At 39.6% G+C, this 144,179-nt stretch overlaps 1 protein-coding gene across 2 annotated transcripts; it reads left to right on the top strand.

The window, feature by feature from the left end:
- Nucleotides 1-27,962: 27,962 nt before the first annotated feature.
- RYK (receptor like tyrosine kinase) lies at nt 27,963-120,715 on the top strand. Of its 2 annotated transcripts, none has more exons than XM_023187859.1 (15): nt 27,963-28,412; nt 57,817-57,938; nt 68,698-68,797; nt 70,494-70,628; nt 72,969-73,022; nt 77,332-77,476; nt 84,135-84,235; nt 87,376-87,501; nt 90,448-90,534; nt 95,600-95,669; nt 100,706-100,838; nt 102,386-102,495; nt 102,658-102,817; nt 117,389-117,525; nt 118,506-120,715. In XM_023187859.1, the coding sequence occupies exons 1-15, from the start codon at nt 28,175-28,177 to the stop codon at nt 118,615-118,617; spliced, it is 1,830 nt and encodes a 609-aa protein (XP_023043627.1). In that variant the 5' UTR covers nt 27,963-28,174; the 3' UTR covers nt 118,618-120,715. The 2 variants fall into 2 exon arrangements, with proteins under 2 accessions (XP_023043627.1, XP_023043626.1); XM_023187858.1 differs by having other exon boundaries at nt 87,367-87,501.
- Nucleotides 120,716-144,179: the final 23,464 nt, after the last annotated feature.

Below are 144,179 nucleotides of genomic sequence, written 5' to 3'. Positions count from 1 at the left end.
TTTGGCACAAGTTTAAAGAACTTGAGCTGAATACTTCACTTAACAGAAATTTGTTAAACACATTCCAAAGTTAGAAAATTCCTCAACTGTTTCAAAATCACAGGAAAAAGCATGCCTTGAGCTTGAAGGCTTTCAGGGTTCTCTGGTTTAATACTGCTACTGTTAACAGATTTGAGCACCAAATTGCACATTAGGGCTTTCACCTGGCTGCCATTCCATACCACTGGCCATACCTTCCCGGCTTCAACAGCACCATTCTGGATTGCTAACAAATGCTCCAGAAAGCAAATGTGTGCACCCATTCCCTGATGTCCAGACACTTGCTGTTTTCTAGGGAACCAGGCTCTGTGGCTAAGCATTGTTTGGACACATCATTCTTTAAAGTCGACACAGGTTTTGGAATCAGCGCAAACTGAGTCTGAATTCTGGCTTGGCTACTTACTACCTACTTTAGTCATGTTTCACCTGCTAAGCTTCTGTTAGTCTGTTAACTTACCTGCTTAAGCTCTAGCTCCTTTGCCTATAAAATGGAGACTGTATTGGGCCTAACTCACTGGGTGTATGGGAAGTGCATTAGTCCATTTGCACACTGCTATTAAAGACATACCCAAAACTGGGTAGTTTATAAAGAAAAGAGGTTTAATTGACTCATTCATCTGCATGGCTGGAGAGGCCTCAGGAAACTTACAATTGTGGCAGAAGGCAAATGGGAAGCAAGGAACTTCTTCACATGGTGGCAGGAGAGAGCGAGCAAGTGTGAAGGAGAAACTGTCAAACACTTATAAAACCATTAGATCTTTTGAGAACCACTTACTACCACAAGAACATCATAGGGGAAACTGCCCCCATGATCCAATCACTGATCAGGTCCCTTCCTCGACATGTGGGGATTACAATTCAGATTACAATTGTAGATGAGATTTGGGTGGGGACACAGCCAAACCATATTATGAAGTAAATGAAGTTCTGGATATTAAGTGGCCCTTAGTAAATAAGAGTGAACAATAACCAGTAGCTCTTAAACTATTACAACAACTAGGTTTTCAGGCCTCTGTGACCTCTCAAGTCAAAAGGTATTACAAGTATAACAGAAATAATACCAGTTACAGCAATTTACTAAACTCAAGTGTGCAAAATGGAACCTTATTAATTTCTTGAGCATGTTTTAATTTCCAACTCAGGGACTCCAGCATGGCCCCTGGAAGATAACCTGACCCTGGTGCATGCAGTCCCATGTCTTGACTTCTCAGCAAAATTTGGGATGACAAATTGGACTTGGAACTCCATCTTCACTTCCTCTTGCGCTCTCTTGTTTGGTGTAATCTGAGAATTTTGCTTATTGCATAGTCACCTCAAGGAGGGAGAAATGGGCCCCCTTTTAGGTCTCCTATGCTTTAGGGACCCATGTTGTTGTTTGTTACTGATGTCCTGTGGTCTATGGTGCTCTTTCAGGGATGACAGCTGTGACAGCTCTCGTCAGTGGCACATTCTGTTCCATCCTACAGTCTTCAGTATTGTTCTCCCCTCACTTCTAGGGGTCAGGCTCATTCCTCCCTTACTTCTGGGGACAGGCCAACCTCATCCTCCCGGTGGGTATGTGTCTCTCACCTCATCTGGACCATGTTGGCTCTCACTACCAGCCAACTTGTGGCTCACTACGAGCTACAGAAGCCCTCCAAGCCACATTTGGACCTGTAAAAACTGGGACCTATTCATATCTAAATGCACCATGTCGCCATTCCTCTTGCTTCCCCTTAATAGAAGGTTATCCCAATAGAAGATATTTGCTCTTCATGACCTCTTCCATCCTCTCCTAGACCTCTTGGCTCACAAATATTAAGTCATTCAGATTTTGGTGGACATCTTGGCATTTGATGTCTCTCCCATCCCCAGGTGAAGGACCCATCTGAGCAACTACAGCAGGGAAACTGAGCCTGCAAGTCTTCCTTCCTGTTAGGTACCCCACCTCTATCCTGGGAAAGTTTCCTTCCCCCCCGTCTTTCTCTTCACATCAGAGCTCATGTTGGGGTTGGGAGGGGAGTGTTCCAATACTTGTCATTCTATTCTTCTATAATTCTGTCTCCTTTGCCTTTCTCCTTCCAGCACAAAGCTCTTTATATGTAGGTGAAAGGGATATGTGTGTGTATGCACATGCCTGCACACAGGAACACACACACACATGCACACACACACACACACACAGAGTGAAAACCAGTTCTCCAAGTTTTTGCATACTTTGCAGGCTATTTTGTCTCTCATCCACCAGAGAACAAAACTTCTTTGAATTGAGAAGCTAAGAAAGTCTGCCATTCTTGTTAGTAGCAGGCCATTGGTGAATGCTGAGGGGGTGAACATGTTTTTGATGTCTCAACTATTAGTCTGCCATAAATGAATACTTCATGTTGCATCTGTCTTACAAGTTACGTGGGTGTTTACCAAGTTAGTGCATAGGAAAGAGGTCAGCCAGGCTGCTCAGTACTTGGAGTGGGCAGAGGCCCCTTCATGGTGCTCCACTGGACCCTTCTATTTACCATTCCAATCTTTGCATGTCATTTTTATTTTTGTCAAAGTTATACATACATATAGTTTAAGAAGTCAAATAGTTCTCTGAAATGCTAGAAAGACAACAGTCTTCTGGTCTCCTCTCCTGCCCTTCCCTCCCATTCTCACTATACTCCTTCAGTTGACTCTTTTGATCTTTTCATCTATGTTGCTGATTAATGGGATTATATTGCTGCTTGATTCTCCATTTTAGGGAATATCTATTGATGATGGGCATTTTACATCTTTTAGATTATTTTGGCAAATATCCATGGCCTATAGCTATTAAAGTCTATTCCCATACTTTGCTTGCCGATCAACGTTAAATTCTGCCAAATGTTCACATATTTATTAGCAAAAAGGCACAAAAAGACTCATAGCAATTATTTTTGCAACCTAGGGGATGTCCTCCCTTTCTATCTATGGGCATGTCATCCAGTCGAAAGACTTCTGCTTTATCCTTTCCAGATCATAAACTTCATGTTTTATGCTTGGGCTGGGGAGAGAAGCTGGGCATCTGTATGCTTCTCAAAGAGATAATCATGTCTTCTATCCTTAGCCCTTCCCGCACTCCTCCTTTCAGAGATACTTGGTGGCTCTAACTCCTGACTTACGTTTTTGCTAAGTCCGTTGTCACTGTTCTGCTTTCTGCTTCCAAAATGTAGTTACTGTTGTCTCTGTTCCCATTTCCCTTTGTCATTTGGTTTATGTCCTTAAAAAATCCCTTTCCTGCCAATTGAGGAGAGTTTAGGGAAATTGCAGAGATAAAAGTTGTGTTTAATCTGCCATCTTTAAGCAAAAATATCTCACTCTATTTTAGCCCCTTCTGGTTTCATTTGGGAACTATCCAAGCTACATGCCGTAACGTGTCACTTTAAACGTCCTCTACAAGCTTGTTCCTTTTTCTTTCCACTGCTCTGGATTTGCATGCAAATATAAATTATTCCACAGGCCATCTTCTTTCTTTTTGAAAACAAACTGCTCAACACATAGGTTAGTGTTACCTCGGAGACTTCACTTACCAGTTTCAGCTTCACTCCCAACAATGCCCAGAACTTGAAGAGCCCTGGCCAATACTATCTTCTGTCCACTTCACCAACAATTACATATGTTCAACCCTGTTATCCATCTCCAACTCTACCCTACTCCTCTGGGCTGTCACCCAGAAATGACCTTTTCGATATTTCAGAGAGAACAGAAGCAACAAAATGTGGATTTCCTTAACTTCTTTCTCCTCCTTCCCTACCCCATGTCTACATCTGAACCCATCCTGACTGTCCTCTTCAGCAATCTCTGGCCCCAGCACTGTAACAGACTCTGTTTATGAAGCTGCTTGAGATGTCCCTCCCACATGCAGACCACACTGTGCTTTCCAGTTCCAGTCCTTCCTGCCTCTTTGGGACATTGCTCCATCAGCTATCCCCTCTTATTTTTATAATCTTATATTATATTCTTTTTCTTTGACTTTTATTTTAGGTTCCGGGGTACATGTGCAGATTTGTTACATAGGTAAACTCGTGTCACAGGGGTTTGTTGTACGGATTATTTCATCACCAAGATACTAAACCTAGTATCCAAAATTATTTTCGCTGCTCCTTTCCTTTCTCCCACTCTCTACTTCAAGGAGGCCCCAGTGTCTGTTGTTCCCTTCTTTGTGTTCATGAGTCCTCATTATTCAGCTCCCACTTATAAGTCAGAACATGTGGTATTTGGTTTCCTATTGCTGTACTAGTTTGCTAAGGATAATGGCCTCCTGTTCCACCCATGTTCCCGTAAAAGACATGATCTCATTCATTTTATGGCTGCATAGTATTCCATGGTGTATATGTACCACATTTTCTTTATTATATCTGTCTTTGATGGGCAGTTAGGTTGACTCCATATCTTTGTTATTCTGAATAGTGCCGCATTTCCATGCATGTGTCTTTATGGTAGAATGATTTATATTCCTCTGGGCATATGCCCAGTAATGGGATTACTGGGTTGAATGGTAGTTCTGCTTTGAACTCTTTGAGAAATTGCCATACTGCTTTCCACAATGGTTGAACTAATTTACACTGCCACCAACAGTGTATAAGTGTTCCCTTTTCTCTGTGACCTCACCAGCATCTGTTTTTTTTTTTACTTTTTAGTAAATAGCCATTACTAAATAGTGTGTGAGATGGTATCTCACTGTGGTTTTGATTTACATATTTCTAATGATCAATGATATTGAGCTTTTTTAAATATTCTTCTTGGCTGCACGTATGTCTTCTTTAGAAAACTGTCCATATTCTTATATTCTGTAAGAGCAGCCTCATTTTGGACATGGTCACTTTTGGCACATTCCTTTTGGCTTAGAAAGAGCTTAGTTTTTTTCATCTTAAAAGAATCCCTCTAAATCCCTATGGAGATATTGCTCCATCTCTCCCTACTCTTATATCAAGCTTTTTGAAAACTTTGTATTTAGTCCATTTTCATTATGCTGATGAAGATATACCCGAGACTGGGTAATTTATGAAGAAAAAGAGGTTTAATGGACTCACAGTTCCACATGTCTGGAAAGACCTCATGTCATGGTGGAAGGCAAAAGGCACATCTTACATGGCAGCAGGCAAGAGGAAAAAATGAGGGCCAAGTGAAAGGGGAAACCCCTTATAAAAACATCAGATCTCATGAGACTTATTCACTCCCAGGAGAACAGTATGGGAGAAACTGCCCCTGTGATTCAATTATCTCCCACAAGATCTGTCCCACAACATATGGGAATCATGAGACCTACCATTCAAGCTAAGATCTGACTGGGGACACAGTCAAACTATATCAAACATCTTCTGAAGTCACGGTATCCACTTCCTTGCCTCCCCTTCCTTCTGTGACCTTTGCAGTCAGCTTTCTGCTTCCCATGGAGTCTCCCTCACCAATGCCCATTTTGTCAGCAGAGGCATTCAGCATGCCTCCATTCATGGCTTACCTCATTGCATTTAGCACAATTGACCACTGCCCCGTTAACACACTTCTTTTTCTAGACACGATGACTACTCTTATGCTTCTCCTAACTCTCTGGTTACTCCTTCTCTGTAGTTTCTTATAGGATTACATGATCTTATTATATTTCATAATGCATATTGCTATGGTTTAAATGTGTCCCCAAAGTCCATATGTTGGGAACTTGATACCTAACGCAGCAGTGATGGAAGGTGGAGTCTAATGAGAAGTGTTTGGGTCATGGGGGCGCCATTCTCATGAATTGATTAGTGCCATTATTTCAGGAGTGGGTTCCTTATAAAAGGACAAGTTTGGTCATATCTTGTGTCTTTCTTGCCCTTTCTTTGCCCTTCCATTATGGGATGACACAGCAAGAAGACCCTGTCAGATGTTAGCTCCTCATTCTTGGACTTCCCAGCCTCCAGACCATGAACCAATACATTTTTGTTCATTATAACTTACACAGTCTGTGGTATTCAGTTATAACAGCATAAAATGAACTAAGACATATGTCAAGCATGTGTTAGAGTGTCTGACATACTGTCCATGTTCAAGAAATGTCCTCAATCATTAGTAGCCACAGCAGGAGGAAGAGGAGGGTGAGGAAGGTTAGCATCAATATTGCTATTAATCTCTATCCATCAGAATGGCACCACTACCAGCTATTTCCAGTCCAAACACTTAGGATTCATCCTTGGCCCTTGCCACTCACTTCCTACTTCCCCAAACTTTATTTAACCTATCATCAAGGTATTGATCCTATTCCATAAATATCCCTCAGATCAGACCCTCTCTACCTGCTCCTCTGCCCCCATTTCCACCCTCACTGCCCTGCCCCGCCCCGTTCAGTCCCCATCCTCTGTTACCCAGTCTATTCGAAAGTCAGAAAGCCATACTGCCTGGTGTCCCAGCCTCTGGCCTTACCATTTCCCCTCCAGTTCATCCTCTACATCTTCTCCAAAACGATCCTCCAACATGCTTGTCTGACGAGATCACATCTCTCCTCGGCATATTTCAGTAACAATTATAACTGGAACAGAGAAGAGAAAAGCTAATATTTAAAATCATAACAGACTGCAGCTGCATCATCCCCAAAGGCTTGCATGTCTCTGAGCACAAAGCTCTTTGTTTCAAAACACCTGGGTGGGGCCAGCCTTGGTGGTTCAGGCCTGTAATCCCAGCACTTTGGGAGGCCGAGGCGGTTGGATCACCTGAGGTCAGGAGTTCAAGGCCAGTCTGCCAAAGTGGCGAAACGCCGTCTCTACTAAAAATACAAAAATTAGCCAGACGTGGTGATGTGCATAGTAACCCCAGCTACTTGGGAGGCCAAGGCAGGAGAATCGCTTGAACCTGGGAGGCGGAGTATGCAGTGAGCCGAGATCGTGCCGCTGCACTCCAGCCTGAGCAACAGAGCTACACTCCTTCTCAAAAAACAAACAAACAAAACAAACAAACAAAAAACACCTGGGTGGACACAGAAGGTGAACAGTTGGAAATTTAAAACAAAGAGATAGCTAAACTCCTCTGCAGGAAATAAATCAGGATTTGGGGGCTGGTAGGCATCTAGAAAGGGAAGAGAATTAAGGAAAGCCTTAGGAGGGATGCTACTCACCATCTCAGTGGCAGGCTAGAGGCATACCCTTAACTCCACTGCCCTTTGCCCTACATCTTTAGTAAAGTTTATTACATAAACACTGCCCCTCATGAATCTATAAATGGAGGAAAGGGGTGATGTTCTTTGAGGATCTGTTAGGAACAAGAACTGAGAACAGAGGTGGGAGGGCGTCCCTGTGACTCTGGAAATTCCAGGTAGGATGAAATTGGAGCCTGCAGACCCTAGGAACAAAGGGCTTGGACGGGGAGGACCTGATGTAAACAAAGGTGGGTGTTAAGTCAATTATACCTAAATTTCAAAAAGTATCGCCAGGCTCTTTGGTGTGATCTCATCACTATGGCAATAATGTGGCAGATGTTTTCTATGGGTCAGGCAATGGGCTGGCTGCTTTGAATGCACAATCTCATGCCATCCTCTCCTAAGGCCTGCTACGGAGTTGACATTATTGGATCCATTTACAACTTAGGACCTACGATTTACCTGGAGTCACAGAGTTGGAAGGGGTCAGGAAGTTGGGGTCTGAAACCAGATCTATGTATTCTCGCTGTTATTCAGAGCTGTCTCCTTTCTCTTAGATAAACTCTAAGCATTTCCCCATTGGTTCCAATTTTCTAATTGTGGTCAAATAAAAAGTCAGATCCAGTCACAGGTCTGAATGAAAACATCAGGTCTATTCACTCATTTTGCAAATTGGAAGAGGTTGCTCTAAGGAAGTGCAGGAAACTGGGACCTCAAGGGAGCCAAGTGAACGAGGATATTTCTTTTCATTGTGAGTCTAATGTTCCTTTCACTGCACCCATTTCCCAAACTGGGCCTGCAGAACTGGTGATGCCAGTAAGTGTGCCATGAGAAAAGTATCCTGCAGTTAAATAAATCTGGACATTATTGAGTTAAAGTTAAATAGAGCTTCTCACAAGCCTCAATATATTACTGTGCACTTGATTTTCCAAAAGCAGGTGTTGGTATGTTCGTTTCCCACTCATTGGACAAAGACTTTGGTGGAACAATGATGAGCCTCTTATCAAGCTGGTGTATTGTGGAACAGAGTTTGGGAACTCTGGCTTCCTTTGCAGAAAAATCCTTGCTTTGAGGAAATACAGGCATTACATTCAGCAGGGGTTTCAAGTAATGCAAACTAACCACCCATAAAGATGATATTTCCTGCAGGAAGGATGAGGAACTCCTGAAGTCCTGCAGGAGCTCATGTTTTTCCTAGTGGATATGAGTAGAGACAGACTCCATGTAGAAGGGATATTCTGAGTAAAGGAAGGAACTCCACAGAACAGGCTTTGGGAGAAAGGACAGGATCTAGGTGAAGGATTCTGAGAATGAGGCCAGATATAAAAGAACATGTAGTAAACAGATGAGGCTGCTTTCCAGTACTCAAAGCACAAGGATGATATACCTTTATTTTTCTCAAATAAAATCTGACTTTGAGGCCTACCCACTGTGAATGACAAGAAGCCTTATACCAGACATTTTTTATTTTTAGTGACTCTTTTGTTTTGTTTTTGTTTTTTAGACAAAGTCTTTCTCTATCACCCAGGTTGGAGTGCAGTGGTGCAATTGTGGCTCACTGCAACCTCTATCTCCCAGGTTCAACTGATTCTCATGCCTCAGCCTCCCAAGTAGCTAGGATTACCAGGGCACACCACCATGGCAGGCTAAGTTTTTGTATTTTTAGTAGAGATGAGGTTTCACTGTGTTGGCCAGGCTGGTTTCAAACTCCTGACCTCAAGTGATCTGCCCACCTTGACCTTCCAAAGTGCTGGGATTACAGGCATAAACCACCCCACCCAGCCATTTTCAGTGACTCTTACCCCTTCCTTCAGGTCATATCAGCATCTGGAGCTTGTCTAGTCCAGAACAACTGGGGAAGAGCAAACTCTGCTCATGGTGGATCCCCAAGAGAACCACTAGTGTAACTCCTGCTGTGCAAATTTGGACTCCAGCTTGGACCAGCACTGCCATTCCAGGCAGGATGCCAAAATGGCCCTCCCAGGGGTTTCATCACAGATAGGGATCAGCTACAGAGACCCCTGTGGTAACCAGGGCCACTACTTGGTGTCCAGAGACATCCAGCCTCCTTACAGTATCCGAGATACTCCTCTGCCCAGCCTCAGTGAAGTTTTATTGGCAGCTGGCTATATCCCTCCTTCCCTAGAAGCCCAAACTTCAGGCCCACTCCCACTCCCAATTCATCCAATTTTGCGTCTTTAACCAAGCTCTGAGAGCACAGGTCTGATAATGATATTCTGGGATTTGGGGAACCAGGTTGACCTTACACATTTAAGGAGAGCATGAACTAAATACCCCCTTGAATCAGGAGGAAAAATGCCTCGTCTTTCTTTGGCTAATGAATCCACAGCAGGCACTCCTAACATTTCCATTAAAAAAACAAAAACAAAAACAAGAACAAAAAAACAAAAAAATCAGCTGGGCACAGTAGCTCACATCTGAAATCCCAGCACTTTGGGAGGCTGAGGTGGGTGGATCACTTGAGGTCAGCAGTTCCAGAACAGCCTGGCCAACCTGGTGAAACCCTGTCTCTACTAAAAATACAAAAATTAGCCAGGTGTGTCAGTGTATGCCTGTAGTCTCAGATACTCAGGAGGCTGAGGCATGAGAATCATTTGAACCTGGGAGATGGAGGTTGCAGTGAGCTGAGATCATGCCACTGGACTCCAGCCTGGGCAATAGAGTGAGACTCGGTCTCAAAAAAAAAAAAAAAGATGATTTTTCTCAAGAATGTATCATGTCACAAATACACAAGAGAAGCGATTCTATTTGCACTAAAAGATAGGAAAATGTTAGAGACAAATTTGGAATTTGGTAAAGCAATGAACTCAGGGAAAGAAAATTCACTCCAGTAAGACCCTTGTCCCTTTGGAGTTTCTCTCCACATGGGGGGGTTGAAAAAACCTTGGAGTGATTCTGACACATGAGTAAGAATGACTCTGATGTGATCACTGTGATGGCACAGGTGCCTAGGAAGTATTGTGTAGCTGAGCACAGGAGTCAACATGCTGGAAACTTGCTTGACATCCACAACAATAAATAACATAAATAATCACGACCAGTAAAAAAGAAAAGAATAGAAAGGCTGGCTGTGATGGTTAATTATTATTATTATTTAATTTTTTTTTTTTTTTTTTTTTGAGACTGAGTCTCCTGCTGTCATCCAGGCTAGAGTGCAGTGGCACAATCTCAGCTCACTGCAACATCTGCCTCCTGGGTTCAAGTGATTGTCCTGCTTCAGCCTCCGCAGTAGCTGAGATTACAGGCACCCACCACCATGCCCTGATAATTTTTATATTTTTAGTAGAGATGGGGTTTTACCATGTTGGCCATGCTGGTCTCGAACTCCTGACATCAAGTGATCCACCTGCCTCTGCCTCCCAAAATGCTGGGATTACAGGCATGAGCTACTGCGCCCGGCCCATGTGATGGCTAATTATATGTGTTGACTTGGCAAGGCTAGGGTGCCCAATTGTTTGGTCAAACACCAGTCTAGAAGTTGCTGTTGAAGTATTTTAAAGATGTGATTAACATTTAAATCTGCAGACTTTGAGTAAAGCAGATTACTTTCAATAATGTGGGTGGGCCTCAGTCTAATCAACTGAAGACCTTAACAGCAAAGACTGGGGTTTCCAGAAGAAGAAGGAATTCTGTCTCAAGACTGCAAGACAGAAACTCTGCCTGAACTTAAACAGCCTGCAGACTCAGACTCAAGACAGCAACATCAACTATTCTCTGAATTTCTAGCCTGCCAGCCTGCCCTACACATTTTGCCCTTGCCAGTTCCCACAACTGCATAAGCCAATTCCTTGAAATGAATCTCTATCTCCTATTGATCTGTTTCCGGGAAGAATCCTCACTAATGAAAAAGGCTTATGCTATTTTGCATATTATAGTGTCCACTAGAGATTAAGAATTAAAGACATGAGAATGGAACCAGGCAGCAAACTAGGTGCCCATATCTACTTTTCCTTCCCCCAGCACCAAATTCCACAAAGTGAACAACATTTAAAAGAACGGGGAGAATGGAGAAGAGGTATAGAAGGAAAAGAAGGAGAAGGAGGAAGAGGCAGTGCATTTCTTCATACAGCACAATGCTTTGACTGTGACAAGAATTGCAAAGATTTTTCTCTCAGTTTGCCTCTTGTTTTTTGACTTTGTTTATGGTCGTTTTGTCATGCAGAAGTATTTTATTTCCCATAAATGAATCAGAAAAATGAAGACATCCTCTAAAAGACAGAAAACAGATGGTATCAAATTAACAGAGAAGCAAGATCAGAGAAAACCACAGCCTAAAATACCCTCAGTCCTGCTTTTGGAAGGGAAGTTGTTCTGGAACAGCTCCTAGTTCAGAGTCAATGGACCCAGAAAAAGGGATGGAACCCTGGGGCAACCACTGGGATATTCAGTTTGGAGCAACAGGCCATGTGAAACCCTTTTCTCTGCTCCTCTTGTGCTGAGCAGGGGTTAGCAGTGGTGTTGTCTCCAGGCTAAAGCAGTGACTTGGGCACTGAGGCCAGAGATGCAGAGTGATGTCCCGGCAGCAAGTCATCCCCAGGATGGACAAGAAAAACCTCATGTCAAAAGATAAGCTAGCAGAGGTTCCCACACTCAGCAGAGGCACACTTTCATCACCATCTGCAAAAACCAATATAGCGTCACAAAAATAAGGATAAGCAGATGGTCAGTAGTCAGGAAGTATCTGAGGAAAACCAATACCCTAAAAGAGAACAGCAGACTAACAAGTAGAAAGATTGATGTCTGAGGAAAGAGTTAAGAGCAAAGAGCAGAGTTTAAATACCTCTAATCAATTGCTTCAGAATGGTTAAGAACATGGACTCAGGAAACAAACTGCCTGAAATCAATTTCTAGTTCTACCCTGCTCTTAGATGTACGGATACCACTGGGGAAAGTTGTGCCTCAGTTTTCTAATCTGTGAAGTGGGAATTTGAATAATACCAATCTCATAGGATTATTTTAAAACTTAAATAAGATAATCATGAAAAAACAAAACTCAGTAATAAGCCAATAATAAGTACTCAACACATGTTCGATACTGTATTATTGTTTTTAAAAAGCAAGAACTGGCTGCAGTAGAGAAGCAAAAATTTGAGAATATAGAAATGAAAATCAATGTATGGCAAATTTATAAATGAGAAAGATGAATGAACCACATAATAGATTAAAAAGTGGGCCAGGCACGGTGGCTTATGCCTGTAATCCCAGCAGTTTGGGAGGCCGAGGCGGGTGGATCACTAGGTCAAGAGATCGAGACCATCCTGTCTCTACTAAAAATACAAAAATTAGCTGGGTGTGGTGGCATACACCTGTAGTCCCAGCTACTCAGGAAGCTAAGGCAGGAGAATCGCTTGAACCAGGGAGGCAGAGATTGCGGTAAGCTGAGATCACACCATTGCACTCCAGCCAGGACGACAAGAGCGAAACTCCATCTCAAAAAAAAAAAAAAAAAAAGTGAATTAGTGACTGAGATTTTAGCCAGTGTGCCCAGAAGGTGGGGGTTTGTGTATGAGGGGCCAACCTTTCTAACTGGCCTTTCCTTCTTTCCTTTCCCCTTCATGGAGGCAGAGCTTTTGAATGGCATGCCTGCAGGTGAAAGTGGGGGTAGAGATCGGTGTGCCTGGGGCTGAACTTTCAGTAGGTAGGGCCAGAAGTTTGTTTACCTATGGAAGGATTAATCAAATAAGCCGATCAGCTGAGGATAATGGGAGCCAGGTTTTTGAGTTATAAATAGGGAATGAGGAAGGAATTGTGTGGCACTGGAATCAGAAGTACTGATGTGAACTCATGGATGTTACAGAGGTATGTAGGTATATGTGTACATACATATGCAGACACATACATGCATACATACATTTGTTTCCTTGCTTTGTCTCCTGAAAGGACCTGCAAACAATATACAATGAGCACACCTAGTTCCCAAATCTTGGTTTCTAAATACCATTCTCTATGAAAAGAAACTAGGGCTGCCAAGAAAAAATGATTCCAGGGCTGGGCAGAAAAGTGCAAAAGGAGATAAAAATATTTTGTTTTTCTAAAAAGTAAGAAAATGCTCAGTGAATGCTAGAGACATATCAAAAGGACCCAGGAATCAGCTGCAAGGGGACCCACTGGCCAAACCTGGGACAATTCAAACACAAAAAAATATATAATGATAGTCCATGAATTCAGTTGATATAAATATATCAATCAATAAATGGAAGAAAAGGGAAAGTTCTCCCTTATGGTTAAATGCCAACTAAATATGGAAGAAATTAAAAAGTTAAAAAATCATCAGTGGGTAATCAAACTAGTAGATGAAAGTTTGATGAGGAACAGGAGATTTATATAATCTCAAAGTATCTCCCCCAAAATTTCTTGCTAATTACAAAGGAAAATAACTTTACAGTGAGGAAATGTATCGGAGAACACTTTAAACAAGTATTTAAAGTTAACATCACAGTAACGGACCAAGCCAATAACCCATGATTCACTGAGTAGAAGATAGCAATTCTACAGTATTGCTGCCAAAATGTATAACCTGAATCTGATCATAAGGAAATATGAGGCAACATGGATTGAGCAACATTCTATACAATAACGGGTCAAGGGCAAGAAATTCAAGCAAAAGAAAGGCTAAGAAATTCTTTCAGATTAAAAGTGACTAAAAAGATATGACACATAAATGCAATTTATGATCCTGGATTGGATCCTGGACCAGGAAAAAAACAGCTATAAAAACTTTATTGGGACAATGAATGAAATCTGAATGTGAACTGTGGATTAGAAAATAGTATTATATCAATGTTAACTGTCTTAATTTTGATAATGTCACTAGGGTTATAAAAGAGAGTGTTCTTGTTCTTATGAAATACACAATGAAGTATTTAGGCTTGATGTATGCAACCTATTCTCAAATAGTTCAGAAAAATGCCTGCCTGCCTGCCTGCCTGCCTTCCTTCCTTCCTTCCTTCCTCCCTCCCTCCCTCCCTCCCTATATCTTTCTTTCTTTCTTTTTCACTCTTTCTCTTTCTCTCTCTCTTTCTTTCATCCTTTCTTTCTCTCCTTGATTTTAAAAATGGAGCTGATGGGCCGGGCGCGGTGGCTCAAGCCTGTAATCCCAGCACTTTGGGAGGCTGAGACGGGCGGATCACGAGGTCAGGAGATCGAGACCATCCTGGCTAACACGGTGAAACTCTGTCTCTACTAAAAAATACAAAAAACTAGCCGGGCGAGGTGGCAGGCGCCTGTTGTCCCAGCTATTCAGGAGGCTGAGACAGAAGAATGGCCTAAACCCGGGAGGCGGAGCTTGCAGTGAGCTGAGTTCCGGCCACTGCACTCCAGCCTGGGTGACAGAGTGAGACTCTGTCTCAAAAAAAAAAAAAAAAAAAAAAAAAAGGTGGAGCTGAGAATTTCCTGGAATTTCTGAAAGACACCAGTTCCGGGAATCTCAATATCTCCACTTTCATACATCCCAGAGAAACTGTAGACATCAGTTTAAAAAACCTTTTAAAAACCCATAAGGAGGCCAGGCATGGTGGCTCACGCCTGTAATCCTAGCACTTTGGGAGGCTGAGGTGGGCGGATCACTTGAGGTCACAAGTTCGAGACCAGGCTGGCCAACATGGAGAAACCCTGTCTCTACTAAAAATACAAAAAATTAGTTAGGCGTGGTGGTGGGTGCCTGTAATCCCAGCTACTAGGGAGGCTAAGCCAGGAGAATCAGTTCAACCCAGGAGGTGGAGGCTGCAGTGAGCCGAGATTGTGCCACTGCACTCCAGTCTGGTGACAGAGCCAGACTCTGTCTCAAAAAAAGAAAAAACAAAACAAAAAACAAGAGACAGATAATGTATCAAGGTGATCAAAGTGGCAGCGAAATATCATCAATGTTCTAGCAACTCTGAATTCTGTAATGAGTAAAACTATTTTTTCTTTAGAATAAGATAAGGCATTTCTACTCAAATAAAAGCTGAGAGATTTTACCACAAAAGATCACCATAAAATAAAATTTAAAAGATGAACTTCAGGCAAAAAGTAAATGTTTCCAGATGGAAGGTCTGAGATATGAAGAATGGTTGTAAGTGTAACTAAGCAAGCACTGACAAAATCAAGTAACAATAACAGTATTAAACTTTTGTGCATGTAGGCATAGGCTAGAACTAAACTTGTGGACAATAAGAGCAAATGAGTGGGGGTGGTGGTGATCATAAAGTGTTTTAATGTTCTTACGTTCTTCAGGAGGAGGGTAAATATATGGATTAAATTTAGACCTTGTTAAGTATGAGTTTCATATAACTAGAACGATTATTAAAAGAATAACCATAAAGCATATGACTTCCACAAAAAGTAGAGACAAAAAGGTAAAACGAGAAGGAAAATCAATCCCAAAAAAAGCAAAAATTGATTAGTGGCATGTGAGGAGAACAGCATAAGAAAGAAAATAGAAAATTTGTAATGAAATAGTTGAAATAAATCCAAATATACCTATAGCTTCAGTAATGTAGTGAACTAAATTCTCAAGTAAAAGACAAATATTGTCAAATGTAATCAAACAAAATCCACACTTAACACATTGGGACACAGAAATGTTGAAGCTGACAGGATGTAATGATATATAGGCAAATGCTAACAACAAGAAAGCTGGCAAGCTGGAATGGCTTTATTAACTTTAGACAAAAAGACTCTAGGCAAAAAGCATCAGTGGAGATAAAATGAGTCATACATAAGAATAAACAGCTCAGATTTTTCTAGAAGACACATCACTTTAAAATTTCTATGTCACTAATGATATAGTTCCAAAATACATAAAGCTCCAACTGACAAAACTACAGGAAGAAATAGATAAATCTATTATCTTAAGGATAAATTTGCATACAATTCTTACAGTAAGAGATCAGGCAAAAACAGAAGAGTGAAAAGAAAGAACATTTGATCAACACAATAAAAAGGTTGATGGGGTGATGTAATGTACATTACATAGAACTTTGCTCTCAACTATTGTAGAGCATATATACTTTTCACATGAAACATTTATGAGAATTAAATGACATGCTACAACATTAATCTAGCTTTAACAAATTTCTAAAGATTGATATCTGAGCCCAAAGCTAATATCTATGAAGATTTTAGATTTTTTTTTTTTTTTCAAGAAGAAGTCTTGCTCTGTTGCCCAGGCTGGAGTGTACTGGCGTGATCTTGGCTGACTGCAACCTCTGCCTCCCGGGTTCAAGCGATTCTCCTGCCTCAGCCTCCTGAGTAGCTGGATTACAGATACCCACCATCATGCCTGGCTAATTTTTGTATTTTCAGTACAGACAGGTTTTCACCCTGTTGGCCAGGTTGGTTTCAAACTCCTGACCTCAGGTGATCCACCTGCCTCAGCCTCCCAAAGTACTGGAATTACAGGCATGAGCCTCCATGCCCAGCCTTAGAATTTGACCTAGAGACAAAAGCAGAACTGCCATGTCTCAGAGCTGTGGAAAGTTCAGTAGTTTCAACTAAAGAATTCCTAGAAAGGTGTACTGATCTGTTCTAACATGAATTGTGATGGTGGTTGCACAGCTCTGTAAGCATACTAAAACTCATCGAATTGTTAACTTTAGGTGAACTGTGGTATGCAAATTATATCTCAATAAAGTTTACATGTGTATCAACTTGAGAAGCTAGAAATCTGTGGAAACTTCTCTGTTTCTATGAGGAATTTAAAAAAACTTTCAGAAAGAAACTATGAGCTAATGAAGCTAAAGTATTTGGGGGGAAAAAAGAAGTCTGACTTGCAAGACCTCAAAGAAAACATTAGACTTAAAAGTACTGAACACTTACTATAGAAACCAGGAGACATGACGAAGTGACATACTGCACTCAGTGAATTAATCATGTAATAGTTGAAATCCTAAAGGCTTAGAAGAAGAGAATGAAATTGAAACATGGACTAATTGTATTCCACAACTAGAAGAACTGGAGGATCCCCAGAGTAAAAAATTTAACAACTCAAAGATGATGGGCACACAAACAAACTCCATTAACTCTAACAGAAAGTGATTAAAAACCATTTCCAATGCTAACTGAATAATGAGATATCAGCTAGGCACAAGAGGAAGAACAAATTGAAAAGTTGCAATATGAACCTCTTTGCTTTACTCATCAGAAAGTTAAAATGAAAAATGTAATGGACTAAATTGTGTCCCTCCAAAATTCATATGTTGAAGCTCTAACCCCCAATGTGACTATGTACTTGGAGGCAGAGCTTTTTAGGGAAGTGATTAAGGTTAAATAAGAACAGAAGAGTGGGGGCCCTAATCCAGTTGAACTTCTATTCTTATAAGAAAAGGAAGCGACACCAGATAGTTCTCTTTTTCTGTGGGGACACACAGTAGAGGTCATGTGAGGGAAGAGCAAGAAGGTGGCTATCTGCAAGCCAGAAAGAGAGGCCTCACCAGAAACCCATCCTGGCAGCACCTTGATCTTGGACTTCTAGCCTCCAGAACTGTGAGAAAATAAATTTCTGTTGTTTAAGTCACCTAGTCTATAGTCTTCTGTTACAGCAGCCTGAGCTGACTAACACAGAAAGCAAATACAGAAGCTTCTGATTAAAGATAGTAGAGTAAGAACATGCATTAACCTACAATCCCTTTTAAAATCCCTTGAATACCACCATTAAGAGATTTTTAAAAGGCATAAACAAACAGGACAAAAAATATGGTAGAGGAGACAACAGCAGGAAGATGTTCAAAGCTGGAAAGCAGGACATGTAGTAAATTCTTTCGCTGATCTGAGAAATATAGGAATCCTAAGGCAGAAATAGGAAAAGCAGAGAATCAATCCAAAAGACTCAGGAATTGGTGGAACCAGTTAACTTTGCAAGTGAGAATGAAGATGGTATTGAAAATAAGAGAGTTGTTTAAACAGACTAAAGAGCTAAAAGGTTGTTAAACCTCCAGATACCTTCCTGCTATAGTTTGGGTGTTTGTCCCCTACAAACCTCATGTTGAAATTTGACTCCTGATGTTGCCAGGTGCATAGTGGCACCTGGTGAGAGGTGTTTGGGTCTGGGGGCAGATCCCTCATGAATAGATTGATGCCCTCCCTAGGGGCGAATTATTTCTCTGTTAGTTCCTTCGAGTTCTGGTTGCTAAAAAGAGTCTGGCACCTACCCCGACTTGCTTCCTCTCTTGCTGTGTGACCCTTTTGCACACGCTGGCTCCTCTTCTACTTTCCACTGTTGGAGCAATTTCAGGCCCTCACCAGATGCAGATGCCCATGCCCAATCTTGAACCTTCCAGCCACCAGAAAAATGAGCCAAATAAACCTCTTTTCTTTATAAACTATTCAGTCTCAGATATTCTGTTATAGCAACACTAAATGGACTAAGACACCTCCCCAACTCAGCACAACAAGGTGTCTCTCACTACCTCCCCAAATCTGGCGAAGTACTGGAGTTTTAAATATTGGAGAGGATGGCCGGGCGCGGTGGCTCAAGCCTGTAATCCCAGCACTTTGGGAGGCCAAGACGGGCGGATCACGAGGTCAGGAGATCGAGACCATCCTGGCTAACATGGTGAAACCCCGTCTCTACTAAAAAATACAAAAAACTAGCTGGGCAAGGTGGCGGGCGCCTGTAGTCCCAGCTACTTGGGAGGCTGAGGCAGGAGAATGGCGTAAACCTGGGAGGCGGAGCTTGCAGTGAGCTGAGATCCGGCCACTGCACTCCAGCCTGGGCGACAGAGCGAGACTCCGTCTCAAAAAAAATAAAAAAAAATAAAAAAAAATATTGGAGAGGATGAAACTAAGGGCTAAGTTGAAGGCAAGGGTACCATATTAAAAATCGGAAGATTTTGAGACATTTTATCTATTGATTTATCTATATTGATTTTAGGATTATGGGTCCTTCTTTTCCCTTGGCTGCTGGAATGCGGTTAGTTGGGCCTGTACCCTTTAGTCAAGAGATGTGGAAAATATTCTGTGGGAAATTAGACCAGCCCAAAAGATATGTGGAAAGATATGGACACTGGGGATTCCTAAATAAGTGGCCAGATGAGCCACTGAGAACTTCATAGTCAACAGATTCCATCCATGTCTACACAGTTTCCAATTCGATTTTTAGCACTCCTCTCTTCAATGAGCAACCAGGCAAGGATGATTTCAGAAACTGGTCTAACAATAAAGACTAAGATGAAAAACAAACAACTTAAAATAAAACGGAAAATTAAAACTATACAGAGAAATAAAACTTTTTCAAAAGTTTTAAAAAAGTGTTTAAAAAATATATTATTACTATCAGAGTTGTAAGAGAAGATAATTATTATGAAGCAAGAATATACCAGTAGGCCTGGTGCAGTGGCTCACGCGTGTAATCCCAGCACTTTGGGAGGCCAAGGCGAGTGGATCATGAGGTCAAGAGATCGAGACCATCCCGGCCAACATGGTGAAACCCCATCTCTACTAATACAAAAATTAGCCGGGCATGGTAGTGGGCACCTGTAGTCCCAGCTACTCGGGAGGCTGAGGCAGGAGAGTCACTTGAACCCGGGAGGTGGAGGTTGCAGTGAGCCAAGATTGTGCCACTGCACTCCAGCCTGGTGACAGAGCGAGACTCTGTCTCAAAAACAACAACAACAACAACAATATATATATATATATACACACACACACACACATACACACACATATACATACATATATACATATACATATATATACACACACACCATTAAAAAGGACATTTCAGAGAACAAGCTCTAGGAAATTAAAAATGAAAGCAGAAATGAAAAACTCGAGAAGAGTTATAAGGTAAAATTAAAGAAATTAGCTAGAAAGATTAGCAGACAAAGAGATGCTTTAACAGCCAAAATATAGGAATTTTAGAAAGAAGATGGAAAACAGAGTGGGGATATCATCAAGGATATAATTCAAGAAAACATCCCAGAACTGAATAGCCAGTGTTTGCAGATTGAAAGGATCCACAAAATACTCTAGACAACTGATTAAAATAGAAACACATCAAGGTGCACATTAAAAACTTTCAGAATATCAAGAATAAAGTATTCCAGATTTTTCCAGAGGGCAGAGGGCAAGCGGAGGAAAAGGAGAGAGGGAGAGAAGGTTTTATACAAAGGGTCAAGAATCATAATGGCATCTGACTTTCCAAAAGTTACACTGAAAGCCAGAAGACAATGTAAAAATGCCTTTGAAATTCTGAGGAAATGTTATTTTTAACATAGACTTCTATGCCTAGTCAGTATTATGAATAAAGTGTTCATAAAGAGGTTTTGAATAAAGACTTTCAAATATGCAAACTCTCAAAATACTTATCATCCATGTATACTTTCTTAGGAAAATGCTGGAAGAAGTGCCCACTATATAAAGAAGGCAAATCAAGAAAGAGATTGGTATCCAAGAAACAGGGAATCTAAAAAGAGTTACACAGGGAGGTCCCTGCATGATGGAACATTGCAAGATGATCACTTCGCAGCATCTAGGGAATACTGAATCCAAACGTCCAAGATGATGAAACTGATGGATCAGTTGATGTGTTTGAATAAATTGAGAAGGTTTAAACAACTGAGGGATGAGTTTCGGCCTGAATTATTGATGAATACATAGAAACCTAAGCAAGTGAAGTACATGCTGACTTTAGCGGGGAAAAGAGCTGTGCAAGAAAGGAAAAATTATTGTCACATGGCTCAGCTGTGAATAGCATTTACACTCATAACTATATAAACTGTTTAAGGTATGATGGTAGTGAGAACAGGCAGTTTATATGCGTGTGGTACTTTGGAGGGTATAAAAGAGGGCAAAATATACATAGTTTTCTGCAGGGGCAAATCATTTTAATACATAATGCCCAAAATAGAAAAATCAACAGGTTGGTCATATAAACATATTATTTCAAGTGACAGAAGTGAATAAACAGCTAAAGGGGTTTAAAGCAGCTGCCAGGTGAGAATGGAGAACAAGTGGTAATGTTGTTTCTTGGTAATATGCCTTGTAGAACGGTGGCTCACACCTGTAATCCAAGCACTTTGGGAGGCCGAGGCAGGCAGATCACTTGGGTTCAGGAGTTTGAGACCAGCCTGACCAACATGGTGAAAACCTGTCTCTTCTAAAAATACAAAATTAGCTGGGTATGGTGATACATGCCTGCAATCCCAGCTACTTGGGAGGCTGAGGCAGGAGAATCGCTTGAACCGGGGAGGCGGAGGTTGCAGTGAGCTGAGACCACACCATTGCACTCCAGCCTGTGCAACAAGAGCAAAACTCCATCTCAAAATATAAGTAAATAAATAAATAAATAAACCAACAACAACAAAAAACTATTTATTTGACTCTTTAAACTATATTTGTATATAATTTTGGTGAAAATAAAAACTAACAGGCTGGGAGTGGTGGCTCACGCCTGTAATCCCGGCACTTTGGGAGGCTGAGGCGAGTGGATCACGAGGTCAGGAGTTCAAGACCAGTCTGGTCAACATGGTAAAACACTGTCTCTACTAAAAATACAAAAATTAGCCAGGTGTGGTGGCGGGCGCCTGTAAACCCAGCTACTCAGAAGGCTGAGGCAGATAATTGCTTGAACCCGGGAGGCAGAGATTACAGTGAGCCGAGATTGAGCCACTGCACTCCAGCCTAGGCGACAGAGAAAGACTCTATCTAAAAAATAAAGAAATAAAGAAATAAATATAATAATTTAAAAAAACCTAATATAAAATTTACTTTGATGATAGACATCATTTTTGCAGAATTTCTTTTTCACCTTGGGGTGATTGAAATTCTGCACATTTGAGCTAAACAATTCAACGTTGAGGTTTGTGGTTAAAAAAATGCTTATGACAAGTGAAGATCCCCTATAATACTGTGATTTCTCATAGGATCACTTGCCTATTTTAGTTTCAGTTACTGCAGGTAATGCCATTTGTCAATTGTTTAAAGTGCTATGAAAAATGTAATTTTTAAAATGAAATGCTGAACAATTTGGAACTAATATCTAGATCAGCACTGCCCAATAGAAATGTCAGATAGGCCATAGACGTAATTTTCTAGTAGTTAAGTCAAAAAAGGTAAAAGAAATATATGAAATAAATTTTAATAATATATTTTAACACAATATATCTAAAATATTACCACTCTAACATTCAACCAACATAAAAATTATCAATGAAATATTTTACACTCTTTTTTTTTAATACCAAGTCTTCAATTTCGGGCATGTATTTTGCATTTACAGCACATCTCAATTCCTACTAGCCACATTTGAAGTACTTTACGGCCACATGTGGCTACTGCCTGCTGTACTGGCCAGTGCAGAACCAGATGATCTCAATGTGGAAGGTATGTGAAGAAAGAGGGAAGTGAGAGCAGGCTGAAATTCCTGTTTTCTTTAAAGCTAGATATAGCCACTAACAAACATTCAGTAAATGTAATAGGTAGTGTTTGGTACAAATGGTTAGCCATATGGAAAAAATAAAATTGTATCATTTGCCACACATAAACATAAATTCCAGATAGATTAAGGAGCTATTTTTTAAGAGAAAAAAGTACAAAATACAAAAAGTGTTAATTGGGGGCCCCGTGTAAGACACAAAATGCAGAAACCATAAAGGAAAAGATTGTCAGATTTATAGAAATCCAACATTTAAGTTAAGCAAAGAATATCATAAGAAAAGTTAAACGACAAGGGATACAGTAAAAGAAAACATCCATAAATCAACAAGAAGACAAATAAGCCAACTAAAAAATAGAAGAGGTGGGCAGATATTTCAAATAGTAATTTGAATAGGCAATAAGTATATAAGATGCTTAACCTCACTAGTGATGACAGCAATGCAGATTAAACAACAATAAGCTATTTTTCTTTCACTAGACTGTCAAAAGCAAAATGAAAAACACTGGCATATTACCTTGTGTCTCTCACTTATGCCACTGTTGGTAATGTATATTTGTAAAATCTTTTGGAAGGCAATTTGGCAGAATCTATCAAAATTAAAACATAACTCCTTTGGACTTAAAGATTCCATTTCAGAGAATCTGTTCTTCTAAATATTTATACATGTGCACAAAGATGTATGTGCAAGGATTTGATGTGTATTACCAGAACTGGTGAAATCCATCAGTTCATCCCAGTCAAAAGAACACCATAGGGGTGCCTCCGTGTGCCCTGTCATGAGAACGTCCTCGAGATCTCAACTTACTTAGTGTTTGGACCAACGGAGGCAAGATGGTGCACTTCCGGGTTCTTCATCTCTCCCCCCCACCCCCAACTTTTCCCGCGCGGCGAAAATGCAGCCGGCCACCCGGGAAGGTGCAGACCAACTGGGCATGCACCAGGTGACGTCAATCCGAAGAGACCAAGATTTACCTGGTCGCACCTGCGGAACGCCCGGGACATGCCCGTGCCCCGCCTATTGCCCTCCCACTCCTAGAAAAGCCGCTCTTGGCCATTGAGCCACGTGGCCTTCTCACAGCCCCACTCCTGTCGGGATGTCCCCGACTGTGGGAACTCCCTCCGAGAGCCCCATGGGGGACTCTGCCGGCCTCCTTCGCCGGAGGCCGACAGACTTCTCCCCCACACCTTAGGTTACCAAAATAAATGTGCAGTTTTGCTGTTACCCTTGCCTACTCGCTGGTTCTTTTGTGCCCTCTCCGCTGGTCTTAGAAAAAACAAATCACTTAGATCAGTCAAAAAAGCAAATCCTGTAGACAACAACTTTTTGTATGATTCCATTTCCATAAGACTGAAAAAGAGCACACACACACAATTGTGTGTTTAAACACACATATATGTAAGTAACTGCCTAGAGAAAGGGTTCTCAGAACATACACCAAACTGGGCAGTGGGTAAGAGAGATGAGGGTGTATGTGGAGGGACATATTTATATTTTGCTTCACGTACTTCTGTGCTGCTTGACTCTTTTACAACGCAAATGGTTTAATATATTAGGTTTACAGCGAGAGCCACATTCCCAACTGCTCCTGGCAAAAGAAGAGGCTGATTTCAGGACTTGGAGCTACCCCTTCTCCAACCACCTGCCCCCGCCCAGCTGAGTGGTCGGGTCAGGTCTACGTTGCTGAGTTGTCTCTGGGTGTCTGTCCTTGTGGGCACAAGGTATTCTCAGCCCACACCAGAGGTCAAACATGGAACACCCGTCATCTCTGTGTAGCCGTGACCCCACGCTCCCACCTACCCATCTACCCCTTGGCATCTCAAGCCCAAGACTGGCTTTTTAAAGTACAAGTCCTGCTGATGGTATTTCCTGGCCATGCTGAAATATGTCTCCTGGAGGAGGAGAATAAAGTCAACCACCGTGACAAACAAAACCAAGAGTGGAGGGCCAGTGTGTGGATTGTGTTGATGACTGTGGCTTTCATTTCCCCAAGGCAAAGAAACCTCAGGAGGCGGTGGCCAGGGTTTCTCATTTTCATGCTGAGGCTTTTTGGGAAATTTCAAAAGTTGCCACCCACACCTTGTTAGGGGAGGGAGAGGAAACTTCCTCTTCAGGATGGGTTGGGGATTGTGGGAAGACCTTTGTGTGAGACCAAGTGTCATGCAGAGACAGCAAGAGAGAGACTGGGAATCAATTCCTTCTCCGAGGGTTTAATTAAAGTGTGGGGAAGTTTGCAATCTTATTCAGAAGTTAACATCTGAGTATAGATTTGAAGGAGGTAAGAGATGAAGCCATGTGGGTGTCAGACAGAAAAGCATTCCAGAGACAGGGAACAGCAGTGCAAAGGCCCTGACTGCGTCTGGTTTGTTAGAAGAACAGAAAGGAAGCTTTTGTGGCGTGGTGGGAGCTAAGGGAGTAGGCGGTGAGCAGAAGAAGACAAGGTCATAGGGAAGGGAGAAAGGTGGAGAGTGAGAACTACCTTGACATCTTGGAAAGACTTTGCCTTTTATTCTAGGTGAGTTGGGGAACCACTGGTGGTCTGAAAGCCAGAGAGTACATGATCAGGTTGACATTTAACAGGATGCCTCTGTCTGCTGTGTTGGAAACAAACTGAGCGAGTAAGGGAGAAAGTGGGCAACTGCAGCCGAACAAAAGAGAGACAGGAGTGCTGAGATACTAATGGAGTGACCAGCAGCATCAGGAGGCTTGGGAAACAGATTGCTGGGCCCTAGTCCTGGAGCTGCTACCTGTTAGTATGGGGGGTGTCCAAGGAATTTACATTTCTATAAGTTCCCAGGTGATGATGATACTGCTGGTCTGGGGGCCACACTTTGAGAACTTGTCTTTGTAGCACTGATGAAAACATTTGTTTATCAAAGTTCTCAAGGAAGCACATTGCTCGCTCCTGTGTCCCCAGCGCCTAGTGTGATGCCTGGCACCAGTCTTTATCAAGCTCAGGCTCTGAGCCATGCGTGGTGCTATTGAATGAGGTTCATGAGGATCCCAGGTTTGAACTGCTTGGAGGTAAATGGTGATGAAACTTTCACAGGAAGTGGTCATTAAAGGGAAAGGATTCCTTATAATAACAATAGCAACAGGTGTGACACCTACCCAGTGTCTGCCTAGGTGTTTTACTTGTATCTCTCTCCAATTAAATTCTGTAAATGCCCTGGAAGTCGGGCATTATTCTGGGATTTTTATGAATGAGAGAACCAAGGCTTGGAGAGTTTAATTTTCCCTGGTACAAGATTAATAAGTACCAGAACCCAGCCAGGCCTGACTGTTTAATCACAGGCCGCCTCAAGAAGCCACTGACAAGACCTAGTTAGAAGATAGGAGTTTCTTTGCGGACTGAGAGCCTTTTTAAAAGTGCAAAGAGGCCGGGCGCGGTGGCTCAAGCCTGTAATCCCAGCACTTCGGGAGGCCGAGACGGGCGGATCACGAGGTCAGGAGATCGAGACCATCCTGGCTAACACGGTGAAACCCCGTCTCTACTAAAAACTACAAAAAACTAGCCGGGCGACGTGGCGGCGCCTGTAGTCCCAGCTACCCGGGAGGCTGAGGCAGAAGAATGGCGTGAACCCGGGAGGCGGAGCTTGCAGTGAGCTGAGATCCGGCCACTGCACTCCAGCCTGGGTGACAGATGCACTCCAGCCTGGGTGACAGAGCGAGACTCCGTCTCAAAAAACAAAACAAAACAAAACAAAAAGTGCAAAGAATATGCCATCCTTTAAAAACAAAATGCTTCCCATCTAAATTGAGATTCCTGTTCACACATGTTTGGAGCCTCAAGCCCTTCCTGGCAGAACCCTGGTAGCAGTGGCTGTCCCAACAGAAGTATTTTTGCTTTTTTGCTGACTTTCGTGGCTTTTAGCCTTCTCTGATGGAGCACTTTTCCTTCCCTCTCCCTCTTCTCAGCCTCCTTCGGTAGGATGAAGGGTGTAAGATTTTGTGCTGAGGAGCTGAAGCTTGACAAACTGAGGTCTAAACGGAATCCGTGTATCTTGATAGGGAGGAAGAAAATCAAATTCCAGCACTTCCCTCCTTATCCGCCTCTCTTTTTCCTACTCTTCCCTGAGGATAAAAATAGCCGCTTCCCAGGGCCTCACTGCAATGGAGCAACTGCGTGCTGAAGCTGGGCCTAGCGTGAGAGCAGCTGCTCCCGGAGGCACGGGCTCCGTGAGAGTCCTGGGGTCAGGACGGGGGCCTGTCCGCAGGGACGAGGTGTCCCTGGACAGGGCAGGGGCCCTTGGAGCCTCACCAAGAGAGGGGGCACTGGTGCAAGTTTGACCCCGATGGTGGGCGGCTCACAAAAATACATCAGGAGGCCCGGAAGTCCATGCACTGGCCGGCTCCACCGCCTTTAAGTACACGAGGTCTATCTGCAGTTCTTAACCTCTTTGAGGGGACAAGGACTCCCTAGAACAAATGATGACATACCACCTCTCTGTGTGCACTCAAGCACATACAACACACAGAAACATGGACGTGGACACAAATACACACGGAGACACATACACTTTTGCACACAATTTCATATTATTGGAAGGCTGTCGAAGCCTGCTGTGGACCACCGATTAACAACCCCAAAGGCAGGTGGATTATAGTGATGCAGAACGATTATTAAAAAATAACAATTTGGCCGGGCGCAGTGGCTCACGCCAGTAATCCCAGCACTTTGGGAGGCTGAGGCCGGTGGATCACGTGAGGTCCGGAGTTCGAGACCAGCCCAGCCAACATTGTGAAACCCCGTCTCTACTAAAAATACAAAAAATTAGTCGGGCATGGTTGCGGGCGCCTGTAATCCCAGCTACTCGGGAGGCTGTGGCAGGAGAATCACTTGAACCTAGGAGACAGAGGTTGCAGTGAGCCGAGATTGTGCCAGTGCACTCCACCTTGGGCGACTGAAAAGCAAGACTTCTTCTCAAAATAAATAAATGAAAATATGAAAATAAATAAAATTTTGTAACATGTAAAAATAGGGTTACTAAAGCGTGCTAAGATCTTTCTGGAAAACAAATGTACGTAGTATAAATTCTAATAATAGATACGGAAATGATAAAGTTGATCACCGATGGTAAGCTAAAGGATGGTTTCTATATAATTTGAGTTTTCCCACTAAACAGGAAAGCATGCTGCTCTTTCGCAACCAGAACGGCCGCATCCAGGCGTTTCCGGGGACCTGGGGCGCCCACTGAGCTGCAGGCGCGGCCGGTGGCTCCAGCCTGGCCCCTCCGTCGGGAAAGGAGGGTTAGACAATAGACATGCAAAAATTAGACGCGGTGACCGCGTGGGGCGGGACCGGCTCTTAGGGAGAGGGTGATCCGAGCCCTTTGCCCGCCGAGGCACTTTAAAACCCCAGCGCGCTGCCCAACCCGGCCCGCAAAGACAGAACGGTACGTGCGCGCTCCCGGGGAGGCGGCGGCGCGCACGGGCGTGTCTCCGCGGGCAGCCCTCTACTCCGGACGATGCCGCCGAGGAGGCGGCGGCGGCGGCGGCGCGCTCTGGAGGTCTGAAGCCACTGCTAGCTGCCACGGGCCGGCGGCGCGATGAGCTGGGCAGCCGCCCCCGGCTCGGGGCTGTGAGCGGCTCGGGGCCGGGGGTGGGCGGCGGTGCGGCGGGCGGCCGACGCTCCTCTTCGGCGGCGGCGGCGGCCATGCGCGGGGCGGCGCGGCTGGGGCGGCCGGGCCGGAGTAGCCTCCCGGGGGCCCGCGGCCTGAGGGCCCCGCCGCCGCCGCCGCTGCTGCTTCTGCTGGCGCTGTTGCCTCTACTGCCCGCGCCTGGCGCCGCCGCCGCCCCCGCCCCCGCCCCACGGCCCCCGGAGCTGCAGTCCGCTGCCGCGGGGCCCAGCGTGAGTCTCTACCTGAGCGAGGACGAGGTGCGCCGGCTGATCGGTGAGTGGGGCCGCCGAGGCCGGGGCAGGCAGGTCGGGCCGGCGGGGGCAGCTTCCGGCCGCCGGCGGCTCAGTCTGCGCTCCTTGGACCGCGGGCGAGTGCCCTCCCCGCCCCCCGCGCCCGGATTTGCCTCGCGGCCGGGTCTCTGCCTGCCGTGCTGGCTGGGAGGTGTGGTCCCTACCCTGTCCCCAGCTCCGGGTCAGCCTTCGGGCCGCCCTCGCTGCCCCGCCGCGATAGACCCACATTCACCCCATCCCATCCTCCTTACTGCCTTCTTAGCCCTTTTCCCTAGAAGAGTCAAGCCCCCTTACAACTTTTCTTCCTTGCTACACGAAGTTTTTTTGACCCTTTCTATGCGTGTCACTCTAGGGTCCTCGATTTTGAATACCTCGAAAGTTACGTTTTAGACTGAGCTTGCAAACCCTTTGCTGTGGTTTTGATGCCCCAGTAGAGGCCACGGTCTGTGCTTACCGTTTTACAAAAAAAAAAAAAAAGAGAGAAAAGGGGAGGTTATAAGGGCACCAAATGTTCGTGGCAGCCTCCAAATCTTGGGACGTAGATTTGGAGCATATGCTTAGATTCTAAGCATATTTTTAGTGAATGAATCGCCAGGTAGCAGACCTTTTTAGTTTCAATACCTTTTTGGTTTTTGCATTGGGTGTGTTGGGAGTTTGGACTGATTCTGTACTTCTGGGCCACTCTCCTACTTTGAATACCTTGAAGGGAAGCAAGAACTTAGTCTTGGGTCGTTTTGTGGTTCCATTTACTTGCTTAGCTTTGTTGTTTGGGGAATTAATTTGAAAAATTGCTGGGGTCTTATGTTAAGACTTTGTGGATTCTGGAAATGTCCCCTTAGAGGAAGATCTGACAGGAACGACCCCCCCAAAAGAAAGTCCTTGGTACCTAGACATTTGCATTCTTTTGTTATTATGGCAGTATCTTTATTTCATCTCAAGGTGGTGCTTCTGAATGTTTGAGGGGAAAAATTATTCTCTGTTGCATCATTTGTCAGTATTATTTAATTTTTTTAAGTAATAAGACTTTGTTGAGGTGTGTTGAGATTGACTCAATGTAGAAATGGAATTACTTGTAGCAGACTCTTAAGACATTACATGTACGGATTTGCAGTTTTTAACCAAAGAAGAATGCTGTGTTTTTATAAAGTCGTGCCATTCTTAATCCTTCTTAGTCTAGCTGAATTAGCTGAATGTAGTTTAGCTGAATTAAAACTGCTAATTGGGGTAGTACTTGGAACACAAGACTAAGACTTAGGAAAAAATAATACAACACGACTCATATCACATTAATTTTAGAAATATTAACGTATTATCTGGACGCGGTGGCTCACGCCTGTAATCCCAGCACTTTGGGAAGCCGAGGCGGGCGGATCACGAGATCAGGAGATCGAGACCATCCTGGCTAACACAGTGAGACCCCGTCTCTACTAAAAATACAAATAAATAAATAAATAAATAAATAAGCAAGCAAGCCGGGCGTGTTGGCGGGCGCCTGTAGTCCCAGCTACTCCGGAGGCTGAGGCAGGAGAATGGCTTGAACCCGGGAGGCGGAGCTTGCAATGAGCCGAGATCGCGACACTGCACTCCAGCCTGGGCGACAGAGCGACACTCCCCGACTCACAAAAAAAAAAAAAAAAAAGAAAAAAGAAAAAAAAAATTAACGTATTATGCATGGTTTTGTAAAGGCTTTTTAGTTAAAAGCACTTATATAGCTTGTGAGTTTGTTTACATGGGTAAGCAAAGTCAGAGGTGAAGGTAGGGGACAGAGGACAACCAGGGACTGACATTGAATTCTTGCTATATACCTGCCCCTACATGCTTTATACACATAATTTCTTCTAAATTTCTCGTGGCCCAGTGAAGTAGGTGGCATTATTCCCATTGTAGAGATGAGGAAAGTGGGATTTTTAAGTAACTTGCTCAAGGTCACACAGTTCATAATTTTTTTTTTTTTAAGACGGAGTCTCGCTCTTGTCGCCCAGGCTGGAGTGCAGTGGCGCGATCTGGGCCCACTGCAACCTCTGCTTCCTGAGTTCAGGCGATTCTCCTGCCTCAGCCTCCCAAGTAGCTGGGATTAGAGGCGCGTGCCACCACTCCCAGCTATTTTTTGTATTTTCAGTTTCACCACGTTGGTCGGGCTGGTCTCGAACTCCTGACCTCATGATATGCGCACCTCAGCCTTCCAAAGTGCTGGATTACAGGTGTGAGCCACCGCACCTGACCTAGTTCATATTTTTTTAAAAAACGAAACAGCGTTGACATAGGCAGCAAAGTTTTATTGAATGAAATGAAGATATTATCTATAGAAGTTTGATTATGGCATGGTGGAAAATAAATCATTGCTAAATAGCATTTGAGTTATGTATTTGTTACCTTATTTGGCCTGGAACTAATTTTCTTAGCAATATTTGCAGCAGAGGAAGCTCCTGATTGATGAGCATCCAATTTATGACCAGAAATACTGTTGCTGGGAGGGTAGGAAGCATTGTTTCGATTAACTCCCTTTTCTACCCTGGGGGGCAAGAGAGACTTCTAGTAGTATTTTCTCTGGTGCAAGTAGGGTTGACCTGTTACAGGGGATCTCTAGTCACTTCATCCTGCCAGATTCACGTCGTTTGTTCTTTCCATCCCTTCCCATCTCCCTCATACATTCTAGCTTTAAAATTACTCCTTGGCTTCTCCAGGTAGGGAAGAGCCAAGTGGGTAGGACTGAGATGTATACAAGGCACTCCGAGTTCTCAGAATACAGTCTCTCACAGAAGCTGTTATGATACTTAAGGCTTCTTGGAATAGTAACTTTGCACCGTATTTTAGAATCACTATAGATTTTGTGTCTTCTGAATGCTAGCATGGGAAATGAACCATTATTTTATAATATTTTTAAGACAGTTTAGAGCTCCAAGTAAGAAACTTAGAAATGAAGTTGACAGTGATAACTTTATAACTTGAACTAATTACCATTGATATGCGAATAAGTTGTTTTAATCCAATTAATATATGCATACAGTTTTAAGAAAACCCAGTAGCACTAAAAGGCTTCTTATTTTTTATTTTTTATTTTTTATTTTTTTTAGACAGAGTTTCGCTCTTGTTGCCCAGGCTGGAGTGCAATGGTGTGATCTCAGCTCACCACAACCTCTACCTCCCAGGTTCAAGCCATTCTCCTGCCTCAGCCTCCCTAGTAGTTGGGATTACAGGCACACATCACCACGCCCAGCTAATTTTGTATTTTTAGTAGAGACGGGGTTTCTCCATGTTGGTCAGTCTGGTCTCAAACTCCCAACCTCAGGTGATCACCCACCTCAGCCTCCCAAACTGCTGGGATTACAGGTGTGAGCCACTGAATCGGGTTTAAAAGGCTTTTGACAAACACAGCAGGCTCTTGCTTTTGTCTTTTTTATCCCCTAGGCTCTACTTTCCAGGGGTAGCTACAACCTCAACTAGGTCTGTTTATTTTTTCTTCCTCTTTTTTACTTTTGTAATTCTAAATCAATGTAGAATAAGTCTTTGACTTTCTAGTATCGTAACTGAACTCTTTATCATTTCTCTCTTAAATCCTCCAATGTAGTTACATAACTTTTTTGTAAAAATAGTATTTACATTATTGTGTACACATGTATTGCTAAATAGGGACTTATAATTATGTTTTTTAAATACATTTTTGCTTTTCCCAGAGCAAATAATTGCATTTTATCAAAATTGCATTTTGATTCATTATCTACTTATCTTTGGCTGTGTTCCCTCAACTACTCCAAGAAGTATGTTAAATGCCTTTTGATTTTTTTTTTTTTTTTTTTTCCCAGGTAGCACATTAAATCATCTGTCAGTTCCACTTGGTTTCCTCTTAGAGACTTCTTGGTCTGGAGCATTCCATTCTCCTGCTCCAATCTAGATAGTAGGATTATTTTTTCTGGGATTTCCTGTTACTTCTTTCCTGTCTGGGAACCTCTGTGTCTTGGATCTCCTGTCTTCCTTTTTCTTGGTTTGCTTCATTTTGCTACTACGTATGTATCCTCAGTAGCTTCTTAAGAAGGAATGATGGGCGATAAATTACTTGAGGTCTTGAATGTTTGAATATGTCTATCCTATCCTCATACTTTATAGATGGTTTGGCTGAATTTAAAATATTAGGTAGAAAATACATTTTTTCATAATTTTGATGGCATATTCACGGTTTTCTGTCTTAAGGGTTTTTGATGAAAAGTCCAAAGCCATTCTGATTCCTCTTTTTTTCTCTTGTTTTTTTGAAGCTTAGGTTCTTTTTCTCTGGCATTCTGAAGTTTTATAAGTTTTTGTGTGGTTGGTTGGTTGTTTCTTTCCTTCCTTTATTCGTTTTCTTTCTTGTATTACCTTAGTGGGTCCTTTCAATCTAGGGACTCCTATCTTTTAGTTTTCAGAAATGCCTTTTTAAAAAATTTTTTTAAAATAATTCCCACCCTTTATTTTTTCTCTTTCTCTCTCTCTGTGTGTGTGTGTGTTTCTGAGATGTCTGTTGGTTTGGTTATTGAACCCCCTACAAGTGATCTTCAAATTTTCTTAACTAATCTCACCTCTTGTGTATTTCTTTGTACTGGAAAGAGTGGGCAGGGGGGGAATGGTTCTTAATTTTAATGATCATGTTTTTAAATTTTAGAATCTTTTTCTGTTTCCATTTCATTGCATCTTATTTTATGGATGTATTACCTTCACTTACCTCTGATGTGTGTATTTTTATTTTTTCTTTGTGTTTAATATATTTGTAATATTTCTTCTGTTTCCTCCAGTGTGGCTGTTCATTTCAGGAATCTTTTCTTTGTTTAAATCATAAATATCTGGTGATCCTTGACTGTCTATAATGAAGAGAAAGATCCTGAGGAGTTGATTGCAAAGGAGAGAACATGTGTGTATTGGTGGTCTAGTGACTTGTGAGTTCAGGTGGACTTTTCATTGGGAGTCTGCCCCGAATATCAACACCTTTACATCTCGTTTGGGGCCAGTGTTTGCAACGAACAAACGTCATCTCCTGCCTCTGGTATGAATGCTTGGTGATATGCCAGCTGCCAGGGTTTGGGTTACCTGGCTGAGGGAGGGTTGGAGGCTGTAGCCTTTGACTTCTGGGTACACTTTTCCTATCACTGTGATTCAGTTCCTTCAGAAAAAACTTTGGGTCTCCTGCTGGAATTGGGGGTCCAGAAGCTTTGAACACCTCTTTCAGTGGCTCCTGCCTTGTCTAGGCTGAGCCTCAGATCAGCCTTTGGCATCTCCTTGGTGCCTCAAGACGTGAGCCTCTTAGAGGCCCTGAGGGGCAGTGACCATTCCTTCAACTACTTTGCCATCTCGCAAAAGTTTGTTTAAAAAAGTATGTTGTCTTTCCTTTTCTGTTTGTCCTTGTGGTTTGATGTCTTTGTGATTTTTTTTTTTTTTTTTAACTATCATTTTAGAGGAATTTTGGAGGTAAGGGATTATGGTCATTTCACAATGTATAAATGGCAGTTAGGGTTTGGGTTTAACTATTGAAGATGATGTGTGTCTTTTTGTATGAACAGTATTAAGAGTAGTTAGTGGTTGTAGTAGTAGTTGACACTTTTAAAAGTGCTGTCTTTTATCTGTGTGGGGCATAGAGGTCATCCCTGTGTTATGTACTGTCATTTCTATTTTACAGATGAGTGTTAGTCTGCTCAGGCTGCTGTAACAAAGTACCATAAATTGGGTGGATTGTAAACAACAGAGATTTATTTCTCACAATTTTGGAGCTGGGAAGTCCAGGATCAAGGCTCTGGTAGATTTGATATCTGCTAGAGCCCTGTTCCTGGTTTATGGATACGGCCTTCTCTCTGTGTTCTCACGTGGTGGAGCTCCCCTGGGTCTTTTTATAAGGGCTCTAATCCCATTCATGAGGACTGCTCCTGTGAGCTAATCACCTCCCAAAGGGCCCTGCCTGCTAATACCATCGCCTTAGGGGTTAGGATTCAACCTAGAAATTTTCAACAGAGAAATGAGAAAACAATAATCTTAGAGTAGGTATGTATTAATAACTAGCCTGGTTTTTCGGTAGTAGTAGGGCACGCAGTCCTGATGGAAGTGTATCTGTTCTGAAACACCAAAAGCTTCGGGAGCTTTTCAACTCTGGTTGGCCTTCCTGTGTTCCTGGGCCCTGGTTCATAGCTTGCATTTACTTCTCTTAACAGGCTGCAATGTAGGCATTCATTTCTGCATTGTACTGATGAGGACCCTGATTCAGGGCCTTTTGGACAGTGAGTAGAAGGCCAGGTCTTGACTCAGTCCTGCCTGAGACCTGAATTCATACTGCTTCTTTATCAGCTCTGGAGGAGGGCAATTAACCAAAAACTCAAAGAGTAGAATCTGCAAGCCTGCAGGTGCTTGTTTGTGGTCTTTATTATTATGCTAATTATTCTCGCATCCTCCCATGTTCTCTAATTGATAATTTTCATAGTACTGAGCTCTGTGGAATTCCAGCAGCTGTGAAGGTGGCATATGGCTGGGCAGTGCCAGGAGCTTGGGAAGAACATGCTGGTGGGTGGGGGAATGATATAAACTGGTTATGGCAACAGTGGTAGTGGTGATAGGGGTCAGGGGGGACTTCTGGGAAGAGACCCCATTTCCTACCAGTTAGAAATTCACTTTGGATAACTTGCTTCTCCTTTTAAAATAAATACCTTCTGAAAAAGTAAAGCATGTTCACATTTTATTTAAAATCAAGTCAGTACTAGTTGGGATCACTGTTTCCCAAATCAGTCCAGAAAATTTTTTTTGAAGCTAAACCGAGTACCATATATTGTGGTAGAAAATGACAATTCAAAATTATTACATTCCTTTCCGTGAAGATCTCGGAATTTTGTAGGGGAGACTTGCATTTATGACTGCAACGGAGATAAGTTGCTGATTGACATAAGTTATTGTAGGAGTACTTACTTTTGACTGTGGAAAGGGCGGAGGAGAGAGAGTCTTAGAGAGTTTAGGAAAGTTGTCCCAGGGAAAAAAAAGACATTTGAGCCTCATCTTGAAGGATGAATTTGATAGGCAGAAAAGAGCAGTTCATACCAGGCAGAGAAAGTAGTGTGAACAAAGGCATAGAGCTGTGGAAGCAGCTGTGTGAAATCGTGGGGTAGGAAAAATCTAATGTGGCTGAGGTGAAAAAATTAGCAAAGCCAGGGAGCGTCACAGGATAAAGCTGGAAGGTAGGCTGAGGTTAGAGTAGGAATTTGAACTCTTGTAGGTGAATTCTTCAGTGAGCTGCTGAAGAATGCAGACTAGGAGAGTGCGCAGTCAGGTCTGGGTTATAGGGAAGATAACTTTGGCCCCAGTGAAAAGGATGGCTTTGGAGAATGAAATGCTGGATCTGGAAAATGGGATAGAGCCAACCTTGTGATGATAAGAGGGGTCAACTAAGGCAGTTGAAGGGGTGGGATGGATTTGTGAGGAATTTGGTGAGTTTGGAGAAGACTTAGCAGAAGAGACTTTAGGGCTAAAGAAAGGGGAGGAGTCACAGAGGAATCTAGGGTTTCAGATTTGGGCAACTGAACCAAAGGACCATTTCCTTTTGGGAGAAGTGGTTGGTCGAGGGAAAGAGAAAGGAGACGAGCCATGTATTTCTCTCCTCCCAGCACCCCTCTTTCCTAAATCCCGGAGCCCATGCTTGGTTTGGGGGAGGGGTGGAGGGTTGACAGCGTCCTCTGCCCATGAGTCTGGCATAACCCACCAGAGGGCCTAGATGCTGGGTGGGTTGTTGGGAGGTTAGCACTCTGCAGCAAACCCTTAACCATAGGCATTTTGGTGGAGTTGGTATTTATTTGAATTCATGTGTTCTTCATCGGGAGACAGGCAGAGACATTGTGCAATTGTGGGTTTGAGGGTTGCTGTTTTTTTTCCTTATGCTACACATGTGAGAGAACTCTAACCAATTACAGCTAAACCTGTCCCCTGTGAGTCACATCCTGAGTTGACTGGTCAATTCTGAAGGTGCTGCCTAAAATGCTATTTGGATTTTAAGGATCACTTTTGGGACAAATCAAACGTGGGTGTTTATTCAGGCACCTGAGTTGAGAAGTTCCGTAGCATTACTTTTGGTGTTTTGATGCAGTTATGCCAGTGTTCTGAAGAATCTTGCCAGCTACACATCCTAAAGCAAAACAAAAACTTGTACATGAAACAGAACCATTAGCTATTCTAAAATTATATCACACTTAAAAGTATACATTTTTGTGCATTGTTGATGTACATCAAGTACAATATTTTCTAATAAAAATTTTATTAAACAGCATTCATGTGTGCAGGACCTTTTAAAATGTGCCAAAATAAATGTGTATTGCTCAGTTACATAATAAACAGTTGTTGAATGATTATTCTTGTGTGTTCAGCAGTGGTAGTGCTGAGTGGATTTTATAGGTCTCATTCTTATCTTTTTTTTTTTTTTTTTTTTGAGACGGAGTTTTGCTCTTGTCACCCAGGCTAGAGTGTAATGGCTTGATCTCAGCTCACTGCAGCCTTTGCCTCCCGGGTTCAAGCAATTCTCCTGCCTCAGCCTCCCGAGTAGCTGGGATTACAGGCGCCCACCACCACTCCCAGCTAATTTTTGTATTTTTGGTAGAGACGGAGTTTCACCATATTGGCCAGTCCAATCTCGAACTCCTGACCTCAGGTGATGCGCCTACCTCATCCTCCTTTTAAAGTGCTGGGATTACAGGCGTGAGCCACCTTGCCCGGTCTCATTCTCATTCTTATATGAATTTTAAGCTGGAATAGACAGCACACAAGTCTCTAGTTAGGGATCACCGGTAATTTAGGGAGGAGGAGGAAGAGTATATCTTGCTATATGCCAGGTACTTTACATGTGTTCTCTTTTATCAACCGTAGAAAGTCGGTGGCATTGACTGTTTTTTGTTTGTTTGTTTTTTAAGCAGATAAGGCTGAGACGCTGAGGTTGTGGGCAATTACAGAATTTGCTGTAGGTCACAGAGATGTGTGGGGTTATGTGACTGCAAAGTGCATGCTTTCTCTACTGTGCTGCCTTTGAAGGTTAACAGTTTACTTAGTCTTTAACCAAAATCATCTGAGAAGCTTTATCAAAATACAGATTCCTTGACCTACCCCGAGCAATTTGTTGAATTGGTCTGAGATGGGGCTCAGGTAAATTAACATTTTGAATGCCATGTTTAATTGATTACAGGATGTACAGTTTTTCCACATTTGAACATCTCTGAAATCAGAACCATGTTATAATCAGTGGTGAGTCATCAGGCAGTTGATAGCTTTTTTCTTTCTTAGTGGCGCAAAAAATAATGATGTACTTTAGATTAAATGAAATATGATAGTATAAAAAGATGATACTGTAAAGGGAACTTAAATACATAGTTTGTCAGCTTTCTTCCTTTCTTTTTTGAGAGGGAGTCTTGCTCTGTCTCTCAGGCTGGAGTATAGTGATGCGATCTCAGCTCACTGTAGTCTCTGCCTCCCAGGTTCAAGAGATTGTCGTGCCTGAGGCTCCTGAGTAGCTTCGGACTACAGGCATGCACCACCACGCCTGGCTAATTTTTGTACCTTTTTTTTTTTTTTTTTGGTAGAGATGGCGTTTCACCATGTTGGCCAGGCTGGCCTCGAACTCCTGACTTCAAGTGATTCCCTCCCTTCCAACCCCGTCTCGGCTTCCCAAAGTGCTGAGATTACAGTCGTGAGCCACCATACCAGGCCTCCACCTTTTTTGTGCGCGTATGCGTGTGCTTGTCACAACTTTCAGAATTGTAAAATTCACTGGTGGTATTTATTATTTTCTTATGGCAATAGCTGTGTAGTAATGCCCTGCCGAGGAAACCATAAAATGAATGAGTTATTGTCATTAGATTAAGAGCAATACCAAGGTTACTTTTCAGCCAAGAAGCTGCAGGCAAGGAGAAATGCCAGTGGTTCGCAACCTTTTTTTGTGAAAGCCTTAGGCCCTTTCCCTAGAAAAAGGCGTGAATGTCCACACATACTGAATTTTGTATACTGTGCTAGGACTTCTTAGACTTTTGGGACCTTTGAGGGACTCCTGATGAAAAGCTTAATGGGTGTACCTGAGTGTCACAAAAACTGGTATATGTCATATTCTATTTTACATCCTAAGATCTGACCTCCTACATGAATTTTTTAAAAATTTGCATATATTAAGATTTACTTTGTTGTAAAGTTATATAGGTTTTGACAAATGCATAGTGTCCTATATTTTCTTATGGCAATATCATAGAGAGTAGTTTGCACCTTTAAAAAATCCCCTGTGAATGGGGCATTTGTGTTTATAAATACTCCCTCCCTTTTATTTTAAATAAGGTGCTTTAAAAATGTATTTATTATGTCAAATTTCAAAAATTCAAAATAAGGCATAATAATATAATGAACTTCTATATACCCGTCATCCAGCTTCAGCAATTCTCAACTCATAGCCAATTGTTTCATCTCTGCCACCTACTGTTTCATCTCTACTGCACTCATTTGCCCTCACTCTCCCTATCCTCTTCTTAGATTATTTTGAAGCAAATCTAGACATAATTTCATAAAAAATATTCCAATATGTTTATCTGAAAGAAACTTTTAAAAAATCTAAACCATTATTGCACATTATTAAGAAATTAAGAATTTATAAATATCAAATATCTAAGCTGTTGAGCTTTTCCTGATTTATAAATATGTAAATGTATATATAGAGACTCTTGCCTACCACTGGGATCCACTTTTATCCCTGACCCTCCCTGCACCACTCACTTAGTTCCCTTGGTGCCAGACTGCTTCTCACCCTAGAGTCTACATTAGATGACACCTCTGCCTAGGGTTCTTTCCCCAGATCTTTACATGGCTGGTACTTTCTAGATCTCAACTTAAAATGTCAATTCCCCAGACAGGCTTGTCTTCCTAGGGTTGATCCTTAGGGCCTCTCTGTGCTATCACACTGTTTTAAGCATCTGATACTTTTTTGGTTGTTTCCATCTCCTTTAGTGAAAGTTAGTTCTGTTTGAATAGAGACCGTTTAGGTTGTTCCACTTTATATTTTTAGCACCTAAAACAGTACCTGACATGTAGTAGGTTTTCATTAAAAGTGGAACAAATGAGTAAACGAATGAATCATACTTACAAAAAAATTCACTGTCCTGTGCCTTACTGGAGTCATCATTCTGTTCGTCATTTCCCATTGCCTGCTAAGTTATTATCCAAAAGGAAATTAGACTGAAGCTATACTTACTAATGGAAGTTTACATATGTTAATTTTTTATAGCTGCTTTTCTTTTCTTTTTTCTTTTCTTTTTTTTTCCTTTTTGAGACAGAGTCTCACTTTGTTGCCCAGGCTCGAGTGCAGTGATGCAGTTATGGCTCACTGCAGTTTTGATCTCCCAGACTGAAGTGGTTCTCCTGTCTCAACCTCTTAAATATTTGGGACTACTAGTAGGTGTGAGCTACCATACCCCACTAATTAAACAAATCTTTTTGGTATAGATGGTGTCTCCCTATGCTGCCCAGGATGGTCTGAAACTTCTGAGCTCAGGGGATCCTCCCACCTGGGCCTCCCAAGGTGCTGGGTTTACAGGTGTGAGCCACTGTGCTTGGTCCTGATAACTTACTTTCTTTGGAGTTGCCTAATTTGCCTCTCCCATTCCCTTGCTGTCTCTGGTGCTCCCATGTCAACTTCCACAGCTCCATACCCTGCATAAGCAGACCTGTATCACTGCACCCATCATATTTTGTCTCTCCCTTCCTGCACCAAGATTACCTCATGGCTTGGCGCAGAGTAGTCTCTCAATAGACTGTTGGCCCACACTACAACTGGAGGATGTGAAATATTCAAGAGAGATTCTGGCAGAAGCCTTTATCAGTAATGAAAAGCTAGGAAATACAACTCCTAATTTTTTTTCCCCAAAATGTCTAATCTGCTATCCTATCCAGTCTATTTTCCATCTTATATACAGTATAGTTTTCAGCCCTAGAAGTTTGACTTGGGTCTTTTTGTGTTCTCCGTGATTCTACTTAACTTTTTGACCATGTGGAGACAGACCATACAGGTATAATAGTTGTTTCAGTGTCCTTGTTTGTATTCTAACATTTGTGCCTGTTCTGTGTTGATTTTGACGACATATCATGTTTACTTCCTCAAGTGGCACAGTTAGGAAAGGTTCTTAGTGCCTGCAGATTCCTGGCTTTTCCTTGGGAGGAACAGGAGATTCCCTTCTATGTCTCCTTGAAGCTGATTTCTAAACCACCTATCAGGACCAAAAGGGTGGGCCTACCTGCTTTTCCTTGGGCAGAAAGAAGGCAGTCTGAAGGAAGGAGGGGAAGACGGGGTATATTTATGTTGTCTGCTATTGTTGATCATGCATGTGTTCTTTCTCTGGAAAGCCCTTTTTAATCCTTCTTCTGTGTGAACATACACTCTCAAGACAGTTCTGTCAAGACACTTAGGGTTGCAGGACAAATATATGTGGAAAATGCTGAAGAGTGTGGCAGAGAATTACATGAAAAATCGCATTTAATCCACAGATTATTGCTTGAACAGCCATGGGATTGAAAATTTACATGCTTATTCAATTATGAGGAAAGGATGCCCCTGTTCTATCTACAGTCTAATATTTTAATTCCTTGTCTTATAATGTAGTTAAACATTAGGTCTCAGCTGATTTTCTAGGTATAATATGACCACAGCTAGATTTATTAGATTCTGATGAACAAACTGTTATTTTATCGATTTCAGCTTGTTACTTTCCATAACCTAAGAGCATTTGAAATAAGAGCTCCTTGTTTATTTTCCTTTTAGCATTCATTAACGTGTGTTCAGTGGTTTAATACATGTTAAGTGATTTTGGTTTTCTTCTCTGATTAATGGCTCATATTACCACTGTCCTCAGAATCTGGAAGATTATCTAGACTAAATGAATTTTTACTTAAGGTTTAACTGGCATATGGAAACTGTGGATGATATAATAAAATAATAGTGTTTTGGCTGACACTAGGAAACCATGGATGATATCATAGAGTAATAGAATTTTGCGGCTGAGGAGGGACATTAACATCATCTGGTTTAACTTTTTTGTTTTGTAGTTGAGAAAATTGTTGCCTAGAGAGGGCGGTTAAGTAATTGGTTGCCAAAGGTTATTCAGCTACCTAGTAGTGAAGCCAGGGGAGGAGAAGTAAGAACCATGAACTCTGCTTTAGTTCTCTTTCTACAACATCGCTTTTTTTTTTGCCTTAACTAATGGTTCTTGACATTTTCTTTAAAGTACCATTTTCTTTAAAACCCGTCTTTGATGTAGTTGACTTTTATTGACAGCCAGCCATTCATGCATCTAATATTTAAGTAGTTACAAGTAAACTAAGACCCCAGCCTTGTTGATAAGATGTGCAAGGTAATAGGAAGATGGACATTTGAAACAACTCCCTGAAATATGTTTTGTTAAATGCTATAAAGGTGGCTTTTAAAATAAAGAGAGATGGTTTGCTGATTTAGCATGAATAAACCATGTGTGCAGCTTTGAGAAACCAATAGTCAACTTTTAAAATCATTTGGAAGAAATTTTTGAACTGTTGAGTTGTTAGAACCTGAGTTAAACAGGCCAGTTCATGTGGATCACAGGCCTTGAAATAACTTTGAACTTAAAATCGTCTAGGGAAAAATGAATTTTTTTTGATGAGCCTTAAGAGTTTTGCAAGAATAACTTTGGTTTTTTAGCTTTGAATTTGGGTTGTTTAAAAAAAAATTATGAAAAAACGCCATGCTTTCTAACAAGAGAGCAACATTTTTACTTTGCTGGAATTGGCAGTGGGAAATTTAAGTCGGTTAATGTAACTGAACAGCTGAAGTATTGTCATCCTAAATCAGAAGTTAAAAATTCTATGCATTCTATGACAAAATGCTACCTCTTTAGTCCGTGGCTGTCCATTCTTGTTCTTGTCTGCTTTCCAGCAGAGCCCCCTTTTCTCTTGGCATCCTTGTCAAAAATCAATCAGCCCAAAATATGTAACTTTATTTCTGGACTCTCAGTTCTCTTCTATTGGTCTACATGTCTGTCATGCCATTACTACACTGTTTTGATTAAAGTAGCTTCGTGGTGAGCTTTGAAACCAGGAAGTGTGGGTCCTCCAGCTATGTTCTTTTTAAAAATTGTTGTGGCTATTTTGGGCTGCTCACAATTTCATATTAATTTGAGGATCTGCTTTTCCTCTTGTGCAAAAATGGGAGTCAGAGTTTTGGTAGGGATTTTGCTGAATCCGTAGCTCACTTTGGGTAGTATTGTTATATTAACAATGCTGAGTCTTCCAGTCCATGAACATGGGGTGTTTTTCCATTTATTTAGGTCTTTAATTCTTTCAGCAGTGTTTTGTAGTTTTCAGTGTACAGTTATTCCTAAGTATTTTATTCTTTTGGACACTATTGTAAATGGAATTGTTTTCTAGTTTCCTTTTTGGATTGTTCATTGAGGAACCAGCTCTTATTATGCATTATACCCCTCCTTTCCTACTTGGATTGTTTTGCCCCAGGACAGTGTCTCAGCGTTCGCTTCTCTTTTGATTTCTATGATCTTTACTTACATAACCTTTGACTCATTAGGATTATTGGAGTCACCAGACATCTGCAAAATGATACTCAGTGACTTTATTTCCCTGACTCTAATTTTCATTTATTCCCTCCCTTTATCCCAAAGGGATATTAGAACCTACCCTGATTTTTTTTTTTTCTTTTTTCCTTTGACCATGCTGGTGTCCCAGTTCCCAGTTTTCTTTTTTTTCCCCCCCAAATAAGGTACTCATTGGAATGACCACCTTAGACTCAGCCGTTGGAATTTCCTAACTGCTGTAGCACCCCAACCTTCCTTCTCAGTCACTCCCTTCTACTGGAACCAGGCTCTGTTTCCTGGTCTCATAAAGAGTTACCCTGCTCCTGGCTTGTCTCAGAACTGGTTCATTAAAGCATTACTGAATAAATTGTTTCCCTCACTACCTCTCTAATCATTTCTCACTACTCACTTAACCTCTGTGATGCTTAACACTCCCTGACAGTAATAACCCCTGCTGTCCACTATCCCTGCTTTCAGGCTGCATTTGATTGCTATTGTCATCTTTGAAACACTAATAATTAATAGCAATTAGAAGCAAGTAGGTTATCTAGTGCCTATCTTTATGTGTCTTTTACTTTTCCTTGAAAATTTTTTCAAGCATATGATGGGGAAGGAAAGAAAAAGGAGTTAAAATTGAGAGATAAAGCATGATATTCTCTATAGATTTCATCTTTTTCTAAAAATAAATTTGTTTAAAATTCTTTTATTTCATTAATTTTATTTCCTGATTATTAGGGTAAAATATACTCATTTATAGACTATTTGGAAAATATACAAGAAAATATATAGACTGGAAAATATATTCATTATAGACTATTTGGAAAATATTTGTAAAGAAGAAAAATACCATGTATTATTTAACCATGCATTGACAATTTTTGATAAATGTATTTTCAATGTTTTTTTTCATGTTCTTGTTTTTTCTTTATGTAGTTGAAACCATTTGTGAAGGTTAAGAATATAGATAACTCTTTGAGATAGATGGTACTTAAAAATGTGTATGTTCAGTTTTGCCTCACTCCCTGCCTTCTTCCCATTGACTGGTGGTCATACTGTGGCCTATACATTTTCTCCTTTAAGAAATTGATTATGCTTTTCCTTATAGCTGATCACATTTTGTAAATATCTTACAGATGATTTGAAGTAAGTCACATTTCCTATAGAGTACCATCTTGATGTATGTATTAATTATGGCTATACCTATAAACAATATCTTTTATATGCTAATATCATTCATAGACTGATAGTTTTGTACCATGGTCATCCTTATATTTGGTTCTCCTCATATTTCTACTATTTTGGTTTTTAAAATTCTTTATAGTTTGATACAGAACAGTGATGATTCATGATTATTATACCTTCATCCTAAAGCATACCTCTTCTCAGTGTAAAACAATTCTCTATCCCCTATTAAAAACAAAAGTTTTACTAACCTCTCAGTATGTTTTAGAGAAACTTTTTGGGGAGAATACATAATTGAGGTGTTTCCTGAGGCATTCTGAGTACTGTTTTTGCATATGATGAGAGTTTGTCTGGAAATAGAATTCCTTGCCTGCTTCCTCTTCTCCTGAAAATTAAAGCTTTGTTCCATTCCCTATCGTCTTCAGGGTTTTCTGTTATTCTCATTCAGATAGCATGGGGAACCCAATAATTTTATTTCAGTCCCATTGTCAAATGTTGCATGTGGAAACTTTTTCCAAGTTTTGGTCTTCTCTTTTGGTCTCTCTCTTCAGTTTATAGTACTTTGCCAAATTTTGCTGTTTGATTTTACTGGGTATTTTAAGGGAAAGTTGGAGGAAGGTCTTTTAATCACTAATAATTTATCATTAATGGTGTTAACATTAATATACCAAAGATAATGTCTTTACAAATGTGATTTTTTAATTGAATTTTATTTTTGAGGGCCTTTTCTCTATCTCTTATCAACCTTCATGGATTATTTTAGACAGTAGTTGGTTGTATTTTTGTATCAATGAGTTGTTGCAGCTGTATGCATATTTCTTTAAACACTTTTATTGTTTTTCCAGTTTAACTTTCATAGAAAATTTAAGAGAAAAAAAAGAATAAAAGCGTATAGTAAAAATCATCCATAATCCACCATTTATATTCAACCACTGTTAACATATTTTGTTATTTTCCTTTTTTTTTTAAAGTGGAACACAACATGCATATGAATATATGTTTAACTTTGATTCACTGGATGTTTATTGAAGACCTGTTACATGCATGAACTATTCTAGGTGCCAGACATTGTTGAAAATTTGCTGTATACAGTTTGTATGTTGTAATTTTCATTTACTGTTATATTCTAAGCAAAACTCATTTTACTACATTATTTGTAACAGCTTTGTTCATGGCTTCATAGTCTTTTTTCAGTGTTTTTTAGTCACTTATTTGGTCATTAAAACCTGTCTTCAAAGAAGAAGCCCAGTATGTTAGATAGATGAACAGGGAGCAATTTAGTTGAAAGGATATTATGGCTTGGGGTATCACCTCTCTCCTCCAAAGAAAAACTATTGAAAACTGTTGTTCTCTCTTGTGGATGTATTATAGTTTATTAATCATTGCTCTGTTGCTGGTAGTTTATATTATTTCTTTTCTTCAGTTTTAATTGTTTCTATTAATATATTTGTACATAAAAATTTGTGTCTGTCTTTCATTTCCTTAAGATGGATTTTAGTAATGGAATTACTGGGTCAAAGAGTATAAATGTTTATAAAACTTTATATAGAATCACAAATTACTTGTCGTAACCTGTATAACACTCAGTATTATTTTTAAATAAGATAAACATTTCTGTTATAACATGAAATGCATTCCATAAAAAACCCTTCAAGTTTACCTAGTCACTAAAAATAACAGGATTTATGAGAAAAGTAATGTTAAGGGCAAACCACTCAAGACCTCTGCAATTTTCAAAGCAGAGCACTAACAAAAGCGTAATTGGTACCTTATGAGATAACTTGGGCAGCCCAGTCAAACCATTTAGCATGGCTTGTGTTGCCTCAGAAGAGAGTGAAAGATACTAACATACAAGGTGTGGTCTTGAGACAGTACAGATGAAAGTCATTTTCTAAGCCAGTGTGGTTGCCATAAAGGTGGGCACCAGAGGAAGTGCAGCTTGCTGTGCAAAGGATGGGAGTGCTCCTTTGGGATTCCTGGGTACAGGTGCTCATTTTAAATATTCTTGAAATAGAGCTGAGAGGTCTCCTGCTTGGCAGCAGCTGAGCTGAATGAGGATCTTTTTCTTTCTTGCTGAAAGTTATATAATTCTATTCCTGTTATTCCAGAGCCCCTTGCCTAGGAAAATTAATAATGTGAACCCACTTCCTTGTTATACTGGAATGATCTTATTTACAAACCACTTAAAAGCTCGTGTTACAGAAACATGTCTCACAATATAACAGACTGTATTTGCTAATTTGATGCGTGAAAATTTGAATAGAATTTTATTGGTTTTGTTCAAACCTTTTCAAACTGGAAATAACTACCTTAGCTAACAAAGAATGGAATATCTGTTTCAAAACATGTTTTCAAAACCTATAGTCAGAAAACAGCAACTGTGTTTAATGATTGATTGTATTGCCATTTCAACACCTCAGTCTTTGGTAGTGAATTTTGAATTTACAATTTATTTTGGTGGTCATTAGGTGTTCATAGAGATTTGGATCACAGGGCTTTAAATTGTCAGCAGCTTATAAATATTTATTTGCTGAGGGTACAAGCATCATCTTGTAGTGAGTCATTTGTGGCAATGGCGCTATCCAGGATTATGCAGCATTCAATTATAGCACCAGAGAGGACAGGAAGTAGAAGAGTGAGTTCAAGATTGGGTGTCTTTTTCTGAGCGGATTGTGTGTGTCAGACGTAGGCTGTGGTGGGAGAAAGTGGAAACCTCCACTGCTAAGAAAGTAATTGAGGTTGAGGCCTGTAAGAAGAAACTGAGGAAATGATTGGTACAATAGAACGGGAGAAACAAGAGGATTATAGATACTGGAGACAGAATGACCCTGGGAGCAGCTGTTGTAATAGTAAAGGAAAGAGCTGAGTAACTACTAGCTGTTGAGATACTATAGTTCAAGATTTTAGAGGCAGAGTAATTCGCATATTGCTGCTGTCCATAGAAATGAGTTTCTTTGGTATGGATGAAGGTTGTTGGAGTTGAGGAATAAAAGGAATAAAAGAGTCATTGAAGGGCAGATTGGAAGTGGGTTAGTCTCAGGGACATTGGGAGTCTGCCCTAATGAGACATAGAAGAGGAATGTATAGAACTTGTATAAACTGGTCCCAGAATCCTCAGTGAATGAGGTAGCTGAGATACTGAGAAGGATAGAGGGTGGCATAGTTTGATGGCATGATTCTAAAGAAACAGAACTTTTGGTAAGGATGCTCAAGCATGACTTCAGTCATCTGAGTGGCCATGGTGATCCAGGGCATTGTCCACTGAGGGTAAGAGAATGGGCCCTTTGGGCTCCACAGGGCCAGGGGGAAGTTGTACTTCAGAAGGATAAGGAGGTTGGTGGAAGTCAGAGTGGTGTTAATGGGTGACAGTATAGAAGCAGATCACTGAAGGGGGATAAGGGGTGGACAGCCAGGGTGCTAAGCCTACCAGCACAAGTTGAAGTCCAACTAGGTTTTAGAAGCCTGAGAAAGTTGGCTGACTGCAGTCTTTGCCCTGTCTTCAGTTGAAATGTTGTGAAGTTGCTCTGATATGTTGAAAAAGAATATTCTCTACTTAGGAGGCATAGTTTCTGTTGAAGTTGGTAGTTTCTGTTTAGGCTGGTAGAACTAGAGAGACCTTGAGGAAATTGGGGAGAACAGATGTTCCCAGGAGGCTGGGAAGAAATTGGTTCTATCCATCAGTCTACTTGACAGATAAGATAAAATTTCTAGTAGAACAAAACCATGAATTATCAAATGACTGCATGTATGACTTAAGGACGTGCCTGCATTTTTTTTTTTTTTCTTGTCTGGCTGCTTACAGGTCCTTTTTATCTAGCTTAACATGGAGTTGAATTTACAGAACTCCTAGATGCTCTTGATACTTTGATCTGTGTCTGGAAAACTTATTATTTTTTGTTATTATTACCAGTAATAACAATAAATTGTTATTTATTAGTAACAGAGTTCTTTATTTTCCTGGGAGAGGTGTTTTGAAGTTTAAATATGGAAGTTGGTGATCACTTAAGATTAATTTTTTCTAAAATTTTTTATGTTAGTACAAGTACTATGCTATGATTTTGCAAGCTTCTTGAGATAAGCAGAGAGGTAAAAACCGTTGAGTTTTCCATCTTTTTCCATCTTTTAAAAAATTTAGGTAAACTACGTATAATGAAATACACAGATTTTAAATGTCCTGCTGGTTGAGTTTTGAAAAATGCATACCCCTAGTAACTATCACTCCAACCAAGATATAGGACATTTCCATCACCACAGAAATTCCATAATGCCTCTTTGTAATCAATTCAACAGTTTCCCTTCCACTCCCCTTTCCAGGGTAACCATTGATCTGATTTTTGTCACCATAAATTACTTTTGCCTATTCTATAACTTTACATAAGTAGAAATACTAGTATATACTTTCTTGTGTAGTTTCTTTCACTCATACAGTCTATGAAATTCATCCCTATTGTTACCAAGTCTAGTTTCATTGCTGATTAGCATTCCATTTATATATATGCCACAGTTGGTTATCTGTTCATCTGTTGATGAACGTTTGTGTTGTTTCCAATTTTGGCTATTGTGGCTAAAAGGGCTGTGAACATGGCCAGGCATGGTGGCTCACACCTGTAATCCCAGCACTTTGGGAGGCCGAGGCAGATGGATCACTTGAGGTCAGGAGACCAGCCTGGCCAATGTAGTGAAACCACGTTTCTACTAAAACTACAAAAATTAGCCAGACGTGGTGGCAGGTGCCCGTAATCCCAGCTGCTCCAGAGGCTGAAGCAGGAGAATCGCTTGAACTTGGGAGGCAGAGGTTGAAGTGAGCTGAGATCCTGCCTGGGCAACGGAATGAGACTCCGTCTCAAAAATAAAAACGTTGGAGGGAGGGATATGAATGTTTGTGCATAAGTCTTTTTGTGGACATATGTTTTCTTTTCTTTTGGATGATTACTCAGAAACGGAATTCTTGGATCATAGAAGAGGTGTATGTTTAACTTTATAAGAAACTGTGTTTTCCAAAGTAGTTGAAAGTTTTTTACACTCTTAGCAATGTGTAAGAGTTGTATAATAGTTATCCCACCTCCTTGACAATGTTCAGTGTTATTTTCTTGGGTGCTAGTGGCTCTCATTGTGGTGTTCGTTTGTAGTTCTCTGATGACTAAAGATGTTTAGCACGTCTTCATATGCTTATTGGGTATGTATATAATTATGAAATGTCTGCTCACATCTTCTGTCCATTTTATCTAATTTGGTTAAAAAAGTTTTGGTTCTTTATATATTCTAGAAGCAAATCATTAAAATTTAACCAACATCTCTCCCTTCCCCCAGACAAGTTCTTTCTTAGATATATGTGTTGTGAATATTTTCTCCTAGTTTGTGACTTTAATTTCATTTTCTTAATGTTTTTTGAGGGACAGAAGTTGTTAATTTTGATGAATCAGTTTTTAATTTTTATAATTTTTAAATTTTGATAAGTTTTTAAATTTTGATAAATTTCAGTATTTTCTGGTTGCTTTATGTTGTGGGTCACCTGTCCAGGAAATCTTTGCTTACCCCAGGTTGTGAAGATTTTTCTATCCTACATATTTTTTTTCTCAGCCCGAAGGGGAGCAAGGGAGAGAGGGAAGGAAAGACAGAAAGGGATGGGAGAAAGAGAGAGAGAGAGAAAAAGAGAGAGAAAAAGAGAGCGAGCGAGCAAGCAATAGAGAGAGTGCGAGGCAGAGGGAGAAGAAGAAAAAGAGAGAGGGCGAGGGAGTCAGAGAGCAAGAACAACAGGGCCCCAGAGAGAGAGCGCTCCGCTCTGGCAGACATGGCCTCTTCTATCCTACGTTTTCTTCTAGAAGCTTTATAGTTCTGGTTTTTACATTTAGGTTTATATCTTAGATTGGGTTTTGTATGATATGTAAGATAGGGGTCAAGGTTTTTTTTTGTTTTTTTGTTTTTTTTATAACCCTAGGAAGAGTTTTTTAAACATTTATTTTTAAAATTTTTATTTACACATTATAATTGTACATATTTATAGGGTACAGTTTGGTGTTTTGATACATATCTCTGCTGTATAATGATCCAATCAGGGTAGTTAGTGTATTCATCACGTCATACATTTATCATGTCTTTGTGATAATAAACTTGAAAAGCCTCTATTCTAGCTATTTTGTGATATACCGTGTTTTATTGTTAACTAGTCACTCTACTGTGTGTTAGAACATCAGAATTCATTCCTCTTATCTAACTGTAAGTTTGTACCCACTGACCAACCTTTCCCCATCCTCCACTTTCCCCTCCCCTCCTCAGTCTCTGGTAATAATTACTCTGCTCTATTCCTATGATACTAACTTTTTTTTTTTAAAAAAAGATTCCACATGTGAGTGATATCATGCAGTATTTGTCTTTCTGTGTCTGGCTTATTTCAGTTAACATGATGTCTTCCAGGTTCATTCATGTTGTAGCAAATGACAGAATGTCCAATTTTTTAAAAAGTTGAATAATATTACATTGTGTACATTTACCATATTTTCTTCATTCATTCCTTGCTGGACAGTTAGGTTGATCTTATATCGTGGCTATTGTAAATAGTGCTACAATAAACATGGGAATGCAGATACCTCTTTGACATACTAATTTCATTTTCTTTTGATGTATACACAGTAGTGCGATTGCTGGATCATAGGGTAGTTGTTGTTGTTGTTTTCCCCCTACACAGTCTTGTTCTGTCTTCCAGGCTGGAGTACAGTGACACAATCATAGCTCATTGCCGCCTTGAACTCCTGGGCTCAAGCCAACCTCCGATCTCAGCCACCCAAGTAGTGAGGACTACAGGCATACGCCACCATGCTTGGCTAATTGTAAACATTTTTTGTAGAGACAGTGTTTTGCTAATGTTGCGCAGACTGGTCTCATACTTCTGAACGGCCTAAGTGATCCTCTGGTCCCGGCCTCCCACACATTGGGATTACTGGCCTGAGCCATCATACCTGGCCTACTTTTTTTTTTTTTTTCTTTTTTTTATATATACTTTAAGTTCTAGGATACATGCGCACAACATGCAGGCTTGTTACATAGGTATATATGTGCCCTGCTGGCCAGCTGCATCCACCAACCCATCGTTTACATTAGGTATTTCTCCCAATGCTATCCCTTCCCCCCGTCCCCCACCCCACGACAGGCCCTGGTGCATAATGTTCCCCACCCTGTGTCCAAGTGTTCTCATTGTTCAATTCCCACCTATGAGTGAGAACATGCATTGTTTAGTTTTCTGTCCTTGTGATAGTTTGCTGAGAATGATGGTTTCCATTTTCATCCACGTCCCTGGAAAGGACATGAACTCATCCTTTTTTATGGCTGCCTAGTATTCCATGGTATATATGTGCCACATTTTCTTAATCCAGTCTATCATTGATGGACATTTGGTTGGTTCCAAGTCTTTGCTATTGTGAATAGTGCCACAGTAAACATACGTGTGCATGTGTCTTTATAGTAGCATGATTTATATTACTTCGGGTGTATACCCAGTAATAGGATGGCTGGGTCAAATAGTATTTCTAGCTCTAGATCCTTGAGGAATCGTCACACTGTCTTCCACAATGGTTGAACTAGTTTATACTCCCACCAAGAGTGTGATAGCATTCCTATTTCTCTACATCCTCTCCAACATCTGTTGTTTCCTGACTTTTTAATGATCGCCATTCTAACTGGTATAAGATGGTATCTCATTGTGGTTTTGATTTGCATTTCTCTGATGACCAGTGTTGATGAGCATTTGTTCATGTGTCTGTTGGCTGCATAAATATCTTCTTTTGAGAAGTATCTGTTCATATCCTTTGCCCACTTTTTGATGGGTTGTTTTTTTCTTGTAAATTTGTTTAAGTTCTTTGTAGATTCTGGATATTAGCCCTTAGTCAAATGGGTAGATTGCAAAAATTTTCTCCCATTCTGTAGGTTGCCTGTTCACTCTGATGGTAGTTTCTTTTGCCATGCAGAAGCTCTTTAGTTTAATTAGATCCCATTTGTCTATTTTGGCTGTTGTTGCCATTGTTTTTGGTGTTTTAGTCATGAAGTCCTTGCCCATGCCTATGTCCTGAATGGTATTGCCTAGGTTTACTTCTAGGGTTTTTATGGTTTTAGGTCTTACATTTAAGTCTTTAATCCATCTTGAATTAATTTTAATTTTTTAAAGAACCTCCGAAGTCAGGCCGGGCACAGTGGCTCACGCCTGTAATCCCAGCACTTTGGGAGGCTGAGGTGGGTGGATCATGAGGTCAGGAGATTTGAGACCATCCCAGCTAACACGGTGAAACCCCGTCTCTACTAAAAATACAAAAACAAAAGTAGCTGGGCATGGTGGTGGGCACCTGTAGTCCCAGCTACTCGGGAGGCTGAGGCGGGAGAATGGCATGAACCCGGGAGGCGGAGCTTGCAGTGAGCTGAGATCGCACCACTACACTCCAGCCTGGGCGACAGAGCGAGACTCGTCTTAAAAAAAAAAAGGACCTCCGAAGTCTTTTTCGTAATGGTGTACTAGTTTATAATCCTACCAGCAGTGTAATAGCCATCCTAACTAGAATGAGGTGGTATCTCATTGTGGTTTTAATTTTCATTTTAAGATTTTTTTTTCTGTATATTTATGCATCTAGTTGCTTTACATCTCTTGTTGAAAATATTAAAATTAAATTGCTTTGGTTCCTCTTCCAAGGCATTTTCATTTTCAAGATTGTTGTTGGCATGTAAATTTTGTGATTAATTTTTTCAAAAAATCTCTTGAGATTTTGATTAAGATACTTTGAATCTGCAGGTCAATATGTGAGACTTGACATCTTAACAGTATTGAGGCTTATCTAAGGAGAATTGTACAGTATGGCTTTCCACTTTTTAAGGCCTTCTCTAATTTTCCTTAGCCATGTTTTACAGTTTTCAGTGTAGAGATCTTACATAGCCTTAGAGTTATTCCTAGGTCCCTGGTATTTTTTAATGTTACAGTATTGACTTTTTAAGTTTTATTTTTTAGTTGTTGCTAATATAGAAATACAATTGATTTTAAAGTATTGGCTTTGTATTCGGAGACCTTGCTAAATTCACTAGTTGGTTTTAATAGTATTTTAGTAGATTTCATAGTGCTTTCTCTACATATCATTATGTCATCTGTGAACAATGACAGTTTTACTTCATCCTTGTGCTTTTAATGTCTTAATACATTGGCTAGGACCTCCAGTACAAGCTTGAATAGAAGTTGTGGAAGTGGACATCTTTGCCTTGTTTCTGATCTTAGGAATAAGGATTTAATAATTCACCACTGAGTATGATATTAGCTCTAGGGTTTTTTTTGATGTTCTTTACCAAACTGAGAAAGTTTCTGTCTGTTCCTAGTTTGTTGACAGTTTTTATCATTAACAGGCTTTGAATGTTGTCAAATGCTTTTTCTCTATCTATTGAGATGATACGAGTTTTTATTTTGTTAATGTGGTAAATTATACCAATTTTTAAAAGGTTAACCTTTCATGTATACTTGGTCATGATGTGTTAATCCTTTTATGTATTCTTGTATTGAATTTGCTAATGTTTTGTGGAGAATGTTTTACTACGTTCATAAGGGATGTTGTTCTGTAATTTTCTTTTCTCATAATGTTTTAGTAAGTTTGTATCAAGATGATGCTGCTGGCCTCATCAGATGACTTAGGAAGTATTCTCTTCAACTATTTTCTGACGGAGTTTATGTAAGATTGGTGTGGTGTCTTCCTTAAATGTTTGATAGAATTCACTAGTGAAGCCATCTGGACCTGGAGCTTTCTTTTGGGATAGGTTTTTAATTGTTTGAAATTTTTATTTCTTTTAGTTTGGTAAATTATGTTTTTAAAGGGTTCTTCTGTTTCATCTAATTTGTTTATTTTATTGTCAAAGTTGTTTATACTAATCTTTTTATCTTTTTAGCACCTATAGGATTTTTAGTAATATTTCATTTTCATTACTAGTATTGGTAATTTGTGTTTGGTGTTTTTTCTCTTTTTTCCTTGATCAGTCTTGTGAAGTGTTTAACTATTTTATTAATCTTTTCAAATAATACTGTTTTGGTTTCATCCTTATAGTTAATATCTTTATCATATGGTGTTTGATCAAGGAATGTAGCCTGTATGATTTTGGTTTGAATCTGTTTTTATATTTAAAAAAAATTTAAATGCATGTGTTCTAATTCATAATTAATCCCCCCTTACTTTTTCATGTCTCATAATTATATGTTCAGATCATCTATGTCCACACTCAATTTGTATCTGTTTTGATCTTATTTTTTAAAGAGAGAGGGTCTTGTGTTACACAGACGGGAGTGCAGTGGTGTGATCATAGCTCACGGTAACCTCAAATTCCTGAGCTCAAGCCATCCTCACGCCTCCTGAGTTGTTAGTACTACAGGTGTACACCACCACTCCCAGCTAATTTTTAAAAAGTTTTTTATAGAGATGGGTTGTTGCTGTGTTGCCCGGGCTGGTCTCGAACTTCCAGCCTCAACTGATCCTCTTGCTTCAGCCTCCCAAAGAGCTGGGATTACAGGTGTAACACTATGCCTAACTGTTCTGATCTTTTGATTTCTGAGAGGATGTTAGTTTCCATTTGTGATTGTGGATTTGTGTATTTCTTTTTGCCTTTTTGTCCTGTTGGTTTTTACTTTCTATATTTGAAGCCCTTTTTTTTCAGTTGTACTACTGTATCTTCTTGTGTTTTTTATTAATATGAACAAAACTCATTAACATTTTATGTTAATACATTTATTATGAAATCCTTTCAACTTGAGTTCTGGTTCATCTCATGTCAGTACTGCCTGGTGTAACTTTCTTCTTTTTATTTATCTGACATATATTTCTAAGTAAACAGCACCTATCTAGACTAGAGTAAGACCCAGACTTAAGAAAAAAGGCAAATTTAAATTATTTACAATTTTTCCTCTAACGCCTTTCTCCAACACCACCAATCCTCCATTCCTGGATATTTGCTAACACTCCTGCCAGCAGGGAGAGGCTTTTGCAGAAGGGTCTACATTTCTCTCTCTGCTTTCAATATCTTTTGTAGGATAAATAAAAGCAGTACTACCCAGCTAGTGCTGTGGGTGGCAAGCCACCCAGGTACTGGGGCAAGAGACTGAAGGCACAAGCTGTTCCAGTATAATAAAGAAAATATATGGAACAAGAATAGTTATACTAGAAATAGAATATAGATATGATTACATACGAATATTATTAATCATTAGTTTGTAGCATTACTCTTTATTCCAATATTATAATAATCTGTCTTCTACAATTATAACCTAGGAAAAACCAGGCCATACAGAGATAGAAGCTCAGGGGACATGGTGAGAAGTGACTAGAAGATATAAGTGTGAGCCCTCTGTCATGCCCGGATAGGGCCACTAGAGGACTCCTTGGTCTAGCGGTAACACCAGTGCCTGGGAAGGCGCTGTTACTTAGCAGACCTTGGTCTTGTGGTAGCGCCAGTGCCTGGGAAGGCACCCATTACTTAGCAGACCTTGGTCTTGTGGTAGCGCCAGTGCCTGGGAAGGCACCGGTTACTTAGCAGACCAAGAAAGGGAGTCTCCCTTTTCCCGGGGGAGTTAGAGAAGCCTCTCCTCCACCACCTCTTGTGGAAGGCCTGACATCACTCAGGCCCACCTGCAGCCATCTGGAGACCTAAATGTCTCCCTGCGATGCTATGCTTCAGCGGTCATGCTCTCAGTCCACTTTCATGTTCCACCCTGTACACCTGGCTCTGCCTTCTAGGTAGCAGTAGCAGAAGCAGAATTAGTGAAAGTATTAAAATCTTTGATCTCTCCGACAAATGCATAGAAGAAATAATGATGTAAGCTGGCCCCTCTCTGTCTCCACCTAAGCTACCAAATAGGGAGGGGCCCCCTGTTCGTTGGACACATGATTCACGTGACCTTACTTATCACTGGAGATGACTCACACTCCTTACCCTGCCCCCTTGCCTTGTGTACAATAAATAACAGCACAGCCAGGCATTCAGGGCCACTACCGGTCTCCGCATCTTTGTGGTAGTGGTCCCCCGGGCCCAGCTGTCTTTTTTTCTATCTCTTTGTCTTGTGTCTTTATTTCTATGATCTCTGGTCTCCACACACAAGGAGAAAAACCACAGGCCCTGTAGGGCTGGACCCTACAAGTGCAGCAGCTTCCCCCTATGTAGCATGCCTTAAATTTCATTTCTGCATTAATGATTTTATTACATCTAGTTCAGAAACGAGAAAACGAATTTTACAGGATAAATACCTGTAGCAGAGTGATTTGTTTCTAGGTCTCTATTCTTAGGAGGTATGAGATCTCCATCTTGACCTCTCTGCATACTGTGAGGTTTCAGACCCCATAGTGCCGGCTCAGTAAATGTGAAATTTGCATTTTGGCTGTTGTCCTCAGTATCTTTCCCCCTCTAACTTGTGGAATATATATGTCATGTATTACTAGAGGGACACCTGGATAGAACTTTAAATAACAGTAAATCAATTCAAGAGAAAGTTACTCCCTGCTTTTAGTCTTTCAGTTCCTTGGGAAATCCTCCGTGTGAGGTTTTTTTTTTTTTTTTTTACATTTCTCAAATGCTTGATTATACCTCCCTCCTCCCTTTTTATAAACAATGAGCTAGGCTCGAGCTCACTGCCTTCTTGGTAGGCACCAGAATTGAGCTAGAATTTAGTACATTTGTTTTGTTTTTCTTTTGTTTTTGGATAACTTTTTTTTTTTTAAACAGTAACTGTTGATTTGCCACTGAAAAGTAGTGTTTAAATTTTGCCTTACAAATTTTTATTTTAACAAATTAAATGAGTTTTAAATAAAAATATTAAATACAGGTAGGATAAAAGGGTGTGACAAAATTGAGAGCCTGATATGTTTGGGAGATTGCATGTGCCCTGGTTGAGAAGGTGGTATGGGAGTGAGTGAAACTTGGGAGTCACTTCTCTGGCATTCCAGGCTCTTCATTTATTTTTGTTTTGTCTGTAGTACTAACCTCTTGGTTAACAAGTATTTATGTTTTGTGCAGAGAGCTGTGTCCTGCAGATACCGTGAAAAACATAGTGTTCTTCCCTTTGTAGTCTTGGTGGGGAAGACAGCATGTGCCTGCAAGACACCTGGTGCAAGTGTGTACCATGGTAAATGCTATCAGAACAGCAAGGACCTTGTGTTGTCAGAGGAAGCAGAGGTCATCTCTGGCTGGGGACTTGAGGCTTGGCTCGGGCTTACGTTTTATCTGAGGCGCCTTTCTCCCTTTCATTTTGAATCTCCCTTCCTAAGTCTACATAAATTTTGTGGGAGAACGGGCATTTCTTTGTAGCTGTTATTCTAAGAAGCACTGTGTCCAGAAGAAAGAGCATCACACTGGCCCTCGGAAGACAGAGTGGCTGCCAGAGTTGTAGTTCTAGCACCCCTGTTTTCGGCTGGATAACTGCTTAATTGTTTCAGGTCTCAATTTCTTCATCTTTCTTGGTGATGATAAAACCGTGTGTCTTTCTTGCTTCATAAGGCAGCCCATGGGAGGGCCATTTGTGATGTTCATTTGCTTATCAATATTATCTTCACTCTATTATTTGTATTTGAAATACCGATAGGGATGATTTTGAGGGTATTTTAAATGTTTAATTATTTTTTTCCCATTTTTTTCTAGGTCTTGATGCAGAACTTTATTATGTGAGAAATGACCTTATTAGTCACTACGCTCTATCCTTTAATCTGTTAGTACCCAGTGAGACAAATTTCCTGCACTTCACCTGGCATGCGAAGTCCAAGGTAAGAGAGTGACTAACCACAGACATCATGACAGGGTCACCCAGCCACAGAGGCAAGGGCTGTGTTTGAGGACTGGGCTGCCATCTGTACTGAAGGGTCGGCCGGTGATGCGATATAGTAGTACTGAGTCTTTTCAGATTTATATTTCAAATACTTGGCCTATTCCTCTAAAATTTCTCGAATCCTTTAATACAAAAGTGGCTGTCATTTAATTGATTAGCATATGACACAACACTTACATCCTTTTAGGCTCTTCAAACAGAGATCCAGACCTAGCTTGAAAAGGGTGAAATTGGACCCAATAATGACATTGCTGCTGTGGTGAAATGATACGGGTGTAGGGGTGGGGATTGGTAAGACAGGCCTTTTAGACATGTTGGACAGAATGGATACAGTTCTCCCACTCATGGAGAAACGGTTTAAGAAAGGTACAGCAGATGCAGTCACCCATGTGTCCTGTGGTGAGGCTTCTTTACTCCTAAGGGCTAAATCCGATCACTTAAGAATCTCTTGCCTGGGCTACTTGTTGCTGAATTCTTCACATTTGCTCTGACTGCCTGGGTCCCTCAAACATAGTAAGTTTTCTCCTAAGTCAGAGAGTCGGAGACTGAGCCTGGAGGTGCCTCCTATACCCAACCAACTTCGGTTTCTTTTATCAACTTTGTATATAGGCTTTTGAATAGGATTTTATTTAGGAAATAAAAATAGTCTTGCTACTATAAATAAGAATACCTATTATAGAGTTTTTTTTTTAAAAGTACTATAGAATAGTGTCTGTCATGATATTTGCTGCAAGTTATTTAAATTGGCCACTTTAATATAGATTTTTTTAAATCTTCATTTTTTTCTACTTAGAAAACAACAAATGATTTTGGGAAAATTCAAATATTACAAAAATGTTTTAAGAACTCTAAGACTAGGCCTGGCATGGTGGCTCATGCCTGTAATCTCAGCACTTTGGGAGATCGAGACAGGTGGATCACGAGGTCAGGAGATCGAGACCATCCTGGCCAACATGGTGAAATCCCGTCTTTACTAAAAATATGAAAATTAGCCGGGTGTGGTGGCACACACCTGTATTCCCAGCTACTCAAGAGGCTGAGGCAGGAGAATCGCTTGAACCTGGTAGGTGGAGGTTGCAGTGAGCTGAGATTGCACCACTGCACTCCCGCCTGGGCGGCAGAGTGAGACTCCATCTCAAAAAAAAGAAAAAGAACTGTTAAGACTTTGTAGTTCTATATTCAGAAGTAATTGTTTATAGTTTGGTATAACTTCTTCAAGGTCCCCTTTTTTTCCCTTTTTAAACAAAAAAGGGATTTTTAGACGTGTATGTTGTATAGTACTTTTTCCCCTACAGAATAACTTATCTAGGCATCTTTATTTTTCTCTCACTCATTCTCTTTAGTGGTTTTATAATATGATATTGTACGGATGTATGCTATATTGCTTTCTGTAAAGTACCTCATTGATGGGACATATGGATTTTTAATAGCATTTTATTATTTCAAACAATACTTCCCTTTACTGTTACATAGTTTCCCTCATTTCATTTTGTAGGCAAAATCTAGGTAATGGGATGATGAAAACAATTGGTAGTTCATCTTTTATTGATTTTTCTACCTTTGCTATTTCTTTTATTTAAAAATTTTTCAACCTTTGCTTTTGATGAATATAGAAATACAGAAAAAAAATGTGTTAATGTGTATCCCTCTGTGTGTATATGTACATATATATGTGTGTGTATTTATATAAATATGTTAAGAACATATTTGTTCAGAAGTTTTTGTGCACTTATGGCCTTATTTCTGAATAGTAAATTACTGCTAAGAAGTGAAATGGCTAGCCAATGCATGTGCGTGTTTAAAACTTTGAAAGATACTGCCAGATGTACCAGTGAATAAGTGCTTATTTTTGATCTTCATTTCCTAATACCAACATTTTAAGTATACTTGTTTGCCTTCCAATCTCCCTCTCCCTCCCGCTCCCCATATGTCAGTGTGTATTTTCTAAGAAAAAGGGCATTCTTTATACGACCAAAGTACAATGATCAAAACCAGGAAATTTGACATTATTAAGTTATTATCTAATCTACAGTAGTCACATTTTATCAATTATCACAACAATGTTCTTCATAGCTAATTTTTACTAGTTGATGTCTCTTAGTTCCCTATCAGTCTGGAACAGTTCTGTAGCCTTTCTTTATGTTTTTTGACCTTAACATTTTTTAAACATACAGGCCAGTTATTTTGTAGAATGCCCCTCAGTTTGCGTTGTCTGAGGTTTCCTCATGATTAGATTCAGGAATATCTCTTTGGCAGTGATACCACAAAGGTGCTGTCCTTCCCAGTGCACAAGGTGCCAATTTGTCCCGTGACTGGTGGTGGTAAGTCCGAATACTCTCCTCACCAGATTTTTCCCGTCGAGTTTTTCCCTTTATAATTAGTGAGTAATTTGTGGGGAGATAATTTGAAACTATCTTTTAACAAAATCTCGTTCCTCATCACCCTTTCAACCTCTACTTTTTGCATCTGTTTGTGAAACTAGTTTTGTATTTCAGCCTGTGCGGTGGTGAGGGTAGTGTGTTTCCTCTCACTGGAAGAGGTCAGACCTACGCTGGATAACTGAATATTCAGTAAGGCTGTTGTAGAAGGAATTCAAGTATTTGTGGAGTGGTTGTTACTGAATTGTAAGTTCCCTTGCAACTCTGCGGTCCAGTGTTTCTGTGAACATCTTTCAGGCAGAGAAGCTTCTTACAGTCTCCAAAAAATTGATAGCTAATTCTTTGTTGTTATTCTTACCTTTGATGTTGATGCATACAAAAACAAATAATAGATGTATTTCAAAATGGTGAAAGGTTTATTAGAGAATTCTGTTCAGGCACTTCTATTGACTTTGAACAGAGTGTGAATATTTCTGGGCACACTTAGGAAAAAAGAATGCTGATATGAGAAGGTTTCCTGGGCAAGTGTATGGGTAGTGATTTGTGAGTACAAAGGCCATGTGGGAAGTGGCAGTGAGGACCGAACAAAATAAAACCTTCTTTTACTGATTCCTTTAAAACAGTTAATATACACTGTTTGTTATTTGGAGTGAGCGCAGGGCCCTGACATTGCTGGTGATGGGTGTCTGAGTCTTAGGAGCCTGTTACAGGAGGATGTTGGAGTGGGAGAGAGCAGGTAGGAGGGGCTCAGGTAAATATATATGTTTGAAGGGAAACTTGTGTTAGCGTGGTACATTGTGGGTCAGGAGAAGCCTTGGTATAGCTGTAGTTGTACTCCCATATCATTCACATTATTTTATAGAGCATAATTTCCAAGTTACTTCTTTGGCAGGTATAAATATCATTGTTAGTGCACATTTGGGCTGCCACTATGGTATGATATTCTTTGTGAGGCAGAAGTTTCCTGATTTTTTTTGGAGAGTATGACCGTTTATTTACATGTCCAGGCCAGAAATGTAGAAGGGATCCTAGTTTCCTTCTCCTACACTTTCTAAATCTAGTTGATTCTCTCTAATAATTACATCTTAAATTCGTTTCCTCCCTCTGTTGTGACCCAATGCCTCACCCTTAGTTTGGGCGTTCATTGTTTCTTGCTGGATTCGGAAGTGGTCTTCTAACTGGTCTCCTTTCCTCTGGACTGACCTCTCGTTGCACCCTCCACAAAGCCACCCTCGGCTTCTCTGTTGCTACCGGAATAAAGCTCTTGATTTCGTAGGAGGCCTTTATGGTCTGGTCTCGGCCTTTCTTTTCTGCCTCCTATCTAGCCAGTCATTTAGTGTCATTTTTTTCTGTCTTGGAATTTCCTGAATGCTCTGTGATCTGTCACAGTGCTGCTGTTTGCCACAAATGCCCTTTCTTCATTCTTTACCTGAATAACTCCTGTTTATCTCATAAAGCTGTGACCTGGTGTCACCTCTCCTCCAATGTGTCCGGTGCCCTTTTCTGTCTGCACAGTGCCCTTCTCCTCTCTCATAGCCCTAGTTATACTTTAAGAATATTGTACTAGTTTGATTTTCTTTTCTTTCTCTCTCCTATATGCTGAGCACATTAAAGGGTATCCCCTGTGCTTGGTATAGCACGTGGTACTTACTGCAGAAGAGATGTGCAGGTAGAAGCCACAGGGCCCGGCTCAACAAATGGGGAACTTCTGAGCAGTTAGGGCTTTTCAGAGTTGGAATGTGTGGCTTTAGGAGTGGTGACTTTCCTATTTCTGGAAGTGTGAAAACATATAGGCTGGGTACACTTGACAGTAGTTGCACAAGTGGGATGTTTCAGATATTCTACTCTTAATAAAGTGAGGTTATAAGTTTGGAAAAATGAGTGGGTTGAATATAAACCTAAACTGATTTATACCTGTAACAGGAATTTAGAGGAAAGTAACCATCTTATAATTTTTTTAAGTAAAAAACTAAGGAAATATGTCTGTGTTAATCTAGTTTCAGGCTTCAGACACTATTGCAGTTCCCAATTCTAGGTAATAATCTCTGGTGATTTGAGCACAGTTGATTACGTTTATTTATTTTAAAAGTTAATCTTATGAGTAGATAATATATGCACATAGTAAAAATGTAAAAAGCATAAAGGGTATACAGTGGAAAGTAAGTCCCCTACACCTTCTGGTACCATCCCTGAGCAATCCAGCCACTTAGGTCCCCTTGCCTGAGTCAGCCAGTGTTGCCTGATTCTTGTCTTTCCTTTAGAAATCGTTTGTGTGTATGTAAGCATCCATGTGTATATGTATATATACATCTTTCAACAACTAACATACCACATACTTTTCTGCAGTTTGCAGAGCACTGAACAATATCCTGGTCAAGGATCTCTGTCACTTGATACAGAGTCGTACTTTTTCCCCCTTCAAATGGCTGTATTATTTATTATTATATGGTTGTACTTTGGTTATTGATTAGTTCCTGTGAGAAAATTAAGACCCAGATTTGGAAAGGGACTTGCTTAAGGTAGGAGAAGTAGGGTTAGAGGAAGCAGAAGATAGAGATGACCTGAAATGGGAAAGTCACACATGAGGGCAGGGGAGGCTTGATGAAGGGTTTGTCACCTGATCATTTAACCCTGAGGTGTAATCATGAACTTTCAGAAGGAAGGCCGTGCCTCTCAAGCTCTAATACTTTATTGGAAACCCTCGGTTCTTTCTTTAAGGTTTTGCCAGAAGATGAAATATTTGCTTCCAGAGATCTCCTGGCTCCCTGGTATATGTCAGTTCAACATTGTAGATATTTTAACATTAGTTTTCACATATCACAGCTTCTGGTAATAGTGTTTCTCAGTGTTTACACGGTTTTGTCTTACCACACAGATTGTGGTCACTTCAGAGGCTTGAAGCTGTCTTACTCTTAGTGCATAGGTCACACATGCCTTAGCGAGTGGTCAGGAAAGACCATTGTGTTAATTGCATTTTGAGCTGGGAGTAGAACTCTGGTATTGCTTGTTTTTCACAGGACCACACACTTAAAAGCAGGCTACTGAGAGGCTTTAACAGATAATTAGTTTCTTCTGTATTCCAGCACATTCCCCAATATCCAGGAAAAACATGTAACTGTGTCTGTTAAGTGTCAGTAGCTTTTTTTATTTCCTTCGAGACAGAGTCTCGCTATGTCACTCAGGCTGGAGTACAGTGGCGTGATCTCAGCTCACTGCAAGCTCCGCCTCCGGGTTCACGCCATTCTCCTGCCTCAGCCTCCCAAGTAGCTGGGACTACAGGCGCCCGCCACCATGCCCGGCTAATTTTTTTGTATTTTTAGTAGAGACGGGGTTTCACCATGTTAGCCAGGATGGTCTTGATCTCCTGACCTCGCGATCTGCCTGCCTCGGCCTCCCAAAGTGCTGGCATCACAGGCACGAGCCACCGCATCTGGCCGTCAGTAGCTATTTTAGATAATCCGAAAAGCAAAAATTTGCCAAGATGTAGCAGAATATTCCCACTACCCACCCTCACCCCATGGCTGTTTTCTGCTTTGGAATTCATCATCATTTTCTAGGAGTTGCAGGGAACTCGTCCAGAGTTCCAGCAGACACCGCTGGAGGCCAGCGGCTGTGTCCTGTGCAGAGTGAGGTTTCTATGAGAAAGGCATTACTTCTAGTAAGTTCAGAGAAATTAAAAGGCTATTTAGCTGTAGACAAGTGTATTCACTTTAAATCTGTACTCTCTGTGTTCCAGAAGGAAATGGCTTTACTTGCCAGCTTCCTACTTGTAGTTGCCATTTGTTTCCAAGTAAGGGAACATAAGCAAAAATGTTTATTTTTCAGTTTATTCAAATGTTTATATTTTTGGTAGGTTTTTTTTTTTTTTCTTTTCTTTTCTTTTTTTTTTTCCTTTTTTTTTTTTGTTTGAGACTGAGTCTCACTCTGTCACCCAGGCTGGCATGCAGTGGTGCGATCTCGGCTCACTGCCTCCTCCGCCTCCCGGGTTCAAGTGATTCTCCTGCCTCAGCCTCCCGAGTAGCTGGGATTACATGTGCCCACCACCATGCCCACTTAATTTTTGTATTTTTAGTAGAGACGGGGTTTTGCCATGTTGGTCAGGCTGGTCTAGAACTCCTGGCCTCAAGTGATCCACCTGCATTGACCTCCCAGAATGCTGGGATTACAGGTGTGAGCCACCACGCCTGGTCTGTAGTTTCTTTTCTGAAGTATTTTGGCTCACTCTACATTCTGATAAACAACTGCTGTTCAAATTGCTTTGTCCCAGTAGACTGTACGTTTAACTTTTGAGCAGATCTGTTTCTTTAAAGGATGATTGGCAAGTGAGAGTCCTTACAGATTGATACATGCCCAACTAGAGAAAATTGGGCTTCAATAATTGGCAATTTCTTCTCTAATCCCAGAAACTGCAGTTTTAAAATTTATATCCTAAAGACTGCAGAGGGAAAAGAGAACTACCTTGTGAATGCCCCCCATTTTTAGACAGTTCCTCAAAAAAGGAGCTAGCAAGCAGGCTTCCGCAGTTTCATGCTTCATATTCCTCTAAGCTGCTGATACGACCAAAGGGGCTGCCTTCTCAGACCTCCTCCTCAGCCCTTTGCACCTCTCCCTGTGCCCTCACTGGCCAGCTACACTCACAACCTCGTTTCCCTCCCTTCTCTCCTCCTTTTTACCTTGCCACACTGAAATGCTCACGTGCCAGTGTTACCCCTTTTTTAACTGCAGTTAGCGCCCTGGACCCCTCCGCTTCCTTAGGGGTTCTGGTCTCTGGTCTGCTGCTTCTCTCCGTGTGATAACTGAGACCTATGATAAAGGAGACAGCAAGTTTCTGGGGAAATAGTAAGTGTGGCTTTGAATTTGTTAAGTTGGAAGGCTGTAGGGTAATTAGGTAGATTTGCTTAGTAGGTAATTGGACACTTGGGAGGGATTGAAGGTAAAAGAGAGTGAGAGAAATGGATGATTAAGATATTCCATCAGTGGTGAAATGGGCTAGAACCTAGTGTACTAGGAGAGAAGGATTTACATTTGGAGAGGAAAATGGACCTTTCTTTGGGAGTGGAATGGAAAGAATGGATGCTCTAACAGATCTGCCTGGGTGTTGAAAAGAAAGGTGAAAATGGAGTTCCTCTGTGCTAGTGGAAAGGGACAAAAACATTGAGTGTGAGGAGGTGGGGAAGGTCTGTAAGGTTGGAATAAGACTAGGGAAGAGAGGGTCAGTGAGGAAGGGATTGCTGAGCGGAACTAAAGGCCTCCCCTGAGGCTGGAGGTCATCGTTGTATAAGAGCTCCTACTCTGTAGGATGGATTTCCTTCAGCAGTGCTGAGCAGCAGGGGTAGAGTAAGGGGTGGTCAGGATGCTGGAGCTGCCCTTTGAGAGTTTGGAAGGAGTGAACCAGCTGAAGGTGCCAATATGACTGTCAGTAATGTTGCCTTCTTTAGGGCTTAGGCTGTGGGAAACATGAAACTAGGTGTTTGTGGCTATACTGGAGAGAAGGGAAGTGGCTTTAACTGGCTACTGCATCCTGTTAGGAACACAGCTCCTGGCTCATAAATGTGCCTCATAAACTTTGGCTGACTTGGAGTGATGGAGTCAGAGAACTGGTTTTGTAGGAATCAGAGGTGGTGATGGGATCTTTGATAGAATGGCATTTTTGCATTTGTTTTGGTTATGAAGTAGTTCTTTAGTGTGTCAGGATATTGAATACTGAATATTGAAGCCAGGGAAAACATAGCAGGACACTAAGGCCTCTGCAAGTCCTGTGTGGGTCATTGGTGTTGATGGCGTGAGAAGTAGCCATTATGAGTAGAAGCTGTGAGCTTCAGCTGGGCATGGTGGCTCACGCCTGTAATCCCAGCAATGTGGGAGGCCAAGACAGGTGGATCACTTGGGGCCAGGAGTTCGAGACCATCCTGGCCAACGTGGCGAAACCCCCTCTGTACTAAAAATACAAAAATGAGCTGAGCATGATGGCGTGTGCCTGTAGTCCCAGCTACTTCAGAGGCTGAGGCAGGAGAATTGCTTGAACCCAGGAGGCGGAGGTTGCAGTGAGCTGATATCACGCCACTGCACTCCAGCCAGAGTGACAGAGTGATACTCGGTCTCAAAAAAAGAAGTTATGAGCTTCAGAGTAGAGGGGATTTGCATGAGGGCATGAGGAAGGGATGTCTAGGAAGGACCTAGTGATCCTAAAGAGTGCTGACCCTACTGTCTAGGCCCTGAGGGTCAGGTGTTATAGGAACTGAATGATAGGGGAACAGATGACTTCTGAGGAAAGCCAGGTTGTGGGAGAAGGTGGGAAGACATTTGTGAAGAGGCAGAGAGTGTAGGAGGTTGTTCTGAATAGGGAGGTTCTCAGAATGGGGAAGAAACAGAAGGCCTGCAACAGTGTTCTTGACAGACCCAGGAGGTTTCGTGTCAGAATCCCTGGGGCCAGCAGTGGGCTGATGATTATGAAGTGCAGCATGGCAGTAAGGTGGCTGTTCTGGAATGACTGCTGATGCCGCTGATGTCTGCATTTATCAGAGGAGACTTGTGCCAGGCTAACAGTTAGGTGTGTTACATTAATGATCCTATTTGATCCTCATAACATGTATTACCCTCATTTTACAAAAAATGGAAACTCAGAGAAGTTACTAATTTACCTGAGGGTCACATGGTCTCATGTTTCGGAACCCAGTTCTTGCGGTGCTGATTTCTTTTGTGCACCTGCCCTTCATGTATAGTCCTGTTCAGAGATACCGTGGGTGTAGGGATGTATAACGAATGCATTCTTTGATGTTGTATTGCTGGAAAGCTTGCTCATTCCCTGCCCAAACTTGCTTGGCTGTGGCTCTCTAGCACCCCCTGGTGGCAGCAATGGTATTGTGATCTGCTAAGGTGAGTGTGAACACTTTCTAGCCAAGGTACCTCTAAGTCACTGATGTGCTGCAGCAAGAACATTTCCTTTGTTGGGAATGTGGCACTTATTAAACACAGCCTTTAACAGTTGTTTATGTACCTATCTTAACTGCAGAGGAAGAATTTAATGTTTGTATACCCCTACAGTGTTTAGCTAAGAGACTAAATACAGTGTGAAAGGAGAAACCCCAAGGGGAATCAAACTCTAGATTGAGCCCTTCTTATTCATGGGTAACAACGCCTTCCACCTTAGCCCAAGCGTAAGGGCCATCCCTTCCCTTATATCTGGGATGATACTCTTTCCCTCTTTTCTTTCATCTTTATTATGTACCATTTCATTAGCTTTATTCACTAGCATATATACATATTTGAATATCTCATCTAAAAACGAAGAAAGAAAAGCTTTGGAACACCCCCCACTTCACCATCTGTCTCCCATTCTTCCAGTTAAGTTTCTTAAAGAATGGCTTATCGAATGTCTTTCTTCTCACTCTTTTTCCAACCTGCTGCCTCATGGCTCTGCGAATCTCAGTCCGCCACCAGTGACACCTTTTGTGACCACTGAATGGGAGAGGGATACCATACGTATCAAGAACCTGTGGGCAGGGCAGAGAGTGATGTGAACTGTAGGACCTCATTGAAGGTCTTGATGCCGGCAGCCATTCTGAATTTCAGCTATTGCTTTGCAGTTTGAGCTGCTGCTTTCATGAACTCTCCATAGCAACAGAGCCATAATTATTGATGCTGATTGGTTCTATTAAGCCACATTGGGTAGTCCAGGTATTGATAGATAATATTGGTGTTTTAGAGACATTTCATGGGTTGCCTCTCTTCCCTTCTGGATTCTGAATCACTTCTCAAGTTAAATGGAGATCTAAATATGAACTTTCTTTTTGGTGGGAGCAAGACTAGAGGATGTGACTTAGATATTCTATGAGAAATCTACCTTGGCATCTGCTTATTGTGTGAGTAGGTCTGCAGAGCAGACCTTCTTCTACCAGCCACAAGGAGTCCCTCCGAGCTTGTCTTTCATTTATCAACCAGAGAAGACATTGGTAGATATTTATAGTCTGTCAGTTACATATCTCACTGCTTTGGTTCTTCACATCTGGCTCTTCATGGCCTCTCTGTCAGTGCTGCATAGTCCTCAGCAGGATTTCTGACCCTAGATGGCAGGTTTTATGGAAGAATGGTGGTCCTGTTCTGGACATAAAATAGAGGGTGGCTTATTGGGTTGAATTTTTATCTAACTGAAAATTCTTGGGACTATTTCTGACAATTTGGACTTTTTTATAGCTAGATTATTTGTACATGTGAAAGGCTCATGCATTGGTTAGTTAATGAGCTAATTAATGAAGTCAAGCTGATAGTATCTTTCTTCTTATCACAGGTCCATTTTGTTTATTTCTGTCTATTTTACAGGTTGAATATAAGCTGGGATTCCAAGTGGACAATGTTTTGGCAATGGACATGCCCCAGGTCAACATTTCTGTTCAGGGGGAAGTTCCACGCACTTTATCAGGTAAGTGAGATTCTTCAAAGACAGAGTTAACATACTTTTTCAACTGTATCCCCTGTGTCCCCAAAACGAAGTTTAACTACTGATGTGTAGTGTGTATTACTTTTCTACAAAAAAAGTAATTTTTGTAAATATTTGCACTGTGTTCTTAAACCATTCTCTCTTTTCTGTCCTTCTAGAACTCTCTGTGCTCAGCCCTCCCTCTCTCCTTTTCTGCATTGCTGGTACTTACCTCCACATGAGTCCCTGTGTCTGATCACGTTTCACTTTGATTAGGCACCACATTCCACCCTGTGGCCCAGATGGTCTTTGCATGGTCATATTTGACCCTGTGACCTGAAGCCCATCAGTGGCCTCCACTCCCATCAACTGAACATTCCAGACTCACCATCTTGTGTCCTGGATACTTTACCATCTGCCCCTGTCTGCCTGTCTAGCCGTGTTGCTGCACTTGCCCCAGAGTTCTGGCAGTTCCAGACTACATGAAGTTCTGATCTTTAAGCCTTTGCATGTGCTGGTCTCAGTATTTGGGATCATCTTTTCCTCTTTCTGCTTGTGAACTCCTTTCTATTAATCCTACTCATTCTGCAAGACTCAAGATTTACACTGTCTTTTTCCTGCCACCTTCTCTTCTTTCATTTGTTAGCTTCTATTCTTCCTACCCCCTGGGAACTTCATATTTAACTGTTTTTGCACTGATTACATTATCTAGCAGTTCCCTTGATGCTTAGCATAGAGTATGGCTCAGGATAGGCACTCAGTACAGTCTGAGTAAATGAATAAGTGTCTTACTTACACCAATTTAACTACTTTTGAACTAACTTCTTAGGCTGTTTAAGTTGTGGTATTTGTAAGTAATGGAAATTTTTAAAAATTGAAAGTATCAGCCACAATAGTGTTGTGAAACTTTTTCTGGCAGTCATATTCACTGTTATCAGTCACATACATTAAGCTTGAAGAAAGCACAGGAAGGCTGCTTGAATTTTTATGGGCAGTAAAGGAATTTAGAAATGCCCATATCTTTAATGCACTCATACAGATGGTAGAATGATATGTTTTAAATTTGTAGGAAGAGAATCTTAAAGACTGGGGAAAAAAATTATATGCACTGAAGTCTGTTATCGCATTGCTACAATTATGGATTAAAATCAGTTTCTATTGAGAAAGGTGTTGTTTTTAAACTCATAGCTGAGAATTGATCAGATTCATTTACAGGTTTATATTTAATCTTTTTATGAAGAGCAGACATACTTGCATTTTGGTAGTGAGTTGTCTTTCCATTTGATCATGTAATTACTGTTGTTACTACTGCTAATGTGTCTGCTAAGGTTTGCCTGATGATCCTTTAGCTTTAGTGTATTGGAATAGCAGGACTTATGAGACAAAGTGATGTATTAAAAACAATGAGCAAAAGTTGAAAACAATTATCTCTTCATTGATGTCTTGATGTCTCTTCATTGATGTCTTGGTTTGTTCTTTAATACTAACTTTTATATCCATAATGAAATGCTTAGTGTCTAGAGGTGTGGTAGTCTGAAGATCTCTAAAAACTTCTGTTTAGTTACTTTATTTAAATGTATTATTTTTAGTTTTCTTGCAGCAAAAATAAGTAATTCTAAAATGTTTAAAAGAATCATTTTGGGGCATTAATGGTGATTTTTAGAAAATGTAAAATATTTTTCTTATCTTTTTTAAACAGTGTTTCGGGTAGAGCTTTCCTGTACTGGCAAAGTAGATTCTGAAGTTACGATACTAATGCAGCTCAACTTGACAGTAAATTCTTCAAAAAATTTTACCGTCTTAAATTTTAAACGAAGGAAAATGTGCTACAAAAGTAAGGAATTTATTTACCAAAATATGTTTTACGTATATGTGAGAAGGTGAAAAATAGAGTTTGTTGTTTTTTCACAGATTTAATTATGACCAACTCGTGATTATAGTTGCAAGTGAGAAAAGAACACTGACAGATGAAGTTTCGAGATAATCCCAGATCGCTGGTAGCCAAGAATCTCACTCAGGCCTCATTTAGTCCATGCTTTCTCAAATCTTTTGTCAGAATTGCTAAAATGTTTTCCATTAGGAATAGTGCTAAAATGGTTGAAGAGGTAAAGAAATAAGAAAAATCTGTTGGGACTTCTGAGTAACTATGTTAATTTTGTTTCCCTTATCAAGTTACTTTTATGCAGAAGCATTGCTCTGGGGTGAGATAGACCTGGGTTGGAATGACAGCTCTGGTCTTTTCAGGATATTGGTACAAGTTACTTAACGTCTCTGAAGCTCAGTTTTCTTCATCTGTAAAATGGGCATAATACCTGTTTCAGAGATTTGTTGTTTTTACAATTCATTAAATCTAGCCTAAAACTTAGAATACCATATGTGGGTACTTACCAAAGTTAGTTTTTTTTTGGTTTTGAATTATAAACTGAAGAAATCAGAGTGGATATGAAAGAGTTTCAGTATGCGAGGTCATAAATCAAAGAATTTTGGAGTTCTTACAAGTTTAGTCCATCCCACTCACTGTAAGTTCCATAAAGCTAAAGTAACCCAAATTTACAAGGTCACATAGGTAGAATTGGTTAGTATCTAAGATGGGGGTGAGCGGAAATCCTATCCCAAACCTTGAGTGCTTACTATGTTCTAAGTGCTTGACAGATATTACACCTGTTTAATCCCTACAGCAACCCAAGGCAACGGATTCTGTCATTGTTGTCATTTTCAGAAAAGGAAGCTGAGCTTCAGAGAATCTAGCTTGCCAAGATCAGATGGCTAAGTGGTGCAGCTAGGATGCAGACCTGTTCTTTCAGCCTCTTTGTTAAACTGTCTTTTTTTTTTTTTTTTTTTTTTTTTGAGACAGAGTCTCACTCTGTCGCCCAGGCTGGAGTGCAGTGGCGCAATCTCTGCTCACTGCAAGCTCTGCCTCCCGGGTTCACGCCATTCTCCTGCCTCAGCCTCCCAAGTAGCTGGGACTACAGGCGCCCGCCACCATACCCGGCTAATTTAAACTGTCTTTTAATAAATTTCCCAATTGAAATCAGTGCTGAGTGTTATGAAAACACCTAAGGCCAACAAGTGAGTTGTAATGGCTAATGTCTGGGTACATGCCAATAAAAAAAGCTGCACTACATTTGAATAGACATCTTAAGAAAGAAAAGCTAGCATCTTTCAGCTTTAGTGTTTTGATACAATTTTCAGTTCTACTATATTCAGTTATGTACCAACTTCTATGTAATTTTAAAGACAAAGGATATTTCAGAGACTCTTTAGTCCAGTGTAGTCATTATATGTTTGATATAAGGAGATTGGACCCTAGGCCACCTAGGGTACCACAGCTAGCCAGTGAGGAGTATAAAACATTCAGTTCGTGATCCTCAGAGAGATGGACATGACTGTACCGTGGTGCTTCATGTTACTCTTAAAGGCAGAATGATAACCAGACATGGTGTGGCCTCTGGATCCCACCAGTACTAATATCTGCTAAGGTTAATGATCAGCTGATACTCAAAATGATCATATACCGTCTCCATTTTCTTTAATATGTGTATGAAATTAACATTAAAATTCTGTGTTGGAGTAATTTTCTATTCTGTTTTAGACTTAAGTTTTTCTCTGGCCCTCTGTATTTGTTGGTCATGGTTTTGGCCACCCTAGTCACCCAGTTCAGGCTCATGACTCTTACTTTGTTATGTGATCCTAATGTTTTTATTTATCTGGTTTTCCAGCCTACTATATTTCAAAAACTGTCTGCAACAGAAAACATATCTGTACCATATGGAATGTTAGTAGGTGTTACTAGCAAAAAAAGTTTCCTTTATCATATGAGGATGGCAATTATGGGTTAGACAAGTTTTGTGACCCCATGACTCCTTTTAGTCTTTACATTCTGATGTTCACTGTGAACCTCCAAAGAGACACTATAGTATGTGGTGTTTCCCAAACTTCTTGACCACAGGAACATTTTCATTGAGCATCTAGAAGTAACACCCATTGGCTAACAGTGGTATAGACTATTGATTGATGACTGTAGTGGTGATTATCGGAATAGTAATGTAGCTTTCATTATCTTGCAACAAATACCTGTTGCTGAGTTCCAGCAATGTTCTGATAATTATTGTAATTAAGGATTTTCATGGAAAAGAGAATTTCTAAAGCATCATTTATCTCCTTTTAAATTCAGAACTTGAAGAAGTAAAAACTTCAGCCTTGGACAAAAACACTAGCAGAACTATTTGTAAGTGTTAATGTATTATCTTTATCCATTATTAGAAATGAAAAATGGTTGACTGCATATAAACATGATTGCATGAAGCTTGGAGGCCTCATGGTTTCCAGTTTGTCAAATGATAATGACACTACGCTGTTATTTTGCTGGTGCTTTGTAGACTGGTGGATAGGTCATGAAACTTAGAATATTGACTATTTTGAGAACTAAAATTTATACGTATTTTGTAACAAGTAAGCTAAAAAGTTATACAAGCAAGAATATCACGTTTTTGAGTAGTCCTAATTAAAGTATGACCATGAAATATATGTAAGATCTTTATTAGCAGAGGGTTAGAAAATCTGGCTTGCAGTCTGGACCTAATCTTAAGCTAATTTCATCCAGGTGAAGGTGTAAGCTTAAAGATACTGTGTTACTTAAAACTACAGAGCAGATATGCAAAGTAGATTTTTATTTTTTGGTATTGGTTGTGTTTAGATACTATTAAAAACTTCTTTTTTTCTTTTCTGACATGAAGACATCGTTGAGTCTTACTCTTCTTGGGGTTGTGTTAATAGCAGTATCTTAAAAGGATACTAGATTCTCTTCATGCAAGTAGACTTTTAAAAAATTGTTTTTTGAAAATTTCAAGTCTATGAAAGTTCAGAGTACGCTTTGATGAACTCCATGTGCCCATCCCCCAACCTCAGTAATGATCAACACTTTGCCATCGTCCTTCCATTGATTCCCTCCTTTTGTACTGGTTAGGGGTGGAGGAAAGTATTTTCAGGCACATCCCAGGCATCAGATTATTTCACCCATAAAATTTCAGGGTGGATCTCTTTTAAAAGGGCCTTAAAAAAAAAAAAAACCCACAATTACCTAATACCTATTCATTTTGATTTGTCATATGTAATGAAATTAACAGCAGTTGCTTAGTATCACCAATAGATAGTCCATGTTCAAATTAACCCGGTTGTCTTAAAAATGTCTTTTTTTCCCCCTGAATCAAGATCCAAATGAAGCCTACACAACTGTTTGGGTGATATGTGTTTTGTTTTAATCAGAAACCACCAACCCTTTTATTAATATTACTTGTTTATTGAAGAAATTAAATCATTTGTCCCATAGAATTTCCCACATTCTGCATCTTCCTGAAATCATTGAACATGTTTTTTTTTTTTTTTTTTTTCGCTTCTGTAAACTGGCAAGTAGATTTTGCACTTGATTAGATTTAGAACCATCTCTTTGGTAAGAATAGTCTATAGATGGTACTCTGTGCTGCCTATTTTGTCTTTTCATCACCTTGGGAGGCACAGAGTATCTGGATGTCCCGAAGTGGAAATTTTTTGCCTGTAAAATAATGCGACGTATTGTCTACTTGCTAGAATATTTCTGAAAAGAAAGAAAAAAACATTAAAAAAAGTCACTGTTGCCAAAGTTTACTTTTAAAATTCTGGTGACTTTGCCCATTTCTTTTATGCTAGTAGGATATTACTTCTCAGCAAGAGCAGTATTGCATATTCTTGGCCTCTGTCTGTCTCTTCCTTGTTCCTTCTCATCTTCCCGCCCTTTCTATTTATTCAGCCAGCCAACACCTATGGAGAGTCTGTGGTGTGTTAGGTGGTATGACTGAAGCAGAGGACTAAACTGTGAGCAGATAGACCCCGTCCTCGGGGGTTTATAATGTAGTGGGAGAAATAGACAAGGCAATAGGCAGTGATAACAACATAGCATGGCAAGCTATGATATGGCAAGCACAGGGGGATTTGGGAACCCAAGGATAGCTTCCTGAGAACAGTGACAGCTCTTCTGAGAGCTGAAGGGTGACCAGATGGTAGCAAATGGGGAATGGGAAAAATGCATGGGGAAGCCTGGAATTTGGAGGTAATTGAGCAGGGTACATCTAGGGGGATCTGCCTAGCAGAGCTGTATCCTCGGCTCTGCTCTGGAAAGTGCTTGGACAGCGCTGCTAACACATGCCTCCAGAATTCAGAATTTTTTTCTGCCCTTCCCAAGATTGAATAGCTTTCCCATGGCATAAGGTAATTCTTGATGAAAGTCATGCCTTCATTCAGGCTACAGCCAAGTCTAGCTGCCCTAGAAGTCATTTGGTCTCTTTGCGTTAATCTGTTCTGATTTATTATTTGTTGATTGAAAGTTTAAATTTTAGAAAAGTTTTATTTTTCTTATTTCCATGTGTTTTTGAAAGCTATAACTTTTATCTTTTATCCTGAACTATCCCCAGAACTCCAGACTTGTGTATCTGTCAATTTAACATCTATGCATGGAGATATGAGGTACCTAGTTCGTAGTCTAGGTACTCCAAATTTAACTTGGACAAAACTTTTGATTTTCACATCCCCAACCTGCTTATTTTTATCTTTGTAAAGTTACCCTTATCCAAGTTATCGCTTAAGCCAAAACTTTTCATTCTTTTTCTTTCTACTTTGGTACAATCCATTTGTAAGGTCTGTTGACTGTGTTTCCAAATCCATTTACTTCTCATCTTCACTGTAACACTCTTGTTCAAGCCAGTGCTCTCTCCTCGAATTACTATGGTAACCTTCTAACTCGTTCCCTGCTTCTGCTCTTGCATTCTTCACACATCATGCAGTCATTTTTTGTTAAGTGGCCGTGTGAAATTGCTTTGCTTGAAACCTTGCAATGATCCCCCATCTCATTTAGGATAAACCCCAAATGCCTCAAGTTTTGTTCAGTAGAGTTATGATGTGAGTACTCGTGATCATATCTTGCATGAATCTCCAGGCACACCAGTTCTGCTTCTGTTTGCATCTTCCACTCTGCCTGCTTCTGTCATCTGTATCTTTGTTTCTGTGTGTTTTTTCTCAGTTTGCTTCTGTGTGTGTGTGTGTGTGTGTGTGTGTGTGCGTGTGTGTGCGCGCGCGCGGCTGTGTCTATGTCATTGGGTTATTTTCCATGTTGCTGAGGCTGTTTGTCCTATTTTATTTATTTATTTATTTATTTATTTATTTATTTATTTATTTATTTATTATTTTTGAGACGGAGTCTTGCTTTGTCGCCCAGGCTGGAGTGCAATGGTGTGATTTTGGTTCACTGCCACCTCTGCCTCCTGGGTTCAAGTGATTCTTCTGCCTCAGCCTCTTGAGTAGCTGGGACTACAGGTGGGTGCGCACCACCAGGCATGGCTAATTTTTGTAATTTTTTTTTTTTTCAGTACAGATGGGGTTTCACTATGTTGGCCAGGCTGGTCTCAAACTCCTGACCTCAAGGGATCCACCCACCTCGGCCTCCCAAAGCGCTGGGATTATAGATGTGAGCCACCGCGCCCAGCCTGCCTCTCTCTTTAAAATAATGGAAAGCCGAGTATCATTTTATTTAATGAATAGAGTCTTTAAAAACAGAAAAGCAAAACAATTTCTGTTACTTTCAAAAAAGAATAAATGTTTGTTTTTATAAACTTGTGGACCCTTCTGTCACTCAGTCTTCTGTGAGTCAGTGGTCCGTGGCAACAAAACGATGTCTGATCCCTCTAACCCAAACATCATTGTTGAAGAGATAGGAAGAATATATAGATGCCTGCTAGCCACATGTGACTTTCTAACCTACTTACAGTGAAGTCAAATTAAAACATCAGTTCCTCAGTTTTACTAACTACATTTCAGTAGCTTTAGTTGTATTTACATTTGAATGCTTAATAGCCACAGGTGACCAGTGGCTACTGTATTGGACAGTACTCTAGAGAACATTTTCGTCACTGCAGAAAGTTCTGTTGGACAGCACTGCTATAGTATATTTTATGCACTGGTATGTATGTTTTATGTATACCATTTGTGAGTGACTGTTATACTCATTAGCCAAAAATTCTATTTAAAAAAAAATTTTTTTTTTTTTTTTTTGAGATGTAGTTGCACTCTGTCGCCCAGGCTGGAGTACAGTTGAGTGATCTCGGCTCACTGCAACCTCTGCCCCCGAGGTGCAAGTGATTCTTGTGCCTCAGCCTCCCAAGTAGCTGGGACTACAGGCGCCTGCCACCACGCCTGGCTAATTTTCATATTTTTAGTAGAGGCGGGGTTTCACCATATTGGTCAGAGTGGTCTCAAGGTGATCTGCCTGCCTTGGCCTCCCAAAGTGCTGGGATTACAGGTGTGAGCCATCACACCTGGCCTAAAATATTTTTTTAAAACTACAACAAAAACATCAAAAAAATTTTGTGAACTTACATCAATATGCTACTGGTAACTGATCTTACCAAAGAATGGGCACGTGAAAAGAACAATACTTATTTGTGTATATTGGATCACAAAGCAGTCATATTTGTTTTAAAAGCTAAATGTGCTTTTTGTTTTTATTTCAGATGATCCTGTACATGCAGCTCCAACCACTTCTACGCGTGTGTTTTATATTAGTGTAGGGGTTTGTTGTGCAGTAATATTTCTCGTAGCAATAATATTAGCTGTTTTGCACCTTCATAGTATGAAAAGGATTGAACTGGATGACAGGTATTGTACACATTTTGGGAAAGAAAAAAAATGAAAGCAGTTATTTGTATATGTGTGGGAGCCCATACATACCAATGTGTAGTGGTGCAGGGGAAGGAGGGAGGATGACCAAGCCCCAGCCAAAGGAAAAATAAGATGACCTAATCACTGTCTCTGTGTTTCTCTGATTTTATTTTTATTTTTTAAAAGTTATGAAGTCAGAAATTTGTTTTTTAGTTGTTGGGGGAGAAGTGGAGAACAAGTATGTTTTTTCTATTCCCTTTGACATGACTCTACTTCAGACCATTGCCTTTTCAAAATAGCCCTGTTTCTTCCTTCTAGCTCTTCCCTTCATAATTCTCCCACCCTCTCTTCCTCCCTCCATCCAGTGAACGTTTATTGAGCACCTGCTCTGATTTAAACTGTTGGTTCTCAACCTGGTTACACGGTAGAGTCAAGGAGAAGCTGTTAAAACATGTTAGTATTTGGGTCCACCTTCCAGAGATTTTGATGCAAGTGGTTTGTGGTAGTATTTGGGGATCAGTATTTTTCATAAAGCTTCCTGGATGATTCTAATGTACAACCCGTTTGAGATATACTGGGTTAGATATTATGCTGAGTGCTGGGAACAGACAGAAATAATAATATACTTCATAGTTTCAAGATTTTAATCTTTTGCATTAACCTGTAATTATAAAAGCATGTAATTTGATGACTGTGATATGTATAGTAAAGTGTGTGAATACAAAAGGTGCTTGTCCAGCCTCAGTGAGTCAGAGATGACAAGGAGGATGTTATAGTCAAGTTAGGGTGAGAGGTACGGATGGAATGATAGGTTTATTTTCATAACACACACTTCTTACTTCCCTCCTCAGTGATTCCCAGTTGCTGACTGAAGACATGACCCAGCTTTGTGACTTCTTTGAAAGGCCTGCTTTATGTGGAGATGTATCATCCATACTCTTTGAACCTTTTCTCCTCTTCTTGCTGTATCCTTCCTTTCGCTCCAGTCAAATGATTACTTATTCCTCACTTTTGCCCCACACTTTGCCCTTCAGGACTTTTGTTCATGCTTTCTTCTTCCCACAGGCTGCCTCCGTGCCTTTTCCACCAGTCCATACTTGGTCCACTCTTCAAATTCCAGCTCCATTGCTGTCTCTTTCATGAAGTCTTTTCTAAGCCTCCCAAACACCCATTTCTCTTTGTCTCTGTCTCTCTCTCGTAGCAGTTATTGTACTTTTTCTTCTATAATTTTTTGTGTAATTGTCTTACCTTTAGAATGTAAGCTTTTTCTAGTTAGGGAGCAGTGTGCCTTACTCCGTGTTGAGTCACCAGTCCTAATTGGTCTTAACATACAGCTGGGAGGCATATTTGTGGCATAAGAATATGAAGGGGAAGGGAGCTGGTTGGATTCAGTACTTGCCCCTAAGTACTCTTTGTCCCCACTGTTTTATTTTCCATTTCTGTGTGGAGAAAGAAGAAAAAAGGGATACGAATGAGAAGGAAGTACATATATGATTTGTTTCAGAATATGTTTTGTGTACATGGTGGTGGTGAAGTTAGGTTTAGATTTTTACAGGGGAAGAAATCGCATTTGGAGGCAATTAAGGGAACATTTTGATAGGACTTTGAGAGAGGATACAGGTAGAGAGGTGACTAAAGAGTATGACATTTGGAAGTCACTCTTGATATACCCAGAGAGTTGTGTTTTCCTTGAATGCCTGCATGTGTGGCTAGGGCTGTGAGTCCACATAGGCCAGAATTGTGCAATAACTTTCAGATTCCGTGGGGCATCTACCTCTGCCTGCTGAAATAATTAGTTACCATCCATGAATTGGTGTTCCAGTTCTCTGTAGTTTTCGGGCAAAAGTTTCCAGACATTACCTGAGTAAAACCAACTTATATTATCACATGTTTTCAGAGCATAGCCTAGTGGTCAAGAGTATGGACTCTAGAGCCAGACTATCTCTGTTCAAAGCCTTGGCTGTTCTGTTTACTACTTTTATGGGCTACATGGAGTAAGTTTATAGCTTGTGTGTGTCTCAGTTCTCTTCTGTAAAGCAGAAATACACATCTAGTTAGGTATGTTGTGAGGTTTTAATGAAATAATACTGTAAGCTCTTAAAACACAGCCCTATGTATAGTAAATGGCATTTTTATTAAGTTTTTAATAAAGCTGCAGTATGCTAGTAGTGATGGACAAAGTTCTTCTTCAACCTTTTCCTGTCCTATTAATAATTAATTACCTGCCAGGCAGGCTAACAGTGGTGACCAGAAAGCTCCCATCCAGTTATCCAACAGCACTTAAGAGACGTCTGCTGCTTCTCACTCTATATAGGGACCACTGGGATTACCATTTATTGAGTGTTTTCTGTTTACTAGTACTGTTCCAGGTACTTTATATATATTATCTTAACACTCACAGCCACCTAAGAATAGGCTTGAAGAGATTAAATAACTTTTTCAGGATTGCTCTTCTAGGAGCAGAGCAGAGCAGGTGGGACTCAGTGTTGTAATAGTTATATATTAATAATCCACTATTGTCATTGTATAAAGCACTTGCTGTGTGCCAGGCACTGTTCCCTGTGCTTTACATTTATGAACTCCGTTAATCCTTACACAGTCTGGTGAGGTTGGTTGGAGCCCATGGCTCCGTGGAATTCCTTAGAAAGGGATGATAGTGTTCTTCCATTCCAGGCACTTAGCAGCCACTGCTTGTTATACACAGATCTCCTTGGAGGCAGAGAATAAACGCTGCCTGAGATGTGCTCATGCCAGGGCAGCTGGAGCTCATGTGTGTGGCTTTCCCTCTCGCAACACTGCAAATTGATCTTTTCAGTCTCTGTGTTATGCCAGATGAGTCTGTCCTGGATAAGCAGAGCTTCTCTTTATATTCACCCTGAAGTCCTGCAGAAGGGTTGGTCTGCAGCGTGTCTCTACTGTAGTCTTTCCTTGTTAGTTTGTGACTGTGGGAAAGTTTATTACTCCTTTGTGGGATGCTTGATTTTTCTCTTCCAGTTTCCATTGTCCCCACCACCGCCCCCCTGCCTTTACTGGTGACAGTTTCCCTTTAAAATCTTTGATTTTATATCTAATGCCTAACAGTGTTGGACACATAGTAAAATACACAGTAACTATTTGGCTGAACAACCAATGAGTAGAGAGAGGAAAACAAACGTTTTGTTATACCAATCATTCTTTGGTTTTTTCACAACAATTTGTGTCAAAAATGACCATTCTGTCTGGTTTATGTTTTCTGTTCCAGGAAAGTGTGGTTTTCTCTGTTCATTGATTGACTTAGTATTAATTGAGCTCTCACTGGGGCTCACTTTGGCCCACCGGGGGCTTCTTGTGCCAGGCACTGACTGGCTTACGTACTGGGGAAGGAGAGGTGAATAAGTAGGCACTTGGCCTGCCTTTGTGGAGTTTATAGTCTGATTGGGTGAGACAGACATTAAACAAACAAAAAAAATCCCTGCAAAAAAAATCCCTGCTGGAATGTAGGGGTCACAATCTTTGTCTGTTGTGTTCACTGCTATATCTCTAGCACCCAGTACAGTACCCGACATGTAGTAGATACTTAATAAATATTTGTGGAATGAATAGATGAAGTGGAGTTACAGAGAAAAACAGAAAAGTACAAATTGTAGTAAGTGTTTTGAAGGAAAATTATGATCTTTCCCAAAGTTCTGACTTCATTCTAAGACAGGGTTAGTATCGCCATACATAATTTTACTTGCCTTTGAAAATCAAATGAGATAATTTATTCAGATTGATAATTTATTTAGACTGGCTATAAACTATTAAGTGCTAGCAAATATACATTTTAATCTCATTTTCTACCTCTTGTGATACAGCTATGTAGGTGTTGACTTTAATGGATGTCAGGGGTAGGTCCCCAATTGCTTCTTGCTTCACTCGTAACAGTAAGTCTTGGATTCCAAAAAAAAATTTGTTCTGACCACTTAGCATAGTGCTTTGCTTATTTTAGGGACCCACTTAATATCTGTTGAGGGAGTGAAAAATTGACATAGATGTCCCTGTAACACCTTTGTGTGCCTACAGGCTTTTCAAAAATTCTGAGGTAGCACAAGAGTGCCACCTACTGTTCAGTTAATGGAGAGAATGTGTCTGCGCACTTAGTCATCAGTGATGTTGGTTGTAGATATTTAAGTAGTATTTTCACATATCTCATACAATTTGAGCCTCACAAAAATCCTGTGAGGCAGATTATCTTAATCCCGTTTATTTCCTTCCCTCTTGAGGATGGTAATGCTCCTCTTCCCTCCCCATTATTGAAGTCTGGACTTCTAACAGCTTTGATATCTGGTTTGATTTTTGAGTGGTACTCAGCTGTAAAACAGAGTCCTGTAATTGCTTTTTGTTCTAAGGACTGGGGATGCACAATATTCACATAATTAATATAATTATAGTATACTATAGATTAGTAATAATAATTTATAAATATATGTTTGAGGGCCAGGCACTAAATGCTTTACTTACTTATTTTTCATGTAATCGTTTTAGCAGTCTTACCAGAGGGTAGTATTATGCACATTCTGTCCATAGGGAATTTGAGGTTCCAGAGGATTAAATAGTTTGTCCTAGGCCGTACAGCTGGTAATCGATGATACTGGCAGTTCTGACTTCACGGTTTATACTCTTCATCTCTTTTCTATATTGACCTATACCCACTGCATTATAAACTCATATAGATCAATTCTGGAATAACATTGAGCCTAAGAAGCTCTTCCAACACTCTGACCAGATGATAGCCTAATGAATCTTTATTATAGTCTCTTTGAGTTGCAAAGTATCTTCACAGAGTTGCTGGGGAAACAGGGCTAACTGCAGCTTCACAAGAAGTATCAGGTTGGTGCAGTAATTCCATTTTTTTTTCATTAAAAGCAATGGCAAAAACCGCAATTTGCAGTTACTTTTGCACCAACCTGATGGATAACCTGAAATGATAGACATATTCAGGGAAGGCATGCTGGAGGGGCATTTTGTTTGGCAGACACGTATCTTGAGATCCATGGTTGTGCTGAGCAGAATGGCTTGCATATTATAAGTGCGCTCTAAATGTTTATTGCAGGACCTTCCTATCTTAATTTTTGCTATGACTTTCTACAAATGTTTTGGTTACAATAGCAGATAGTAGTATATTGTATTATTAGCAATAGAAAGGCTACATAAAGACGTACGATCCTCATTGCCTGGATGTTATATATTTACATTTTTCAGATTTGTATTATGGGCTCTTGAAATTGATAAAATACACTTTCATATATAAATGTTATAGATTATATAGCAGCCGTTTGTCATTGTGTGTGTGTGTGTGTGTGTTTTGTTTCAGAGACAGGGTCTCACTATGTTGCCCAGGCTGGCCTCAAACTCCTGGACTTTATTATGTATTTTTTAAAATCACCAGTTTTTGAAAATACAGACCTATTATGTAGGAAGTGGTCAGTTAAAAGATTTTGCATATTAAGGAAAGTTGGAGACTTGATTGGGCACTGCTGATCCTGTAGCTAAGAGAGACATTGAAAGATCTATCCTGCCATCTGGTTTCACTCTTCATGCTGAATTTCTATGTTTCACGTCTCCACTGCTGCAAAATTATAAGAACTAAGGCAGTGAGACTGAAAGGTACCCAAGAGACAAGGTTTCTCCCCCCGAAAAGACAAAACTGCATGCTTGAGCAGCATTACTTTGCAGTAATCTTGAACACAAGGTTTACAATTATTTGAACCTATCATCTTCTTAGTGTTGTGTATTATTTAGAGAATATGGTGTAATGCTTCAAGTAGTAGAGATTTCCCAGAAGTTGGATAAAAAGGAGGGGTTGGGGAAGTAGAAGCAGCAAAATGTATTGTGATTAAATGAACTTAAACCAAATTTGATACTTTTTTTTTTTTTTTTTTTTTGACATGGAGTCTCACTTTATCACCCAGGCTTTAGTGCAGTGACATAATCTTGACTCACTGCAACCTCCGCCTTCCAGATTCAAGCCTGCCTCAGCCTCCCGAGTAACTGGGACTACAGGCATGCGTCACCATGCCCAGCTAATTTTGTACTTTTAGTAGAGAGGAGGTTTCGCCATGTAGGCCAGACTGGTGTCGAACTCCTGACCTCTGGTCATCTGTCCGCCTTGGCCTCCAAAGTGCTGGGATTACAGGCGTGAGCTACCACACCTGGCCAATAGTCCTTTCTAAGCTCTGAGCGTGTTGGCATGTTTGACTTGGTTTGCTCTTCCTTTATCTGTAGGCCATTTGATATTGGACCGTCATTGAAAGAAGCCTGTCTTTCTTCTTCTTTTCTAAAAAGTAGTCTAATTGAGTGGCATGGGCTCTTTTTTTGAGAGATGATCCGTAGTTCCCTAACACATCTTTGTGTGAAGGTTAGGACAATTACCTGAGGTGTCTGAGCACTAGTACCTACATTTCTGAATAATTTTGATAAGATGAACTTGCTTAATGATTTTGAAGATAGAAATGAAAGAAAAAATAGCTCTATAGGAGTTAGATTAAAATTTCAGTATGGAACATCATGAATTATTGTGGTCTCCATCAGGATTTTAGGCTGGTTATAATGGCTATGTGCATTTTGTATTTATGGAAAAAGGAAATTTCTCATTGAAACTGACTTGTCAAATATTTTTCTCAAAAATTGTTTGCAGCATTAGTGCCAGCAGTAGTTCCCAAGGGCTGTCTCAGCCATCCACCCAGACGACTCAGTATCTGAGAGCTGACACACCCAACAATGCAACTCCTATCACCAGTAAGAGTTAATTTAATTCTAAAGCCAGTTTACTAAAGCTGTCTATGCTGCTTCCCAGTGGTCTTGCATGGTTAGTGTTCTTGTGAGACATGTTGTGTAAATCGTATCTAAAGCATGCAAAATTAGGTATGCTCTTCAACTTTTGCTTTCTAGAGCATTGAATGAAACATTCTAAAATTGAGGTGTCAGAAATGAAATTTAAGTTTGCTAGAAATGGTGTGGCTTTGGGGAGATTTCCATACATTTATTATACTAAAAGGGCTACTAACTCACTTCTGTAGAAATTCAAAAGGAAGATTTTCAGGTAACTGTAGTTAATTAACCATTGTGCTACATAAAGACAGAGACTTTAGATTGTAAGGAATTGTTTGATGGTCTTATGGGCCATGGTAAAGACTACATTGTTTTTTCATCATAGTAGGAAGTTATTCTCAACTGGAGAGTTGAGAATGTCGGATCCGATTTCCTTTTTTGGACTGGCATTTATTCTTTAGTAAAATAAGATGAAGAATATCTGTCCTCTACCCAGTGCCCTATTGTGGTTTTCCAGTACTGTCTGCCATGAAAAAGAACCAGGATTTTTTGGAGAAATGGCTGATTCCAGGTCTGGGTCAGGAAGTGAACAAGATAAGCCTGGGACATGTTGCTGAGTCAGATATCAAGGAAATAGCTAAGACTTGAAGAACTCCCACTGGCTAAAAATGGAACCATTTGATCATCAAAATGAATAATGACTATAATGAATTAAGATGTAAAATGTGTAAAAATCCACAAATTTGTACCGTATTTAACAAAATTGTTCATTATGGAGGTAACTAAGGCTCCAATGAATACCTTACTCTACCAACTGACTACATGAACTGTATTTCAGGGTAACCAGATGGTGCTGGTGGATGAGAGAGAATGTTTCTTTACAGATGATTCTCAGCTAATAAATGTGGAAGGAATGATATAATTAGAAAAATCGCATGTGCAACTCCTGATGAAATAGTTGATTCAGAAAAAGATCATCAGTGATTAAAAGGAAAATGGGGAACTCTGCCATTGACGGATGAGGCTGTCACCACCTGAATACGCTGATGAACTCAGCGTTACTAAAAGTAGGGACCTAGGTATTTCGTACCCAAGGATATTATGTACCATTCATGGAGCGTTCTTTTCTCTCCCTACTGCACCCCCTACAAGTTAACCTGGATCTAATCAAGGTTATAGACCTGACTTACAGTTTATAGGAAATACTACTTGAAGAAGTAGAAGCCAAACATTTTCCAGGGTAGCCGACCCAGTTTCTTCAATAAGACAGTGGCAAGAAAAAAGGAGGGGGAGAATGCATAATGGAGTAAACGAAATTTAAGGGAAATAATAATGGCAGCTACTCTTCCCACTAATGAAGAAAGAAATATATGCTTTTTAGGAAATACAATAGATGTGAAAGTAGTTTAAGCTACTCAGAACAGGCACATCATTGCATTTAATATTTAGATCTCAATCTTGGCTCATTAGAATGGATTCTTAATTGTTATATATGACCTCAAAGAGGTAGGTAATTGTTGTTATATATGCTAAAATACTTTCTTAAAAAAGTCAAAGGGGCCGGGCATGGTGGCTCACGCCAGTAATCCCAGCACTTTGGGAGGCCGAGGCCAGCAGATTACAAGGTGAGGAGATCGAGACCATCCTGGCTAAGATGGTGAAACCCTGTCTCTACTAAAAATACAAAAAATTAGCTGGACATGGTGACTTGCACCTGTAGTCCCAGCTACTCGGGAAGCTGAGGCAGGAGAATGGCGTGAACCCAGGAGGCGGAGCTTGCGGTGAGCCGAGATCATGCTACTGCACCCAGCCTGGGCAACAGAGTGAGACTCCATCTCAAAAAATAAATAAATAAATAAATAAATAAATAAATAAATAAATAAATAAATAAAGTCAAAGGAAATAAATTTATCTTTTAAAGATTGTTGCCATCTATAAGAAAGTTACTTGTTTGTAATTGTGGCCATTACCGTAAGGAACTAGATAATTTACTTACCATATATATGCTAAAAACAAACACTTTTTAAAAAGGACAATAGAAATACATTTGTTTACAGATAGAAAAAGAGGAAGAAAAAATTATTTGAAGACATAGTAACCAAGAATATTCTAAGATAACAGAGCACAACAGATCACAGATCCAAGAAACTAAGAGAACTCCCAAGTAGAATTAAACATAAACATTCACATGTACTCACACACCTAGATAGTCTATCACAGTCAAACTGCTGCCAGTCAGTGGTTTCAGGTGGTGTCAGCCTACGTCCTTTGTCAAGTTGCCCAGAACTTTTCATGTGGTTCTCCTGGCAACCATCGATGATCATTGCATAGGTCCACTAATTTTGAGGGGAGGTTTCTTCCCAATATCTGCTAAAGCTAATATATCGTTAGAGATGCCATTGCAACTTCTACTTGCTAACACCAGATTTTCCTTTTATTCTAACATTTTTTTTTTCTTGAAATGAAAACTAATTTGTAACTGTAAATTCTGTTTTTGCTGTCATTGAATTAAGAATGAATGGGAATTAAGGGAACTTAATAAATTTGAATCTCACAGTGGTTTTGCTAGGATGTGGTAATACCAGAATAATTAAATTGGTTATGTATTTTGTTTGAAAAAAGCCTTTGCAAACAAAAATAACTTTTTGTTTGAAACTTTTTGTTTGTTCAAACAAAACTTTTCAAATGAGATGTTTGAAAAAAATCTTCATTTGAAAAGTTGGTTTGTTATTAGATTATATTAGAAAATCTTTTGGGAGAAAAACTGTCCATAAGAGGGATTAAATGAAATTTCACAGGTCAAGCTTGTTTCATTTGGCTAAAAGGCAATTGAAGTGGTGGTCATGGTAATGCTATTTTTAGGATTTCTTGTTGCAGTTCAGAATTTTAACATTTTGGAGTAGTATTGTGGTGGGTGAGAAGACATTTCTTTAACATTTAGTGTGGCCTTCAAATAACTCTCCTAGTTCATATATATGCCTGTTTCCTTTTATGATTCTTACACTCATTCCTGTGACTTGAGTCCTCAGGTTCTAACTGAACTAGTTGACCCCAATACCATAATAAGGGTATTTATATTGCTTGGTTTGGCTTTGTTGGCTCCTTAGGTTATCCTACCTTGCGGATAGAGAAGAACGACTTGAGAAGTGTCACTCTTCTGGAAGCCAAAGCCAAGGTGAAGGATATAGCAATATCCAGGGAGAGGATAACTCTAAAAGATGTACTCCAAGAAGGTATTTATTATCTCAAAGTCAGTTTTTTAAGTGTGATTTAATGTTACGACTATAAACACTTTTTTCAAAAATTTAAAAAATTTCATCTCGTTTTGTGTCTAAGATAAGGATAAGAAGCAATGTATGGTTTTTCTCTTACAAAAATTATTTTTATGTTCTCTTTATACTTTAATGTGCCTTGTACAACTTTGGTGCGGTTCTTGATTTTCAAGTATATTAAAGCATGTATATTATTGTTTGCTATGTTTAAGGTGTATTATCTGTTTAGTTTTTATTTAAAATGATTACTACCTGGCAGGTCTCTTTGAAATATTCTAAGTTACTTTCTCTCTGACAGATAACTTAGGGGTTGTAGTGTAAGGAGTGGACGTGGGCTTTGGTTTTGGTCCTAAGTTCTAATCCCACATTTTGTTCTCTGTGTGACTTTGGAGAAATCACGTAATGTCTTCAGTCTCCAGCTTCCTCTTCTATAAATTTGGACTGCGTTGTCATCTCTTAGACTAGTTATAAAGATGAGATGAAATTAGGTACAGTAAATGAACTAACACATAATAGTGTTTGCCGGATATTAGTATGCTTCCCTTCCCCTCTCACTGGGCCTTGCTTTCCTTTTTGAGTTGGAGGATATTGATTAGGGAGATGCTGAAAGAAGAGGACAGAAATTAATAATGAAATACTGCACTGAGCTCTTCATGTTGTTAAATAGAGAATTACTTTTTTACTCCCACCGTAATTCAGCTTGGAATGCTTTGGATACTTATGAGTCCTCCTTATGTATTCCTTTGCTGGTTGGGACACATTTAGGTCAATCACAACTAAGTCAGGTACTTAAATTGTCCCCAGTAACAAATGGTAATTAATGGAAGCAGATTTTCTGGTATGTCTTAAAATGCATGATCGCCACTTGTTATAGTTGACTGATTTCTAAGCGTAACTAGTTTGCAGATCTGTTTGCAATCTGAAGAGAGTAAGTAGACCAGGTAGCATTTCCTAAAGAACAAAAAAAAGAGAGATCAGTTAATAATGTTATATTTGCAGTTTCTTTTGGTCTCTGAGTGGAATAGAATAGGCAATCTGTTGTAGTGGTATGATTTGAGAAGAAGGAATTCTGAACCAGGTAGAGTTTTTCTTTTTTGGTCTTTTCAGGCCCATAGTAGTTTATTTTAAAATTCTTTTGATTTCAGAAAAGAAAATATGGTGGCTGATTAACATTTAAAAAGGTGGTCAGGATCACTGGAAATCTGATAAATGCAAAGAAAACAATAGTTACATGCGATTTTTTTTTACGTTAGACTGTGAAAAAGTAAAAATAATTTCTAGGTTGACGGGTATGGAGGAACACACACTCTTTTGCATTGCTGGTAGGAATGTGAATTGCTGTAACACTGTGGTAAAGTAATATGTACATACATATTTTTGTGTATGTTCCTTACATTTATTGTTTTTAAGTATATGTAAATCTATGTTTGGCAGTAATATTAAAAATGGGACTAGGTACTGGGAAGAGGAGACAGGAGACAGTGCTGCAGTGCAAGAGATTTACGAAGCTCAGTCAAGCAAGGTGAACTTGGGTGGAGAGAGAAGGGAAAACCTTTGGAGGAAGACAGGTCAAGGTGTGTCGCTCTATGTATTGACTAGAGTGTTTGAAGGTATTTACTCAGCTTCAAGCAAAGTGTCTTAAATTAAGATTATCCAAAGTCTTTTCTGCCTCGAGCATACAAGTTACTCTGTCTCTAGGCCCCAGTGAGACCTGGTATATGGATACAAACAACTCCACCTCATAGAGTGAAAGGCATTAGAGCAAACTTACTTGTGTGCATGGCATCTGCATCTAAGTGAAACTATTTGCAAGCTTATCTTTTAAATTGTGAAGGAAGGAAAGTAAACAATTTTCTAGTGAGAAAGAGTAAAACGAGATTGATTTTCAATGATCATCTTGTTTGGGAGCTTTTTATGGGCAATTACAAAATTGGTAATAAAATCTAGGTGGATTTTCTTAGTTCATTTTTAATCACTCCTTCCCCAGCAACCCCAAAGGTCATAACTAACTTCTCTTATTACTATAAGGTTTTTTTGTTTTTGTTTTTGTTTTTTGAGACAGAGTCTCTCTCTGTTGCCCCGGCTGGAGTGCAGTGGCGCAATCTTGGCTCACTGCAAGCTCCACCTCCCGGGTTCACGCCATTCTCCTGCCTCAGCCTCCCGAGTAGCTGGGACAACAGGCGCCTGCCACCACGCCCGGCTAATTTTTTTGTATTTTTAGTAGAGATGGGATTTCACCGTGTTAGCCAGGATGGTCTCAATCTCCTGACCTCGTGATCCGCCCGCCTCGGCCTCCCAAAGTGCTGGGATTACAGGCATGAGCCACCGCGCCCGGCCTCTTCTCACGCTAAGAGTTTTTAGGAACACATTTTACCAGTGAACTGAGTCTAATTGGCTTGTCTGAGACCTTCTGAGGAGAGAGTGGTAGAAGGAATGGAACCTAGGACTGTCTGGATCCAAAACTTGGATCCAAAACTTGTACCCCTTGGCCTTCCCTTGAAGCTACTTTTTAAGGCTCTGCAGTAGAGAGGAAAGTTCATTTTTTGTCTTTTCGTCATTTCTCTGAGGCTAAGCCTAGAAACTCATAAATGCCATTGTGGATACTTCATTACTGGGCTCCAGTGCTCCTGGCTATATCATTAGTTTATTTAGTATAATTCAGGAAAGTTTTCATATACTTGGTTTAAATATGGTGTTTCTGAAAACAAGTTAAGCTGTGTAATAGTTACAAAAAACTTTTAACAGTTGTTAAAATCAAAGATTTGGGTCTTTTTACTCTAGGACTGGAATAATGTTGATCACATATGCCCTTGTTATTTTTGTTTTATGTTATATTGTGCCAGAAAGTTTCGTACTATAATTTTATGAAGGTTATATGATCTCATTAATTATTACTTTTCCTTTTAGGTACTTTTGGGCGTATTTTCCATGGGATTTTAATAGATGAAAAAGATCCAAATAAAGAAAAACAAGCATTTGTCAAAACAGTTAAAGGTAGGATCTGTTTTCCATAGTATTTCTGTGATGCTCTTCTGTCTCAGGTGGCTCATGCCAGCAAAATTCTGTCTCAGTTCCCCAGTGTGTGCCATACCTTTTAAATCAGTCCATGTTAATTTAGCTTAAAACAAAAATTATCTTATAGGAGCCTAATTGTTTTGGAAATTTGGGTTGTTCTCATTAGGTATAGAAAAACAGAAGTCTACTAAGCTTAAATAATTATGAATTAAGAGCTGAATAATTCTGAATTAAGAGCTGCGTGCAGTGGCTCACAATTGTAATCCCAGTGCTTTGGGAGGCTAAGGCAGAAGGATTGCATGAGCCCGTAGGTTCAAGATCAGCCTGGGCAATATAGCAAGACCCCTGTCTCTACAAAAAATAAAAAAAAAAATTAGCTCGGTGTGGTAGCATATGCCTGTGTCCCAACTACTCAGGAGGGTGAGGCAGGCGGCTTGCTTGAGCCCAGGAATTCAAGGCTGCAGTGACCCCTGATCATGCCATTGTACTCCAGCCTAGGTGACAAAGCAAGATCCTGTTTTAATTTTAAAAAAACGATAATAATAATTCTGAAGTAAGTCTTATTTGCTTATTTAGAGAGAAAGAAGAATGTGATGATTTATAGGGTACTTAATGTCTGTCAGGTCTGATGTAAATTGAGAAGACATGGTAATAATTTCTAAAAACAAATTTATAGCACTTTCCCTTCAGAAACTGAAGGGAAGACTAAATTCAGTTTTATGAGCAGAAAGCGATAAAATTTTATAGTTTATGAAGTTAATTTATAAGAATTGTTTCTAAATTTACTTAAAGGAATACATGGAAAGTACGAAGGGTTTATGTTTATTGTTTGTAAAAAGTTGGCTTGTGCCAGTCTAACAAAAAATCTTTGGAATTGCTTTTAATTGAACAAAATTGTTTGTTTAAGGCTGCTACAAATACATCCATACACACACACCTCTTTGATCTTTTCTAAACAAATGATTTAACTTACTGTATCATTCAATATTTATTTTATTCATTTACCCCTTCCCAGCACCAAAAACACTTTTAAAGGGTAATATTTGCGTTAGGTCCATCCCTTCTTATCCTTTGACTGAGACCAAGTGTAAGTTAGGTCCCAGTAGGTTTTCTAACTAGGAGAGTTTACATATTACTTTTTGTAAATGTGAAATTTGAACCATAAGGTTATTAAATAACAGCCTTTTATTACTCTTTTCTCATTTTCTTTTTCCTAAGGAAACTCCTTAATTCAAATATTTCTTCTGGGGTTTGTAAGTATTCTATAGACTGTGTGGAACTGGGCTATTACTGACTTGTTCTGAATTAAGGCAGGAGGTTTTTATACAAATTTGGGTTGATTTAGTATTGGAAGGGGAGATAAAAGGAAATAATAGTAATAAGAAAACACAATGAGTATACTTGGACTGTTTCACAAGATAAGACTTCTCTTTCCGTATATGCTTGACCTACAGTCACTGGTTGTTTCTATGCTTTACCTCTGTAATTATAATGTTCTTTGTGAGTTGTGCGGAAATAAGAGAAAGCACAGTGAGTCCTTATGGGGGACAGAGGGGAAGTGCGTTGACCAGGATACTTGTCTCAAATTTGTTAGAGAGATAGCACCATGTGACCGTCTCTGAGATTGATTATTTTGGAATGCTGTTTTTAGGTTTAGTTGTAGCCACATAGAGCTGACCAAGGTCTTTCACAAATCTGTATGCTTTGTTACACGTTGCACAATTAGAAGTGTAGCATAAAATACAAACAAAAAAAGTGTTTTAGAAAGCACTGACCTTTGCCTTTAGGCATAAGCAGAAAATTGGAGTTTGACTTTTAAAAATATTCATAATTTTATACAGAGACTTCATAGATACTCCAGTATAAATTTCTGGAGATTGAAATTAGCAGCCTGAATCTTACACAGTAAATATTGTGACATTGAATTCCATAAAATAAGTAAATCTGTTTGGGTTTATTGGTATTAACTTCTTATTTTCTTTATTATAGCTACTAAATTTTTATAGTTTTGTAAGTAAACAAGTGTTTGTTTTTAAAAATCATTTTGTGCATCCTTGTAACTTTTAGAATATATTTAATAGTACACTTTTCAAATGTGTGCATCGTGAAGATAGACCTTTCATTATGTAAAATTAAAAGACTATTGAGACTGGGAAAGGAATCCAAGAAAATGAGTTTTTCTTACTAAATGGATAAAGTTATCTTTAGTTGAGTTTTCTTAGATCATCATTCAAGCATCCTTTGCTTTAGTAGAACATGCTTATCACAATTAAAAACTTGAAAAAAGTAAGTACAAAATGACACATTCTGAAATTACCTTTTGTTGTACTTAGATGTCCTTACCAGTTGAGGGAATGGTAAAGTCTTTTTAACTGGGTGGGGACCTCCAACTATTACTAGTTTTCAGTCTTGAAAAGATCCTACTAGCCCCCAGTATTCCTGGCCATAATTTCATTAGAAATTATTTAGATTATAGAAAGAGTAATAAAGGCACATTCTGCCTTTTACTAAGAAATCCCACATTTTAAGCAGTTTGTAGACACTTGGAGTTTATTCTGGCAGACATTGATATGAAGCACCTTTTCCAAAGAAGTACCGAATGTTTCAGATCCTTGGTTTTTTGTCTACCCATTTTACATTCTTACGATAGTCTTAACTAAGAGAAGCTGCTTGGAAAGGGAACACTTAGTAGCAACTAATGGAAGTGAAGCAAGAGGAAGTGAAGCAGGAATGAGATTCCAATGGGTAGATGTGGAAGTAAATGAAATTTGAGGTTTCTTAGCTTTGACAGTTCCACATTTAAAGACCAAATGTGACAATCATAGTATCTGAATTCAGTGGGATGGGTTTTATTGTTGGTTCAGCATTTTCCTAGGTGGGTCTAGAATATGAATCTTGGCTTTGCCAGTCTTTTACATTTCTTTCTTCCTCTTATTGCATTGATCCGAAACTTTATAGATTATTATTTAACTAATTAATTTATTTATAGCCAGGGTCTCACTTTGTCGCCCAAGCTGGAGTGCAGTGGCGCAATCATAGCTCAACCTCCTGGGCTCAAGCAATCCCCCTACCTCAGCAACCTGAGTAGCTGGGACTACAGGTGTGTGCCACCACACCCTGCTTACCCTTTTTTTTTTTTTTTTTTTTTTTGTAGTGATGGAGTTTCACCATGTTGCCAGCCTGAGCTTTACAAATTGTTATTGCTGGTTTTACTACTGGTGTAAACATTCATTACGGGTTTCTTTGAAAGGGTTTTTAAGAATATGCTATTAAGTTTGTTTTAACATTTAAAAACTATTTTTTAAAATTCAAACTCACTTCTTACTTGTTTATTATTATTATTTTGGGAGACAGGGTCTTGCTCTGTTGCCCAGGCTGGAGTGCAACGGTGCAATCATGGCTCACTGCAACCTTGACCTCCTTGGCTCAAGCAATCCTCCAGCCTCAGCCCCCTCAGTGGGTGGGACTGCCAGTGTGCACCACCATGTCCAACTAATTAAAAAACTTTTTTTTAATAGAGATGGGGGCTTGTTGTGTTCCAGCTCAGGCTGGTCTTGAACTCCTGGCTTTGAGTGATCCCCCTGCTTCAGCCTCCCAAAGTGGTGGTATTACAGGTGTGAACCACTGCACCTGGCTGCATTTTCAATTTTATAATAGAAATATTCTTTTCAAGCAGTAGAGAAATTCCTCTATACTCTTAAGGTTGTGGTCCCTATAAGATGAGGAATCCTTGTGGATTTGTGCAAATATTTGAAGGCTTAAAAATTCCTTTGGAGATGTAGACTTAAAGATATTGGTAAATTGCATTATCATGTTTTTGTTTCAAAAACTTTTACCTAAAAGTTAATTTGTTCTGTTTTACTACTTTGGACCAAAAACCATAAGTTTAGAAGCTAAAACTAAAATGGCATAATTCTAATTTTGGTTATCATATGAAAGTTAACTAATTTTTACTACTGTATTGTTAGTTCTTTTTGTTTGTTTTTAACCCCAGAGAAGTAAAAAGAAGAAAGCAACAGAATAGGCCATAATCTCCAATCATAACTTTTGTAGTCATTTTATACCTGTAATGTTTGTTGGATTAGAAAGTATAAACAGAATAGAAAATGTAAATTCTCCCATCTTGAAAAGTAGCCATCATATGTAAACAATTCCTTAATATGTAAGAAATATTAGGATATGTAAACGCAAGTTGTACCTTGTTTTTGAAATTTAATATACTTTAGAGATCTTCCTCTGTCAGTACATATAGCCCTATCTCATTTTTTAAAAGTAGCCACATAGTATCCCATTGTGTCAGTTTAATTAGTTCTTTGTTAATGGGTACTTTGGTGGTTGAGTTTTTTGTCATTGAACAGTGCTCTTGTTACATTATACATAGATGAGCTTTTGTGACTATATCTGTAACAGTGGGATTGATGATGCAAGGTATATCTGCATTTCAAAATTTTATTACGTGTTGCTTTCTCCATCTATCCAAGGTACTGTTGATGAGCTTGTTTTCTCACACTCTGGCCCAAACTCTTAATAGTACATAGTGGAATTTTTTGTGTCTCAGTTTGACAGGGGAAGTGGCATCTACTGGTTTAATTTGCATTTCTTTACTTAGAACTGAGGCTATGAGTCATTTTGTATTCTTGTGTATCATTTGTTTTTTATTTTCTCAGTAAACTGTGTGTTTATATCCTCTGCCTCTTTTTCAAATTTTTTCCTTATTGATTTGTATGAGCTTTTTAAATAGGAAAAAAGGAAGTTAGCAATATATATGCCTTTTGTGTTGCATATATTTTTCCAGTATGTTATTGCATTTTCTGCTTTGTTTATGGAAACTTAATTGATTTTAATATAAAAATCTCTGGAAAAATTGACCTGTTTAATGAGACTGCAGTAGAATTTTTATCTAGATCTATTTAGATTTACCTGTAACTTATAATGAAAACCTACCTACCTTGTAGTCCAAGATAATTATTTACTAATAGCAGAAAATGTTAATGCCATGTATGTAGTATTATTATTCAAGACAATTTCTTTTCTTTATATATAGATCAAGCTTCTGAAATTCAGGTGACAATGATGCTCACTGAAAGTTGTAAGCTGCGAGGTCTTCATCACAGGTGAGAGGAGAAACTACCAGCATTTTGGTGCTGAGCGTGGCAACACTTGATGTTGCATCATTTTTATGTGCAGGACATTGTGATGACTTCTGAATTGAATGCTTTGTGGAATAGCTTAATTTTTTTTTTTCTGAATATAAAAGTGAAATGCATTCTTGTTGCACAAAACTTAACAAACACAAAATATAAAGAAAACAGTAGTATGTAAGCCCACATCTGGATAATCATAGCTAATCTGGCTAATCTTACCAGAAATGATTTATACATATTTATGTGCGTATTTCCCTTTAAAAAATGGGATGATTGTTTACATATGTTAAAAAATATTTGTTATGAGATTTTGAACGTATAGGACCTCAAAGTCAAGTATAATAAACATGAATAAATCTTCCTTCTAGATGCAGTGATAGTTAACATTTTGCCATGTTTTCTGTGTTGTGTATGTTTATGAGATTTATATCTTTAGATATTAGTATCTATATATTTGTGTATATAAATATTTTACAATAAATTAGACATCTGAGTACTTTTATTACATGTCCAGCATGTATTTTCAGTAAAAAGAATAGATTTTTCTTTATAATCACAATACCATTGTTGTCTTTGACAAAGTTAACATGCTTCTTAATTTAACAAAACAATGTATCTGACTTTTGATGTTGGCAACTGTAAATCCATATAGCCATTTAAAAAGGCTACATTTAAAAAGTGGTCCACTGAATGGATGTGCAACATTTTATTTAACTAATTTCTGATATGCAATCATTATGCCATGGCATGATTTTAAAAAAATACTTATAGTTCTGTATGAAGACCTTTTTTTTTTTTTTTTTTTCTTTTTGAGGCAGAGTCTCGCTCTGTCACCCAGGCTAGAGTGCGGTGGTGCCATCTCAGCTCACTGTAATCTCCGCCTCCCTGGTTCACACCATTCTCCTACCTCAGCCTCCTGAGTAGCTGGGACTATGGGCGCCCCCGACCATGCCCGGCTAATTTTTTGTATTTTTAGTAGAGATGGGGTTTCACCACGTTAGCCAGGATGGTCTCAATCTCCTGACCTTGTGATCCACCCGCCTCAGCCTCGCAAAGTGCTGGGATTACAGGCGTGAGCCACTGCACCCGGCCATGAAGACCTTTTTTTAAAAGCTTGGTATTAGTGCTGTTCACAGAACTGTAACAAAAACTTCTACCGTTTGAGCCAGAAGCAGCTTAAATAAACATCATAATGTGTGACAGTATCAACATTACAGCAGATTTTTTTAAAGCACTATGTAGAGTCAACATAATTTGTATGTCTGCTGAAAATTTGATCACATATGTTTAAAAATAGAGCTGTGGTCATCCCTGTTGGAAGATGTTTATGGGCTTCTGAAAAAATCTATTTTAGTTTCTGTATAATTTAGATAATTCCTTGAGTTCTGCTGAAAAATAAGGTGACTACCCAGAGCCTTACTTTTGAATTTGGTTATATTTTGGTTCATATTCAAAAGAATTTGAGGACCTAAAAAGAAGGCAGCCACAGTAAGATAAATAAAATGATAATGAAAATGAAACTGAGTTTTTTGGCATTGTGGTGGTAGAAAAGAAAACCAATAAGCCAGCAGTAAGGAGAACAAATATTTTTACTGTAACTAAACATAAAACATCTCCTAGCTTCTGGGCAACCAAGGGTGAAGGAAACGCTAAAAGTTGATAATCGCAGTAGCAGAAGGGGAAAAAACAGTTGGAATATTGTCCTTTTTGGCAGTGTTGAAAGTGCTTAATGGTCTATTACACTGACTCTAGGGAGAAGGGCCAAAGGTGTTTAATCCTAGTGTATAATGTTAACGTATTACTTAGGTACCTAGCCAATGTTCTTACCCCAGTGAAAGGTTTGCATCACCTCAGCACAGACGTGAGTAGCAGGGATAAGTGTAGAGAAAGCCAGAATTTTCCCAAGAAACAGTTTTATATTCACTTTAGCCCTAAAGATGCCTTGGCTGAAAAATGCTCAGAGCAAGCATTTGCCGTGTTGTGTCTCATGCAGTTTTAGATTATAAGGTTTTGCAGCATCCCACCAGGATGAATCAGTAGTCTCGAGAGGTCCTTAGGGAATGACATGACATACTAAATTGGGTTATTTGATACTGGACATTCAGTCCTTGAGGAAAGTCTTGTAAAGATAGGTTATAGCTTGATTATGCTTAATAGTTCTTCCTTCTATGAGGTGATAGCAGGACTCCTAGTTACAGTGAATAAAACACATTGTCAATATGTAGAAAGTATATTATTCTTTCCATTCGCTGTAGCAGTTCATCTCATTTTTGAGGTGACCAGGGCCTGTCACACATTTGGTTTTGATCCCTGGTATGTATAGACTATTCATAGCTATACTTATGTATTTGTTTGTTCATTCTTTTATTCTAATTCATTCAGTACCCATTTTGCACTTGGAACTGTATTAGGTAGAAAGAATGAAAATGAAATGATCTTCAGAGATCATATTATAGAATTTATCAAGCAAACCCAATACATTCAGCAAGAAAAGACACCTGTTTTCAGATTTTACCTTTGTAGCTGGTTGTGGTATGTAATACAGCATGTTTGCTTCATGTTTTAACACTCCATGGTTAAGGATTTTACAAGTATTGAAGTGTTTTAAAGCATTTTGAAATCCTTTCTTTTCACACATTTTTCCCCTGGAGTTTATGAAAATAATTTTATTACAAGTGAAAATAGCTGTATAAATAAAAGATATCAACCTATTCTAATTTCATTAGAAGTGCTTCGTGTCAAAGTACTCTTGAGCTATTTCTGCTTGTGGTTTGGCCCCTTCATTGGCCCAGGGATGCCTGATGGTGAACACTTCCATCAAACGCCTCACAGCTCTCCCTCTGCAATCACCCTCAACAAGACTGAGAATTAGAGGCAGTTCTTACGTCAAGCCCCACAGAACCTACCCTTCCTCTACCTTCGTTCTTCTCTATAGCACCTCCTGCTTTCATTTACTCTTCTTAGACATCCAGACCTTCCCCTTTATCCTCCTTTTCATTATAAAATGGGCAGAATAAAAAACAGCCATTTGTACTTTGAAACATTTTCATGAAGTTTGTTACCTCTACCAGTGGATTTTTAATCCTATGGTAGTGGAATAAAATATTTGACCTCATCCAGCAAATCTAATGGATAAAATATCTTTAACTCTGCTAAATGAATTTCAGTCACAAAGAAAGAAACAGAAGTAATCTTTGGTGGGTTAAATAGATTGGGCAACAGTGTTTACCCTGAAATCATGGTATGCCCAAGTTAATCCTGAGTGTAAACCCGTAGTCATTTTAGTGTTCATGGGAGTTGGTGGAAAGGGGCTCTGTAATATCCCATGTGATCTCCCTTGCTCCTCTGGAGAGAAAGTCTAGTGGTCGGGGGAATGCAAAGATTATTGAATCAGATGAAGATTGTATTTTTTCCTCCGTGTACTTACTCTTTGTCCTTGGCAGGTTACCTAAACTTTCTCTCCCAGCATGGATTTCCTTGCATATAAACTGGAACTCCTAATCACTGCCACTCGAGTGGTTATAGAGAGATTGCCCGTTACAGGTTTACTGATCTCTAAGTCCTCATTTTCCCACCTCCTCAGGGTCAGTGCTTTCCATGTTAGTAACTTCTGCAAATATGAGGGGAGCACACAGCTTTGCCACTTGTGCATTGGTGATTGTGCCACGGTTTTATAACTGGGGTTTAAAAAGTGATACATGCTCATTTAAGGTAATTTTTAGGAAATGCAGAAAACAAGGCTGAAATTATTTATAGTCTCACAACTTAAAGCAACTCAACTCTTTGCATATTTCCATGCAGACCTTTATTATTATTTTTTTCAATTTTTATAATTATCTTGCAAATGTGAATTTTGTATCTTTCTTATAAGCTTTTACGCATATTCTCATATTGTGACCAATTGTGACATATTATCCTATTATTCTTTCATTACTTTTGAACATTCAGGCTGTTTGCTACTTTTTACTAATATCACATTAACTATCCTTGTTCATTAACTAGCTTTTTTATGTTTGATGTATTTCCTTATTAAACATCCTTAGAAGCAGAATTTCCTAAGTTAAGGAGTAGGAATGTTTTAAGGCTATTTGTTACTGTTATTTGTTATTAAATGTTTGTTTTATATAGCATAGAATACAAAGTGTTGGGTGTAAAAATTGAGTTTACCTTAGTTTTTGTCTTCTGGGAATTTTTAGCTTAGTGGGGAAAATAATATAATTATGTAAAAAGTTATATAACCTTGGGAAAAATTAGCAGTTATTTCCAGATGTCAATGGAGGAGGTATTATTAGACAATAGGATGAAATGTACGTATGTATGCCATAGAAATTAAAATAGGAACAGGATTGTCCACTACATGCTTGGTTTTATTTTGCACATCATAGCAACCTTTTATGGTTGGTAGGGTCCCTATGTTATAAGAATGGAAACCAAAGCCAAGAGACAGATGGTCACTCAGATAGTAACTGGTAAATCTAGGATTAAAAAATCTGATTCTAAATCCAGTGTGACCAGCTAAGGACTTTTTGGCTTTTGTGGCAGTTTCAGCCTTTTAGAGACCTTTTTGATGATCATATTCTTGACCACAGTCTGGATTGGGCCTTTTTTTTTTTCTTTTTCATGTGTGATATGGAGTAAGTGGGATTTTATTATCCTAATACACTCATGGGCAAGTCAGTTTTTAGATATCTCTGATGAATTGCCCTTTGGAGTAAAGATACAGTGTGGTTAGAGTGTGCCTTCAGAGAATCCAGCCCACGGGAAGCAACTTTGAGTTTATGACTTTGCCCTACCAAGAAATGCATATATGGCGATATATGCACATATATGGGGAACACTTAAGTCTGGTTTAAAATACAAAGCACTTATAATTTTACATTTTTAATGGTAATCATGTTTTTAAGTATTTTGGGGATTTTGTTTTGTTTTAGATTATTTTTATTAGAAGTAAGCCCCTAACATTTTGGATTCCTTTGTCTTTCTCCCAATTTTTTATTATTTTATAGAAATCTTCTTCCTATTACTCATGTGTGTATAGAAGAAGGAGAAAAGCCCATGGTGATATTGCCTTACATGAATTGGGGGAATCTTAAATTGTTTTTACGGCAGTGCAAGTTAGTAGAGGCCAATAATCCACAGGTGAGAAAAATTTGCCCAAATACCAATTATTTACCAGTAGTTTCTGATAATGTCTTTGAAAGTAGATATTAACATTCTTGAATATAAACTGTTTAAAGGCCTGCAAAAAAGAACCTCAAATGAACCACAAGATATTTATAACCTGTTGGTTTAAAGGAAAATTTTGGCTTATGTTCCCGCCTTGAGGCTTACACTGTGCTGATGCTAAAGCTTTCCTTATATTTTCATTGTGTACTTATTCATAATCAACTCAAACCCTTTGTAATGCCATCTCAGGTGTTTTCCTGATAACTGAGGGTACTTGTCCTAGATCTTCCTCTTAGGAATGGAAACAGACTTTCTAGAGCCATTTGGTTCATACTATATATACCAAAGGCTGGTGATGACTGCAGGTCTAGATTGTGGGAGGTAATTGGATGTATTGTTAATATGCTTGGCTGTAAGATGGCAGTCATCTAAGAGTGTTTTTCTTCCCTGCTTGTGTTTATACTGTGAAGCAAAGGTCAGATACCATGCATATTATGATGGTAGTGGTAGTAAAGCCTAGTGGGTTTTTTGCTGTCTGCTGTATCTTGTAGTCCAATTAAGTTGCTTGAGGATTTATAGTAGTATATTTATTATAGTTGCCAGGAGAAAATGGGTTCAAAGGCTGCATTGAGTATTTGGCTTAATATGTATAATATGCTTTTATAAATTGACAAGACTAAAGCTGGGATTCTCAACAAGTGGTTAGAGCCTGTGGCTCATCTGCATTACCTGGGGAAGAATTTTATTACTCCACCCCAAGTACTGTCATCCACCTAAAGGAGCACGTCAGCAGAAAAAGCTAGGGGCTTGTACTTTGGGTTTTTTTGTTTTTTGTTTTGTTAGACAGGATCTCAGTCACTAAGGGTGGAGGGCAGTGGTGTGATCACAGTTCACTGCAGCCTCAACCTCCCATATTTAAGCAATCGTCCCACCTCAGCCTCCTGAGTAGCTGGGACCACAGGAACATGCCACCATACCTGGCTAATTTTTAAAAAAAGTTGTCCAGGTTGGTCTCAAACTCCTGGGCTCAAGTAATCCTCCCACCTCAGCCTCCCAAAGTGCTGGAATCATAGGCATGAGCCACTGCACCAGGCTTAGACTTCTGTTAATTTTAAAATAATCCTGAGGAGAGAATCTCCTAATAAAAACTACTGTTTTGGGGGAAAAAAAAGATTACTGATTTATAAACATTTGAAATATTACTTTGAGAACTCAGCATTCACTGAACAGATGTATTGAGCAGCTGCTCTGTGTGCTGGATATTGGGGAGACACATCTAACAGATGAAAGGAGACAGAGAGTAAATGGTAGATTATAAAATAATAAGGACTGTAGTTGATATAAGTTCAGGGATATATGGGAACATATTCTTGGTCAAGAAATAGCTTTTAAAAATTCAGTGTGTAGGTTTAAAGCAGTATTTTTGGATGGAGTAGGATTGTAGAATGAAATAAGAAAGTAAGAAAGTGCCATCATATTTGTGTGCTATTTGCAAACCATGTCATTTTTTGTTACCACAGGCAATTTCTCAACAAGACCTGGTACACATGGCTATTCAGATTGCCTGTGGAATGAGCTACCTGGCCAGAAGGGAAGTCATCCACAAAGACCTGGCTGCTAGGAACTGTGTGTAGGTGCCATGAGCTTTACGCTGTCACTTGATGTAGAGTGCTTCCTGGATTTGGGGTTCTCTGCGAGTCACAGTGGGACTTGTGTTGTATTTAAGGGTGGGGGTAATCCCTACTTTTTAATACTTTTGATTGCATTTGATGTTCATGTCTTTACTTTTCAGCATTGATGACACACTTCAAGTTAAGATCACAGACAATGCCCTCTCCAGAGACTTGTTCCCCATGGACTATCACTGTCTGGGGGACAATGAAAACAGGCCAGTTCGTTGGATGGCTCTTGAAAGTCTGGTTAACAACGAGTTCTCTAGCGCTAGTGATGTGGTAAGTGCTGAGACACCCAGATAGCAAAAGAATAGAGAAACAGCTTTCTGTTTCTAAATATTTTACTGTTTTTGTCTTTTGGGTTTTTGAAAAGCCTGCTAGCTGTTCCTGGAAATTTTTATCCAGAAAGCAAGTGTAATTAGCTGCCAATCAACCAGTTTATGGAGAGGAGCTGTGACCCAGACCATAGGCCAGCACTGTGTGTAATCTCATTTCATCCTCACAGTACTGCTCTGACAGAAGCACTATTTTTTTTTTTTTTTTTTTTTAAGACGGAGTTCCACTCTTCTTGCCCAGGCTGGAGTGCAGTGGTGCCATCCCAGCACACTGCATCCTCTGCCTCCCAGGTTCAAGCGATTCTCCGGCCTCAGCCTCCCAAGTAGCTGGGATTACAGGCATGTGCCACCATGCCCAGCTGATTTTGTATTTTTAGTAGAGACGGGGTTTCACCATGTTGGCCAGGCTGGTCTTGAACTCCTGACCTCAGTTGATCCACCTGCCTCTGCCTCCCAAAGTGCTGGGATTACAGATGTGAACCACCATGCCCGGTGACAGGAGCACTATTAACACTAGGAGGGAGGCTGTGGTATCCCAGTTTTAAAGGTGAGGATTTTGAGACTCAGAGAGGTTACAGTAATTTCATTATTATTTTTTTTCTTATTTAAGAGACCAAATCGTTTCCAGATCATAAAGATGTTTTCTTTTTTTTAGATGACCTCTTCTAAGTGTTATGGCCTGTAAAATGTGTAATTCCCCACGTCATCCTCGTCCTTTTGTCAAGTTTCTGGGTGGTTTTGCCCACTTAGCCAGATCATAGTTGAGTCCTTTGTACTTAGTGATGTATAGTTTCAGAAGCCACGTTCACTTGTGGATATTTTAGAGCCATTTAAAATTTCTGTCACTTGGTTTCTTAGTCTTATTTGGAAGACTAAGCATAATATATTTTCCTATCTCTTGCCTGTTAGACTTTATTATTGTTGCAGAATATTTAGGGATTAGGTAAAACTTCTGCTTATAGGGTCCCACCTATGTTCACTCAGTGATAATCTGTTTGTGTTACATGTAAAATCCTATAGAATAATTTGCTTCTAAGCTTCAACTGTAAGAATTGGGCTTACTGTATCATTGTATTTTGTGTCTCTATATTTTATAATTTAGGGATACTCTTTTGCTTCAAAGTGTGTGTGTTTTAAGGATTAATCTTTAAATCGTGTATTACTGTATGCTAATTAATTATATTAATGGGTATATGCTCATTTCCTCGGTGTATGAGTTTTCTGTGGCTGCTGTAACAAATTAGTACAACCTTGGTGGCTTTAAACAATAGAAGTATAGTCTCTCACGGTTCACTTCTGAGGCCAAATGTCTGAAATCAAGGTGTAGTCAGGGCTGGGCTCCCTCCAGAAGCTCTAGTGGAGAAGCAGTCCTTGCCTCTTTCAGCTCCTGGTGACTGTTGGCATTCTTTGGCTTGTGGTTCCATCTCTCTGTTCCAAGTTCATACCATCTTCTCCTTCACATATGTCTTTCAGACTCTCTCTGCATATGATTTAGAACTCACCTACATAATCCAGAATAAACTTTTCCTCTCAAGGTCCTTAATCACATTTTGTTATATAAGGTAATTACAAGTTTTGGGGATTAGGACATGGACATATCTTTGGGGCTACCATTCAGTTCACTGCAGTCAATAATTGAAATGATCTAAGATGTCTTTACTGAAAGCCTTATGGAGAGGAGCTGTGACCGAAAGGGGGAAAATCCTTTCATTAACTTTAACTACTAAGTAAATTTTTTTTTCCTTTCTGGAAACTATGTGCTATTTGATATTGATATGGTTTGGCTATGTCCCCACCCAAAATCTCATCTTGAATTGTAATTCCCATAATCCCCACATGTCAAGGGTGGGACCAAGGGTGGAGATAATTGGATCATGGGGGGGCGGGTTCCCCCATGCTGTTAGAGTCTCACGAGATCTGATCGTTTTATAAGCATCAGGCATTTCCCCTGCTTGCACTCACTCCATCCTGCCACCCTGTGAGGAAGGTACCTGCTTCTCCTTTTCCTTCCGTCACGATTGTAAGTTTCCTGAGGCCTCCCCAGCAATGCCAGAAATAAGTCAATTAAACCTCTTTCCTTTATAAATTACCCAGTCTTGGGTATTTCTTCATAGCAGTGTGAGAAGGGACTAATACAGATATATTGCTCCTTTTACATACGAAGTATTTTGATAAAATGTGTTCACTTAATGTAAATATGCAATTTACTTATACAAATTTTAAACCTTTTTTTTTTTTTTTTTTTTGAGACAGAGTCTCACTCTGTCACCAGACTGGAGTGCAGTGGCGCGATTGCAGCTCACTGCAACCTCCACCTCCTCGGTTCAAGCGATTCTCCTGCCTCAGCCTCCTGAGTAACTGGGACTGTAGGCGTGCACCACCATGCCCAGCTAATTTTGTTAACAAGGTCTTTCATTGTATGTATCTTCAAAATACTTTGTTTTAACTCAAGATAAACTATTCTCAAACAAACAGTTTATCTGACACTTGTGAGATGAACAAAGTAAATATGAATGATTATGAGAAGGGATGTGATCTGCTTCACAGAGCAGTCTCAGAAGCTAACACTGAATGACAACCTGTTTCATGTTGTCCACAGCCTCTCCTAGCCAGAGAGGCATGGGGCATGGTGGGCCAGGATGAGGAAAATAAAACCAGACTCTTGGACACTGAATCCCAGGGTTCAGCTTGTAGAGCAGTGGGGTACTAATCCTGGTCTGTTTTTCCAGAGCTTTGATGATAAAGAAAAAATGTCTCTCTAGCATGAATGTCTAGAAGCTAAACATACCAAGTAAAGCAGTACAAATATGCAAAGCAGCTTAGATACTTTTAATGGCTATGTAATGAGAACCTGGGCTTTTTTTTAGGGAGAGAAGGGTTACATTTTTGGTTTTGATTTTGATTTTTTTCAAATGACATATGAAAGGAAAGCTGAGTTTGATTTTGGACCAATGCACAGCTGCTGTACTAAATGACAGGAAGGACTAGTTCTACCCTTTGATAAGGTTTTTGGTTTTAGAGTTGCCAAATCTTCATTCAGACATTTTGAATTGTATCTGGAACTGTTTACCAGCTCTACATTAAGCAAAACTATTTTCATGGAGTAGGAAGGGGGGCAGGCAGGAGGAATTGGTTTGGCTTTGGTTGTAGAACGTAATTTTAAAACATAATGTCAGTTGAATTAGAGCAGCGTGGTTCTCAAATTTACTCCTTTAGTGAAAGCTCACATCTAAACATTTTTAAATGTAGAAAAGTAAAAGAAACTTTTCTTAGTGTTTACTTTGAGAAATTTTATTCCATAGTTGATTTAAAAGATGGATTCACTTGTCTCTTTGGGATGTTAATTTTTTTATTTCCAGTGGTTGATTTAGAATTTTTATTTTGTTATTTATTGAAATATAGTATAATTGCCTTTGCTGAAATGAGATGGCAGTTGTTGTGGTGAACCAAAACTAGTTCGATGGGCAGAAAATGGAAGATAATTCTTAGATGATAATCTATAAGTATTTCGTGTAATTTGAAGAGGTTGGAAATTTTTTTATTCTCTTAGAAAAAGGAGCATTGATAGCTTGTATTTCAAAGGGGTATGCAAGATGATGAGTAGTGCTCTTTGCTTGCACCGTGGAGGCCCCCAAAATATGTATTACTTTTTTTTTCCTTAGACACAGGGTCTCACTCTATTGCCCAGGTGAGAGTGCAGTGGTGCAATCATAGCTCAGTGTAGCCTTGTATTCCTGGGCTCAAGTGATCCTCCTGCCTCAGCCTCCTGAGTAGCTAGGACTACCAGTGTATGCCACCACACCTGGCTAATTCTTTTATTTTTTGTGGAGATGGAGGCTTGCTGTGTTGCCCAGGCTGATCTTGTACCCCTAGGCTCAAGCGATCCTCCTGCCTTGACCTCTCAAAGCACTGAGATTACAGGTGTGAGCCACTGCACCCAGCCTGTATTACTTAATTTAATGTATTTCTGTGTAGGTATACCATCGTGTAATTAGGTGATGATAGGATTTTTTTTTTTTTTTGTAATATTTGTGATCAAATATTTTGCAGGACCTACAGAGTGAAAATTAAGTTAGATAATATACTTTAAACAAATGAGGCTATAGCTAATAATGCATCTCCAAGCAAGATGCTTCTAGAGCATTGAGTCTCTTCAGCTGGGTATTAACTGGCAGAGTTCATGTTGAGGATACATGACATGGTTTGGTTAGGCAGAACATTTCAAATTATATCAGAAATAGTTATTTTTATGGTTATGACATTTTGCAGGAGTTCACACATTTTATGTAAGAATCTGCCATCATCAGAATGCAGTTATACCAAATACTTAGTTGCTTGTTCATGTGGCAGCTTTATTTTTAAATGTCACCATTAACTTAATGGTGATCAGCTTCACAAGAGAGTTACTTTAGTTAGTTAGTTATTACAGATAAAGTTTTTTATTCATTATCCTCCTCCTCTGCCTCTTCCTCCTCGTCATCTTTGCCTTTCTCTTCCACCTTTGTCCAGACAACTTTAGTGGGACCCTTTGCGCCATCAAACTTTCCTTTAGATTTGCAGTTAGCAACATCCTTCTTATACTTCTCCTTCAGCTTTGTTGCCTTTGTGATGCAAAGCTGCTTTTCAGTGTCACTTAAATTACTCTACCTCTCACCTAGCTTTTTTGCCACATCTCCAATAGAGATGCCAGGGTCTGAATTCTTGGGGCAGAATTCTGTACAGAACAGGAAGAATCTGGACAGTGACCTTTTGGGGACATTGAGGTCCTTTTTGTTTTTTATTTTTTTGTTTTGCCTCCCTTAGATGGTCCATAATCCTTCATTTCTGAATCATAGCATGTTTAATCTGCTTTTGCCATTTCATCAGATTTAGACTTCTCTTTCCTAGACATTGTCTTCTACTTCTCAGTGCACTTTTTGGTCAATTTTGCAAAATTGACAGGGATCTCTGGGTTTTTCTTCTTAGGTTCTCTGCATGCCTGCACAAAGCAAACATCTTGCCTTTTGGTTTTCTGGAGTAGATTTTAGCCACCCTGACTCAATTGTTCACGAGTCTGGGCAGCACAGGGCATGACACGTAGCTTAGCGATTCCCCAACCTCACGCTAGCTGCCTCTGCAAGAGGCACCTCAACAGGAGAATTACTTTAACGTCATAATTACTTTCAATGTGTTTTGGCATAAACTTACTTGAAATAGCTGTGTGACCCAAATTTTCTGAGCTATACTTAGCATGTGATGTTAAAATATCCTTTGATTTGCATTTAACACGATTAACTCCTAGAAAATGCTCACATTTTTCTTTTTTAGATTATTATAAATTTGTTTCCATATATATGTATGTGTGTATATACAATCCCACACACACATATGTATGTATAGCCTTTGCTTTAGATAATTGGAATTGAAAGGACTAGGAACACCCTTCTGTTTTCCATGACTATGATGTGACTATTCATGTAAAAATCCTGCCTTTTAGTTTTTTGGGATTTAATTTTTTTTAATTCTTAAAATATTTTAAAGTGCACATGTTGAAGATTGCTTTTTAACATTTGGGTTGGAAATGCGTACACACAGTCATTATGTTCTGTTACCATTTTTTCTTTATGGGTGAAGTTGGGGGCTTAAAAGTTACATTTAATATTCTATTTTTGGACACTTCCACCAGAGTCTATACACATGTGAAATACATATTTTTAGATGTAAATGTAGCGCCCAACAAATGATACTGCTGCCTTGGAGGGAACATTGTCTCTGTCCTTTAAGACATCCTTAACATTTTTGCATTTCTTTATAATTAAAAATTCTACATGATTTATTTAGAAATACATTAATGTTTTCCATCATAAAAATAATACATTGCATCTCTAGGTTGTGTTTTCAGAATTTCTACTGAAAGGATTCAATATTTCAGTATGTCCAGATTCTTATGTTAACATCAACTTTTAACTGTTGAGCTTAAGAACTATCCACATCAAGATTTGACTAGTTATAAATGTCTAATATTATTCTAAGATACGATATCATTGTAGGCATTCTTAAGAATTTCTGGATATTGTTTTTATTGTGTTTTCATCAGATGTGGATACCACCATAAATTTTTTTATGTGACTTTCTTTTCCTTTTTTTGAAAATAGAGCTCTTGATTTACATGTTCTTTGAATTATTTAGCTAATTATAGTAGCTAACGTAATTCTGCTCTTAAGAACTACCTTCTTTTAGGAGATTACTAAATGTAATCAGGAGTCCACAGTTATGAATTTCTTTCTTACTGGCTTTCTTGTCTTTATAGTATTACATTGTGTTTAAGAAGCATTTTCTTAAGAAAAACAAGTCAAGGAAATAACTTCCATGCCAAATATTGTCAGCATGGTTTATGGTGGTTTATGGCAATGAAGAGATTCTTTTAAAGGTATTTGAACAGTTTTTAGGGGATAAGACACATCAAAATGTGTTGCTTGTGCCTTTACATTATTTATTTTGTGAATGTTAATGATTACCTAGAAAATAAAGGGAAATCTGAAGTTATTGAGAGACTGCATCTGCAGCACATTGCTATGTATGACTCTTTAACTCCCTATTTGCCCAGTGCTGTGGAGGGAGCCCAGTGCTTGTTGTATCCTGAGCAGACGTGAGCGGGAGAGTCTGACATTTATAATATACCCATGAAGAGTAGTCTGCTGAACTACTGTGGTATCAAAGAGAAAGCTAGAGTTATGGAGGATGCTTATTATTTTTTAAAGTATAGAAAACTTTATTCAGTATTAATTTTAGAGTAAGGCATAGATTCCTAATATTTGTTTCCTTTATAGTTGCTGATTTTATATACAATACTCTTGGAACAATTAATTTAAGTATTAAGTTCACATTAAGAGGAATAAATATTAAAGACAGGAAAAATCTAGAGGTGCAAGGATTATTTCAGACTTGAAATAAAAATTTTAAATTTAATATTAACGTTAAGATATTGTTTAGTTTTATTTAATGGTATTGTTTTATTCATCCTAATACTTCCTTAGAATGAGGAATAAATGGATTTGCTTTAGGAAGAGTTGCTGTATTTTCAGAGGTGAGCACTTGCTGTCCTGTGATCAAGTAGTTGACCTGGGTATGTTTTCTGTCGTTGTCTCTCCCTCAGGATAATTTACCGATAAAATCTTGTAAACAACTCTTTACATTCCTTTAAAGAGACTTGTTCTTATTCTGTTTAATATTCCCTTCAGATAGCCCCAGTGTTCTGATGGAGTAATGTCTGTGCATCTGATGCAGTGGCAAAAAGTGCCATAAATAACAGATGCGTGTAATGGCCTGGTTAGCATCCAATGTTGGCTCCTCTGTCTTTCCTAATCACAGATCGTAGGGCAGGTTCATAGCAGAAGTAGTCACTTTTCAATCATGTATAACACTCTGCTTAAAGATCACTGATGTTTGAAGTTGAATTGGTGTCTTAGTGTATTGGGGCCACTATACCAAACTGCCGTAGACTGGATAACTTAAATAACAAACACTGAATTCTCATAATTCTAGAGTCTAGGAAAGTCCAAAATTAAGGTGCCAGCAGGTTCAGTGTCTTTTGAGAGCCTCTTTCCTGGTTCGTAAATGTCTATCCTCTCTTTGGGTCCTCATGTGGCATAAGCGGTGAGGGAGCTCTCTGGTGGTCTCTTTTTAAGAGTACCAATCCCATTTATGAGGGCTGCACTCTCATGACCTGACCATCTCCCAAAGGCCCCAACTCCTAATACCATCACTTGGGGGTTAAGGTTTCAGCATATGAATGGTGGCAGGGACACAGACGTTCAGTCCATCACATTCTGCCACTGGCCTTCCAAAATGTTTGTCATTCTCACATGCAAAATACGTTCATTCCATCCCAACAGCCCTAAAAGTCTTTTCTTATTCTAGCATCAGCTCTAACGTCTTAAGTCCAAAGTGTCATTTAAATATCATCTAAATCCGATATGGATGAACCTCAAGGTACAGTTTATGCTGAGGCAAATTCTTCTCTAGCTCTGAACCTATAAAAGCAAACAAGTTGCGTGCTTCAAAAATACAGTGGTGGGACAAGTAATGGGTAGACATACTCATTCCAAAGGGAAGAAATAGGAAAGAAGAAAGGAGGAATGCATCTAAAATAAGTTGAAAACCTAACCGAACAAACAATATTAAACCTTAGGACTCAAGAATAATTCTCTTTGGCTTAGTACTCTGCTTTTCAGGCCTCTTGGGGTGGGAACATCATCTCTCAGCTAGGTGGGAAGGCACCTCAGTGGCTCTTTGCCAGGACCCCACCCCAGAGGCACTGAGGTCCTTTTTTGGCACTTGGGACACACCAGACCTGAAGAGGCATCTAAGAGGAGGCATATACTTCTGGACATCTGCTCTAGACCTGGTAAAGGGCATCTACAGAAAAACCTATAGCTAGCATGTTTAGTGGTGAAAGGCTGAGTGCTTTTTATTTAATACCAGGAACAAGACAAGGTTGCCCACTATTATCACTTCTATTACTCAGCACCGCCCTTGAGGCTATAGCCAGTGCGCTAAGGGAAGAAAAGAGTGGATAGAAGAAAGTAACTGTTTGCAGAATAGTGTGATCATTTATGTAGAACATTCAGTATGATATACAAAAACGCTACTAAAACTAATAAGTGAGTTTAGAAAGATTGCAAGATCAATGTACAAAAATAAATTGTATTTTTAAACACTTAATGTAAAATAAGAAATTAAAGTTTTAAGAAAGTTTATAAGAACATCAAAAATATAAAGTTCTCAGGGATAAATCTGACAAAAAATGTGAAAGAGCTGTACAATACATTGCTGAGAGAAATTAAAGAATACATACACAGTAGGAGAGGTACACCGTTTTTGCCTGGATCAGAAAACTCAATATTAAGATAGTCTCTCCAAGTTTGAAAAATATTATCAACATTATTAGTCATTCATTAGGGAAATGCAAAATTAAACCACAGTGAGATACTGTTGGTTTGGCTAAAATTGAAAAGTCTGACCATACCAAATACTGACAAGTATATGAAAGAACAAGAGCTCTTTTACTCTGCTGGCAGGAATGTAAAATGGGATAGTCACTTTGGAAAACAGTTTGGCAATTTCTTAAAATTAGTATATACGTACCGTATTCAGTCATTTTGCTCTTAGAGAGGTGAAAACATGTTCTTACCAACACTGTACACAGATATTCATAGCAGCTTTATTTTTAATAGCTAAGTCTGAACCTAATTCAAATGCTTATCAACAGGTAAATGGGTAAACTGCAGTATTCATATAATGAGCTATACTACTATATAAAAAGGAATGAACTGTTGGTACATGCTGCATCACGGATGAATCTCAGAATCATTATTCTGAGTAAAAGAAGCTAGGAAAACAGTATACAGCTTGAATAATTCTATTTATATAATTCTAGAAAATGCCAACTATATAGTGACAGAAATTAGATTAGTGGGTACTTGGGGATGGTAGTGCTGGTGGTAGGGAGGGATGAGGGGAAAGGATCAAAACAGAATCTTTCAGAAGTGATAGATATGCTCCTTATCTTGGTTGTGGCAGTGGTTTCAGGAGTGTTTATGTATGTCAGAACTTACCCAGTTGAATACTTTATGTGCAGTTTCTTATGTGTCAGCAGTACTACAATAAAAATACATGAAAACTGTCGTCGCTGTCTGATCACTGCTGCTAACATATCTAAGACTACTTGCTAAATTTGCCCATTCTTAAGACCCACCAAGGACTTTTGTTTAAAGTGATGTGATCCAGGCCTGTCATGGTGGCTCATGCCTATAGTTCCAGCACTTTGGGAGGCCACAGCGGGTGGATCACTTGAAACCAGGAGTTCGAGACCAGCCTGGCCAACATGGTGAAACCCGATTTCTGCTAAAAATACGAATAAATAATTAAATAATGTGATCCAGGCCTCAGAATTACTGAGATAGGAATGGGGAGCTGTACTTTTTAGCAGGCACCCCAGATAATTCTTCCCCTTCTTATAAAACACTTAACCCAGATTCATTTAATTGCACTTCGGTAATCTGCAGCCATGTCTTCATATGAGAAAGAGATATAAGGTTTCTAATATGAACAGAAAGGCCTAGCCATGGAACACTTGATGATACTTCCACTGTGGTCAGATAAGATAATTTACAATTGAATGGAATTATTTTCTTTTCAGTTTATAGTTCACTGAAGTGAGCCTTGCACTTTAAGTTCCTGAAGTAATGACTGGAGTAGCCCCATCTTTAGTTAATGCTGCACGAAAAGAAAAAAGGAATTTTACTTATATAATATTTGACAAGTCATATTCATATATGTTTTAGTGGAAAAACCATTTTACATCTTATATATGGAAGCTATAAAATAACACATGTTCTGGGGAGAGGAATAAGATGAATAGAATAACATTGTAATTCTCTAAATGTTCTTTAAATGGAGATAGCCACAGCCTTTCATAAAACTCTGGAAAGAACAGCATGACCTTCTTATTGCCCCCTTTCCACCGACGTCAAACAGAAGGAAATTATAGAATAAGTCTGTCTAAAGTTTAAATGGTTCAGTTATCAGAAGACTTTAGAGAGCAAGTTTTCCACAAATCATCTCTGTGCCATTTTGTCTTGATTATTTTTTTAAGGGTTGGTTTGCCAACACGTAATTAATCACTTTTGTTAGTTTTTAAGGAAATGAAACGGCATTGTTCCCTTTGGCTTAACTGTTCTTTTCGATGGCATCTTTTGGTGTTGTAGTTGTAATATAAAAACCTTAGGTAAATGTTAGGCAGTAATAATGTGAACAAAACAGTGGGAAGGGAGTAATTTTTGAAAGCTTGTATACATTGCTGCTGTGATACTTACATTCAACTCCAGATCTCAAATACCACCAACGTTACTATCAAAGTCCCTTATAGTCAAAAGGTGTTATAATGTCAGTGGATGGGGTTATTCCCGGTGTACAAAGGGTCTAGATGCACTTGTCACCAATTCCCATAGTTTCTTCTTCTAAAATCTAGTTTGAATGGATCATTTCATCTCAGGAGGAAGGGATGGGAGCACCCTTCTGACCAGTTTCATTTCTTTGGGCTCTGTTCCATCTGTGCAGGGAACTACCTTCTCTATGGAAAGTGGACACGATTTTAAAAATAAAGCATTACATTTACTAATGACTGTCAGTATTAAGATTTCATATAGATCTTGTTACTTCTCAGAAAAAAGTTTCATATAGAGTAAGGTTTTAAAGGTAGGCAAATAACTAGATGTGAGCAGGCACTGTCCTTTAACTTTTATTAATTTGAAATCATTTTTCCATTTTTAAGCAGAATAGAATGTCCCAGTAGGTATAAGGGAAATTTTAGTAGCCTCCAGGACTCTGTGGAGATTTTGAAACTATACACAATTCTTCATCTGTCCCCTGCCCCCTCCTCCTCCCAGAGCATAGACTTCAAGGCTGAGCTTTGCTCCATGTTAATGATCACTGTTAATGAAAAAGATAATAGTTTCCAAAAGGCTGAACTCCTGGTTTTGGTATTTAGGGTAATGCTGCCGTCAGAGTGATTGAGATATACTCCTTCCTCTGTGTTCTGAAAGGTTATGTAGGATTGGGTGTGTAATGAATGGGTTGAATTGTGTCCTGCCTCTCCACCAAAAAAAAAAAAAAAAAAAAAAAATTGGTTGAAGCCCTAATCCCTAGTACCTCAGAATGTGACCTTATTTGGAAATAGGGTCATTGCAGATGTAATGTTAAGATGAGGTCATACTAAAATCAGGATGAGCTCTAATCCCCCCTAAGACAAAAGACACAGAAAATGTCATGTGAAGATAGAGGCAGGGACCGCAGGGCTGCAGCTGCAAACCAAGGCACACCAGGGGCTGCCGGCAACCACAGGAAGCTGCGAATAGGCAAGGGAAGATTCCCCCTCCAGGTTTCCAGGGAAGCACAGCCCCGCTGACACATGGATTTGGACTTCTAGCTATCAGAGCAGTGGGACAATACATTTCTGTTGTTTAAGCTACTTGTTTGTAGTATGTTATTATGGAAGCCCTAGGAAACTAATACAGATTTGTATTTTCTTTCAAGTTTGATAGAATTCACCAAACAATGTTGAGTTTTCTTTGTGGAAAAGTTTTGAATTGTGAATTCAGTATCTTTAATAGATATAGGGCTATACAGATGTTCTGTTTATTCCTGTGTGTTTTGGTAATTTGTATTTTAAGAAATTTGTTTATTTCATTTAAGTTACTGAATTTATTGGCATAAAATTGGATTGTTCATAGTATTTTTTGATGTCCTAAAGGATGGTGTTCCCTCCTTTATTTCTGATATTTAAAATTTTTGTTGTTGTTCAGTCTAACACAATGGTTCCTAACTGGGACAGTTTTGCTCTGGTTAAGGGCATTTGTCTGTGCCAAGGGACGTTTGGCTATGTCTGGAGGCATTTTGGGTTGTCACAGCTTGGAGGATGTGCTACTGTCATCTAATGGCTACGCCCAGGGAGAATGCTACACATCCTACAATGCACAGGACAGCTACTCACAGCAAAGAATCCTCCAGCCCACAATATCAGTAGTGCTGAGGTTAAAAAACCTACTCTAGGCTTTACAATGTAAACCTTCTATTTTCCAAAAATATTATATCATTTCATGTTTAATATAGTGTAGTCCCTTCATCCCCTTCCAGTCTTCAAACTGTTTGTGGGCATACCTTTTACTTCTCGGTATATTATTAACCCCACAATATATTGTTGGCTGTTTTTCCTTTAAATAGTCTCTCAAGGAAATTTTAACATAAGAGAATATGTTCAGTTGTTACTAATATATTTTCAGCACTCTTTATTCTTTGTGTTGACTCAGATTTCCACGTGGTATATTTTCTTTCCACATGAAGAACCGCTTTCATACATCTTACAAGTCTGCTGGAAACATAGTCTCTCTGCTTTTATTTGTCTGAAAAACTGTATTTTATCTTCATTGTTGAAGTATATTTTGGTTCTATATAGAGCTTTCTATGACAGTTTTTAATGTTTTCTTTTTCTTTCTTTGAGACAGAGTCTCACTTTGTTGCCCAGGCTGGAGCGCAGTGGCGCAATCTCGGCTCACCACAACCTCTGCCTTCTGGGTTTAAGCAATTCTTCTGCCTCAGCCTCCTGAGTAGCAGGGATTACAGGCATGTGCCACCACGCCCAGATAATTTTATATTTTTAGTAGAGATGGGGTTTCTCCATGTTGGTCATGGCTGATCTTGAACTCCCGACCTCAGGTGATCCTCCCAAAGTGCTGGGATTACGGGTATGAGCCACTGTGCCTAGCCCTAAAGTATTTTAAAATATGTCATTTCATTGTTTTCTTGTTTGCATAGATTCTGGGGGAAAATGTAGCTGTTGTTCACTATTATAAGGCTTTTTAAAAAATCTGTGTATTTTACAAAGTATTTTGGGATTTTGTTACTGTTGAAAAATAATAACCTAAAATTTAATGCAACATGCTTAGATTTTATAAACAGACTGGTATTTGACTTGTGTTTGGTATTTTTCTTTTTTCCTTTTCTTTTTTTCACTTTTTTCTCTTTTACTCATTAAAGTATGTATTTTGGGGCAAGCTATTTCTCTGAGCCTCAGTTTTCTCACCTGTAAAATTGAGCTACCAATGATTCTTACAGGTTTATTGAGGAAATTAAATGTATTGAAGGATGCAAAATGCCTCGAACTTGTAGGTACTTGTAAACCTGATACTACAGTACACAGGTATCCCCCTCCTCATCCAAGTTCAGTTGTTCTGACCTCAGGGTTCACACTTGGTGGCAGATCAGTGGATGTACCAGGTCTGAGTCCTTCCCAGCCATGTGGCAGCAGCTCTGTGTAGACATGTTGCCTGCCCCTGCCCCCTGCACGCTTTCCAGGAGCTGAGTACAGCCAGGAATTGGCCAAGATGGGGAGCTCCAAACAGACCATGAGTGGACACTGTTGGCACTGTTTACTGTTCCTGTTCCTTTCTGTATTTACATGTTGATTTTAAATAAATCTGATCGCTTACTCAAGCAAGGTTGGAAGTTATTTTAATCCTTTAATTTAAAACTTTAAATACAGTAAAAATCCATGCCTTCTTATATTTTCCCTCATTTGCATATTTCACTTAGGATGCTCTTCCCTTTAATTAGACTAAAATTCTGTTCATTTTCCACTTCTCAGTCATGCAGACTAGCTATAGTATTTACAGTTACAAATTCTCCTATTAGAAGAATCTTAGACATAATTCATAATACATAACTTGTAATCAGCAGTAAACTATTACTTCCAATGGATCTAATTACTTAGAATTTATAATATTAATATTGGATGCACTCTTTTTTATCTTAGCAAGGGAAACTAACTGTGTATGATAGACTTCTTTTTGTAAATAACATTTCGCTTTTCCGAAGCATGAGTTGAGCTGCTATTTTTTGTACTGAAGCTGGCTGTGGGCACTGACCCCCTGACCGTTGTTTTAAATGTCCCCTCATTGTGCTCCTGCTCCTTTCCTAGTGGGCCTTTGGAGTGACGCTGTGGGAACTCATGACTCTGGGCCAGACGCCCTACGTAGACATTGACCCCTTCGAGATGGCCGCATACCTGAAAGATGGTTACCGGATAGCCCAGCCAATCAACTGTCCTGATGAATTGTGAGTTTTTTTTTTGAGCTTGAAGGCATGAGTTTTATTCAATTTACTATATTGGAATAAAGGGAAAATAGCAGGTTTCCATATTCACATAGAGCCTTCCCTTTTGAGAATAATGACTCTTTGGATTTAAATTAGACTCTTACAAAGAACCACAAAGTCAGGGAGATTCATTCACTCTTTCATGCATTTGGTATTAGAATGCCTTGCACTTTATTTTATAGTGCATAATCTAAGCACTATAAATTAGTCTGAGAGGGCGTACTAAGAAAATTGAATACTATGTCAGTTATTCTGTACAGAGTGAGTACCTGACTTTTGTAGTTATAAAGTAATTATAAAGGACATAGTAGTTATAAAACCTTTCTCATTGTCATTTTGCCTTGCCAGTTAGTATCAGCTGATACAGGGAAGATGATCTGGACTAGTAAGCAAAATAGTTGCTTTCTGTTTCCTGCTTCTATCATGTAGCTTATCTTGCCATGTAATGAGGATGGGATAAACAGGAGGCTCTTCAGGGTGATTGATTGTACAGATGAGTATGTTCTCAGTTCCAGAACTCCCTGAAGGTTTCTGCACCATGACAAGGTGGCAGCTTTTGTACTGATTTTACTCTAGATCCAGGGTTCGTAGAACTTAGATAAAACTTTCTCTTCCTCCAAGTTCTTTTTCTTAATTTAACTACAGGAAAATACAGGTTGTTCTTTTTTGACTGTGTTTTAGGTTTTTACATGAACTCTCTATATTTGCTGAAATATTTGGTATGCTGTCATGAAGAATTGAAATTCACACATGTAATCCAAATAATTTCTTTTAGCTTCTTTCTAGAACTGCCAACAGATAGTAAAATGAATCCGTTTTTAATATATCATCCTCTCCATACCCACCTTTAGACAGGCAGCATAACTGGTATCAAACTGACCAAAAGTTTAGGAATACTGTATCCTTACTAGTCCCAAATTTTCATTTTTGTCACTCTGCAGATTTGCTGTGATGGCCTGTTGCTGGGCCTTAGATCCGGAGGAGAGGCCCAAGTTTCAGCAGCTGGTACAGTGCCTAACAGAGTTTCACGCAGCCCTGGGGGCCTACGTCTGACTCTTCTCTCCCAATCCCACAGCATCAGGAGGAAGGTGCCTGTCGCAGCTCACTTGAAGCCTGTCATGGATGCTTCATATCTAACACAACGCCAACAGAAGCACATTCGTCTTCCAGAACACCGTGCCTTAGGAATGCTTTAGAATCTGAACTTTTTAAGACAGACTTAATAATGTGGCATATTTTCTAGATAATCACTTTTATTAGGTTGAATTGAAAGGGTTTTTGTAATTTTTTGGCCAAAATTTTTTAAAACATAGTTACTTTGGACTAGGGGTACATTCTTACAAAATAAATAAACAGTTTTTAAAATTGTTTAGACACAGATATTTGGAATTAGCTATCTTAGTGCCAACTGCTTTTTATTTTTTTACTTCATCAAGGTGATGTAAGTGATTCACCTTTAAAGTTTTTTTAACGTTATTTTTTGTCACTACTCTGGGAAATGGTTTGTCTTCAAAATGCAATGCTTTTCTTAGGAAAGGAAAAACAGCATTAAAAGATACCTGGTTTGCCTTGTACAAGAAAAGGCAGTATTAGAGGAAGAAAATTTAAAGAAAAGCTAGAGGAAAAAAGCGATGTTTTTAATACTTACTAGAAGCAAACTGCCCTTGCATGGAAAACTGTTTATTTTTTTCGGTGAAAAGGAATTCTGCTTTCGTATTTTTTGGGAAAGCAGGAACTGAGTTCATTACATCTTTAATTTGGCAGAAATTAGCCTTTCTGTGAACCAGAAGTGGTTTGGGGCAGATCTGTAGTAAACAATGGTGATTTTATTTATTTTTACTCTCTGGAAAAGGAGATAATACAATTCCAGAAAGTGAACTCATATTTCGAAGGTTAAAATTCCCTTTTATTGCACCTAGAATAGTGCTATGCACGGAGTGGGTGCTAGAGTTGTTGTCATTCTTTTTTTTTTTTTTTTTTTAAATGTAAACTGGTAAATTTTGTGCTTATCTTCAAGGCTGGCTTAAGTATAAAATTGTTTTTTTAAACACTTGAAAAATTAAAGGATTTGTTTTATATTATGACAGTATTGAAATTATTTTTCATAATGAATGATTGGTTATTGCGTCTGGTCAGTCTTTGAACATTCAACAGCTGGACATGTGTGTTTTATTTCATGATGTTTCAGTCAAGTTCCAAAGCCCTAACACAGTTACAGCTGGCTCAGTCTCCAGGTTCTAGTAAAAATTTGGAATTAATGTTATAAGGACATATTAAAACACTGAAACATTTCTCCAGAACCAGCAAGTAAGGAGTATGTATGTATTTATGCTCAGTTTTAGTTGGCCTAAAGCAGGGTTGAATGGGCCTCCTAAATAGCTAGGCCTGCAGGTACTGCCACTACTCCCATCTTCACAGATATATGAGGGAGAATGTGCAGCAGTTGGAGGCTTTCACTGTTTTTAAAGAAGCTTTAGGAATCAGCAACACACCTGGAAAGATAGCTCACACAGTGCCTGGTTTTCCACAGGTAAGCTAAGGGCATGATTTTCTGTGTACATTTGTTAAGAGTTCTTTGGTTTTATGAAATACTCATATGAAGCCAGTCCCTGGAGGACTGTTTTTTAAAAAGTCCCTTTGAACCATTTGTAAATTATATTTTCATTCATAACTTGCATTCTTAGAAGGCGTTCAGTCAACATTTATAGCACTTACTGTGTATTTTCCACGTGGAGTGGTTCAGCTCAAGCGTCCCTTCCAGTATTCAGGGCAGTCTTATTTTGTGTTCAAGTGAGTGCATTGTTTAAAAATCACAGTTTATTAACATGTACATGGTCTGTTTTTTTAAAAAAAGTACTGACACTTGACTTCTATCCTCAATTAACAGATAGTAAGAAATGTCCTCAGTTTGGTGGATGGTGTGGTGCTTGTAACCTTATCTTTTTGTGTTTGTGAGCACTTCTATTTTATGTGTGTATTTTTATTGTACATTTTTCTTGAGCTACTTGGAGTCTTTGACATGAGAAGGGAAGAGCAGTTATAAGATTTCCCTGACTCATCTTCTTCCAGTAGTTTTGTTGTAGATTGTGAATGTTACTGAAGTTTTACATGTTACTGATTTTGCAGAAAACATAATTTTTATGGAAAAGAAGCAAATTGACAAAGCACTGTTGTGGTATTATAAGCTGGCTCTATTCTGCTCTTTCTTGTAATCCTCCTGTTGTAAGAATTTTTTTTTTTTTTTTTTTTTTTGATAGGAGGAGGATTAGGTTGCTCATTCAGTGTGTATTTATTGAGCACCCACTGTATCCTGACTGTCGGGATAATGCAGGGAACAAGATAGATGAGGTTCTTCCCTTTCTAGATTTTGCATTCTAGTTAGGAAAAGCAGGTAATGAACATAAATAAGATTTTGGTAAGTGCTATGATAGAAATAATAGAGTGATATTAGAGAGTGTAACTTCAGATGTCATAATTAGCCAAGCTTCTCTAAGCAGGTGGCATTTGAATTGCGATCTGAATGGCAAGAAGCAGCCAGCCATGAGAACACAGAGGCAGAAGGCACATAATTGCAGAAGCCTTAAAGCAGAAGCAAGCTGGCCTCCAATCTCAGCCCTTCCCATTCATTCTCTAGCTGCTGCTGTTAGAAAAAGAGAAAGGTAGCTAGCGTGGCTAGAATGTAGTTAGTGAGGGGAGTGGTACAAAGAAACAGGTCTTTGTAAACTGTGGTATACAGTTTACATTTTTTGGTATACAGTTTATGTTTTTTGCTGAATACAATGGGTATTCATTTGAGGATTTTTCAAATAAGTAGCAATGTGATCTGATTTGTCATTCTGAAAAGGTTGTGCCAGCTCCTCTGTGAAGATTGGATTGTGAGAATTCAAAGGAAGAAGTAACGAGACCCTTTAAGAAGCTATTGTGTAATTCAGGAAAGTAAAGATAGTGGTTTGGACCCTTTGAGCAGTGAGGACATACAGAGAGAAAGGGCAGATTGGAGATACGTTTTGAAGATACACCAGGACCTGGATCCATTGGATGTTGACGGTGGGGTGAAGAAGGAAACGGGGAGGTCAGGAATGACTAATTGGTTTGGGGCTTGAGCATCTGGTTTTATGGCCAAGCTATATACTGAGATGGGGAAAAGTCTAGGAGAAACTGGATTTTGCATTGGCCAGATAAATCCATAATTTGGGGTAGACTGTGTTTGAGATGCCAGTTGATCATCTCTATGGAGATTTTTGATTGACAGATGAGAGTCTGCAGCTCAGGGAAGGTCTCACTGAACATACGAATGTAGGAGTATAGCATATAGACTATTTTTAAAGCCATGGTACTGGATGGAGTTGCTAGGGAGAGAGTGTATAGATGGAGAGGAGATCCTAGGACTGAGTCTTGAGCACTCTAACCTTCAGTTCCATCTAGTGAAGGAAGAAGAGATAACAGAGACTGAGAAGCCACTGTGATTGATAAAAGCAACGACAAAAAAGTGAAAATGAGGAGTTGCAGGAGCCCAAGTAAGGTCGTCTTTCAAAATGGAGACGCCTCCATCAGATTTGGCAATATGAAGTTAACTGGCAGGAGCATGGGGACTGGAGCAAGTCGAGTGTGTACACAGGTGGGTACGTAAAGGCCTACTATCGTCAGCCCTGCTGTGAAGGGAAATGGAGCAATAACTAGAGGAGATGAAAGGGGGGTTTGGGGAGAAGAGGGACAGGGACGAGAGTGTTTTCCAGATGAAGGTACAGTGCCAGAAAATGTTTCACGGGCTCATGGGAATGATCCAGTAGAGGGAGAAAAATCCTCTGGGGTATGGGCCACTGCTCTTCCTTGCCATTTGGTCCACTAGCATGAAAGACTTTCACTCTGGCCTCGAGCCCTTTTGTTGTGTAAGGGTTGTGTGTTTACTGGGGGAGAAATGTGAGGGAGGTAAGGTAAGGGAGGTGGTACACAAAACTCTCATGGTCCCATTACCCAACAGCCTGCCTCTGTTGAGGGGCTTTCCTGGGACTTCAGACTGGCACCCTCGTTGTGCTTGCAGCTGTCATGTTTCCTTGTCCAGATTGCCCCATAGCTGCTTCCCTGGCCTTGGCCTTGAACCCCTCCAGCCAGCAACTGCCCAGGTAACACTTTCTAAAACTGAGCCGCTGTCTCTGCTTGCTTGGAGCCTTCAGAGTAGACTTCAGACCTAGGCGGAGTATCCACTCAGTTCTGCCATTTCTCCTGCTCCCCACTTCGGGCCTGAGTGCATCCCACCGCTCTGCATGCTCCTTCCCCTTCTCCGAGAATGACGTGCTCCCTGCACCCCCCACATGCCCGCTGCTGGGGCCCGGGGACCAAGAAGGTGCCTCTCACACCTTACTGCTCTCCACCAGGCTTCATGGTTGCTTTTCAGCCTTTTTCCCTGGGTTTGAACTTTAACAAAGGTAAGATGGAGGTTTATTTTTGACTGCTTGGCTGTGAGTTCCTTGAGGATAGGAACTTGTGTTTTATTCAGATCTGAATCTCCATTGCTTTAGTGGTGTGCTCAGTGCATGGTAGGGGTGAATATTTAATGAATGAACGAGTGAAGATACCTGTATTTTGCACAGGAGAGCAATTAGAGAGGCTTAAACAGAAAGGAAGTCTTCTAATTCCTTAGAAGCATTATCTCATATTTGAAGAGTTCAAGTTTGATGCAACATAAACTGATAAAGTTTGAAATAAAAAGAGACAGGTTGGTAGGAAAGACCATCTGTATCCTATCCCCAAACTGGCTTAAGTCCACTCCCACTGCCCCCAGCTACCACCTTTTTACTTCATTCTACCTGCTTTTTCTTTGGTCACCGGAATAATAAGCCTGATGTAAATTCTGTTTCATACTCCCACAGGTCAACTTTTTTGCGAGTTTGACAATAATTATTCCAAGTCAAGTAATTCATTGATTTTAGTGGAAGATTGTTTTCCAGGTGTTATTCTTCCATGCGCCTCATCCCCAACTCATACAGTAGAAAAGAGATGATTTAATTTATGGGTCTAGAAAATAAAAATGTAAATACTTGCTTGTTAAATTAATAATTTTTTTCTACCTTCATTTTTGCCTTTAATATTTCAAGATAATATTGGACTTAATTCTCTGGGACACACAAACATCCTGCATAAGTATATTGACAACATACATTTTATATGTAAGTGAACCGTGTGGGTGAGCCTCTGCTTTCTCCCTGACAGCGCTGTTCTTTAAGAAATTAAGGCTAACCAAGTCTATAGGGTTTAATGGGAGATGTCTCCTAACTTTTCAAAGACCAGATGTTCTTGTTATACTGGTAAAAACTTACTTAAAAAAAGAGAGGGATTGATGATGTTCAGCGTTATTCTCTTTGAACAAATACATCGTTTGTTCATACTTGGTTTCTCAGTCTTTCAACACTAAAGCATATTTTAATGATTTGTCTTTAGAAGGAAGGGTGAGCACTCCTCTGGGGATATATTACAACTGGGAAAAAAATAGTTTGAAAATAACTGTTTACGCTTAAAGAGGTTAACTCTATGGTGCCTTAAGTTTACATTTGCAATAAACTTTTTTACATCTTTCTGTGTCTTTTTTTGCTTTTTGCCTTCTTGGTTCTGAGAATAAGCATAGGCTGATATTAGATAGGCTTGTATCATTAGGGATAGCATTTAGCTGCAAATAATGGAAAAATTCAACCATAATCACTTAACCAAATGCAGGTCTATTTTTCTCCCATAACAGCTACAAGAGAGAGAGAAACCAAGGCTAATGCAGTGATCCCAGGGTGTCATCCATTGCCAGTCTCCTCCTGTTTTGCTGCTCTGCTATCTGTAGCATGCTGTGGCTCTTAGGGACCCCAGGGGCCTAGAGCTTGCTCCAGATAGGAAGATGAGCAAGGGCAAAAAACAAGAGGCATAAGTTAGTTAGCTGAGTCCTTTTTGTGAGGAAACTACTAACTTCCTGTAGTATGCTTCCACCAGCAACTTAATATTCTGAACGCACATGAGCACTTCATGTAGTAGGTATGCCAGAAAATTAGATTTTGTTATTTTTTGAAGACAGCTTTATTGAGATATAATTCTAGTATCACCCATTTAAAGTGTATAATTCTCAGTGATTTTTAGTGTAGTCACAGAGTTGTATAATCATTACCACAATCTAATTCATTTTTATTACCCTAAAAAGAAACCCCATGCCCGTTAGCAGTCACTCCCAATTCCACCCTCACCCTCAGCCCTAGGCAACCACGAATCTACTTTTTGTTTGTATAGATTTGCCTATTCTGGACCATTCATATAAATGGAATCACACAACGTGGTCTTTTGTGTTTGGCTTCTTTCATTTAACATAGGATTTTCCAGATTCCTTCATGTTGTATCTTGTATCGGTACTTCGTTCTTTTTTTTACTGACAAATACTCCATTGTATGGATATAAATCATTCAACAGTTGATGCACCTTGGAGGAAATTGAGTTTTGAGTTGGCCATGTTCTCATTGTGAACAAAATTGGGCTTCTGTTGGTAAGGAAGAGGCGATGGCTCTTGGTGAACAGCTAGCAGTGTCTGCCCCTTTGCAGAAATGTGCTGGTATCTGGCTTCCTTCAGCAATATATTTAATGCTTCAAAAGTTCTGTCAGAGAAAGTACAGTGATGGTGAAGAGTCTTAGTGACTGTAGGGAGTGTCCACTCAGCTTGGTGTTTTAAGTTGGTGAGTCCTGCCATTGTTTGAGACGAAAGCCTGATAGGAATTACTACCTTACCTTTACCTTCTAAGTCTTTGTCCAGAAAACTCTGCTGCTGTATTCCATTGTGAATGCTGTTACTTTGGCCTCTGGCCCACTGTTTTCCACCTGTTCATAATGCTGCCACCACCTTATAGATTTGAGCTTGTAAAGTTATTTATGTTTTCTTCAATATTTGGCATACAGTATCTACCACCAGGTACCTTGTTGCTATCTTCATGATCTGACTATTTAGGGCCTTTGGAGGTAAGCCAGAGATTGGCTGTGTGTCTCCATTGAAAGTCTTATTAAAGAGCTTAAAAAATATTTATTTAATTATCTATTACATAGATTTATTGTACTGTATTTCATATGTCTTTAGACAATATTTGCATTCATACTAGGTTTTTTGACTTTTGAATTGATACTATTTGGTCACAGCATTACTTAATAGGCATCTGAAGAACAGTTTAGACATTGTCTGCCTAATTTAGAGAGCAGGATGCCATCCTGGAGACTCTATGACGAATTGGTTGTGGGCCCTCATTCTAGAAAAACACTAAAATTAATATCCTGAGAAAATTCCTCTAGGCCAATGTGGTTCAAGCCAGAATGGGTTTGACTTACCCATAATCTCTTTATCGGAAAGTGCAGTGCTTGATAAATCTGTGTTTAAGTTTTGTGTTGGGATCTCTAGGCAGTGTCTCTCTGGCCTTTGCTCTTCCTCCTGTCCCAGTCCCCAGAACGGCCCACAGATAACTTAGCTTAAAGGAGAGGGGCAGCTTTATTTGACCTGACCAACATTCTTGGCCAGCTGAGCAGACTTGTCTTGTGGTAAGTATTCCCTTGGGGTCCTTCTCACCTCTTCTGGGAAGGCAGGAAGAGGAAGAGACAGGAGCTTGGCACTGCCGGGCTTCGTGGAAACCTGGACTGGCTCCCACTGAGGGGCTTCGCCTTCTCCATTTTCCTCTGTGTCCACTCTGGACCTTTTATTCTTTCGTGTCCCTTTGTTGCCAGCCTCACCTTCTGGCTTTTGTCCTTATGTCCCTCTTAAAGAAACTTCATTCCCTTTCCACAGGATGTAGTACCTCAAGTGCATTTAAACAATGTGTTAAGACTTAAAGTAGATACAAAGATTAGTTTTTTCCACAGCCACCTTAGCAGGGCATCACATTTTAGAGATGAAAGGAGGATTACCTGTTTTATTTTACAAATAAGGAAACTGAATTCCGTATCACTTCCTAGATACGAGATTGAAAATAGGCTCTTTTTCATGTTGGCATGGTTTTAGGAGGTAGTTGGAATTCCCCAGGAAGGGAAATTAATGTTGAGTACTAACCAGCACTCATTTGACAGACATATATTAAAATGCCCGTCAAATGAGTGGAAGTTGATAATAGATTTGTGGGGAGTTTAGTATTATCAGAGCATAGTGTTTAAAGCACAGGGCGGCAGACGATTCGAAGAGTAAATGGCAGACATGCTGTGAGAGCCTAACATATTAAGGACTTTAGACTTTGTTCTGGAGGCTTTGGAGATTTAATAAAAGGCTTTCATCAGGCAGTGATGCAGTCACATTTGTTTTAGCAATGTTAGTAGCAGGTGGTCATTGCCTACTATACAGGCCTTGTACTGATTGCTGTACATGCATGATCTCATTTAATCTTGACAACAATCGTTACTAATTTCCATTTTACAGTAGAGGAAATGGAAGTTGAGATAGATTGCACAGGTCATAGTGGAGCTGTGATTCTCATTTAGGGAGTCTGACCAGAGCACACACGGGATACCTGGTTGGGGTGAGAGGAAAGAATTGCAGATGTGTTAGGAGAGCCTACTTGGTGTTGTCAACATTTAATAACATAAGAGACGGTATTGTTGGTTCAGAGTGAGAGGTGTTGGATAGGAGTCTGTAAGTATGTAAGAGTGTGAAGGTTTTTCTAAGGGAAATCTGAAAGGGAGCTGACCAGAAACAGTGCAAGTGAGGTCAGCTGAGGGTGGAGACAGGAATTTATAGTGGTACTGCCCTGATTGGTTACGGCATTCTTCTCCATGAATTTGGCTGCAGTAGAATCTGCTGTAACACAGAGTGGATTAAATAAGATGAATGTTCTTTCTCCTATATGACAGTCCAAAGGGAGGAGAGTGGCCCAGGCTGGTGGTGTGGTTCATGTTCCGGAACCATTCAAGATCCCAGTTCCCTTCCATCTTGTTCTGTGATCCCATGGCCATGTTAATGTGGCTGCATGGCCAAGGCTGAGTCTCTGCCACATCCCAGCTTCTGGGAAGGGGCAGGGGCAGAAGTGAAAAGCAAGTGATTTCCTTTTAGACAAATAATAGAGATGTTGTGCACATCACCTTTGCTCACATTTTATTGTCAAGAACTTAGGCACCTGGCTGCAAGGACCTCTGAGAAAGGAGTCTGGCTGGCATCCAGGTTCCCAACTAAAACCATTACTATGGAAGACCAAGATAATGGATTTGAGGGGCCAGCTAATAGTCTGCTACAAAAGAGAAGACTGGCTGTGGAGGACTGGAGTTTTTCTGGACACGTGTGAGGATAGCGGGGCAAGAGAGTTTTAGGATATTGGTGAGATGTAGCTCAGGTGGACAGCCATGAGCTCCAACTGGGCATGGTAGTTAGGTCAGGAGATTGAGGACCTGGAAGCCTGCAGAGTAGATGTGGGACTAAGGGAGAAAGTGGTTGGAATGGGATTAGTCATTTGTGGCTAGAGTAGGATCTGGGTTGAAGTCCAGAGGTGGCCGAGTTCTGAGAGATGACAACACCTGGAGTGAAGCCATGGTTAGGGAAACCAACCATGGTGAGGTGGAGGTTTCCAGAGTTGAAGCAGGCACAGAGCATGTTTGGTGTTCCTGCACAGCAGTCAGACTGCCTACACACATACTCTATTCTCATCATATACTTGTACCACACCCCACTTCGTGTCCGTCTGGATATCTCCTCCTCACCTACAAAACCCACTTCCCACAAAGCTGTTCTTGATCCCTCAGCTCTTAAAGTCTCCACTTTGTTTCTCTGGCTACCAGCTGGCATCTTTCTCTGCTTCTTTGGAGTTTGTAACTTAAGCTTACATATGGTCAGTTGTATTAGGGTTCTCTAGAGGGACAGCACTAATAGCTATATACATCCTATTTTATATATATATATATGTATGTATGTATGTATGTATATAAAATGGGGAGTTTATTAAGTATTAACTCACGTGATCACAAGGTCCCAGTAGGCCGTCTGTAAGCTGAGAAGCAAGGAAAGCCAGTCCGAGTCCCAAAACTGAAGAACTTGGAGTCCAGTGTTCGAGGGCAGGAAGCATCCAGCACAGCAGGAAGATGCAGGCTTGGGAGGCTAGGCCCATCTAGTCTTTTCACGGTTTTTTTTTTTTTTTCCTGCCTGCTTTATATTCTAGCCATGCTGGCAACTGATTAGATGGTGCCCACCCACATTAAGCGTGGTCTGCCTTTCCCAGCCCACTGATTCAAATGTTAATCTCCTTTGGCAACACCCTCACAGACACACCCAGGACAATACTTTGCATCCTTCTGTCCAATCAAGTTGACACTCAGTATTAACGATCACAACAGTTCCAGCCTTTCTAAGCCACTACATATACACTACATATCTGCTGCAACCTGGCAGTTGCTGTGCTTATTTTCACACCAAATTCCCAAGACAGGCAATCTAATTGGCCCCACTCATCACATCTTTTCACACTGGACCATAGCTAGCATGTCACTTGCAGGACGTCCTCGGCCTCCTCCAGGAGGCTGTGCTCAGAAGGTGCCCTCATTTACTTCTGTGGCTCTGAGACATTTAACTAGAGCCCAACATATCTCTTCCTGTTCACATAGTATTGACTTAACAGATTTTTATGAGTGAACTTTCACTGGGAAGAACACCATTTCAGGAGCCCCAATGACCACAATGAAAATGTTTTCACCTGCCCTTACGTGACATCCGCAAGGCCAGGTCCAGGGAACGTTCTGGATCTCAGATAATGGCATATCCACTCATAGTAACTCTTGGTCTTGTTTCACAAGCTATCAAACGCTGCCCAGAAGCAGGAAAAACCCCACCATGTGGCAGGGAGGGGCGACCAGCATGAGTTCTAAGCCCAGACCACCCTGTTTAAAACCCTCTCTTCCTTCAACACTTCTCTCTTGGGGCTTTTCTTCTTCTCACTTTATGCACAGGCTTCCACCTCTCTCCCACTCCCCAAAATATCAGGGGTTTCTAAGGTTCGTTTCCCAGTCTTCTCCCTCACATCTGTCCCTCAGTGACTCCATCTGTGCTCAGATACCTGCTTTGTCCCCAGCACCCCACACCTGGTCTCTGGCTCAGGACCTCTGGACACCTCTTCGTGACATTGTCCCCCTGGTCACACAGCCACCTCAGCTAAACTCATCCTCTCCCTTCCCTGCCCTCTACCAGGGCCACCCCGGAAGCCACCTCCACTCCTTGCATTGTTTTTCCTGAGTCATCCAGGGGTAGAGCTTGGGGTCTCTCTGACAAGCTCTGTCCAGCCCCCAGTCCTCTTGAGAGTGCCTGCAGGGTTGATGGGGCCGGTCTCTCCTACCCGCTCCACTCCCTTTCCCAGACGTTGTCAGTAACATCCTGTTTGGGCCTCCTGTCCCCCATTTTCCTCCATGCTACACTGGCTGCCAGAGTTACCTTCATTTTCCTGTTCTGAATATCACTCAAGCATTTATTTCAGACATTCGTAATACTGTCATGAGAAACGTTTTCCTTCAACAAGTGTGGATGCATAAAATCATGTGAAAAAGACTTCTGTTTTTTTGGTTTTTGCCTATTTTATGTTGTAAGCTCCCCAAGGAAAGATGAACCACTCCACCCACTTCTTTGTGACTTCCTGTAGCACTTAGGCTTTATTAAATACAATGATTTCTGGGAGTGAGAGAGTACTTCTACTGACCAAAGAAAGTTAATCCTACCACAGCTTACCCAGAAATATATATATAAAAAAAATATATATATATGGAATTCGTTATTCAAAGAGTTCCTACTGACAAAGAAAAAACCTAAATGCATTCAAGACTTGGAGAAAGATCTGCCAGAGACAGACAGGGTTGGTTTCCAAGACACATGTTCCCAAAAGAAATACAGACACGGGCATATCCTTAATGTTCACACACAGGGCGAGATGGCCATGTGTTGGGGGTTTTCACACCAGCCCCACGGATGGAGTGCCTTTCCCCCAGCTGTGTCCACGTGGCAGTGCACAGCCTTGTAGTGTTTATTTACTCAACCTACACTTATGCATGTGCCTGCTCCAGCCAGAGTCCCAGAGTTGCTTTTCTAGTGGTGGCAACAACTTCAGCCCAATGGCCTTGACCTCTGGACCCAGACCTGAGACCACAGGGCGCCGGCTGGGGTTGGGCTGCAGCCTGTGACCATGAGCCACTAGGGAAGTAACCCATGAATGAATCGCCACCTCCTTGCTCTATTTCGCCAGCACGAACATCACCTAGAGTGTTATTAAGAAGGTTTGACACTGTTGGCTGACCTACCATGAAGGGAGGTACCAACAACTGTGAAGGTGATTTCATGACAAATGACACTTCTGTTATTCTTTCCCACCTCAGGAATTAGATTCCTTGATTTATTTTTAAGTTAAAAAAAATTTTCTGCGGTGAAATTCTAAAGTACACAGTGCCTTTGTTACAAATACACTGTCTTATCTAAGCACAGGATACCAGGAAGTTGCGCTGAAATTGTTTTTGAAGATCTAAGGAAAATATTATTTTATAACTAGTGCATTGCTACAATTAGCATTTGATTCACTTCCTGTTGTCTAAGAGAAAATGTCGAGCTGTGGGTTTAGAATCAGAGTTTAGTGCTGGGTTAATTAAAGCCTAACAATAAGAGAGAGAAAACAAGTATTTTTGAAAGCTGATATTGCTCCTTCCTATTTTATCTTCCATATCTCTTAACCTCTTTTTAAAAAATATTTTTCCTCTTTTTAACTTTCTATGCTGCATTCTAGGTTTACTTTTTATAACCTACCTTCTGATTAATCAGCTATTTTTTTCAGTTTTGTCCTTCTACTGTTTAATGCATTTGGGTTTAAAGTTCAATGTGTATATTTTTCATTCCTAAAAGTTTTCTTTTAAAACTTATCTTTTTAATCTCAGTAGTCGCTTTTGTTTTTATAGCATTTATTGTTTCTTTAATCATTATAAACATGCTTTTTAAATATTCTAAGTCTGTTAATTACATTTCTTAAAGTTCTTTAATTTTTTTTTTTTTTTTAATGGAGTCTCGCTCTGTTGCCCAGGCTGGAGTGCAGTGGTGCAATCTCGGCTCACTGCAACCTCTGCGTCCCGGGTTCAAGTGATCCTCCTGCCTCAGCCTCCTGAGTAGCTGGGATTACAGATGCATGCCACCACCCCAGTTAATTTTTGGATTTTTAGTAGAGACAGGGTTTCACCATGTTGGTCAGGCTGGTCTCAAACTCCTGACCTTGTGATCTGCCCACCTTGGCCTCCCAAAGTGCTGGGATTACAGGTGTGAGCCACCGTGTCTGGCCAAGTTCTCGGAATTCTAAAGCTGCTTGTGCTTTTGCTGACTCTCATTCATGGTGGCCTCTTTTCTCACATGGTCCATAAGCTTGACTGTGACCTCACATTCTCCCTGGCCATGTAATTGTGCAGTTTTAAGTGAGTTTCTTAATCCTGAGTTCTAATTTGATTGCACTGTGGTCTGAGAGACAGTTTGTTATAATTTCTGTTCTTTTACGTTTAATGAGGCATGCTTTACTTCCAATTATGTGGTCAATTTTGGAATAAGTGTGATGTGGTGCTGAGAAGAATGTATATTCTGTTGATTTGCGGTGGAGAGTTCTGTAGATGTCTATTAGGTTCACTTGGGGCAGAGCTGAGTTCAAGTCCTGGATATCCTTGTTAACTTTCTGTCTCATTGATCTGTCTGATGTTGACAGTGGGATGTTAAAGTGTCCCATTATTATTGTGTGGGAGTCTAAGTCTCTTTGTAAGTCTCTAAGGACTTGCTTTATGAATCTGGGTGCTCCTGTATTGGGTGCATATATATTTAGGATAGTTAGCTCTTCTTGTTGAACTGATCCCTCTACCATTATGTAATGGCCTTCTTTGTCTCTTTTGATCTTTGTTGGTTTAAAGTCTGTTTTATCAGAGGATTGCAACCCCTGCCTTTTTTTGTTTTCCATTTGCTTGGTAGATCTTCCTCTATCCCTTTATTTTGAGCCTATGTATGTCTCTGCATGTGAGATGGGTCTCCTAAATACAGCAAACTGATGGGTCTTGACTCTTTATCCAGTTTGCCAGTCTGTGTCTTTTAATTGGACCATTTGCTTTGCGGTGTCTTACTATCTGATAGAGCAAGTTTTTTATATACTTTCTGTTCTTTAAGAGATCTTGGCTCTGTGTAGCCCTTTATATTTTCTGTGTGCATTTTAGAATCAGCTTGTCAAGTTCTACAAAACAACATTTTAAAAAACTCTATGGTACATTTTGGTTGAGAACATATGAATCTAGAGGTTGAATTGGGGAGAACAGACATTCTTCACATATCTCAAATATTTCATTTCTTTCTTTCTTCTTCCAGTATTCCTGTTACACATATGTTGCACCCTTTGTAATTGTCCCACAATTCTTGGAGGCTCTGTTCCATTTCTTCTCAGTTTTTCTCTTTGCTTTTCAGTTTGGGACGTTTCTATTGACATATTTTCAAGCTCACTGATTCTTTCCTCAGCCGTGTCCGGTCTACTGATGAGCCAAAGGCATTCTTCATGTCTGTTGTAGTGTTTTTTAATCTCTAGCATTTCCTTTTATTACTATCTTAGAGTTTCCATCTCTCTGTTTACATTACCCATCTGTTCTTGCATCTTATCCATTTTTCCCAGTAGAGCCCTCAACATATTAATCATAGTTATTTTAAATTTCTGCTCTGATAATGCCAACATCTCTGCCATATCTGAGTTGAGGAGCATCTGGATTCCTACCAGTGTTGCCTCCAGCTGCAGGCTTCTCCTTCTGAGCTTCTCCTGGTGAGCTGTTGTTCTCTGTATCCACCTATCTCTCTAGTTTTCAAGGCAACAGTTTGCCCTGTGGCCTCAATTCTCTGAGGAACCTAAGAAGAATTGTTAATTTTGAGTTTGTTCAACTTTTTTTCTTGTGTGAAGATGGGGGTGACAACTTCCAAGCTCTTTGTATGACAAACCAGAAACTGGAGGTCCATCCTTTCAATATATGTTTTCCAGCCAGTGAACATGGCATTTCTGTTCAGGTCTTCTGAATTTCTCTTTAAAAAGTTTTATTATTTTCTCTAAAGAGTCTTGCAAATCTTCTATTAGATTTATTCCTAGGTACTTGATATTTGTGTGTTATTATAAATACATCTTCTTTCAAAGTTTAACTATTGCTGGCATATAGAAATACTGATTTTTAATAGCTTTATTGTGACATTTGCATACTATAAAGTTAATCTATTTGAAGTGTACAATTCAGTAATTTTGTTCTATTTACAGAGTTGTACAGCCATCCCTATAATCTTAGAATATTTTCGCTATACCAGAAAGAAACTCTGTACCTATGTCAAAGATAAACAAAGTTAGACAGTAGTTAAAGTGATAAGGACAAGTTTTAATCAGTAATAACTATTGTAATAGGGAAAAGAGTCCAGTGTGAACTAAAAACTTGTAACAGAGGTGACTGGGCATTTTAAAGAACAATGAGAGAGTAGGGACAGGGGAACTCAGAGTCAGGGAAGTGAACAGAGTCAGGGAAGTGAAAAATTACAAAAAGCTGGAAGGGGCACTGGTCCATATGAAACTCATCTGGGTTTGCTAACTGGCACTTATTGAACAAGTTAGACTCCTACCCTCCCACAGAGGCTGGGAGACAGGGGCTGTATCTTTGGGCGTTGCTGCAACAACAGTAAATTTGTTTGCCAGCCTTGACTTTTCTCAAGCAGGCACTTTATAAGGGGGTGCAAGGTCATCCTAGAGACATGGCCTTGAGCTGTTGGAAACCATTTAGTGTTTAATTCAAGTCTGTACAGGCCAAGGTGGATGCCTAGTTGAGAAGAGGGCTCAGAGGAGCCTGACTAGAGAGTTTGGTTGAGGAGATAATCTTTATTACCCAATAGCAATCATTCCCCATTCTTCTCCCTCACAGACAACCACTAATCTACTTTTTGTCTGTACAGATCTGCCTATTCTGGACATTTCTTATCAATGGGATCATACTCTACAGGAGTCCCCAACTCCTGGGCCATGAACTGATACTGGTCCAATGGCATGTTAGGAACCGGGCCACACAGCAGGAAGGAACAAAGCTTCATCTGTATTTATAGCTGCTCCCTATCAGTTGCAGCACCGCCTGAGCTCCACCTCCCGTCAGATCAGCAGGGGCATTAGATTCTCATAAAAACATGATCCCTATTGTGAACCGCACATGTGAGGGATCTAGGCTGCATGCTCCTTATGAGAATCTAATGCCTGATGATCTGTCACTGTCTCCCATCACCCCAGATTGGGAGTGTCTAGTTGCTGGAAAATAAGCTTAGGGCTCCCACTGATTCTACATTATGGTGAGTTGTACATTAGCATTATATGTTACAACGTAATAATAATAGAAATAAAGTGCACAATAAATGTAATTTGCTTGAATCCTGAAACCACCCCGCTACCCACCACACCATCTGTGGAAAAACTGACTTCCATGAAACCTGTCCTTGGTGGCAGAAGTTGGGAATCACTGATACAATAAATAACTGCCTTCTTTCTCTTAGCATAATGCTTTTAAGGTTCATCCATTTGTAACATGTATCAGTAATTCATTCCTTTTTATAGCTGAGTAATATTCCTCTGTATGGATCTACTATATTTTGTTTATCCATTCATCATTCGATGGACATTTTGGTTGTTTGCGCTTTTGGCTATTATGAATAATGCTACTATAAGCATTTATGTACAAGTTCTTGTACTTACAAGTTCTTCTTGTTGGCAGCCTTGACTTTTCTCAAGCAGACACTTTATAAGGGGTTGTAGGGTCATCCTAGAGATGATCTTTTTCTTTCTTTAGGGTAGATATCTAGGAATGAAATTTCTGGCTCATGTGGTAACTTGGTATTTTGAGAGATTGTCAAACTGTTTTCCAAAGTGACTGCACCATTTTACATTTCCACTAGTATAAGGTTTCGATTTTACATTCCCACTATGTATAAGGTTTCCAGTTTCTTCACATCCTTACCAATGCTTGTTACTGGCTGTCTTTTTTTTTTTTTTTTTTTTCATCCTAGCCATATGATAGGGGATATGAAGTGGTATCTTACTGTGGGATTGATTTACATTTCCCCCTAAAATCCCAGCACTTTGGGAGGCTGAGATAGGAGAATCCCTTGAGTCCAGGAGTTTGAGACCAGCCTGGGTAACATAGTGAAACCCCATCTCTGTAAAAAAAAATCAAAAATATTAGCCAGACATGATGTTGCATGCCTGTGGTCCCAGCTTCTCGGAAGGCTGAGGTGAGAGGACACTTGAGCCTAGGAGGTGGAGGTTGCAGTGAGCCATGATTGCACCACTGCACTCCAGCCTGGATGATGAAGAGAGATCCTGTCTCAAAAAATAAAATAAAAAATTTAAAAAATGATCTACATTCTCCTAATGACTAATAATGATGAGCATCTTTTTCATGTGCTTATGAGCCATTTGTATATCTTTCTTCAAGAAGTGTCTTTTCAAATCTTTGCCCATTTTTAAATTGGGTTGTCTTTTTATTATTGAGTTTCAAGAGTTCTTTATATATTCTGTATATCAGATTATTATCAGATATATGATTTGCAAATATTTTTCTCAATCTATGTTTGCTTTCCTACTTACTTGATAATGTTCTTTGAAAACAAAAGTTTTAAAATTTGATAAAGTCCAACTTATCAATCTTTTTTAATAATTGTGCTTTTCACTGCATATAAGAAATCATTACCTAACCCATGATTGCAAAGACTTACTTCTGTGCTTCCTTCCAAGAATTTTATAGTTTTAGTTCTTAATATTTACATCTGTCATCCACCCTGAGTTAATTTTTTTTTTTTTTTTTTTTTTTTTGAGACAGGGTCTCACTTTATGACCCAGGCTGGAGTGCCGTGATGCAATCATGGCTCACTGCAGCCTCAACTTCCCAAGCTCAAGCACTGCTCCCACCTTAGCCTCCTGGAATGATTTTCTTTATCTCATTTTCAGAGTATTTATTGCTAGTGTATAGAGATGGAAATTGATTATTGTACATTGATCTTGTATCCAGCAACTTTGCTAGAGAAATGTAACTGATTTTTTTTTATTATACTTTATGTTCTAGGGTACATGTGTGCAACGTGCAGGTTTGTTACATATGTATACATGTGCCATGTTGGTGTGCTGCACCCATTAACTCATCATTTACATTAGGTGTATCTCCTAATACTATCCTTCCCCTCTCCCCCACCCCACAACAGGCCCCCGTGTGTGATGTTCCCCTTCCTGTGTTCAAGTGTTCTCATTGTTCAGTTCCCACCTATGAGTGAGAACATGCAGTGTTTGGTTTTCTGTTCTTGTGATAGTTTGCTGAGAATGATGGTTTCCAGCTGCATCCATGTCCCTACAAAGGACATGAACTTATCCTTTTTTATGGCTGCATAGTATTCCATGATGTATATGTGCCACATTTTCTTAATCCAGTCTGTCATTGATGGACATTTGGGTTGGTTCCAAGTCTTTGCTATTGTGACTAGTGCCTCAATAAACATACGTGTGCATGTGTCTTTATAGCAGCATGATTTATAATCCTTTGGGTATATACCCAGTAATGGGATGGCTGGGTCAAATGGTATCTGTAGTTCTAGATCCCTGAGGAATCGCCACACTGTCCTCCACAATGGTTGAACTAGTTTATGGTCCCATCAACAGTGTAAAAGCATTCCTATTTCTCCACATCCTCTCCCGCACCTGTTGTTTTCTGACTTTAATGATTGCCATTCTCACTAGTGTGAGATGGTATCTCCCTGTGGTTTTGATTTGCATTTCTCTGATGGCTGGTGATGATGAACATTTTTTCATGTGTCTGTTGGCTGCATAAATGTCTTCTTTTGAGAAGTGTCTGTTCATATCCTTTGCCCACTTTTGGATGGGGTTGTTTGTTTTTTTTCTTGTAAATTTGTTTGGGTTCTTTGTAGGTTCTGGTTATTAGCCCTTTGTCAGATGAGTAGATTGCAAAAATTTTCTCCCATTCTGTAGGTTGCCTGTTCACTCTGATGGTATTTTATTTTTATTTTTATTTTTATTTTTTGCTGTGCAGAAGCTCTTTAGTTTAATTAGATCCCATTTGTCAATTTTAGCTTTTGTTGCCATTGCTTTTGGTGTTTTAGACATGAAGTCCTTGCCCATGCCTATGTCCTGAATGGTATTGCCTAGGTTTTCTTCTAGGGTTTTTATGGTTTTAGGTCTAACATTTAAGTCTCTAATCCATCTTGAATAACTTTTTGTGTAAGGTGTAAGGAAGGGATCCAGTTTCAGCCTTCTACTTATGGCTAGCCAGTTTTCCCAGCACCATTTATTAAATAGGGAATCCTTTCCCCATTTCTTGTTTTTGTCAGGTTTGTCAAAGATCAGATGGCTGTAGATGTGTGGTATTATTTCTGAGGACTCTGTTCTGTTCCATTAGTCTATATCTCTGTTTTGGTACCAGTACCATGCTTTTAGTTACTGTAGACTTGTAGGATAGTCTGAAGTCAGGCAGCATGATGCCTCCAGCTTTGTTCTTTTGGCTTAGGATTATCTTGGCAATGTGGGCTCCTTTTTGGTTCCATATGAACTTCCAAGTAGTTTTTTCCAATTCTGTGAAGAAAGTCATTGGTAGCTTAATGGGGATGGCATTGAATCTAAAAATTACCTTGGGCAGTGTGGCCATTTTCATGATATTGATTTTTCCTATCCATGAGCATGGAATGTTCTTCCATTTGTTTGTGTCCTCTTTTATTTCATTGAGCAGTGGTTTGTAGTTCTGCTTGAAGAGGTCCTTCACATCCCTTGTAAGTTGGATTCCTAGGTATTTTATTCTCTTTAAAGCAATTGTGAATGGGAGTTCACTCATGATTTGGCTCTCTGTCTGTTTGTCTGTTATTGGTGTATAAGAATGCCTGTGAATTTTGCACATTGATTTTGTATCCTGAGACTTTGCTGAAGTTGCTTATCAGCTTAAGGAGATTTTGGGCTGAGACAGTGGGGTTTTCTAAATATATAATCATGTCATCTGCAAACAGGGACAATTTGACTTCCTCTTTTCCTAATTGAATACCCTTTATTTCTTTCTCTTGCCTGATTGCCCAGCCAGAACTTCCAACACTATGTTGAATATGAGTGTTGAGAGAGGGCATCCCTGTCTTGTGCCAGTTTTCAAGGGGAGTGCTTCCAGTTTTTGCCCATTCAGTATGATATTGGCTGTGGGTTTGTCATAAATAGCTCTTATTATTTTGAGATACGTTCCATCAATACCGAATTTATTGAGAGTTTTTAGCATGAAGGGCTGTTGAATTTTGTCAAAGGCCTTTTCTGCATCTATTGAGATAATCATGTGGTTTTTGTCTTTGGTTCTGTTTATGTGCTGGATTACATTTATTGATTTGCGTATATTGAACCAACCTTGCATATCAGGGATGAAGCCCACTTGATCATGGTGGATAATAAGCTTTTTAAATGTGCTGCTGGATTCAGTTTGCCAGTATATTATTGAGGATTTTTGCATCGATGTTCATCAGGGATATTGGTCTAAAATTCTCTTTTTTTGTTGTGTCTCTGCCAGGCTTTGGTATCAGGATGATGTTGGCCTCATAAAATGAGTTAGGGAGGATTCCCTCTTTTTCTATTGATTGGAATAGTTTCAGAATGAATAGTACCAGCTCCTCCTTGTACCTCTGGTAGAATTTGGCTGTGAATCCATCTGGTCCTAGACTTTTCTTTTGGTTGGTAGGCTATTAATTATTGCCTCAATTTCAGAGTCTGTTATTGGTCTATTCAGGGATTCAACTTCTTCCTGGTTTAGTCTTGGGAGAGTGTATGTGTCCAGGAATTTATCCATTTCTTCTAGGTTTTCTAGTTTATTTGCGTAGAGGTGTTTATAGTATTCTCTGTTGGTACTTTGTATTTCTGTGGGGTTGGTGGTGATATCCCCTTTATCATTTTTTATTGCGTCTATTTGATTATTCTCTCTTTTCTTCTTTATTAGTTTTGCTAGTGGTCTATCAATTTTGTTTATCTTTTCAAAAACCAGCTCCTGGATTCATTGATTTTTTGAAGGGTTTTTTGTGTCTCTATCTCGTCCAGTTTTGCTCTAATCTTAGTTATTTCTTGCCTCCTGCTAGCTTTTGAACATGTTTTCTCTTGCTTCTCTAGTTCTTTTAATTGTGATATTAGGGTGTCAATTTTAGATCTTTCCTGCTTTCTCTTGTGGGCATTCAGTTCTATAAATTTCCCTCTACACACTGCTTTAAATGTGTCCCAGAGATTCTGGTATGTTGTATCTTTGTTCTCATTGGTTTCAAAGAACATCTTTATTTCTGCCTTCGTTTTGTTATGTACCCAGTAGTCATTCAGGAACAGGTTGTTCAGTTTCCATGTAGTTGGACGATTTTGATTGAGTTTCTTAATCCTGAGTTCTAGTTTGATTGCACTGTGGTCAGAGAGACAGTTTGTTATAATTTCTGTTTTTTACATTTGCTGAAGAGTGCTTTACTTCCAACTATGTGGTCAGTTTTGGAATAAGTGTGATGTGGTGCTGAGAAGAATGTATATTCTGTTGATTTGCGGTGGAGAGTTCTGTAGACGTCTATTAGGTCTGCTTGGTGCAGAGTTGAGTTCAATTCCTGGATATCCTTGTTAACTTCCTGTCTCGTTGATCTGTCTGATGTTGACAGTGGGATGTTAAAGTGTCCCATTATTATTGTGTGGGAGTCTAAGTCTCTTTGTAAGTCTCTATGGACTTGCTTTATGAATCTGGGTGCTCCTGTATTGGGTGCATATATATTTAGGATAGTTAGCTCTTCTTGTTGAATTGATCCCTTTACCATTATGTAATGGCCTTCTTTGTCTCTTTTGATCTTTGTTGGTTTAAAGTCTGTTTTATCAGAGACTAGGATTGCAACCCCTGCCTTTTTTTGTTTTCCGTTTGCTTGGTAGATCTTCCTCTATCCCTTTATTTTGAGCCTATGTGTGTCTCTGCACGTGAGATAGGTCTCCTGAATACAGCAGACTGATGGGTCTTCAGCTCTATCAGGTCATTTAAGGACTTTTCTACGTTGGTTATTCTAGTTAGCCATTCGTCAAATCTTTTTTCAAGGTTTTTAGCTTCTTTGAGATGGGTTCGAACTTCCTCCTTTCGCTCAGAGAAGTTTGATCATCTGAAGCCTTCTTCTCTCAACTTGTCAAAGTCATTCTCTGTCCAGCTTTGTTCCGTTGCTGGCGAGGAGCTGCATTCCTTTGGAGGGGCAGAGGTGCTCGATTTTTAGAATTTTCAGCCTTTCTGCACTGCTTTTTCCCCATCTTTGTGGTTTTCTCTACCTTTGGTCTTTGATGATGGTGACGTACAGATGGGGTTTTGGTGTGGGTGTCCTTTCTGTTTGTTAGTTTTCCTTCTAACAGTCAGGACCCTCAGCTGCAGGTCTGTTGGAGTTTGCTCGAGGTCCACTCCAGACCCTGTTTGCCTGGGTATCAGCCACGGAGGCTGCAGAAGAGTGAATACTGCTGAACAGCAATTTTTGCTGCCTGATCGTTCCTCTAGAAGCTTCGAGTCAGAGGTGTACCTGGCCGTGTGAGGTATGAGGTGTCAGTCTGCCCCTAGTGGGTGGTGTCTCCCAATTAGGCTACTTGGGGGTCAGGGACCCACTTGAGCAGGCAGTTTGTCTGTTCTCAGATCTCAAACTCCGTGCTGGGAGAACCACTACTCTCTTCAAAGCTGTCAGACAGGGACATTTAAATCTGCAGAGGTTTCTGCTGCCTGTTGTTTGGCTATGCCCTGTCCCCAGAGTTGGAGTCTATAGAGGCAGGCAGGCCTCCTTGAGCTGTGGTGAGCTCCACCCAGTTCGAGCTTCCCGGCTGCTTTGTTTACCTACTCAAGCCTGAGCAAGGGCAGGCGCCCCTCCGCCAGCCTCCCCTCCGCCAGCCTCCCTGCTACCTTGCAGTTAGATCTCAGACTGCTGTGCTAGCAATGAGGGAGGCTCTGTGGGTGCGGGAACCTCCGAGCCAGGTGTGGGATATAATCTTCTGGTATGCTGTTTGCTAAGACTCTTGGTAAAGCACAGTATTAGGGTGGGAATGACCTGATTTTTCAGGTGTTGTGTGTCAGGGTTTCCCTTGGCTAGGAAAGGGAATTCCCTTCTCCCTTGCACTTTCCGGGTGAGGCGATGCCTCACCTTGCTTCAGCTCTCACTCGGTGGGCTGCACCCACTGTCCTGCAGCCACTGTCCGACATGCCCCAGTGAGCTGAACCCAGTACCTCAGTTGGAAATGCAGAAATCACCCATCTTCTGTGTCGCTCATGCTGGGAGCTGGAGGCTGGAGCTGTTCCTATTCCGTCATCTTGGAACCACCCCCCGAGAAATGTAATTGATTTTTTTATACTGAATTTGGACCCAGCAAATTTGTTAAACTCTCTTATTAATGGTATTACTTTTTCTATAGATTATTTTGGATTTTCCATATAAATAATATTATCTGCAAATAATAACAATCTTGTTTCATCTTTTCCATCAACACATTATATAAAAAACTTTATTGTGGCAAAATACACATAACATAAAATTTACTATCTTAACCAGTTTTAAGTGTCCAGTTAAGTGGTATTAAGTACATTAGTATTATTGTGCAACCAGCATCACCATCCATCTCCAGAACTCTTTTCATCTTGCAAAACTGAAAATCTACATCCATTAAATAACCCTCCACCATTCTCTCCTCTCTCCAGTCCCTGGAAACTACTGTTCTGCTTTCTGTCTCTATAATTTTGACTACTCTAGGTACCTCATATAACTGGAATCATGCAGCATTTGTTGCCCAGGCTAGTCTTGCACTCTTGGCTTTAAGCGATACTCCAACCATGGCTTCCTGAAGTGGTAGGATTAGAGGAGTGAGCCACCTCACCCAGCCTCTGTTCTTTTTATATATATATATATATATATTTTTTTTCATTTTATTCTCTATGTTTTTCAGATTGGATAATTTCTACTGACCTATCTTCAAGTTCTCTGCTTTTTCTCTCTATCCTCTCCGTTCTTTTGCTAAACCCAGAACATGGATTGGTTCTGTTATTGTATTGTTGGTTCTTGTATTGTTTAGCTCCAGACTATCCATGTGGTTCTTTATATCTGCTACTTTTTTGTTGTTGTTGAGACTCTCTTACATTCATTTTAATAGTGTTTATCCTTACTTTTATAGCATATTATAATAGCTATTTTAAGGTTTTTGTCAGATAATCTTAATATTTATGTCATATTGATGTTGGCATCTGTTGACTGCCTTTTTCCATGAGAGTTAAGATGTTCCTAGTTTTTTTGCATGCCAAGTGATTTTTATTGTGTCCTGGCCATTTTCAATATTATGTTATGGAATTCTGAGTCTTATTTAAATTCTCTGGAAAATATTGATACTTTGTTTTTAGGGGCAGTCAACTCAGTTGAGTTCAGACTGCAAGTTTTAACCAGGCTTCTATAGTTCGTGGTTTCAAATGAGTTCTATTTACAAAATCTTTGCAGGGCTATTCAGATTTGTCCTGCATGTATGCCACCCAGTGGGCAGTCTGGGTCCCGGGAAGCAGTCTATCTCCTAATTTAGTTCTCAAATTTTTTGGTAAGCTGTTTATTGTGGCAAAATACACATAACATAAAAACCGTGCATGCATAGTTAGAGGTGAGCCCAGGATTTCATAAACAACTCTATGGGGTTGATTTCCCAAGTTCCTACCTCTCTGCAATCTCCCTTATACTTCCTGTTTCCCCGGGATTCCTCATTCTGCTTCTCTGGCTAGGAAACTAACACTAGGGCTTTAGTTACCCTGCTTCCCATAACTGCACCAAAATCTTAGGCCAAGTGGCAGGAGGACAGAAAGAAGACAACAACAATGGTAGGAGTTTGCCTCACCCTCTTGGGACACTTTTGGGACCATAGATATTCTAATAAAAGAGTAAGGCTCCTCACTTCAAAATTTTAGGCTTATGTAAATATCCTTTCCTGGAGTTTTCTATTCATAACCTTTGCCTTTTTTTCTATTGGGTGGCTTGTCTCTTTTGTCTCTTCTTTTCACTGTAGTTCATTATATATTCTGAATGTTATTTATTGTCTAGTATGTATTTGTACTTATTATGCAAATATTTTCAGTCTATAATTAGGTTTTTTTAGCTTAGTTTTGTTATGGTCAAATTTTTCAGTTTTTTCCTTTTTGTAGTTTTTGCACTATGTCCTAAGAACTTCTTCTCTGCTGATTATAAACACAGCCTAACTTTTCTCCCTGTACTTTATACATGTCTTATTTATTTTCTATTTAGTTTTTTAATTTACCCACAATTATATTTGTGAGGAGAAAAGGTAAGTTTATTCTGTTTTGCCCTTCTACAATAGGTAGCTATTTGTCCCCAAATCGTCGACTGAATATTCCATCCTTTTAAAAACTCATTTGCAATGCTGCTTTTACTATACTCGATTTCCATACATGTATGAGTTTATTATTATCTATTTTGTATTTAGTTTATTTATTGATACCCAAATCAGTACCATGTAGTTATAATTATAGTTTGATAGTATACTTTTTAATATTATAGAATATATTCCTCTCACTGCTTTTTTCTTTTCTTTTCAAATAATTTTGGC

Source organism: Piliocolobus tephrosceles, chromosome 2, assembly GCF_002776525.5.
Source record: "Piliocolobus tephrosceles isolate RC106 chromosome 2, ASM277652v3, whole genome shotgun sequence".
Classification (NCBI taxonomy): domain Eukaryota; kingdom Metazoa; phylum Chordata; class Mammalia; order Primates; family Cercopithecidae; genus Piliocolobus; species Piliocolobus tephrosceles.
Note: the sequence above shows the minus strand (reverse complement) of the source record. Positions and strands in the feature narration are given on the sequence as shown.

Excerpts from the sequence above, each read along its gene's own strand:
- RYK (XM_023187858.1), top strand. The coding sequence starts at position 28,175 with ATGCGCGGGGCGGCGCGGCTGGGGCGGCCGGGCCGGAGTAGCCTCCCG. Across the intron at positions 87,502-90,447 it reads AAAAGATGTACTCCAAGAAG|GTACTTTTGGGCGTATTTTC; the intron begins GTATTTATTATC and ends TTTTCCTTTTAG. Across the intron at positions 117,526-118,505 it reads ATCAACTGTCCTGATGAATT|ATTTGCTGTGATGGCCTGTT; the intron begins GTGAGTTTTTTT and ends GTCACTCTGCAG.